Source organism: Moschus berezovskii, chromosome 20, assembly GCF_049115385.1.
Source record: "Moschus berezovskii isolate FMDL1 chromosome 20, NW_MosBer_1.0, whole genome shotgun sequence".
Lineage (NCBI taxonomy): Eukaryota > Metazoa > Chordata > Mammalia > Artiodactyla > Moschidae > Moschus > Moschus berezovskii.
The window spans coordinates 38,300,944-38,430,086 of record NC_142479.1 but is presented as its reverse complement, the minus strand read 5'-3'; the positions used below and the strand labels follow the sequence as shown (position 1 = coordinate 38,430,086).

Here is a 129,143-nt window from a genome sequence, read left to right as displayed (position 1 = left end):
TTTCCTTCTAGAAAACCATCTCGCCTTCTCCTCACGTGAGTCTGCCTCTCGTTTCTTGCCTCTTCCAAAGCTGCCCTGAGAAGAAATGAGAGCTACTACTTGTGCACCTCCTCCAGGATCACAAGCCAAAGTCATCCAGACCACCTGCCAGCCAGCTTTCTGTATGTATGTGTGTGTGTGTGCATCACTCAGTCATGTCTGACTCTGACCTCATGGATTGTAGCCTGCCAGGCTTCTCTGTCCATGGAATTCTCCAGGCAAGAATACTGGAGTGGGTTAACCATTCCCGTCTCCAGGGAATCTTCCCAACCCAGGGATCAAACCCAGATCTGCACTGCAGGCAGATTCTTTACCATCTGAGCCACCTGGGAAGCCCCAAAGTATCTGTAGCTCCCTCAGTTTGGACATTTCTACAATTTTATCCTTGGTTGCCTTGGAAATTCAGGCCAGCAGCCTGTGCTTCATTATACAAATTCTCACTCCTCCCACCCACTTCTGTCTCTTGAAAGGCAAAAGGAGATGGTGGCATCATCTGGATAGTATATCTCTCCTAAAGGTCTGGTCACCAGATGGGTGTTGTAGAAACTGTCTCATCATCCCTAAACAATCCCACAGTTGTAGGCACAGTTGTAGGCACCGACATTAACCTGCCATGCCCTGATAGCCTCATCAATGAGGATTTCCACCTTGACTCCTCCAGGTCCTTTCCTGTGTTATCTCTGTCACTGGACCTTCTAAAAGGACTGTGTTGGGATACCTGTCTTGCCCTGAGCTCCTGTAGTTCTTCAGATGTAGCTGGAGTCCTGCCTGATGCCCTAGGCACATGGACCAGCCTGAAAAGTTCTGCCTAACGAGATAAGCTTCTTTCAAATGACCGTGGAAATGGTTCTGGGTGTTCTTGCAGAGATTTCTCAGCCAGAGAGGAGAAGCAGGCTCTGGTTTCTCCAAGCCCAGGGCCCCACCCCCCAAAGGTCAGGGCTGCAGTCAACCTTTGGAACACATAGACCTGGGTCCCAAACTCATCACTAGTTAGCTGTGTGTTTCTAAGTAAGTCACCCCCTCTGGTCTCGGTTTCTTTCTTTGTAAATCGGACTAATAATAATGCAGTGGAAAGATTTAATAAGATAATAGATGCAAAGGGCTTGGCACATATTAAGGGCTCAAAGTTGGTGCCTTCCCTTTTCCCTTGTTCTGAACTGGCAATGAAGACTGGGGAAGGAGGCTAAGGAGGTGCCGCAAAACTAAGGCGGATCCCCCAGAACGTACCTCCGCGACTCCTGGCACCCTCTATCCACCAAAACCTCTCTCCCAAGTCCCGTTGTTCCCCTGTTGTCCGCCAGGGGGAGAAAGGGTGCACGTTCCCTCGCCGGCCGCCTTTGCTTGCGCGTTCACAGAGCCTTGAGAGAGCGCGGCCTTGCCCGTTCCTGAGTCTCCAGGGGCGGGGCGCGCAGGCGCAGAAGGCTGGGCATGATGCGGCTCTGGGAATGGCTTGCCTTTCCCGCGTCCCCGGAGTTGGAGAGGGTTGATCCTACCCAGTTTGGGGGCACCAGGAAGGCGGTTTGGGGCTGGCGTGTAGCGCTGGGGGCCTTGCGGGCAGTTCCTCCTCCGAGACTAGCTTTACCGACTTCCTTCAGAGTTAGTATTTTCTTCCCCATCATGAATGATCAGGAATTCCAAAGAAAGGGTAGAGGAGGGACATTCATTGAGCACCTTCTGCCATAGGGGCAGCGATGCCTACATACTATAGGAACTTTTGGGTTGGGATTTGCATTGTTCGAAATTTAGCAAATACAGACAAAAGGAAGAAAACAGAAATCATCCACATTTCCTCACCACAAAAGATCCCTTGTTGTCTCCTATAAATGTACGCTAGAATGTTTGTTCAGCAAGTATTTATTGAACACCCACCTATCTGTCTGCTCAGCAGGTTAGGTTATGTGCGACTGCAGAGGGAAAAGAAAACTGCAGGAGAGGACTGGAACCAGACCTCAGATCTCAGACTACAGGCTGGTACTGTTTCTATTGTTCATAATAGGAAAATGTGGTTCAGGCTTTAAATGAAATGCTCACATTGTTGAGTTTCAGAGAATTCATCCTGGTGGGGAAAAGTCTACAAATTTAATAAAAGGTTGAGTTCTCAGATCATAATTGATGTTAACTAGTTCTTACTAAGGAGATCACTTGTAAACATAATGAATAGCCTTTGGCTATATCATACTTTTGAAAAATATTTACTTATTTGGTTGCATCAGGCCTTGGTTGTGGCTGGAGGGATCTTCATTGCAGCACCAGTAGCCTCTCTAGTGGGGCACGTGGGCTTAGGTTGCCCCTGAGGCATGTGGGATCTAGTTTCCTGACCAGGGATCAGACCAGCATCCCCTGCAATGGAAGATGACTTCTTAATCCCTGAACCACCAGGAAAGTCCTGTATCATAACTTTTAGTAGATAACAGGATTTATGTTGCAAAGTAACTAAATATGTTTAATAAATATGATAAAATATCAGATGGATTCTTATCTTTGTTAAGTTCCAGGGCGTCCACACTTGAATTAGCTCCAGAGAAAGTTTGCCCAGAACCAGGCAGACTCCTGTCACACCTATGATGGAAGAACCACCCAGTTTGCTTTCTGTATGGTTCAGGACATCTTCGTCATGCTTTATTCATGAAACAGGCAGAATGTGGGATGGTGAGACCAGGACCCAGCTAAAAGTCCTTACTGCAGACTACATGGTTGGGGAAAGGTCTTTAGAAATAGCCTTTCAAGAAGATTCTAGAAGAATATCGAGAGTCAGACCTTCAAGGGGGAATGATTAGGGTGCTGCTGCAGCTAAGTCTTTAGGGTGCTATGGAGTTCTTAATTTGGTTGTACATCAGAGTCACATGTGAAGTTTCTTAGAAAATAGAGCTTCTGGGGCCCAACCTTACCGTCTTTCTCACTGAGCAAATCTGTGGCTCCCAGGACACCTAGGTTGAGAGCCAGTCTCCTTATCATGGCTCACCCACATTGTTCACTTTACCTTTGTAAAGTGAGTGTCTAAGCACTTTCCTTTTCTATCTTTGTGTATCACTGAAAGTGAAGAGGAACTAAAAAGCCTCTTGAGGAAAGTGAAAGAGGAGAGTGAAAAAGTTGGCTTGAAGCTCAACATTCAGAAAACTAAGATCATGGCATCTGGTCCCATCACTTCATGGGAAATAGATGGGGAAACAGTGGAAACAGTGTCAGACTTTATTTTTTGGGGCTCCTAAATCACTGCGGATGCTGATTGCAGCCATGAAATTAAAAGATGCTTACTCCTTGGAAGGAAAGTTATGACCAACCTAGATAGCATATTAAAAAGCAGAGACGTTACTTTGCCAACCAAGGTCCGTTTAGTCAAGGCTATGGTTTTTCCCATGGTCATGTATGGATGTGAGAGTTGGACTGTGAAGAAAGCTGATTGCCGAAGAATTGATGCTTTTGAACTGTGGTGTTGGAGAAGACTCTTGAGAGTCCCTTGAACTGCAAGGAGATCCAACTAGTCCATTCTAAAGGAGATCAGTCTTGGGTGTTCATTGGAAGGACTGATGCTGAAGCCGAAACTCCAATACTTCGGCCACCTCATACGAAGAGTTAACTCATTGGAAAAGACTCTGATGCTGGGAGGGATTGGGGGCAGGAGGAGAAGGGGACGACAGAGAATGAGATGGCAGGATGGCATCACTGACTCGATATACATAAGTTTGAGCGAACTCTGGGAGTTGGTGATGAACAGGGAGGCCTGGCGTGCTGTGATTCATGGGGTCGCAAAGAGTCAGACATGACTGAGCAACTGAACTGAACTGAACTATGCCTCAATTGAAACATCGTCTCTTCAGAGAACCTTCTTTGACTTTACCATCATGTTACCCAGAGACATTCACACTTTCTGATGTATTTCACTTTTATTTTCCAGAAAGTCCCCCTCTCTCTTTGAATGGCTACTTCGTACTTCTTCACTTGTTTTTGTTCATCTCAGGAGTCTTTCTGGGGCTTCCCAGGTGACACTAGTGGTAAAGAACCCGCCTGTCAATGTGGGAGACGTAAGAGACGTGGGTTAGATCCCTGGATTGATAAGGTCTCCTGGAGGAGGGCACAGCAACCCACTCCAGTATTCCTTCCTGGAGAATCCAGTGGACAGAGGAGCCTGATGGGTTACAGTCCATGGGTTGCAAAGAGACGGACACAACTGAAGCAACTTTGCACACATGGAGTTGCTCTGGCCTACCACCTGTTTCTGTATAGCCTGAGAGCTAAGAATGGTTTTTACATTTTTAAATGGTTGGAAAAATGAGAAAAATCAGACTTCCCTGGTGGTACAGCGGATAAGAATCTGCCTTCCCATGCAGGGGATGTGGGTTCCATCCTTGGTCGGGAAAATGGGATCCCACCTGCGGCCAGGCAACTAAGTCCCAGTGGGAAAACAAAATATCCTTCATGCCGCCACTAAGACCCATACACAGCCAAAGAAGTAAATTAAAAAAAAAAAAAAATATATATATATATATATATATAAGGTTATCTACTTTCTGAGCAGGTGCAACTAAGCCAAAGGCTTCTTTCAGGGTCCTCCTGTAGAGAAAATGGCGCCATTAGCACGTTCTGAAAGTGGAGTTTGACGTCTGAGGCGCTCTGAAGTCAAAACGGCACCAAGGGACACTCGCGCATGCCCAGTTGGAAGACCCGCGGTCTCAACCAGTTTTAACTGGCTGGAGCTCAAACTGGACGCTGCTGACTGAACAACCTCTCACTCAAAGTTATTCTTGTTTAGGCTACGTGAACCTTATTGGACATGCACGTTATTGTAAAAACAATTTCAGGCAAGCCTGATCAATGAAGGTAGGTTACAGTATTTTATTTATTAATATTAAGCAAGTTTGACAGACGAGCATCCCCGGTGTCACTTGCTCACATCTGGAGAGGCTGGACATAAATGGAAACAAGGTCAGCGGAAGTCTCAGTGAGGAGTGCCCCAAACCTAGGGATTCACCATGAATTTTCACAAAAGAGCAAAATTGGGAGACAAGGCATGTGGTAACCCTGGGGAGGGGATAATGGTGGGGGAATAGCAAGGAGGGGCAGTGGGATCTAACATGCCCACTTCACCTGAAGAATCCATGTGCTGCTTTTTTTTTTATTTAAAATTTTTTTCTGACTGCACTGGGTCTTTGTTGCTGTGTATGGCTTTATCTCGTTGTTGCCAGCGAGGGCTACACTAGTTGCAGAGCAGGGGCTCTAGAGCTCCGACCTTCAGTAGTTTTGGCGCCCGGGCTTAGTTGTCTCGCAGTATGTGGGGTCTTCCCGGACCAGGGATCGAACCGGGTCTCTTATGTACTGGCAGGTGGATTCTTATCCCCTGAGCTGCCGGGGAGTCCTCCCTGTGGTTCATGGTGGATGGCCTCACGGTGCATAAAGAGCCCTGCCTAACTCTGTAGCACCCGCTGAGTGCCCCAGGAAACAGGGCATCCTGGGGAATAGCACTTCTTTTTTTTCCCTCTAATTTGAAAGACTTTTATTTTGGCACTGCATTTCCTGGATAGCGAGTGAGTGAATTCAGGGGACCTCATTGACTATGCCAAAGCCTTTGACTGTGTGGATCACAATAAACTGTGGAACATTCTGAAAGAGATGGGAATCCCAGACCACCTGACCTGCCTCTTGAGAAACCTGTATGCAGGTCAGGAAGCAACAGTTAGAACCGGTCATGGAACAACAGACTGGTTCCAAATAGGAAAAGGAGTGCGTCAAGGTTGTATATTGTCACCTTGCTTATTTAACTTATATGCAGAGTACATCATGAGGAAGGCTGGGCTGGAAGAAGCACAAGCTGGAATCAAGATTGCTGGGAGAAATATCAATAACCTCAGATATGCAGATGACACTACCCTTATGGCAGAAAGTGAAGAGGAACTCAAAAGCCTCTTGATGAAAGTGAAAGAGGAGAGTGAAAAGGTTGGCTTGAAGCTCAACATTCAGAAAACAAAGATCATGGCATCTGGTCCCATCACTTCATGGGAAATGGATGGAAAAACAGTGGAAACAGTGTCAGACTTTGTTTTTTTGGGCTCCAAAATCACTGCAGATGCTGATTGCAGCCATGAAATTAAAAGACGCTTGCTCCTTGGAAGGAAAGTTATGACCAACCTTGATAGTATATTAAAAAGCAGAGACATTACTTTGCCGACCAAGGTCCGTCTAGTCAAGGCAATGGTTTTTCCCGTGGTCATGTATGGATGTGAGAGTTGGACTGTGAAGAAAGCTGATCGCCGAAGAATCGATGCTTTTGAACTGTGGTGTTGGAGAAGACTCTTGAGAGTCCCTTATACTGCAAGGAGATCCAACCAGTCCATTCTAAAGGAGATCAATCCTGGATGTTCATTGGAGGGACTGATGCTAAAGCTGAAACTCCAATACTTTGGCCACCTCATGAGACGAGTTGACTCACTGGAAAAGACTCTGATGCTGGGAAAGGTTGGGGGCGGGAGGAGAAGGGGACGACGGAGAATGAGATGGCTGGATGGCATCACCGACTCTGTGGACATGTGTTTGAGTGTACTCCGGGAGTTGGTGATGGACAGGGAGGCCTGGCGTGCTGTGATTCATGGGGTCGCGGAGAGTCGGACACGACTGAGCGACTGAACTGAACTGAACTGAACTGAACACTGTTCTCATTCTGCAGCCACCAAAGATGATGGTTCCATAATATCCAGTCCAGGTAGGTGGGAGGGGCAAGTGGTAAAGATTCTCCCATCTCCTGGTTTTCCCCTTCCCCTAATTTCCTTAGTACCACGAAGTATCCGACACCTGAGGAATCCTAGACAATTGCTAGGGTTCCTGTGTTGAAGATTTCACATTCTGATACAGCATTCTGATATTGTGGGTCTGTAGGCAGCAGTTGCTCAGGTGGCACAGTTGATAAAGAATCTGCCTGCCAATGCAGGAGACATGGGTGTGATCCTTTAGTTGGGAAGAGCCTCTGAGCAACTGAACACACACAGGGAAGGTGGACCAAAAAGCCTCATAGTTTTGTGAGGACTGGCCTTGGGGTAGGCACCATGAAGGCCCTTAATTTGTGAACCATTTTCCGTGGGGTAAGCCCTTCGTAATGATTTTGATGACTTATCCCACCTCTGTGTCACCTAAGATGGTGATGACAGGGGAGTGCTGCCACCTTCCTGCTCTTTGCCTTCTGTTGTGGCAGCCCTGGTGGTTTAGACGGTGAACAATCTCCCTGCAATGCAGGAAACACAGGTTCGATACTTGGGTGGGGAAGATCTGGATTAGGAAACGGCAACCCACTCCAGTATTTTTGCCTGGGAAATCCCATGGACAAAGGAACCTGGTGGGCTGTAGTCCATAGGGTCGCAAAAGAGTCGAACAAGGCAGTGAATAAATGACAATGTCTTCCATCAGAAACTCATAACCTTTGGAACTCAAATCTCAGAGAGGCCTTGCACTGCCGCTTATAGCAGCACTGACTTGGGAACTGTAATGAACTTTGGAGAACATTTAATCCATCATCTTTTTTTTTAAATTTATCTCTTTTTTTTCCTTAAATCTTAATTCTCTTTTATAAAAATAATTCTGTTTATTTATTTTTGGTTGTGCTGGGTCTGCATTGCTGTGCATGGGCTTTCTCTAGATGCGGTGAGCAGGGGCTGCTCTTTGATGCAGTGCACGGGCTTCTCTTGTTGTGGTACCCAGACCCCAGGCACAAGGGCTCCAGTAGTTGCACCTAGTGGGCTCAATAGTCCTGCCACACAGCCTTAGTTGCCCTGCGGTATGAAGGATCTTCCTCTACCAGGGATTGAATCTATGTCCCAGGGAGATCCTAATCCATTATTTTATTGTATGTATATTTTTTATTTACGGAGGATCTACTGCTTAGGATACATTTTCCTATGTATTTTGGATGGTACAAAGGCATATTAAATATCTCTTTCTTCCTCTCCTCCCTTTTTACTGGCACTCTCTGCCTCCCATCAAATTGTTTATGGTTCTTTATAGACACCACACTGTTTTCTGCCTCTGTGTTTTTCCTGGAAGGTGCTCCACACCTCACAGCCCCCTTTGATTGGCTGCCTCCTGTCACTGTGCATCTCAGCTTAACTGCTCTCATCTCAGGAAACCTCAATTCTCTCAGTCTGGGTTGGGGACCCTTTTCTTTTTCAGCTTACCCTGGGCACATCTCCATCACTACTCGTAATACCATGTGATGATGCAATTATGAATTTGTGTTTTATCGCCCCTTGACACTGGCCTCTCTGTGATTATGGACTAAACCTATTTATCTTTGAGTCAGACCTAGATTCTCGTCTAATAAAGACTAGCAGAAGAGAGAAGCCATCATAAGGCTTATAAAAAGGGTATATCAAGGTGGGTGTGGCAGAGATCATAAGAGCAGTAAACAACTAGCATCAAATCACTCTCAGCTTCTTGGCAACAGGCCAGAGCTAGAAATTCACCTCCAGATAAGGGAGTAGCCCAGGAAGGAGTCACTTCCTTCCAAACTAAAGCCCTTGAGTCCCAGGGAGGTTTTGTTAAGCACAGAAGCATGAGTCATCACCAGGTGAGAGTTCTGACTAACAAGGCAGTGAAGAGTAGTGGGAGGATCCCAACCTGGGGAGTCAGGGGATCTGGTCCTGGTTTGTGCTTTGTTCCATCTGATCCACTTTAGTCCACCAGGATACCCACTGGCTGGATGGGACTCCCTAACGTTGTGATTCCTTTTTTTTTGGCCTAAAACCACTTCTGTCCTTCCCGGATATCTTCTGGTCAGAATACTGCTGTCCTTAGGTGTCCCTGGTGGCTCAGTGATAAAGGATGTACCTGTCAGTGCAGGAAACATGGGTTCGATCCCTGGTGAGCAAAGATCCCACGTGCCTCAGAGTAACTGAGCCCCCTACACTACAACTGTTGAGCCTGCACTGTAGGGTCTGGGAGCCACGACTACTGAAGCATGCGCAGCTTAGAGTCTCTGCTCTGCAGCAAGAGAAGCCACTGCAGTGAGAAGCCCATGCACTGCAACTAGACTATAGCCCCTGCTCCCTGCAACTAGAGAAAAGCCCACATAGTAACAGTGAGCCAGCACAGCCAAAAATAAATAAAATTATATATGTATATATATAAAAGAACACTGCTGTCCTTTTAGATCCAGTTCAGATCCCATCTCCTGAGTGAAGCCTTCATCTTCCAATCCAGATGTGAAGTGAGAGTGTCACCTGTTTGATCTGAACCCCTATGGAAAAATGTATATACCTCTCTTAGGAAGGGGCTTCCCCAGTTGCTCAGATGGTAAAGAATCTGATGTGGGAGACCTGAGTTCATTCCCTGGATCGGGAAGATTCCCTGAAGAAGGGCATGGCAACTCACTCCAGTATTCTTGCCTGGGAAATCCCATGGACAGAGGAGTCTGGCAGGCTACAGACCATAGGGTCACGAAGAGTCGGACATTACTGAAGCGACTTAGCATGCATGCCTGCTCTTAGGAAACTTCATTTTGTTCTGTTTCACCATTTTCTTTATGAGTTTCTCTTGTTTCTCCTACTAAATTACCCCCATTAATTTTTCCCTCCTTGAGAGCAAAGATCATATTGTGGAGCTCCTTTATTACCTAATATATGGCAGATGCTCAAATATTTGTTGACTGAGATTCTCTTTTATTCAGTAAAGAGTCGTGGCCCATGGCATGGACTCTGAGCCACTCATTAGCTGTGTGACTCTGGGCAAGTTACTTAATCTGTCTGTGCATCAGCTTCCCCACCATTAAATGGGAATAATAGTACCTACTGCATAAGACTGTATTGAGGTGTCAGTGAGCACTTAACCTGGCTAGTGCTAGTCCAGAATGTGTTATTCTCTCAGTCGTGTCCAACTCTTTGCGACCTGATGGACTATAGCCTGCTGGATTCCTCTGTCCATGGAATTCTCCAGGCAAGAATACTGGAGTGGGTTGCCATTTGCTTCTCCGGGGGATCTTCCCAATCTTGTGATCGAACAGGGGTCTCCTGCATTGCAGGCAGATTCTTTACTGTATAAACCACCCGGGAAGCCCAGTGCTAGTTCAGTCTTCCTTCAAAATATCAGAGTAGGACATACTGTCATTAGTATTGAAACACCAATGGGTAATTGGAATTTTCCCCTCCCTGATTCAGTGGCTTCTTCCCTCGTACCTGAATCTGACATGGGCAAACCACTAGTGAGATGTAAAACCCTCCTGGAGAGCTTTATTTATTTTTAAAATTAATTAATTAATTTTTGGCTGTGCTGGGTCTTTGTTGCTGCATGAGGGCTGTCTCCAGTTGTGGCAAGCAAGGGCTGCCCCTTGTGGTGGCTTCTCTTTTTGCAGGGCAGGGGCTCTAGAGCATGTGGGCTCAGTGGTTGTGGCACGAGGGCTTAGTTGCCCCGAAGCATGTGGAATCTTCCCAGACCAGGAGTCGAACCTATGTTTCTTGCGTTGGCAGGTGGATCCTTAACCACTGTGCCACCAGGGAAGTCCAGAGAGCTTTACCTTGTTCTAGATATTTGCACGGATTCCTTGGTGTAGGTTTATCTTGGAAAAGTAAGATTCTACATTGTGTTTTCCAGTTAATCTCAGAGATTTATTTGTTAATTTGCACTTGTTTTGTTTTTACAAGAAGGAATCCCTTTAGCTGCGTTCCTGGAGAACCCACAGAGGTTATTCTATTAGTGAAGTTAAGTAGAAATAGAGCAGTCATGTTACAGAAGGTTTATAATGACCAGGTCCCTGAGTAAAGTCAATGTCCTGTGATGATTAACACACTTTTCAACTTAAGTGAAACGAAGACAGTTTTCTCTACCAAGCAGTCAAACAAATGTAGATTCCTGTAACAGTCATAGGCTCTGGATTACAGCAAACGATACTTAGAATTATGAAAACAGCCCTTCTAATATTGATGGAAAAAGCTCTTTGACCCTTTAGGAAAACTAAAAGAAGAACCTACTGATTAGCACATTTAACTATCCTTAGTCTTTTTTAATAACCTACAAGGGAAAAGAACCTGAAAAAAGAGTATGTATATTCAGCTTTCATATATAAATGTGTGTAACTGAATCACTTTGTTGTGCACCTGAAATTAATATAATTAACACAACATCAGCTATACTTCAATTAAAAAAAATGAGAAGGTAAAAAAAGAAAACGAAAAGATTTTGAATCCCAGTTTTAGCAGGACAGGATACAGAATAAATTAAGATTTAACTTATACTTTGTGCCTTCTAATATGTAGACATTTCCTCACCTATTTCTATTTCAAAAATATTTATTTTATGTACTTACTTGGCTGCACCAGGTCTTAGTTGCAGCATGTAGGATCTTTGATCTTCTTTGTGGCATCCGGAAACTAGTAGCATCATGCAAACTCATAGTTACGGCATGTGGGATCTCTGACCAGGGGTTGAACCCCGGGCCTCCTGTATTTCGAGTACAGAGTCCTAGCCACTGAGCCACCAGGGAAGTCCCTCCTCACCTATTTTCTTATCTTTCTGAAAAACCAAGGTTAATGACTACCCAGGACTTGCCTTTCTCAAGCACTTCTATCTAAGTCAGAGGTATCTGGTATATAGGTTTTTTAATTCCACCAGGTGAGGTTGGATTATCAGATGAAAGAAGTTGAGATGCTGCAGAGAGAAGGGGTCAGATGAGGTAACTAGTGGAGTGAAAGGGAGAAGCAACATGTTGCTCTGATTGTGTTTCTCTGCTTGCTGTGAAGCACAGTGAAGCTGTGTACTGCTGGTGCGCGGCCTGTTTTGCTGCCCTCCACCACAAATGACTTGTTTCAGAATCTTTTCCTTTTGTAAGGCCTGGGTTGGTCATAAAGTGGTGCTTCTTTTCACAGTCCCTGTGTCTGGCGCCTGGGGGTAAGGCTTAAGGGAAAGGGGGTCTTTCCAAGCCCCACTTTCTTCCAAGGAGGAGATGGGACTACAGACTCCTTTCTTTGAGTTCTTCCCAGGCACAGCCTGAACATGTCTGCCTGTCCTCTGCTCCATACTGGCCAGAGTGGGGAAAGGAGGAGGCTGCCTGGGTGAGCGTCGTCATCCTCTGCAGTTGCCTGTCTCCTTTTAAGGACATTGATTTTTGTCTTTGTTCTGACAAACAAATAAGATTTTCCATGGAGAACTGGACAATCAGAGGAACTTCAAGGCTGGGGGCCTGTTCCTGCTTCTCTACAGCGTTGCCAAGGGGGAAGGGAAGGAGAATGGGGAAGAGACACTTGGAAAACTTAACTGCTTCCTGAGAAGGTTTTATATTTCTATTAAAAGTACACTGCATGGACTTCCCTGGTGATCCAGTGATTAAGACTCCGTGCTTTCCACTGCAGGGACACGGGTTCAATCCCCTATTGGGAAACTAAGATCCCGCATCCCACACAGTTAGGCCTAGATAAATGAAAACATAAATGAAATAAAAGTTCTTTAACAAGAACAACAACAAAAGAACACTGCAGTTTACCGCCATCACACACTGAATGCTCCCCTGCGGCTGAGAGGGAGTGCAGGACAGTGACTGTGGGGTCAGGGCACTGCCAAAAGCAGCATTCGGGGGTTGGAAAGCTGAGTATTGATTGAAGAAGAGAAACAGGCCTGAGGAAATTTGGAGGTTAGCCTTGTTGTTCTCCCTGCTCAGGCATGTTTGGAACCCATGGGGAAAAGGCTTGATCCACCCCATTTCTCCTCTTCTCTATTTCTCCTCTCTTACTGCAGGAGTTTCTAAACACATCTTGCATGCTGGGGTTTGCCCCGACCCCTGGGTTCCCCGGACAGTATGTGTGTACATGTGTGAGAAGGTTACCTTCGTCAGGGAGGCCTTTCCTTCATTCTGAAATTATTTTCTTCCCTCCTCCTTCTCCTTCTTTTTAAAAAAAACAGTGATATTAACAGTGTTCCCCTTGCCACATGTCTTTATTGACAAAATTAAAAAGCAAGTATTTGTACAGGAAAAATGTTTTAAAATATATGTTGGGCTCCACAATTTAGATTTCCTGAGTAGTAAAATTAAGAATTAAAAGGTTTGAGAAGCACTGTGTTGTCATACAGTGTGCCCCTTTGTCAACACAGCCCATCCACCCCGTTTCTACAGACTGGATGAGCCGTCCTTGCCCCATTCCTATTTGTGGAAATACTCGTCTTCACCCAGGCTCAGCTCAGGATGCCACGCCTGCAAGCACACCGAGGTTAATAAGAAAAGAGATATACCTCAGAGACACCCCTAGTAGTGTGAGAATGACAAAAGTCATATTACAAAATGATGGAAAGGGGCAGATGGAAGGATTATTCAATAAATAAATGGGAAATCCAAGTGGCCAATAAGCATATGGAAAAAGTACTCTCCCTGACTAGGTATTAAAGAAAGACAAGTGAAAACATCAGAGGTGTACTGTTTGTCAGTTATGACAAGTAAGCCTATTTTAAGTATTAGTTGTAAGTATTCGGGGAAAGTCTCAAGATCTGCTGGCGTAAACTGGTAGATGAAAGAAGGATCCAGTTACCAGCAGAAGGAAAAGAAACACTGGGTAGGTAAAAACAGTGAGGACCCAGTACAGAAGTTTTCAAATTTTGGCCTTTTTTTTTCTGAATAAATTCCCAGAAATACAATTATTGCATGAAAGTGTATGGACACATTTAAGGCTCTTGTTTCTTTCCCAAATGACGATGCTGATTTATCCTCCCATTAGTACAGGAGAAAACCAAGCTTTGAAAATTAAAGATAGGGTCTTCCCTGGGGGTCCAGTGGTCAAGACTCCTCACTTCCAATGCAGGGGGCCATCCCTGGTCAGGGAACAAAGATCCCACATGACACGCAACCCAGCCAAAAATTAAAACTGAAGAAAAACTAACAACCTATGAACCAAGCAAAAAAGTACAACAGAACTACTATGGATATATCTAAGTGAACTGTTGAGTCCTGGGACCCTCAGGAGTCTAGTCCTGACTCTTGGTTATAGGCTTGGCTTGCACACCAAGCTGAGCTATGAGCAAAATTCCTGCTTTTTATGTCTCATTGTGTGCAAGTATGAGAAGAGAGGCTTGGACTATTTTATTTTATTAAAAATTGTTTTATTTTTGGCTACACAGGGTCTTTGTTTCCACACACAGGCTTTTTCTAGTTGTGGCAAGCGGGGTCTACTCTTCACTGTGGTGCACGGGCTGCTCACAACCCGTGGGGTGGCTTCTGGTTGTGGAGCACAAGCTCTAGGTGCAGGAGTTTCAGTAGCAGCTCAAGGGCTGTAGAGTGCTGGCTCGGTAGTCGTGGGACATGGGCTTACTTGCTCCGTGACATGTGGGCTTTTCCTGTACCAGAGATCGAACTCATGTCTCCTGCACTGGCAGGCAGATTCTTATCCACTGAACCACCAGGAAAGTCCCAGGAGTAGTTGATTTTAAAGATCTCTTGTAGCATTAATATTTTATAATGCTGTAGCAGTTTTTATACAGCTTTCAAAGGCTTGGGGCATTAACAGAGGAATAATAGCTGACACTGTTTTTTTCCTAGGAGCCAGGACAGGTTGATACCCAGTAGAAGGAGTCCTGAGCAAGAGAAGTGCATGAAATGTCTGGTGTCAGCCTGTGACTTACCAGTCTTGCTCACTGGTGTACATAAGACCTCCTTTGGGGACCCCCACAATTACCTGGGGAGCACTTTGCCTGGATTTGTGGGTCTGCGTTGCGAGGTGGAGATAAAATCTCCTACAGAAGATGACGAGGAAGCATGTTAGGTAAGTCCTAACTGTACTTTGAGTCTACAATTATTTATGGAACACTTGTTCTGTGCCAGGCGCTTTCCTAGGTTCTAAGTACTAATACTTAGCAGTAAGAAAAAAAAGTCCTTCCCTTCATGAACATTCTCATGAAAGGAAAAAGCAATAAACTAAGCAAATAAGTGAAATACATAATATGTCAGATGGTGACAAATTCTATGGAGAAAAATAAAGAGAATAAGAGGGAATTATAGGAAAGATCACAACTTAAAAAATTTTAGAGCATTTTTTGTATTTCAAAAATTTTAATTAGAAGATAATTGCTTTACAGTGTTGTGTTGGTCTCTGCTGTACAACATTGTGAATCATCATAGCTATATATGTGTGTGTGTGTGTGTGTGTATGTATCCCTTCCTTCTTGAACCTTCCTCCCACCCCTGCTTTTTAGAGCAATTGTAGGTTCACAGCAAAATTGAGAAGATGATGCAGATATTTCCCATAGACCTCTTGTCTCCAAACACGTACAGCCTCCCACATTATCAACACCCCCCGACCCTGGTCAGCTTGGTACATTTGTTAACAATTGATGAACCTATATTAACACTGGAAGACTCTGATGCTGGGAAAGGTTGGGGGCGGGAGGAGAAGGGGACGATGGAGAATGAGATGGCTGGATGGCATCACCGACTCTGTGGACATGAGTTTGAGTGAACTCCGGGAGTTGGTGATGGACAGGGAGGCTTGGCGTGCTGTGATTCATGGGGTCGCGGAGAGTTGGACACGACTGAGCGACTGAACTGAACTGAACTGAACTGAACATCATCCAAAGTCCATAGTTTACATTAGGGTTCGCTTTTGGTGTGCTCAGCCTCTCACATTATCAGCACTCCCCCTGCCCCTGCCCCCAATCAGCTTGGTACATTTGTTACAGTTGATGAACCTACAGTGACACATGTTCAGCATCCAAAGTCCATAGTTTACCTTAGGGTTCACTCTTGGTGTTGTGTATTCTGTGTGTTTGGACAAGTGTATGATGACATGTATCCACCATAGTGTCATATAAAGCTGATCCAAGAAAAGGAAGGTATTGAATAATATCCTCTGAACTGAGAAGGAACTTTGAGATAGAAAAATGAAGGGGCAACTTTCTAAACTACAATTACAAAGTTTCTTGTGAGGAATTTACATATAAGCAGCTGGACAATCCAGAAGGTACAAGGGGATGTAAAGGGGCCAAAGCTAAAAATAGAATCTGAAAAAAAAAAAAAAGAATCTGACTACCATGTGAGAAGCAGGGCTGCACAGACTGGAACCTTGGTTTTTTCCTACCCTCGGGGGGTATCATAATCTGCATCAGCAAAAGGCATTCTTTCAGTTTTCATATCAGATGAGGGTAAGGGTAAAAGTTGACAGAGAAGGTCCCTGGCTTGGGCACATTCTTTGTGAACAGGCTTAAATTCAGTAACGAGAGGGGAGAACTGCAGGCCTGAGATGGAACTGACAGTATGGAGTCAGTGTGGTTCAGCCACACTCTCTGCCCCAAAAAATCCTCTGTGCTCTTCCTGTTCATCCCACCTTCCTCCCAACCCCTGGCTGATCTTTTTACTGCCTCCATAGCTTTGCCTTTTCCAGTGTTTCATAGAGTTGGAATCATACTGTATGTGACTTTTTCAAGTTGACTTCTTTCACTAAATAATATGTATTTCAGTTTTCTTAATGTCTTTTCATGGCTTGATAACTCCTTTCTTTCTGGCAATAAATAATACTCCATTTTCCGGATGAGCCGCAGTTAATCCATTCATTTACTCAAGCACACCTTGGTTGCTTCCAAGTTTTGGTAATTGTTGATAAAATTATTTTCAGCATCTACCTTCAGGTTTTTGCATAGACGTAAGTTTTCAACTCCTTTGGGTAAATACTGAGAACGTGATTGATAGATTGTGTGGTAAGGGTAGGGTTAGTTTTGTAAGAAATTGCCAACTGTCTTTCAAAGTGGCTGTACCATTTTGCATTCCTATCAGCAATGAATGAGAGTTCCTTTTGCTCCACATTCCTGCCAGCATTTGGTGTTGTCACTGCTGTGGATTTTTGGTATTCTAATAGGTGTCTTTTTAAAATTCAATATTCATTTATTTGGCTGCTCCAGGTCTTAGTTGCAGCTTGTGGGATCTAGTTCCCTGACCAGGGATTGAACTCAGGCCCCCTGTATTGGGAACATGGAGTCAGCCTCTGGACCACCAGGGAAGGTTCCTCTAATAGGTGTTTTAATGGTGTCTCATTGTTGCTTTAATTTGCATTTCTCTGATGACATATGATATGGAGCATGTTTTCATATGTTTGTCATTTGTGTATCTTCTTTGGTGAGGTGTCTGCTAAGCTAGCTCTTTAGTCCCCCCTCTTTTTATGTGATTGGTGCTACTCTGAAGCCTTTTTAAAAAAAGTCTTTATTAAATTTGTCACAATATTGTTTCTGTTTTATACTTTGTTTTTATTGGCTGTGAGGCATGTGGGATCCTAGCTCCCTGACCAGAGATCGAACCAGCACTTCCTGCATTGGAAGGCGAAGCCTTAGCCTCTGGACAACCAGGGAAGGCCCTCAACACTTTAAATATTTCACTTTACTCTTGCTTGATTGGTTTCTGAGAAGTTGTATGTAATTCTTGTCTTTGCTCCTCTGTAAGTGATGTGTGTTTTCTCTCTTGACTTCTTTCAGAATTTTTCTTTATGTTTGATTTTATGTAGTTTGAAAATGATGTGCCTAGGTATAGATTTTTTTGTTTTTTGAGGAGGGGACATTTATCCTGCTTGCTCCCTCTTGGCTTTCTGGATCTGCCATTTTGTGTCCGATGTTAATCAATTTGAGGAAATTCCCATCACACTTGTCACACTTTTTGTAGTTGTCCCATAGTTCTTAGATATTTTGTTTCTGTTGGTCTTTGTTTTCTTTGATTTTTAATTTGGAGTTTTCCTTGAGATACACTTGAAGCTCAGAGATTCTTCCTCAACTCTGCCCTGTCAGCACACAAGTCCATCAAAAGCATTCTTCATTTCTGTTAGAGTGTTTGACCATTAGTATTCCTTTTTGGTTGTTTCTCAGAATATACATCTCTTTTGCTTACATTGCCCATCTCTTCTTGCACAGTGTTTTACCCATTCTTAGAGTCCTTAGAGTATTAATCATAGTTGTTTTAAATTCCCTGTCTGATAATTCCAGCATTCCTCCATGTCTGGTCCTGATTCTTGCTCTGTCTCTTGAAGCTGGGTATGCTCTTAGTATGCTTTATAACTTTTTTTTAGATTTTTGTTTTGATGTGGACCATTAAAAAAAAGTCTTCATTGAATTTGTTACAAGATTGCTCCTATTTTAAAAATGTGTTGGTTTTTTGACCGCAAGGCATGTGGGAATCTTCGTTCCCTGACGTGGAATCAAACTGGGGCCCTCAGCAGTGAGAGCAGGGAGTCTAACCACTGGACCGCCAGGGCATTCCTGACAGGGAGTGTTTTATACGCCAGTGATTAGGTCTCAGTCTTTTAGTGAGCCTGTGCCTCTGCATTGTGAACTTCATAAGTGTTTCTCAGGTTTTTTTTTCTCTCTACCTTTTTTCTGACCCACTTGGGTGGGACAGGATGGTTATAGGAGGCTGAAGTTGGGTACTTCCCTTTCTGCAGGTCTGTTAGGCTTGATGAAACCCTGGCAGGTTAAGTTCTGATAGCTAGTTTCTCCTGAGGGTAGTCCTTGTTAAGAACAGAGTGCTCTGCAGTATTTCAAAATAGTTCCTTTTCTTCTTCCGTAGCTACAAGCACAAGGAGATTTTTCTCCAGTATTTACTGCAAGAAGTTGATTGAGTTCTTGAAGATAAAATTCACAAAAGCATGCCCCTCCCACCCTTGTAACCACGTCCTTTTGATGATTTAACTCTTAGACTTCTCCACACTCTCTGAATTGTTTCCAATAATTCTCCAAGTTTCAGTTCGTTTCCCTAGCCCAACACTGGTTCCAGTGGAGGTTTCTGACTCCAGTGTGTTGTGATTCTCTGCAGTTACTTGTTTCTCCAATTTTGGGGGGTAGTCATTTGCCTTGTGACCTCACTTCTTTTATGGATATCAGAAGAATTTTTGATTTTTCAGCTTGTTTAGCTTTTTACTTGTCGTTAAGATGGAATGTCAGTTTCCAAGCCCTATACCTGTGGGACCAGAAAGGGCAACAGATTACAGTTTTAAATAATGCACTCCCTTAACTTCCTTGCTCTGTCATAACCTCACCTGCCTGAATTCACATCTCTCCATTTGTCTCTTTTCTAGATTTCACAGGTTTTTCAGTTTAACTTTTAAGATGAGCAATACTTTTGTGTGGTGCAGAAAACAAAACTAAATGGTACCAGCACCCAGCTTTTCTCCCTAGAATAAGGATCTCAATCCTGTTAGAGACAGGTTGTGCATATACAGTCATATCTGTGGGATTTTCCTCCCTCTGTTTTTTTAAAATTTATTTTAAATTGGAGGATAATTGCTTTAGAGTGTTGTGTTGGTATCTGCCCTACAACAGTGTGAATCAGTCATAAATATACATATGTCCCCTCACTCTTGAACCTCCCTCTCACCCACCCCACTCTGTTTTTATTTATGTGTTTTTGGTTATGTTCAGTTCACAATTGGTAATGCTCAGTAAAGACTATTCTGAACCTTATTTTAATTTTTAAGGTAGTTCCACATTGGTTTATACAGAGCTTCCTCATTCTTAGTCATGGCTACAAGGTGTCTCATTTTATGCTTGTATCATAACCACATCCCTTTGGATCCATTTAGACTGTTTCAAACCATTTGCTATTATGAACAATGTTCCACTAAATAACCTTGTACAGTTGTGATTTTACACACAATAAAGTCCATCTGTAGAACATGTTCTTAGAAGTAGAATTTCTCTGTCGAAAGTAGACATGTTTTTTGATTGGGAAAATTTGTTCCTGGAATTTGTGCCAATTTGCATTCCTCAAGTAATGAACAAGGGCTTATGTCCCCCCACCCCCCAACAACAAAGTTTTATCAATTTTTAAAAAAAATTTTACCAGTGAACTAGGTGAAAATGTGACATGTGGGGGCCAAAAAATGTATATCATACTCCACATATGATAATTCATACTGGAGAAAAATCATAAACAATGAATTTTATGAGAGTTTTCAAAGGGAAATTGGAATTTGTTAGGTGTTGTTGAATCATAGTGGAAAAAACCCAATGCATGTAAGGAATGTGGGGAAACTTTTTTAGGTGGCAATCTTGACTCGCTGAACATCAGAGAATTCACAGTGGAAAAATGCCATAGGAATGTAATGACTGTGGGAAAAGTTTCTAGAAGAGTTCATACATTGTTCAACATCAGAAAATTCATTTGAGACAAACCCCTGTGAGTACATTGAGTATGGAAGAGCCCTCAGCTACAGCTTAGGTCTCATTGAACATCGGTGAATTCATACTGGAAAAAATCTTATGAATGTAAGGAGTGTGGGGAAACATTTAGATATAATTCAGCCTTAACAGTTCAGAGACTTCACGTTAGAAAAGAAACTATTTAAATATAATGACTGCAGGGAAACCTTTCCTCAGAGCCCACATCTCATTCTATATCACTGAGTCTACTCATGAGAGAAACCCTATAGTTTATTGAATGCTGTAAAACCTTTAATCAGCTCTTGAACATCAAATAATTCATTCTGGAGAGAAACCCTGTGAATAACATCCCAAGTGTTGGAAGGTCTTCAGTTATACTGATGGTTGAAACTCAGAGAATTCATACAGGAGAGAAACTGGCTGTAATAAATGTTGACATGAAAAAAAACCCTAAAACTGTGGACATGCTCGCTGACCTAGGTCAAGCTTTACGACAACATCAAAGACTTCATTTCAGGAAAGAATCCTATGAATGTAATGGACGTGGTGATACCCTCACCAGACCTGTGCCTGAGAATCTGGTTCTGAAAAAAGAGAGAATAAAAACTTGAGCAATTGGAATGTCTCTGTGTATTTATTTTGTGATGCGAAGCTGCTGGCAGATCCCTGTATGTGCTGTCTTGGTTCATACATTTCTTAGGTGAGTCCTTGATCAAATGGTAAACGTGGAAGAAAGTTTGTTTACATTTCCTCTTTCTAAATCATCAGAAGTACCACACCAGTTGGAAAAGCACTGGATGTAATCCTTGGAAATTAATGGAAGCTTTCTGGCTTGTCGTACCATGTAAGTAGCTCAAATGTCCTTGTCAATCAGGGTCAGAGCTCCTGATAGCTCTTGTAGTAATTTTCTACCTGGAATTAGGGAAATGCTAGACCTTGAACTGAAGGGTTCCGGCAGATTTTTCCACCACCAAGAAGTAGTTTATATTGGGAAGAAAAATTCCAGGGTGCTGTGGTATAAGAGCCCTCATACCTTTGAAAGGGTTGAAGGGTGGATTGTCCTTGATAAAAATGAAGAGAAGTGGATGATGACTGATAAAGTTATTTTCTGAAACTTAATGTTGATTGAATTAGCGACTAGGGTGGTGTATATTAAAGAGGAGGATGTGAAGATGCATTCATGCTTGTGAGAATTAATGCTCAATTGTTTCCCAGAACCCAGCTTCTGTGTTTCTTCTCAAACTTGCCCATTTCCTCTCAACACATGCAAGATTAGGGGTATAGGTTCCCGAGCAGATACCCTTTCAAGACAGAATGTGAGGCCAGGACCAGAGTGAGTGTCTGAGGTACAGAATTCCTGGAGGCATTTGATCTCTTGCATGACTTGTGCCTCTCTTGGCTCAGTCTAGTCCTGGCCCTGCAGGGAAGCCCTAGAGCTTGGGTGGCTTGCTTGGAGGAGACTGAAAGGAAATTTGGATTTTAGGGGGTCTTGGAGGAGAAGGGGACGACGGAGAATGAGATGGCTGGATGGCATCACCGACTCTGTGGACATGAGTTTGAGTGAACTCTGGGAGTTGGTGATGGACAGGGAGGCCTGGCGTGCTGTAATTCATGGGGTCGCGGAGAGTCGGACACGACTGAGCGACTGAACTGAACTGAATTGAACTGGAACAGCTGGAGCAGAGAGGAATGGATGGAAGGAAAAGTGAAGGAAACATTTGGGAGGAAGCTAGCTGAGGGAAAGAGCTTTAGGAATGGGCTTAGTCACAGAGCCAGTTGGAAAAACTGAGTGGCTCTAAGACACAGATCTCCCATCTTCCAAGGCACCAGTAATGGCCCTCCCTGTATTCACTGACTCATTTACTGAGTGCTGCCATGCTTGACACATCGCTGTTAGAAGCATGCTTTGAGATTTCCCTTGGCAGTCTGGTGGTTAAGACTTTGCCTTCCAGTGCAGGGTGTGTGGGTTCAATCCCTGGTCTGGGAGTTAAGATTCTACAATGCCTCTTGGTCTAAAAACCAAAACATAAAAAGAAGCAACATTGTAACAAATTCAATAAAGACTTTATAAATAGTCCACATCAAAAAATCTTTTTAAAAAATAGTTTGGTTGGACTCTTCCCAAGGTCTTCAGAAGCTAGCTCATGTAATGGTTCTTTATCATAAAGGTGTTGGGGTTACTATTATTACTTTTTATGGCTTTGTTTTAAAAATAGAGGGAGAACTCAGTGGTCTGGGACTCTGCCCATTCCCGAGATTTCCAAGGCTGGCCCTTAACCAGCTCCTGGGGCTCCTGGGGGATAACCTTTGAGCCCTTGGGATATCTTGCCTGCTAAGAGAATTTGTATGTCTGAGGCCTTGGGCCATACCAGATAGTTTATGTTAACAATGTGATTCATGGTGAATACCTGTTTTTGTATGCCTTGGGGCTTGGGCCACACTGCATCTGGGCCAAAGACTGAATAGCTAAGGTCAGTCACACTGGCACCCCATGCTTCCATGACTGACCCCCAGCATAAATCCTGAACTGCAAGGTTTGTGCTTCCTTGGTTGGCAACACCATGTATGTGTTTTCATACATTGTTGCTGGGAGAATTATGCACTGTCTGTGTGATTCCCTGGAAAAGGGAGAAGGAGAAGTTTGTGTCTGGTCTCTCCTGAATTCCGCCCTATGCACCTTTTCTCTTTGCTAATTTTTTTTTTTTTCAAATTTGATTTTTCTTTTCTTTCTTTCCCTCATGGCATGCAGAACTTCCTGACTAGGGATAGAACTTTTTGCTCCTTGCAGTTAAAAGCGTGGAGTCTTAACCTCTGGACCACCAGGGAAGCCTGTCTCCTTGCTAATTTTAATCTGCATCCTTTCACTGTAATAAACCTGCCTCCTGAGTTTGGTGAGTCTTGCTAGCAAATCATCAAATCTGAGAGTGGTCCTGAGGACTCCGATATAGATATTCTTGCTGGAGTACCCAGGAAAAGCAGAACAGACAGGCTGCAGATTGTTTTGGATCCAAGGCAGTTTGAAGGACTTCTATTTAAGAAATTAAAAAAATCTCAGCCACAGAACTTTATTTTTAAATCAATTATAATTACCCAAAGATAGAAGTTCAAAAACAAATGAAAAAGAGCATAAACAGTTATAGTTGTCTATATATCGCTAACACCAAATGTCAAGCAAAGGATATCTCTCGACTAGTGGCACAGTTAAGGGCCTCATTTAGTGTTGGGCCTCATTTGTTGTTATGGGAGGAACCCATCTGTGATTTTCCCATTTAATGGGCCTCTGGTCTTTACTATCAAAGCATTCCTTTTCCCAGAGGAAAAGACTACTACTAAATATGTAAGTGAGCTTCCCAGGTGTTGCAGTGATCAAGAATCTGCCTGCCAGTGCAGAACAGGGTGCAATCCCTGGGTTGGGAAGATCCCCTGGACGAGGAAATGGCAACCCACTCCAGTATTCTTGCCTGGAGAATCCCATGGACAGAGGAACCTGGCGAGCTACAGTCCATGGGGTTGCAGAGAGTCAGACATGACTGAGCACACACACTCGTGAAGTACATAATTATAATGTATTATCTCACAGTCATTAGTACCATCCCAGAAAGTTCAGTAAATATAAAAGTGAACTACTTGTTGGAAAACTGTCTGTCCATGGTGACTCAATATTAAATGATTAATACCTTAACCTTCACCTCTACTTGTTAACTTTCCCATCTCAGAAACCAGTGACCTTGACGACACCCCACTGGTTACTAGATTGGTAAGTAAATTAGAGTTAGTGGGAAAGCCCAGCTTGTTTCAACAGCAGGAGCTTTGTAGATCTTTAATCCTCCCACTCTGGACTTTACCTCTTCTCAGACTGCACTGAAAGAAGACTGCAATTAGCAACATTTTTATTTTATTATTGTTGACATTTCCCCCTTCTCCTTATGGGGCTCCTCAGTCTTATAAGTTTGAGAATTGTCTTTATATCTCTGTCACCATCTTCTCTACTTCTCTTTCTTTTTTTGGTTGCATCATGTCTTAGTTGCAGCATGCAGGATCTTTAGTTTCCGCATGTGGGCTCTAGTTCCTTGACCAGGGATTGAACCTGGGGACCTCTGCACTGGGAGCACAGAGTTTTAGCCACTGGAGCACCAGGAAAGTCCTTTATGTTCCATTTTCTTTATCCAAATATTTTTAAAATGCAAAAGTTATTTTTTAAAAACAAAGCCAGAGGCACGTCCCTGGTGGTCCAGTGGTTAAGAATCTGTACTTCTGTTGCAGGAAAGGGGACCCCCTTCCAGGGCCCGAAACTGGGCTCTTGTCTAACACTCTGAAAAGAATTGTCCGAGGAGACACGTGCTGACAAAGCAAGAGACTTTATTGGGAAGGGAACCCGGGTGGAGAGCAGTAGGGTAAGGGAACTCAGGAGAACAGGTCTGCCACGTGGCTCGCAGTCTCGGGTTTTCTGGTGATGGGATTAGTTTCCGGGTGGTCTTTGGCCATTCTAATTCAGAGTCTTTCCTGGTGGCGCATGCATCGCTCAGCCAAGATGGATGCTAGCGAGAGGGATTCTGAGAAGTGGATGGACACCTGGAGTCTCCTTTCCACCTTTCCTGAACTCCTCCGGTTGGTGATGGCTTATTAGTTCCGTATTCCTTATCAAGATCTCCTGTCATAAAACAACTCATGCAAATGGTTAGTATGGTGCCTGGCCAGAGTGGGGGGTTTCAATCAGTGTGCTTCCCCTAACACTTCCAGTGTAAGAGTCAAGAGGCACACGTTTGGTCCCTGGTCAGGGAATTGAGATCCCACATGCTGTGTGGTGTGGCCAAAAAATAAAAATCAAAGCCAGGGCTCTTACATGAAATGTCAGTTGGATGATGTTTGGCTATGAGAACTAAAGACCCAAAATAACAATGGCTTACTCATGATTTAAGTTTTTTTTCTCACATAAAAGGCCAGAAGTAGGCAATTCAGGGTTTCTAAAGAGCCCTCAGTCTTCTGAGATTATCTTTAGGGTGAAGCTCCTGCCTTCAGTTATAAGATGGAGCGCTGGCATTAAAACTGTGTTGTAGGCAGAGAATGGAGGAAGATGCCTGCCATCTGTCTCTCAAGGGAATTTCCTACAAACTTCCCTTTCCATTCATGTCCCACAGCTACACGTCCACACCAGCTCAAAGAGAACTGGGAATTGTACTCTTCTTTTTTTTTTTTGGCTGTACTATGGGGCATAAGGGATCTTAGTTCCCTGACCAGGGATCAAACCTGTGCCCTCTGTATTGGAAAGCAGATTCTTAACCGGTGGACCACCAGAGAAATCCCAACCTCTGGGACTCTTAAGAGGGGTGGGTGATATTGGGTCACTCATCTCCACTACACTTGTCACGAATGTTCATCACATTTTCCTCTTTCCTTTTCCCCACCAGGGCTGTTGTTTCATTGCTGTATTTGCCTATAGAAACAGCTTGTCTTACTTTGGGATGCTGGTTATGATATTATTTTTATATTAAGTAATAACAGTATGCATGTTTCAACATGTCCCTAGGTATAGAAATAATTAAGAAGAATCTAGATGAGGGGAATGTCTGTATATTGAATTTTATGGGTTTATTGAACTGTAAACCCCTGACTTAAGACACTGCCATTATTCAAAGTGGCAGCTGTGTCAGGTTGACAAGGGCTCTGAGATTTCACTTTTTTATTTCTTCTCATCTGCTTTCCCACACAAAGCTGGACTCTTTTATAGGCTTGTGGCGCCACCTGACGCCCATTGAGGACACTGCCTCTTCATCCCCAAGCTGGGAGAGGATGCCTTAACATGTAAACATATCTCTTGGTGCGGTGCCTTTTGAGATTTCCCCATCTACTGTGATTACACTTCAAAAATCCTCACACAGGCACTCTTTCCTTCTACCCCTTTCTTTCAACTCTTGCCTGTGAATGTGTGTACTCAGTCATGTCCGACTCTTTGTGACCCCATGGACTGTGTAACCCACCAGGCTCCTCTGTCCATGGAATTTTGCAGGCGAGAATACTGGAGTGGGTTGTCATTTCCTACTCCAGGGGATTTTCCCAACCCAGGAATTAAACGTCTCTTACGTCTCCTGTGTTGGTAGGCGGATTCTTTACCACTGCACCATCTCTCCTCTCCTTGTTTGCACCAGCAGTTGCTGCAGAGTTAACTGCCATTGTACACATTCTAGAGCCTGGTATATGCTAAGAACTTTTTGTGCATTATCTTACAGTTCTCACAAGAATCCTATGTATTTACTAATTTATCCCATTTGGAACATCCCTGAAGGTCCAGTGGTTAAGAATCCTCCTTACAATGCAAAAGATGTGGATTTAATCCTTGGTCGGGGAACTAACATCCCATATGCTGCAAAGCAACTAAACCCATGCATCACAACTACTGAGCCTATGCATCACAACTAATATTATCCCATTTTACAGGTGAGAACACTGAGGTACAAAGCTTAAGTCATTTTCCCAGGTATGCAGAGCTACTAAGTGGAAGAGTGTAGGGCTGTCTCTAAGCCTATGCTTTACCAGTGGTTCTCAACGCTGGAAAGCACCTGTATTTTTTTTATTTTTTTAAACTTTTTTTAGAAAACACTTTTAAATGTATCATTGTGTTATGGGAAAAATACATTTTGGTGGTTATTAGGAAAACTTGGGCTTCCCTGGTAGCTCAGCTGGTAAAGAATCTGCCTACAGTGCAGGAGACCCGGGTAAGATCCCTGGGTTGGGAAGGTCCCCTGGAAGAGGGCATGGCAACCCACTCCAATATTTTTGCCTGGAGAATTCCCATGGACAGAGGAGCCTGGCGAGCTATAGCCCATGGGGTAGCAAAGAGTCAAACATGACTGAGTGACTAAGCACAGCAAGGCACAAGAAAACTTACCCAGTGGTCATAACAATGTTCCAGGGGTAAATAAATATATTTCTGGTTTCAATAGCTAATCTAAAAATAAAATTTAGGAGCACTTCCTGCATGTAGGTTAAGGATGCCTATATACTTGTGTGTCTTGGCATATGTTCACTGAATCATTCATTCTCTTGAGTGTGAATTTTAGCATCCAGGCTGATTATGTTACTTGGATACTAAATTTAAATTGAAAGCTTTGTTCCTCAGGGTTAAGGTGACTTTTATATATTATTTATTTTTAAAAATGTGTGTATTTGGCTGCTCTTGGTCTTTGTTGCTGTGCATGAGTTTTCTCTAGCTGCAGTGAATGGAGGCATGGCTTCTCTGCCATGCGTGGGCTTCTCATTGTGGTGGCTTTCCTTGTTGCAGAGAACAGGCTGTAGGCATATGGGCTTCAGTAATTGCAGCACTTGGGCTTATTCATCTTGGCTCACAGGGATAGTTGTTCCAAGGCATGTGGGATCTTCCCGGATCAGGAATTAAACGCATGTCCCTTGCATTGGCAGGCGGATTCTTAACCACTGGACCACCAGGGACGTCCTACGATGACTTTTATATTTAGTGATGTCCTAAGACATCAGAATCACCTGGGAGTTAAAATACAGATAGTTCTGCCCCCATCCTGGACCTTTCAAAAGCACCATCTCCTGAGGTGGACCTGGGAATCTGAAATCTGCCTTCTGCTCACTAAGGGAAGTGCCTTATAATAGTGTGGTATTACTGGATGCATTTTATGAGATGTTGAATAATTTGAAAGCATGTGATAAAAATTCATTTAATATGCAATAAGTGAAAAAAGCAAATCCCCTCCAATTAAAACAAAATTTCAAGAATCGCAATTTGAAAGCTCATGAAGGAAGTTGGACACTGTTCACCCTAATGAACGGGTAAACAAATGACCGAGTCCTTTGTGAGTATCATGAGAACTTGGCAGTTTTGATTTGCTTCGTGTCTTCTGTAGGTATGTTGTGGATTGTTATTTTTAAATGTACTGCACAGCCTAGAGGAACCTAAAGAGGCATGACAACTAAAAGTAATGTGTTCTGGATGGGATCTTGGCATGGGAAAAGACACTAGATAAACACTAGTGAAATCTGAATAAGATACTGGACATTAGTTAATAACTGTATCAGTTGGTTCCTTAATTATAACAAATGTACCATTCTCATCTAAGATGTTAATATAGGAAACAATGTGGGGTAGATAAGACTGTGTACTACCTCTGCAATTTTTCTATAAATCTAAAAGTGTTCTAAAGTTAAAAGCTTATTTAAAATAAGTAAAACAAAGAATTACAAACATGGCAAAAATGTACTGTTATCATTTAAATGTTTTTATGTTCTATAACCTCATATTTGCATTTTTGTGTAATGGTGTTAGTGTTGGGCTTCCCCTGTGGCTCAGCGGTAAAGAATCTGCCTGCCATGCAGGAGACATAAGAGGCATGGGTTCCATCCTGGGGTTGGGAAGACCCCCTGGAGGAGGGCATGGCAACCCACTCCAGTGTTCTTGCCTGGAGAATCCCATGGACAGAGGAGCCTGGTGGGCTACAGTCCATAGGGCCACAAAGAGTCGGACACGACTGAGCAACTAAGCACACAAGCATTCACGCTAATGTTAGCATTGAAAAATGAAAGCAAGATGTAATAGAACTGCATGCTGCTAAGTCACTTCAGTCTGACTCTGTGCGACCCCACAGATGGTAGCCCACCAGGCTCCTCCATCCCTGGGATTCTCCAGGCAAGAACACTGGAGTGGGTTGCCATTTCCTTCTCCAATGCATTAAAGTGAAAAGTAAAAGTGAAGTTGCTCAGTCGTGTCCAACCCTCAGCGACCCCATGGACTTCAGCCTTCCAGGCTCCTCTGTCCATGGGATTTTCCAGGCAAGAGTACTGGAGTGGGGTGCCATTGCCTTCTCCGAATAAAACTGCATAGAAAAGTTTTAACAATCACTATGCCACTTGATCCTATATCTTTAGGAAAGAGTACCTTGTGAAATCACATAGACAACAAACATAGCCTTTGAGCAAAACATATTGATTGTAGGTTTATGAGTCATGTGATGATACCAGCTCACCTTATCTTTATTCCTTTGGGGGAAATTGCCTTAAATTGTGTAATGTCTCCAGAAACTCATTTCTTGCCTAAAACCATCAACTTTGTAATGGTAGTGGTTTTCTCATCAGGCGTGATGAGGGCAGTCATGCCCATTTTCACAGAACCAAGAGGTTAAGCCACTTATTAAAGTCTCAGAAATAATAAATGGTAGAGTCAGGACCAGAAGCTGGGTCTCATTTTAAGTTAATATTCTTTTCACCTCTCTGCAACAACAGGGGCTGCGCTCTAACCCTTTACAAGGTACGATGGCCCCTCTTCTTCTTTCCTGTCAGAAGGCCACTTTCACTCAGGTATCTACACCTGCCTGGAGCACCTGAATTTCAGAGAAGTCAGCTGGGTCTCAGATGTAGGTGGCTCCCCAATTGTCTAACCAGGGATTCTTTAAAAAAAGATTTTTAAAAATTATTTTTTGGCTACACCACACGGCATACAGGATCTTCACTCACCAGCCGGGAATTGAACCCATGTCCCATGCAGTGGAAGCACAGTCTTAACCACTGGACCACCAGGGAGGTTCATAACCAGGGATTCTTAACATGAGAGCACACCGGAATCCCCTGGGGAGCTTCGCTGATGTTTCTGTCTTACCTCCAGAAATTCAGAAATATTTGGTCTACAAAGCAGCCTGTGATTTTTTTTTTGCCCTAAAATTATGACATGTTGTTGTTTAACATTGCTACCAAAGAACAGATCTGCCTGTTAAACCTACTTCTGAGGAGGTCATAGAGTTTTTTGTGGATGTCATTTCTGTTGATCATCTATCCCAGAAGTTAGAACACCTCCCCCTTAGAAGCGGATGCCTGACTTTAGGCAAAGCTCTTTGGGTCTCCTCCCCACAAGACAGATGTTCTACATCTCAAGATATAAAGCAGAATTCATTTCTCATATGTTTTTAGAGTAGAAGGCTAGTCCCACAAACTGAGGGCTGAAACAAACCTAGTCATACCTGAACTCTGTGTGCTGTTGTTGAGTGTGTTGTTCCAGAGGGCAAAACAGTCTTTGTACTGGTCTCTGAGGGGGCTGCAATGTCCACTGTCTTGCATAGTTTAACATTTGGGCCTTATCAAAGGAAAGGAGTCCCCTGATTCTGACAAGGTCTAATGTAATTATTTATGTCCCTCTCCATGAATCCCAGTCTCCTCCAGGTTCAGCGCCTTTCTCCTCTCACCCTAACAATCTACATCTTAAATAGTTGTTCTGTTGCTGTGCAGTTGCTAAGTTGTGTCCAACTCTTTGCAACCCCATGGACTGCAGCATGCCAAGCTCCTCTGTCCTCCACTATCTCCCAGAGTTTGCTCAAATTCATGTCCATTGAGTCTGTGATGCTATCTAACCATCTCATCCTCTGCCACCCCTTTTGCCTTCATTTTTTCCCAGTATCAGGGTCTTTTCCAGTGAGTGAGCTCTTCTCATTAGGTGGCCAAAGTATTGGAGCTTCTGCTTCAGCATCAGTCCTTCCAGTGAATAATCAGGGTTGATTTCCTTTAGGATTGACTGGTTTGATCTCCATGCAGTCCACGGGACACTCAAGAGTCTTCTCCAGCACCATAATTTGAAAGCATCAATTCTTTGGTGCTCAGCCTTCTTTATGGTCTAACTCTCATTCATACATGACTACTGGAAAAACTGTAGCTTTGACTATATAGATATCTCATATTAAGCAGCATAGGATGATGGGAGGTGTGACCTATTTTCCCAATTAAAGGTGTTTGTCCATCTCCTCCAGGGATGCTGCTTGTATCTTTGGGCTCTGGAGACTTTAAACCCTTGCCCACTAGTTCTGGAAACAGTCCCAGATTCTTCCAACATCTTGGCACCAGAGATACTCCCTGGATCATCATGTCCTCCCTCAGGTCTAGCACAGTAGGTCAAATTACATACTCAGTCTTATTAAGGAAAGGCCTAATTTGATCTTCTGGAAGATATAATTTTATAAGATTGATTGCTGTTTATCCAGGGGTGGCCTTATTAAAAAATAACAAATTAACCAGACTTGATGGTTGATCCCTCTGGTTGCTATATTTTGGTTCACTGACACTCCAATGTTATATGGAACTTGTGGACTCTGGGGTCAGCTAAGGTTCCTTATCCACTCTGTGAAATAGTTACCAATCCCGTGATAACTGTTGATCTAAAGGGATTGAAGGTATTCCTGGATGACTCGGTGGTAAAGAATCACCCAGCCAAGCAGGAGACATGGGTTCGATCCCTGGGTCATGAAGATCCCCTGGAGAGGGAATGGCAACCCACTCCAGTATTCTTGCCTGGAAAATCCCATGGACCAGAGGATGCTGGAGGTCTACAGTCGAAGAGGTAGCAAAAGAGCCAGACACAACTTAGTGACTTAAGCAACAATGCAATAAAAGGAGCTTTGTGGAGTTAACCAGCTTTACCCTATGTCCCAAATCCCTGCTATTATTCTTCTGGGTTAACGTACTGTTCCTTAAGGCCACTGTTAAAATTCAGCTTAATTACAGAAGATTTTTCCAGGTAAGCATTTCTTACAGACCATCGGTGATTAGTGCAGTGCTCTGGGCACAGTTCCCAAGGGCACGTTGGTTCTTATCACTAGGTGGGGAGATGAGAAATATTCTTACAACAGAATACAAGATACCAAAGGTGAAATTAGCCCAGGTGCCAAAGGTCACTGGAGGACAGTGAAGGAGTGATTGAAATGAGAAGAGAGCAAGCATGAGAGGCTTTGTTGAGGTGATTTTTTGAAACCAGGTCGTGAAGTATGGAAGCCAAGTGGTAACCCAAATACACTTATCATGCAGGATTTTATTCCAGTAGATGGGAGACACTTTATGTACTTGTGAACCAAATGTGGATTTTCTGGATGTTAGATTTGAAACTTCCTCTCTGGAACTGACTGTTGGTCAAAATAGTGGCAAATAGACAAAACAAAGCCCCACTAAAGAATGGATGGGTGGTTTAGTCACCAAATCATGTTCAACTCTTCTGATCCCATGGACTATAGCCTGCCAGGTTCCTCTTTCCATGAGATTTTCCAGGCCAGAGCACTGGAGTGGAGTGCCATTTTTTTCTCCAGGGAATCTTCTTGACCCAGGGATCAAACCTGGGTCTCCTGCATTGCAGGTAGATTGTTTACCGACTGAGCCAGATGGAGGTAGGTGTGTATTCATTGAGACCCTAGGAAGGAAGCCAGGTTGAAATGAGGAGAGCCTGGGGAGGAGTTTGAAGATGTGGGTGCTAATCTGGTTTCCCCTCTTCTGACCTGAGTAAACCTGGACCAGCCACTGAATCCTTTGAGCCACCTTCGCCTGTGAAGGACTTTTCTGCAGCTACTGTAGACAGCCAAAGCTTCCAGAGACTCTGATCATGGCTAGTATATACGAGAGGGCTTTGGAAGCTATGTTCAGTATTTGTAAGGTTTGGATTTGTTGTTATTGTTCTTTTAAACTGTGCCTCAAAGCCTGTATTTTGCCTACCTGAATAACATCTCTTTATCGTGATTTCGTATAAGGCATGAATGTAGTGAAGTTGAAGATCATGTGAATAACTCACTGCTGCAGGGGTAGAGAGAGTTTGAACAAGGAGGAAGACAACAAGCCCAAGATAAATCTAGAGAGAGAACGTGTGGGTGTTGGCAGCAGAATTAAGCATCAAGAGACAAAGGGACACTTTTGCTTTAGAGGGACCCCAAAGGGTCATCACAACTATGGATTTCAGTGGTATTGGACCCAAGCACAGCATTGTGGGTAGGAGTATGGTGTAAGAGATAACGAAGTACAAAGAACAATAAACAGTGTGGGCGATGGCAAAGGGATCACATTAACCTGAGAGGTTGCATCACAGAGAAAGGATCTTGTTGAAGTGCTGAATAGTGCATCCAGGGTTTTTTAAAAAATCGAAGTGTAGTTGGTTTACCGTGTTGTGCTAGTTTCAGGTATACAGCAAAGTGATAAGTTATATAGACAGATTGGATGCATCCTTTTTCAAAATTCTTTTCCATCATTGGTTATTGCAAGATACTGTATATAGTTCACTGTGTTTTATGGAAGGTCCTTATTTTTCTAAATTAATTATTATTTTTGGCTGTTTGGGTCTTTGTTGCTGTGAGTTTTTCTCTAGTTTTGGAGAGCAGGCACTACTGTCTACTTGTTGTGCAAGGCTTCCCATTGCAGTGGCTTCTCTTGTTGTGGAGCTCAGGCTCTAGAGAGTGTGGGCTTCAGTAGTGACAGCTCTTGGGTTCTAGAGCAGAGGCTCAGTATTTGTGATGCAAGGGTTTAGCTATTCCGCAGCATGTAGGATCATCCTGGACCAGGGATCAAACCCATGTCTCCTGCATTGGCAGGTGGATTCTTTATCACTGAGCCACCAGTGAAGCCCTGTTTATCTATTTTATATATAGTAGTATGTATCTGTTAATCCTAAATTCCATTATCCCTTCCCACCACCTCCTCCCTTTGGTAACCATAAGTTTATTTTCTATGTATGTGAGTCTATTTCTGGCTTGTAAATTAGTTCATTTATATCATTATTTTTAGATTCCACATACAACTGACATCATATATTTGTCTTTGACTTAGTATGATAATTTCTAGGTCCACCCATGTTGTTGCAAATGGCAGTATTTCATTCTTTTTTATAACTTAGTCATATCCCATTGTCTCCATATGTACCACATCTTGTTTGTTCATTCATCTCTTGATGGACATTTAGGTTGCTTCCATGTTTTGGCTATTGTAAATAATGTTGTTATGAATGTTGGGGTGCATGTATCTTTTCAAATTCAAGTTTTCATCTTTCCCAAATATCATCCATGATTTTTAGGAGCTGTATATTGAGCTGGAAAAACAGCATCATGAAGATAGAGTGAGGAGTCATTCTGGCCTCCTACAGGTTCTGTAGTCACATTGGGAACTAACGTGTCCCTGTGATGGTGGGAGACACTTGGACTTGGACACAACACTCCTCCCATGTTGTTAGGACTGCCTTGGTCTGGATGGCAAATGATTTCCACTCACATGGCAATTCAGACTATACTTAGCAGCAGTTTCTCGAAGTGTTGTGATGAGGGGCTCAGTGAACAGAGACACGAGAGGTGCTGTCTTAGCCCTGGTGACATGTGGGCTCTGTTTTTGGCTGTTCTGGGTCTTTGTTGTGGTCCACAGGCTTTCTCTGGTTGCAGAGCGCAGGCTCTTGAGCACATGGGCTCACACTCCTCAGGTGGGCTCATTATTTTGCTGACCTTGTGAAGACTCCAGAGCCCTGGAGAGGAGCCTCATGCCCTGGGCTACAGTTTTCTTCTGCCTTTTCCTCTGATCACTTGCTCCCTTGTACATTCTGCTTTTGTCTGTTTCCAGTGCATTTCCTGCCACCGCCTCCAGCTTTCCTTCCTCAAAGCCCAGCACTGACACCTCTGCCAGAGCAGCCTTCTCTTCTCTGCCTGTCTTCTGGCACTGAACCATGGCCCAGTCACTGGAGAGTGAGATTTCCAGGTGTTGCTGCATTTTATCCCATGTTGAAAGTCTTCCCTGGTGGTGCCTTTTCTTCCCAGGTAAAGAATCCACCTGTCAATGCAGGAGACAAAGGAGATGAGGGTTCGATCCCTGTGTGGGGAAGATCCCCTGGAGAAGGAAATGGCAACCCACTCCAGTATTCGTGCCTGAAAAATCCCATGGATGGAGGAGCCTTGTGGGCTACAGTCCATGGTGCTGCAAAGAGTCAGACCTGACTGAGCACACACACACACACACATCCCATGTGAAAGGGGCCATTGTTTCACCTGAGAGGGAGAGAGATGTGGACCTTACAGGACCTTGAAGGCACCTCTTCTGTTTAGAACCTGTCCAGGAAGGATGTGCTGTTTTGGCACAATGTTAACATGACCTCAGACATTAAGCTGCTAACATGGCTCAGATGGTAAAGCGTCTGCTGCAACGCGAGAGACCCGGGTTCGATCCCTGGGTTGGGAAGATCCCCTGGAGAAGGAAATGGCAACTCACTCCAGTACTCTTGCCTAGAAAATTCCATGGATAGAGGAGCCTGGTGGGCTACAGTCTATGGGGTCGCAAAGAGTTGGACATGACTGAGCGACTTCACTTTCTTTCTTTCTTTAACATGACCTTGCTGGATCAGGCTCAGAACTGGTTGCTCTGGGCTCCCCAGGGTAATTGTTAACCCTAGAAAAGGAGATTGCCTTTGTATTTTACTTCCTTGCATCTTCATAGCTGGAGGTGTGAGGGGAACACTCAAGACTTAACTGAGCCTTGATTAACCTTCAGCCGGTTGCTGTAGTGTGTGGAGATGAGATATGAATACTTCAGGTCAGTCGCTTTCTACTGAACATGGGCCCAGCATGACTGGTGGCTCTTCTGGACGTGTAACCGAGTGCTGACTCTCAAGGAGCACTCTGTGTGTGGGAAAAGGTGTGTTCATAGGAAATGGTTAAGTCACATAAGGCAGGATGCATTTGTGTCGTGCTGAGTGAGACTCTGGTGTGTTGAATGTACTGTGAGGTTGGTGCAGTTGAAAGGAAGGCAGGATCAAGGGGAGAGGTGATGGTGATAAAAAGAATGAATGTGGGGAGTTGAAAGAGAAGAGCTGTTTACAGGAAGAAAAAGCTACCAAGCCAGGGTCCCTGTGTTAGGTCAGGCCCTGGCCCAGGATTATTCACTGGGATAAAAGGATTTTGAAAGATATGAAGGTTTTCAAGGTGGGTGCTTTTGGTCATTTCTTCAAGAATCCTCACAGACTTACATTTACATTTATTTAAATCTCAGGGGACACTGAGTGCTGTTATGAACAGTTTTTTTTTATTTTGGTGTCACTTTTATTATGTAGTCACTGGAATATCACTCATTCATCTCTTATTTCCTCCATTCCCTTATCAACTATGATAAAAATTACAAAGATGTATTAATACACATAACACTGTACTTCACAGAAAGGTATTATACAAATATGAAGAATCATAATTGTAAATCAACTATTTCAGTTTTTTAAAAAAAGAATCATAGCTAGATCTTATTTTCTGAAAACACAATAAGAAATAGTCCATTCAGGCATTATTTGTTTCACACTGAAGTTTTCAAGAACATATACATTGCAATAGTCCAGTATCAACCATTCTGGCATCATTCCTCATGCCCACAAAGGGCTACAATCTCTGCCATTTTAGAGGAGAATATTAAGCTCTGGTGGGGTGGGGGTGGAGGGTGCGCTTCCCTGGTGGTCCAGTGGCCAACATTACCTGTTACCGTTGCAAGGGGCTGGGATTCAATGCCTGGTCAGGGAACTAGATCCCACATGCTTTAACCAAGAGTTTGCATGGTGCAACTAAACAAATCCCACATGCAGCAACTAAGACCTGATGTAGCCAAAGAAATAAATAATTTTTTAAAAATAATAAAGCTATAGTTATGACCAACCTAGATAGTATATTAAAAAGCAGAGACATTACTTTGCCAACCAAGGTCCGTCTAGTCAAGGCAATGGTTTTTCCCGTGGTCATGTATGGATGTGAGAGTTGGACTGTGAAGAAGGCTGATCGCCGAAGAATCGATGCTTTTGAACTTTGGTGTTGGAGAAGACTCTTGAGAGTCCCTTATACTGCAAGGAGATCCAACCAGTCCATTCTAAAGGAGATCAATCCTGGATGTTCATTGGAGGGACTGATGCTAAAGCTGAAACTGCAATACTTTGGCCACCTCATGCAACGAGTTGACTCACTGGAAAAGACTCTGATGCTGGGAAAGGTTGGGGGCGGGAGGAGAAGGGGACGACGGAGAATGAGATGGCTGGATGGCATCACCGACTCTGTGAACATGAGTTTGAGTGAACTCCGGGAGTTGGTGATGGACAGGGAGGCCTGGCGTGCTGTGATTCATGGGGTCGCGGAGAGTCGGACACGACTGAGCGACTGAACTGAACTGAACTGAACTGATAGAGGGGGACTGGCAACTTCCCAGAGTTCAGTGAAAACCAGCTAAGGCTTTTGACTTTCTTGAGCCTCAGGGAATGGAGCCGAGACTCCAGAAAGGATATTCCTCTTCATCTGTCACATCAGCATACTGGGCCAGAAGGGCAGCTTTCCTCTGCTTCTCCTCTTCTGACACCATTCTGGGCTTCACCACGATCTGCGCCTGCTTCTCAATGAGGGTGGCAATGGGCTGGACTTCATCTTCTTTTTTCACTTTGGTGACAACATTCTGAGTTTCTGACCATCGTTCCACAATCTCCTTGCAGATATTAAGGAGGGAATCTTCTTCCAGGAAAGCAGAGAGAATACCCTGCAGAGCATCCAGCTTCTCTTTTTCCTCCTCCTCCTGCAGGACACCCAAGATGTAGGCGCCATAAATGGCTCAGTCCACTCCCAGCACCTCCAGCCATCCATCTAGCCACGATTCAAAGCCGCTGCCCCCTCCATCTCTCTTGCAGGAGGCAGCAGTAGCCACTGAGCTGGGTGCCGCCATCTTGGGGCCAGGGTGTTGTGAACAGTTTGGTAGTAGCTTGGAATGTTGTCCATAGAGGATAGAAAATATAATTATGATTAGCACTAGGTCCAAATCAGAGTTGTAAGCTACACTGAGAAGTGGCACGGTTTTGAAGTCTAAGAGAGGAGAGTAGCCAGTATTGGTAGCCCTCCTCCCCACATCTCCCATAGAGAGAAGAGAAGGGACAAGGGTGAGCAAGAGCTGTATGCCTTTTATTTTCCATGTTCCTATCTCTGTGTGAATTCAAGAGGTGGCTGACATTCCTGGCTGCCATTTTTTTTCAAGAGGAGCAACACTGCTCATACTTACATATAAGAAGCAATTCCATGGAAGCCCTGAACCTGTTAGGAGCCTGTGAAACACCAGCCCCTACCCGATCATACACATCCTCATATACCCAGTCATGAGAATGGCTATTTGTGGACCATATGCCTTGGCTTCTTCCCTTGGTAGGTCCCTGTTGCTCCAGATGGCTTCAAAATTGGCTAGTGTTATGAAGCAGGTGGTAGGCAGGGGAGTAGCTAGGAGAATACAACTTATCCTTTTCCTGTTTAACCCACATACTGGGGCTGATCAAATGAAACACTATTAACGTCTGGCTGGGAAAGGTTGGGGGCGGGAGGAGAAGGGGACAACCGAGAATGAGATGGCTGGATGGCATCACCGACTCTGTGGACATGACTTTGAGTGAACTCCGGGAGTTGGTGATGGACAGGGAGGCCTGGCGTGCTATGTTTCATGGGGTCGTGGAGAGTTGGACACGACTGAGCGACTGAACTGAACTGAACTGAGCAAAGTAATGCTCAAAATTCTCCAAGCCAGGTTTCAACAGTACGTGAACTGTGAAATTCCAGATGTTCAAGCTGGATTTAGAAAAGGTAGCGGAACCAGAGATCAAATTACCAACATCCATTGGATCATCAAAAAAGCAAGAGAGTTCCAGAAAAACATCTACTTCTACTTTATTGACTACACCAAAATCTTTGACTGTGTAGATCACAACAAACTGTGGAAAATTCCTGAAGAGATGGGAATATAAGACCACCTGACACGCCTCCTGAGAAATCTGTATGCAGGTCAAGAAGCACAGTTAGAACTGGTCATGGAACAACAGACTGGTTCCAAATTGGGAAAGGAGTACATCAAGGCTGTATATTGTCACCCTGCTTATTTAACTTATATGCAGAGTGTATGACGTGAAATGCCCCACTGGATGAAGCACAAGCTGGAATCAAGATTTCTGGGAGAAATATCAATAACTTTAGATACACAGATGACATCACCCTCATGGCAGGAAGTGAAGAAGAACTAAAGAACCTCTTGATGAAAGTGAAAAAGAAGAGTGAAAAAGTTGGCTTGAAACTCAACATTCAGAAAACTAAAATCATGGCATCTTGTCCCATCACTTCATGGTAAATAGATGGGGAAACAATGGAAACAGTAAAAGACTATTTTTTTGGACTCCAAAATCACTGCAGATGGTGACTGCAGCCATGAAATTGAAAGACGCTTGCTCCTTGGAAGAAAAGCTATGACCAACCTAGACAGCATATTAGAAAGCATAGACATTACTTTGCCTACAAAGGTCTGTCTAGTCAAAGCTATGCTTTTTCCAGTAGTCATGTATGGATGTGAGAGTTGGACTGTAAAGAAAGCTGAGTGCTGAAGAATTGATGCTTTTGAACTGTGGTGTTGGAGAAGACTCTTGAGTCCCTTGGACTGCAAGGAGATCCAACCAGACCATCCTAAAGGAAATCTGTCCTTAATATTCATTGTAATGACTGATGCTGAAGCTGAAACTCCAATACTTTGGCCACCTGATGCGAAGGGCTGACTCATTTGAAAAGACCCTGATGCTGGGAGTGATTGAAGACTGGAAGGAAAAGGGGATGACAGAGGATGAGATGGTTGGATGGCATCACCGACTCAATGGACATGAGCTTGAGTAATCTCCGGGAGTTGCTGATGGACATTGAAGCCTGGTGTGCTGCATTCCATGGGGTGGCAAAGAGTCAGACAAGACTGAGTGACTGAACTGAACTTCTGGACCAGTGACACCCAAATTTTAGAGTGCATCAGAACTCCTGAAGGGCTTGTTAAAACACAGATTGTTGAGCTTTAACCTCAGTTTCTGATTCAGGAGATCTGTGAGTGGGGTCTGAGAGTTTGCATTTCTAACCATCATTCCAGCTGCTTCAGATTCAGACACCACACTTTTGAAAGATTTTTTTTTTTTTTCAGCTGTGATGGGTCTTCCATTGCTGCATGGGCTTTTCTCTAGTTGTGGCAATGGGCTACTCTCCAATTGCTGTACTCCAGCTTCTCATTGTGGTAGCTTCTCTTGTTGTTGCAGAGCAGAAGCTCTAGGGTGCGTGGGCTTCGATAGTTGTGGCGGAGAAAGTAACAAGTACACAGGTGCTGAGTTTAGAACTATCAAGCTGTTCAAGAAATAAGGAGGTTATGGTAGAATGCTGTTCCCACTGCCTGAACCACTGTCCCCTTCACTCTTAACCCCGGTAATTCCCGCTCAACCTTCAGATTTCAGCCTAAACATCACTCCCTCCAGTAAGCCCTCCTTGACCTCAAGAGTAGGTTTCCCTTTGCCCCCAGCAAATGACCGGCCTGTTCCTAGGATGTAGGGGTCTGTGTTTACCAGATTCATGGAGTCAGCGAAGGGAGTGACGGGATAAGGGATGCAGATGGGGACGTTAAGGATACAGTCTCTGCCCTGGGAGAAAGTGAAGCCAACTTTCAATTTCTTGAGTCCAGATCAATGCTTGGGGAGCGACATCAGCGTGCAGAGCGGCCGGTTCCAGGGCGGAAGTGCATTCCTGGAGCCGTTCTAGGAAACTCGGAGGACCCAGCTTGTCGGTGATCCTCGGGCAGAAGTGGGCATTGCCAGGCGCAAAAGGCCACTTCAGGGAGCTGGTGTGGGAGGCAGCGGCGAGGTGGGGCTCGTATGAGGGCGAGAACAGGGGCAAAGCAAGCTTGGAAAAGGTGAGTAGTCGCCCGCCAGCCGACCACCTGTTCCTCCCGGGAGTGCGGCGCGTGCTGATTGGCTGGAGTACTGCCGGGGTACCGGAAGTGGTTGATGCCCGTCGCCCGTGAAACCAAGACAACAGCTGCGGGTTCTGAGCGAACGGGCGGAGTAGCTTGGGGAGCCCGACCGGAGCGAGTGTGGGGCGGTAGCTGCCTGAGGTGAGACCTCATCCCGTCCCGGCGGGGGGCGGAGGGCGCTTGGCTCCTGAACCCCTGGCCCGCGAGCCCCGCGGAAATTCGACGTCTAGGCCCCTACCAGACCCGGGTTCGATGTATGACCTTGGACGTTATGGTCCCCCAAGCCCCCACCGGGTCCCCACCTATACACACCCTGGACGCGGCCAGGGCCCGTCCTAGCCCTGGTTCCCTGCCTGTCAGTCGCCAGAAGGGAGCAGCAGGGACACCCCCTTCCTCGGTCCTGACGTGGGGGCCGATGGGAGCCGTGGTTTCCTCAGATATTCCATCCCCAAGTAAACTGCGGGGACGAAATGGCGGGCAGTGTCAAAAACTCCAGGTCTCCTGGCAGCTTGTGCCCAGGGCCGGCAGACGGGATATTGGTTTAGGAGGGTTAGTTATGGAAAGGAGATAGGTTTGAGCGCAGAGTTAATAGTGCCTTGTTGATTGTGGGAACAGGGAGACAACAGGGAAAAGAAGATAACAGTGCTTTAAAGGAACTTATTTTTACAGCTAGTTACTGACATCAGCAATGTGTCAGATCCCCGATCTAGGCTCTTGAGATACAGAAATGAGTGAAATACCCAGTTCTTCCTCCTGGGTTCCACAGATTCCTTGTGTAGACAAGACATGTACACAAATTCCTTGTGTATTTACCAGGTACCCAAAATATGTTAGGCACTGGGAATGTCAAGATGAATAGAACATCCTTACTTATGGTCTAAAGAAGGAAACAGATGACTTAGCCTATCCCTGGAGATTCTGACTCTAAGAGATCTGAGGTGGGACCTGGAAGTTAGTATTTTTAGAGGTTTTTCTAGTTGACTTTTCTGCATCTAACCTAATCCCAGGCCAAGAATCATTATTTAGGGATCGTTCATTAAACAAACACACAGAAACCTTCCTGCTATGATTGCAAGCCCACTGAACAGATTTTTGAGTTTTATGTGGCTTCTCATGTAGGCAGTATGGTCCTTTAAAAGTTTCATTTCTCGTGGTTAATAAGTTGGTGGATATTTGGTTTATGCATCATTATTTTGTGAATGAGGATTTCTGAGTGCATTAAAAGAAATACAGATCTTCAGAGTTGAAAACTCTGTTTTGAACTTTGGAGACCCAGCAGACGCTTGTCATCCCCCAAACTGAGGACTAAGAGTGCTGAGCCTACTCCTGAGAGATCTTCTCTCTCTCCAGGAAAAACTCATTTTAAATTTAGAAAAATTGAGAAACATAGGAAATTTGTACTATGAGTAGTGGAGTGTTTCCACATGAGGACAAGGTCTAATGTGTATCTGTGCCTCTGGGAAAATCAGTCAAAAGGAGGATGACTTTGGGACTTCCCTGGCAGTTCAGTAGTTAAGACTCCGCACTTCCACTACAGGGTCCATGGGTTCCAGTTCTGGTTGGAAACTAAGATCCTACATGCCTCCAAGTGTGGCCAAAAGAAAAAAAGAAGGATGGTTTTATTTATACATGAGAAGGTATCTATAAAACAAAATAATATTTAACAAATGGCATTAATATTGTGGCACTGCTGCTGCTGCTGCTGCTAAGTCACTTCAGTCGTGTCCGACTCGGCGCAACCCCATAGACGGAAGCCCACCAGGCTCCCCCGTCCCTGGGATTCTCCAGGCAAGAACACTGGAGTGGGTTGCCATTTCCACTGGTGGAATGGAAAGTAAAAATAATCAGAGGGGGCAAAATTTAATTGGGGAAGACTTTCTGGATTAGAATTTTGAACCAGGTGTTGAAGTTGGGGATAGATATACATGCCTAACTTCTATGTCTTGTATCTTGTTTTTCTGTGAACACATGATTTTCCATATGGTGTGAGACAGATGTGAGTTTTATGAATGCTGATTTTGTAAGGAGCTAGATGATAGAAAAGAAGTAACTATAGGAGAGATGGTGGTGAAAAGGAAAGGCCAGAGAGGGGTCAGAAGTAGACAGGGACTGAAATACTGACTTGTGGAACTTGTTCTTGGATGAGCATTAGAGAGAAATTTATTTAAGACAGCGCTTCCTAACTCAAATAGTACTATGGTTGAAGAAGAGAGCTAAGTTCTCTACTATGAAGTCTGACAGTTATATAGGTACACATTATCTATAATTTTCAAAAACTTCAAGGAAAGGGGAAATCCAGGTTTTGAGGGTCTGCCTTTTTTCCATGGGAAAATTAGAGAAGGCACTGAGTAGGGGAAAGTTGAAGAAGATTCCAGTTCATTTTTAGGGGTAGCAGAAAGAGCTTCCAAGACTTTAGGATTCCAGTAGAAGATCAGGTTCCTTCCAGGTGTCAGGGGAGGGAGCTTACCAGGGCTGCACCCCTGAATGACTCGGGAGGTCTCAGGGTATGATCCTATGGATGACTGGAGGCTGGGCAGAGAAAAAGGGCAGTACAAAGGGCACCCCAAAAATCCCCCCTTTGCCCTTCCCCAGTCTCTCCTGCCTCTGAGAATCTTCATTTCTTCACTAATCTCATCTTTTCTTCCCTCTTAAGCTTTCTCTCTACTGGCACCATCCTTTCTAACATAAGCATATTCAACTCTCTCCCATTGGAGAAAATCCTTTTCTTATTTTCTCTGGCCTTTTGCACTAGTGCCCATCTTGGTCCTCTCCTTTCATCTAAATTTTCTGAAAGAAGCAGCAAATTTTACTCATCAGTCCACTGCCACCTGGTTTCTGCTGCTGTCATTCCACTGACTCTGTTCTCACACGTCATCTGTAACTACTCGGCAGACGTTTTCCAGTTCTTGTCCTACTGGATCTATCAGCTGCGTGTGATGCTTTGTTGTTCCCTCTGCCATGGCCTTGGTGACCTCCGCCTCTGTATTCTGGTACTTCATTAACCCTTCTTTCTCTTCCTGTAGGGCTTATATTATTGATCTTGATATAATGTTACAAGAGAATAAAGGAATGCATTTTATATATAGACTGGTTATTCAAAAGAAGGCCAAAGAGGGGCCAGGGAGGAACATGTGTCCGGAACCAGATGTAATGTGTACTCCGGATATATCCAAATATTGTCAAGATAAAGAAGGAGAACTCTGGGTTCCTCCCCACTTTGGCTAAGTACACATACAAAATTTATATGGAGAAATTCTTTAGACAAATTTGTAAATAAACTATTTTATGCCTAATTATATACAGAAATCAACAAATGAATCACTAGACATTATAACTCAGAAAAAATCATGTGAATTGGTGAGAATATGCCATAAAATAAACATCTGCATTTATCCAATGCTGCACAAGTGAGGTCCATTATAAGCAATCACCAAGTTGTTAAGATTTATGGATAGGGAGTATGTAGACATATATTTCGGAGAAGGCGATGGCAAGCCACTCCAGTACTCTTGCCTGGAAAATCCCATGGATGGAGGAGCCTGGTAGCCTGCAGTCCATGGGGTCGCTAAGGGTCGGACACGACTGAGCGACTTCACTTTCACTTTTCACTTTTACACATTGGAGAAGGAAATGGCAACCCACTCCAGTGTTCTTGCCTGGAGAATCCCAGGGACGGGGGAGCCTGGTGGGCTTCCGTCTATGGGGTCACACAGAGTCGGACACGACTGAAGTGACTTAGCAGCAGCAGCAGCAGGGCTTATATTCCTCTCACTACCCCTTTATCATTAGGGTCCTAACAGGAAACAGGTACTTCGCTCAAATTAGGATAATTTGAGTAGGGTTTATTTGCAAAGAAGTTAGTTGTAAAAGGTGTGGGTGTGGGAAGGGCGTTGAGGAACCTGGGACTGGCAATAGCAGAGTAGTCACCAGCCCTCGACCAGAAGAGATAAGAGGTAGGAGAGGTTCTGGAACCCATATGAGACAGTTGGGTAGGACAGACTCTTTGAGACGAGTAAAGAACTTCAGTTGAAGGGCACCAGGAGCTTAAGGAGACCTCATAGGAAGGAACCAGAAGGATAAATACTCTGACCTCACTCTCCTCCCTCCTTTCAGCCTCCTGTTGGGGCTCCCCATTGGTAAAACACAACTGGAAGCCAGAGGGCCTGTTGGTGAGTGCTGTGTAGGTTAGCCTTCTGGGGCAGAGAGCAGGATGGAGAAAAGTTGAAGGATCTGGAGTGAACATGGAATTTAACTGGAGTACTCTTGAATGTTGGCTTTGGCTTTCTAGGTTTCTGTCTTCAGTATCTGACAGTTCTCACGCTGTATTCATTACTGCTTATGCGGAATACTGTCAAATCTGTATCTCTTGTCTTGACTGCTGTAAGCTTTAGACCAATATATTTTGGCTGATTCTTTGATACTTCTGTATGGATGTGTTGAAACTCATTTTGTCCAAAACAGAGCTCACTTGTCATCTTCCCTCCTAAACTAGCTATTCCTCAATATTCCCAACCTTGGTGGTATCATTCTCCATCTAATTATACCTATCTCATGCCTGCATTCAGTCATACCCCAAGTCTTAGAGGATTTGTTCTCTCAAACATTTCTGTAGTCTGTTTCCTCTTCATTCACACTACTACTATTACCCTTGCTAAATCTCTGGGGCCATTGTACCTGTTAGTAGCAAGTTTGACTTCATAAATAAAAATACCATAAAGACTTAAGCAAAGAAAAACCTCATTTCTCTCTTAGATAAAATAAATCCAGAGGCAGGCATTCCAGGGCTGGTCTGGCAGCTTCACAGAGTCACCAGGGACCCAGGGTCCTTCCTGCTCTGGTCCAGGGCATGCTGGTGAACGCATGGTCTGAGGTGGCACTCCAGCTGTCACCTAATGCCCCAGGCACAGCTGCAAGGAAGGTGAAGAAATGTATCCCCTTACCTTTAAGTAGATATCCCAGAAGTCCCTTGTGCTTTCATTTGCATTTTACTGTCTTGTTGGCCAGAAGTTGGTGATGTCACCAAATCTAGCTGCAAAGAAGGCTAGAGAATACATTTCCTTAGGTAGCCTTGTTGCTACAAAAGTAAATTCATTATTCTGTTGTTGATGAGGTGAGGAAGAGGGAAGATTGGGATAGACAACTAAAAATCCTTGCGATAGCATTTTAGACGTCTTTTAAAAAATACAAGCTTTTAGATTTATAAAAGTGCTAAGAAAATTACATAAAGGGACCAATTATAATACTTGTAAGTAAAACAACATTGCAAACATATATATAATAAAACCAGTTAGAAAATATAAGAAAAACTCACTAAAAGAGAAGACATACAGAGATGTGATAGATATAAAAGCATCAGGGTAAGTTTGGAAATTTTCAAACTTACTAAAATTCATTTGGAAAAATAGAATAGACAGGAAGTTTTTGTAAAAGACTAATAAGAGAGAACTTTCTCTAACATATTAAAACTTTTTAAGCTACAGTAGGTTGAACAGTTTGGTATTAGAGAAGGAGTAGACAGATCAGGAGAACTGAAAGGAGTCTGGAAATTGATCCAGATATCTATCTATTTATCTATATCTATAATATATATATCTATATATATGTGGAATTTTAGACTGTTGTATAGGAGGCATTTCAAATTAGTAGGGAAAATTAGGTATTGATACAGTTTAGTAACTGTCTGGAGGAAAATTAAGCTAGAACCTTACTTCATCCAAATATAAGGGAGTCAAGTGTGGTTCCTTCTGTGCACGTTGTAGCTAAGTCACATTAACCTTCTGAATGGGTGACCCCTACAACATATACAATCCCCTGTTCTGTAGAGCTGGTGAACACCACAGCACTGGGCTAAAGATAGCTCTTCTTGCTACTATTTCTGGTTACTTCCTTTATAAACTCCAAAGTCATATTAGTCATTTTTATTTTATATTAGTCATTAGTCATCCCTTCTCCCAACCTTTTCCATATATTATCTATTAATGTGGTCACAATTTTCCTAAATGTTTTCCTTACCAACCTCAGGTTCTGTCCCAACTCACTGTTAATGTTATGGAACTTTTATCAGCATCTTCTTACCATCCATTTCCTGTCTCTAGCCTTAAATCTCTTCCTCTGATCATTCCTCTCACTCTCTTCAGTCAGCGTCTGCTATTTGTGTAGCATGTCCACCATAATCCTGAATCTTTCTCTTCTCTTCCATAGCATCCTGTAATCTCACCAGATACAAAGAGTGCTGTCAGAACCCTGTCGAGCTCCGTACTTCCTAGCATGGGCTTCATTTAGCTATGATACAGCCACTTCACAGACTTACTTCTCTCATTTCAGATTGTGAGATGGGGACTGAGAACAAGGAGGTAATACCCAAGGAAGAAATTTCTGAAGAATCTCAGCCACATGGGGAATTTTTAGAACAAATGGAAGAAAAACTTTCAAAGGTGGTGTGCCAGGGTCGTGAGTTTGGAGCAGTGTGTGAAGAAGACATATTGGAGGGGCATTCCGGAGAGTCCACAGAAAAGATTCTGGGGCAGGAGTCGTCTGAGGAGAGAGACTTTGCATCAGAGTTGATTATCTTTAAGAAATCACCCTCCAGTGAGAAAGATCAGGAGAAGGATGAGAGTGAGCGAGTCTGCAGACTCAGCTCAAACCTGCTCACACGTCAGGGAGACACCACAGTAGAGGAAGTTAGCACATTTGCTACTTCTGGCCAGAAATTCATAGAGAATTTAGGACCTAACAAAACACACAGAAGTTCTGTGGGAGAAAAGCCTCATACATGCAAAGAATGTGGGAAAGCCTTTAATCAGAACTCACATCTTATTCAGCATATGAGAGTTCATAGTGGAGAGAAACCCTTCGAATGCAAAGAATGTGGAAAAACATTTGGAACTAACTCAAGCCTTCGAAGGCACCTGAGAATTCACGCTGGAGAGAAGCCCTTTGCCTGTAGTGAATGTGGAAAGGCCTTCATTCAGAGTTCACATCTCATCCACCATCATAGAATTCACACTGGAGAGAGACCTTACAAATGTGAAGAATGTGGTAAAGCTTTCAGTCAGAATTCAGCCCTTATCCTACATCAGAGAATCCACACTGGGGAAAAACCATATGAATGTAATGAATGTGGGAAGACCTTTAGGGTTAGCTCACAGCTTATTCAGCATCAGAGAATTCATACTGAAGAAAGATACCATGAATGCAACGAGTGTGGCAAAGCCTTCAAGCATAGCTCAGGCCTTATCAGACACCAGAAAATTCATACCGGAGAAAAACCCTATCTGTGTAACGAGTGTGGGAAAGGCTTCGGGCAGAGTTCCGAGCTCATCCGGCATCAAAGAATTCACACAGGAGACAAACCGTATGAATGTAATGAATGTGGGAAAACTTTTGGCCAGAACTCAGAGATAATCAGGCATATTAGAATTCATACTGGTGAGAAGCCCTATGTTTGTAAGGAATGTGGGAAGGCCTTTAGGGGGAACTCGGAACTTCTTAGACACGAGAGAATTCACACTGGAGAGAAACCCTATGAGTGCTTTGAGTGTGGGAAGGCTTTTAGGCGGACCTCTCACCTTATTGTCCACCAGAGAATTCATACTGGAGAGAAACCTCATCAGTGTAATGAATGCGCCAGAACCTTTTGGGACAACTCTGAGCTGCTTCTCCACCAGAAAATCCACATTGGAGAGAAACCTTATGAATGTAATGAATGTGAGAAGACATTCAGCCAGCATTCCCAGCTAATCATACATCAGAGAATTCACACTGGAGAGAAGCCTTACGAGTGCCAAGAATGCCAGAAGACCTTCAGTCGGAGCTCTCACCTCCTCCGACATCAAAGTGTCCACTGTATGGAATGATCTGCGAAACAGGAAAGGCTTCTGAGGGAAAAGCTGAAGTCAGACTTTATGTTCTTAATCTGCACCTCAAGTTCTCAGATCAGATGAATGGGCAGAACCTCCCCTGTCCTTGCACTGATTTTTATTTAAGCAGCTGGACAAAAAAGGATGAAGCACTTTTATGAACTGTTCATTGAGAAGTTTCACTGTACTGAGTTAAATCATAAAAGCTGTTTCAGGCCTTAATTCTCCTCTTTCCTTTTTCCTCCCTTTCCTCCTTACCCGCAGTGGATCACATAACATTGGGGTCTGCACCAGCCATCTAGCCCAAATTGTTACTATTCAGGAAAAACGGAGGAACGTGATTCCACCACCTCCTAGGAATGGCAGAGTTGATTCCTTGAATATTAACCCCTGAAATGTTAAAGTCATGGCCTAGGAGACATACCTCTCTGTCTTTTACACTGTTTAGCATTGGGATTTAGTAAGCTTTATTGGCTTCAAAATGTTCCAAACTCTCTATCAAGTTTCCTGAGAAGATGGCAGTATTAATGAAGAAGCAGGAAACTTGGGTCATTTCCCATCTAGGGCTTCCTCAGTGATTTGAAGAGGTACCCTGATGGAGGAAACTGACAGGCAATTTACAGGATCATAAGTGAAGGCCCTCAGAATCCAGAGGGGCTGATTAGCAAGACCAGGGGATAAACAAGTGAGGCCAGGCCACTCAACATGCGTAGAAGCAGCTCTTTCACAGCTGCTCAGACTGACTGCTCGCAAGAACTCTGCTGCATTCACTTTTGGCCCCAGTTCCTGCTGCTGCTGCTGCTGACAGATCCTGTGTCAGGAAGTAGCTCAAAGAGGACTGTGCAACTTCATTGTCAGCAGGCACCAGGCCACAGTGATGAGCAGATTGACCTGACTGACCAGGCCCTGCCTTGCCAAAGCACTTAAGCCCTCATGACCACTGTTGGGGGCCTTGGTTCATGGACCAGAATGTGATAGCCTCTTCTCATTTTGCCCTTGACCTTGGAATTCTCTTTCTTCAACATCTCTACATGTGTTTTCAGTGTTCTCCTATGTGTTTTTTTTTCCTCCAAGGAAACACATCCTCAAATTTTCATGTGTCAGTGTTTCTGAGGCAGTCTTTCTGAGGTAGTGGGAATTGCACTAATGAGAATCCAGCAGGCTTGGGATTTGGTCTAAGAACTAGACCTTGAATAAGGCACTTCACCTGCTGATCTGTAGTTTCCTCATCTGTAAAATAAGGGGAGTTGAACTAAATGATCTCAAGTTTCAACCAGCCCAGTAATTCCTCGACTCTTTTTAAAAAATTTAACTTTATGTATCTTCAGTGTTTTATTCTTTAATCTCTTTATTACACTAATACTAATCACTAGTATTTATTGAATTTTTACTATGTGTCAGAACAATGCTAAGACAGTTTACATTTTTATTTTTACAGCCTCCCTATGATGTGGGTCCTCTCTTTTTAAAAACAGACAAACAAAACAGCAGTGTGCTCTCATTCCTTTTTTCATTGCTCAAGCTCAAATTGAATTATACCCAAACATATCTTTCTCACATGAAACCTGGATGTCACCCATTCTCTTAACTTCTGATTCCTGTTTGAACATTTTATTGGCACATACACCCCTTGCCAGCCCTTAATATAGAACTCAGCACCTCTTTATGCTCCCCACAAAGGATCCCTTCACACAAACATACCCATGTGTAATACTGGCTTTACTGAAGATTTTGGTGTGTAAGAAGTGGAGAAGGAGGTTCATATCCTGTTAGACATTCTGTTTTCAGAGCTCCCTTCTTCAACAAACTGCCACTGAAAAATTTTCTGTTTGTCCTTCCCTCTCAGGTTTATCACTTAAGCTTCTTTTTTCTTGCTAGATAATGAGTCCCCCCACTTCCACCTCCAGCTCCATTACCTTCTTAAACTCACTGCTTAGCAATAGAAAAAAAAAAAGAGCCCTTCAGTTAAATATACTATTGGAACATTAGATGCAATTTTGTGACCAGTTTTTGTTGTGCTTAATCCTAATGTTAAGGGAGGAAGTTCTATCTCATTCTAAGAAGAAATCTGCCAACATATATTAGTGTTTTCCCAAGAGAAATTCTGGTGAGTAAGATTATTTCCACCTTCTTATATACACAATTCCTGTAACCTCACTTCCTGCCTTTACCACCTCTCATCCAGCTAGCTCGAAAGACTCCTCTCCTTTTCCTTGTTTGCCCCCTCCCCCTCAATTTACTTGGGAGCCAAAATCTGACCATAATGTAATTACGACTGGTAGTCATAATCTAGTGCAAGTAGAATTCTGTCAAGGAAAAAAAAAGACTATAAGTTTTCTTAATGTTAGACCCATTAAAAATACCAGGCCTCACAATCTCAAAGACCTACTAAAATACCCAGAAATACCCTTCAGGATTTTTGCAGCTATGTCCGTGTATATTTTAACCCTTCCCTAATTAAACAATTTTATTGGTATTCTAACGCTTCATGTAAATAAAGTATTTCTTTTCAATTCTATTGATTTGATGCCTTTCTAATGTGTGTTCCAACATACATTGTTTCATTATGGTCTTAATATGACTTTGGGGCTTTCCTGGTGGTCCAGTGGTTAAGACTCCTCACATGTATTGCAGGGGGCACAGTTTCCATCCCTGGTTGAGGAACCAAGATCCCACCTGCCTAGCAGGGCAGGCAAAAAAAAAAAAAAAAAAGTTTTGCCAGTTTCTTGCCATCCTATAAAGTTCGCCTTAGTACTATACAACCTATAAATTTCACCAACATGTGCTGTGGTACCTTCCAGTTTTGCAATGCTGTTCACTGTCCTTGATCTGCTTTGCTTGGTGAGATCCTCTATCCCGGGCAAATGTTACCCTACTTTATCTAGATAGATATAGTTTTTCACGATTAACAACTTAATGTAAGATATTCTGTGTTGGAGTTCAGTGGTGGTCCAGTGGTTAGGACTCCATGCTTTCACTGCTTGAGGGCACGGTTCAATACCTGGTGGGGGAACTAAGATCCCACAAGTTGAGCTGGCAAAAAAATAAAACCCCCTCCTCCATCATCTGAGTGGTTCTTTTTATTTTTAAATGTTACTGAGATTTCTAGGCTGGTGTTTATTATTGTTTTGTTTTAACATGTTTTTTTAAGTGAATCCTGGTCTAAGGCACCTTCCTCAGGTTGTTGGGTCTGAGATCTTTGAAACGCCAGAAAATTCTGCCTAGAAAAATGTGCATGCAAATTCAGGGAATTCATGGACCATCTGAAACCCATCTTTGAACTCCCGTAGTCCCTTACAAGTTTTGAAATCAAACATTTACTTATAACACAAATTACCAAGTAATCCACAATAACGTCTCCCTCATCACATTCCCTTCGCTTTGGAGATGAAGCTATGCCAAGACTGTGCCCTTGGGTGAACCCCTGAAAATGGACGGGAGTTGGAGCCTCAGTAAAATCCAGTGGGAAGTGGGGTGCGATTCTGGTGATAACCTGAGGGCGGAGCTTCAATAACGTGGGTCCTTGCACATTCATCAACCTCAGGCTGAGCGCCTATGACGCGACTGGACCTGTGTGCGGCACGGGGGCTGCGTGCCACGAGGCTGGTGGAGACCTGAACTCTGCAGCAGCGGTCAGCGCCGCGGAGTGGAAGTAGGAGAGAATGCTTCGGTTCTCCCATGGAGCAGGAAGCCCGCCTCCTCCCTGAGAGCTGGGGAGCGGCGGCCGACGAGGCCAGCCAGGACGCGAGCTCACTCTTTTCCAGTCCCTGGCCGACCCTGCCACGTCCCTGTCTCCAGCTCCGGGCTTCTCACGGGGACTCAGCCGCGACTCTCATCTCTCGGGCTGTGCCACAGACCAGAACGCTGATGCTTTGCAGGGAGCCTTTTCATCGGTGGACCAACTTCGCCGGCACCTCCAAACCTTCAAGAAGTCACGGAAGGTGCTCGGCCGCCACTGCCTCCGGGACCAAGAGGAAGGAGCTGCGTCGAGTCAGGGAGCGAGCCCTGCAGCCGGGGCCGCGCTGGGAAGCCAGGCAACCCTCCTCCGTGCGCCACCTGGCGGGCAGGGCGGGCGGCACGCCTCGCTGATTGGCCGAGGCCCGAGCTGCCTTTTTGCTGACCAGTGGGGCGAGAGGTCTGAGGGCCCGGAGTGAGCGTGGGCCGCTGCACTATGCTGACCCCCAAGTCAAGTCCAGGGGCGCCCACCACCTGGGACCTGGGCCGGTGTCGTTCTCAGATCGTTCGTAAGGATGTTTCACATTTCAAGGTGGGATTTTCCAACGCTGTTCCCAGACACTCACTTGCCGTCCCCCAGATGACTTCCGAATTACAACCAGGCCTATTGAGATGGCTGGAGATGGCATCACCGACTCGATGGACATGAGTTTGAACTCCGGGAGTTGGTGATGGACAGGGAGGCCTGGCGTGCTGTGATTCATGGGGTCGCAGAGAGTCGGACACGACTGAGCAACTGAACTGAACTGAACTTAGTGGCAGTGGAGAAGGACAGACTCAAGGTACAGAAGGCAGGTTTGGCTTCAGAAAGAAGAAAGCACTGTCCTCTGAGGCTGCTGGAGGGACTAAGAAGACAAATGTGGAGGGGATGAGGGCAGGGGGCCTGCAGAGTTGATCATTTGACACCTTTTGCTAAGAAGTGTGGTTATGCATTGGAGTGAGTGAAAGTCTGGGTCAGCTTCTGAAGATTACCCAAAAAGCCATCAAGAAAGGAAAGAAACTCTTCTTTAACCCTGATCTGCTGGGTACATCGGCATTCTCTGAGCTGGGCTGTGGTGGGAACAAGCTGAAACTTTGGTCACAGGAGGACTATAATCCACATTCCACTCCCTTGACTCCCAAGTGGGAGTCATCCTTTGCTTCCCTGATCCTACTCTGCCATTTCTGGGACCAGGACACTCCTTCCCCAGTCAACCTGCAGCACCAGGTTGCAGAAGTGCAGAGATGTTCCATGGGGTGGAGCACTGCTCATTGTCTTTCTAAATTGGTTCTCTCCTTTCCTTGGGTTTTAATTGGTCAAACTGTCACTGGAGGTGTTTTCCAGCGGTAGGTGGATGTAGCAGTGTAACTGAATCTTCACCAAGATTCAGTTGGGGCACCTTCTGTGACACCTGGTGAAAAGAAAACTGCCTGTCCTTGAGACTGTTACTTCACTCTTCCTGGAAGCTGGAATGTGGATACAGTAATGATCCAGCATCAACCATGCAGGCAAACCCATCCTAGTCTAGGGGATGGAAAAGCAAGGTGGGTCCTTGAAGTATCTGGTGAAACTAAACTCAGTTGTCCCTTAGGCCAGGGCTTAGCAAACTTTTCCTGTAAAGGCACCAGAAGTAAACATTTCAGGCTTTGTGAGCCACACTTCTTTTTTTACCCCCTGCTTTTTAAAAGTGATTCTTAGCTTGTGGCCTATAAAAAAAAAAACTGGTCACGAGCTGGATTTGGCCTGTGGGCTGTTTGCTGACTGCCAGCTCATGTCTGGACATTTATGTGAGAGAGAAATAAAAACTTGTATCTGAGAGTCAGGAAAGCCTTTGCCACTAAAGGGCACTTGATGGACAAAGCAAAGAGGAAGGGGCTCCCGGTCCTGGTAGTTTTCCCTTCTTGTCCTTACCATGTGGCACCCATCCTCTGGGGAGTTTGCAGGTACCTCAACCATTGGCTTCCTCCCCTGGCCTGTATCACCTTGATGAACTTTACCAGCCAGTGTCATGTTGGTCAATATTTAACAACTTTTTTTTTTTAAGCCCTGACTTACACAGTGAATTCCCACCATCACCAACTTCAATGCAGGCTGGTGAAAAGGTGCAAACTGGCAGTTGCATGCCTCTACAGACCAGCCCTCATGCACCACTAGAGCAGCCACACCAGTCCAGAGTCCTGGGCTATTTGTGTGTGGCTCTCCGTAGAGGTAATAGCTGTTCCCCATGCTGCTGGTCCTATATTCTTAATATCTCTTTCTCTCCTTTAATAGATCATTCCCCTTGACTAGTTAATACTTCTTTATATTAAACTTTCCCTACTCAAATAACAAGTGTGGTTTCTGTCTCATGCTTGGACAGTTATAGATGGGACTTTGTCCCAACAGGCAGATTACTGTGGGGCTGAGGAAGGGCCAGGACCAAAGACCCATTTATAAGAATACTAATATAGGTTGGCCATTACCTGCACAGTGGCTCTGTGCCAGACCCAGAACTCTAATGAAGTTGGCATGTTGGCTGTTACTCGAAGCCAAGTATGCTAGTTGATACAGTCATCTCAAACACAGGGGGTGAAGTGATGACCTGCAGGTAGTAGGACTAGATACAGTTTTTCCTAAATCAAGAAAGACACAGGAAAAATCTTGAGGTGCTTATAACTTTTATGGAATCTAGTCCTAAAACTGATTAGACAAAAGTACAACTCTGCCTGGAGAGTTTCTCACCCTCAGTCCATGGGGAAGGCTCTTCTCTGGCATGAACTCTTTGGTGTCTGGAACTCCATCTGTAGGCTTTCCCACATTCTTTACAGATTAAAGGTTTCTCTCCCTTGTGGATTCTCAGAGGCTGACTTAGATAGAAGCTTTGACTGGAGGCTTTCCCACACTCATTACAATTGTAGGGCTTCTTCCCCAAATGAATCCTCTGATGCTGGAAAAGAGGAGCACTCCACCTGAAGGACTTCCCACAGGCGTAGCACTTGTAGGGTTTTCTTTCTCCTGTATGAATTCTCTGTTGCTGAATGAGGTTTGAACTCTGGTTGAACATTTTCCCACAGTCACTGTACTTACAGGTTTTCTTTCCAGAATGAATTTTCTGGTGGATGATAAGGTGTGAGTTACAAATGAAGGCTTTACCACATTCACTGCATTCACGGTCTTTCTTCCCTGTGGGAGTTGTCTTGTGGGTTAGACAGAAGATAACCATATGTCTGAAGCTTTTCCCCTGAGTTGGGGACTCCCTCAGTCTCTCCCTTTTAAGATTTCTTTGCTGCTGCTCTAAAGGGCCCTCACCTTCAAAGGCAGCTTCAAAGGTAGTGGTGCTGGTGGTGAGTTTTTCTCTGAGCACCTGTGGTTCCACTTCAGTAATGGGTGGTTGTGGCAACGACCCTTTGTCCTTGGTCTCTGCATCATCTTCTGCAATGTTTGATGGAAACTGCAGATATACCTGTTCTGAGTGTACAGAGAAATGACACTTGGATTAGGATTTCTGGCACGAAAATAAAAGCTTAAAAAATATTCAGTATACACACGACAGAATTCAGAAGGACAGTCAGTTAAATATGAGGTCATCTCTTGGTGATGGGACTGTGTACAGGAAGCTTCTCCTTTTTCTCTTGTCCCTCTTCCTTATCTGTTTTTTATTTTTCTAATTTTTAAATTTATGGAACACTGCAAAAATGTTATTTGAAAAATAAAATAAATTTCAAGGCAGGATCTTCTTTTTAGGATTTATTTACTTTTTAAAAATATGAGAAAAAGTTAATATTTTCAAGAAACTGGGGAGTGGTTAACTGACGTTGTATAGAAAAGGAAAAATGAGAATCACAGGGTGATGGAAAAGGATGTTCCTAAAGGTGCAAAGACCCTGCCCCTCTGACTTTGTGACCTTCACCTCTTCCCAGTCAACCCTTGCTCCTCCAATCTGTAGTCACAGAAAAGGGTCTCCAACTGGCTGGCTCTTTACTGAAGGGAATGACTGCCTGCTTGGTGCTCTTGGTCTTTCCCTTTGATATGCTCTTTACATAATGCTTTGCTTTTTCGTCTTTAAAAGGTCTGTAACACTTTGTGGTTTTAATTTTCTGTAATGCTTTCTATAATCTAAAAAGGACAAACAGCGATGGCTATAAGGTAATGCCAAGCTTTAAAAATACATCTTTTTCCAGGTTAAATGCTTGTGGTTAAAGAAATATGAAACATGTTTACTAGGAAAAAAAAAATCAAACAGTAGTTAGCTCTGAAGAGAGATTTATGAAACAGAGTTAAAGGAGACAAGGAAAACTCTGCAAGAAAGGGAAGGAAGTGCTAGGAAGTAAAAACATACTTTTGGAATAGACACTAAGATTAATCTCCATTTTTTGTTTTTCCTGTTTTGTTGCTAATAAGAATTTGAATTTTCAGATGCTTCTGTCTTGTGGTGGTGGAGTTATGGTGTAAAACCAAGTGTTAAATAGAATCTTCTTGATTACCAACATATTCATGTCACGTTTCCAATGGTTTATGAGGTTATACAGTGCTCAGCAAGGACAGTGCATGGTCCTGAGGCTCTCAGTCTAGGGTCAGCCATAGACAGGAGATGATCTTTATGGGGATGGATGAAAGCTGGGGAGGAAGTTCTTGTGGTAAATCTGAAGGGCGGAAGTGTAGACAAAAGAGAGTTTCACATGGGGCTTTTAGATGGGGAGTAGGTGGTAGAGAAAGGTGATGACAGGCTGTGTCTCACATGGAATGCCTTACAGATTACAAAGTGTGTTTTGGGAGCCATGAAAAAGTTCAAAGAGAAAAGATTTCCAGGCTGGCCTGTAGCTCAGGGCAGTGAAAATGATGAGGCCAAAAGTGAATGAAGTATTTTCTGGTCCTGCTTCAGGGCTCTCGGGGCTTCCCCAGTGGCTCATGGGTAAAGAATCCACCTGCAGTGCGGGAGACACGGGAGATGTGGGTTTGATCCTTGGGTTGGGAAGACCTCTAGAAAAGGAGATGGCAACCCACTCCAGTACTCTTGCTTGGAAAATCCCATGGACAGAGGAGCCTGGTGGGCTGCAGTCCATAGGGTCACAAAGAGTCGGACACAACTGAGCATGCACGCACTTAGGGCTCTCTAAACCGAGATGCTGGTGAGGTTTTATAGCCAGATACAGTAGAAATTTAATCCTTAGAGCTACTACATAAGGTAGGTTATCATTATTACTAATTTTGTGGGTGATGACGTCTCTCACCTAAGTGATAAGAACAGTAAGGCCAGGATGATGACCTCTTCTGAGCTCCTGCTCTGTGCCCTTTATACTCCCTACTCCTTCCCTTCCTCCCCACAGAATCCTGCTACTCAACACTCTGGGAAGGGCCAGGGCTCCATAGCCTGCAGCTGGAAGCTTGGTTTCTCCCAGGCTGCTCCCAGAGCTGCCTTCTCCCATCACTCTTCCTATGCAGGTCCACATGCAAGGCCTGCGACCTGGGGGTGATCAGGTACTACTCGGTTTCTGTGGGACCAAAGCTTTCAAGGAGACTTTAGAGGGCCTCTTCCCAGCACAGGGGCAGGAAGAGGAGCTAGTCTCATTCAGGCCTTGAAGGCAGAAAAGACAGAAACACACTCACTGTTTTTCTTGGCCCCAAACAGTTTTGAACTTGGCAACTCCCCCTACTACTGTCCCTCTGTCAGACTGGAAAGTCATTGATCTGGTTCCTATAACAGATTGCATGTTCCCCTTTCCACCTGGGGTCCTGGTTCATTGAGTCCTTTCTCTAAATCCTCCAGCACAGTCACAGCCTTCTCTCCACTCTTGGGGTGATGTCCCTGCACCCAGGATTGGAGCTCCTTGAGCAGGATGGTCAGGAATTGTTCCAGCACCAGTAACTCTAGGATTTGCTCCTTGGTGTGACTCTCGGACCTCAGCCTCTCACAGCAGAGGACCCTTAGTTGGCTCAGGGCCTCCCAGGGACCAGGAGTCTCTTGGTAGCAGAGCTGCTTGAAGCGCTGGCAGAAGACCTCTTGACTGGGAGAGTGGTTCCCATGTAGTCTGGTCTCACACTCCCAAGTCTGTTCCTCTTCCTTTGGCTCCATCATCATAACGTTTTCTTGATCCTGTGTACCTTGAAGGTCCAGAGTTTTAGCTGCTGTTAGTGATACAGCCATCCTAGCTTGGATTGGCTCTGGAGAAGACCCATACCAACCAGAGTCTTTCAGGGGCATGCTGTAATATAAGCAGAACTTTTTTCTTTTTTTTTTTCATTCATTAAATACACACTCAGCATCTATCAAGAGCCAAACCCTGTACTATATCCTTTAATTTTTTCTTCTCCATCCCTCCTCAGATTCCTATTCTGGTGTCACTGCCTTTGAGAAAGTCTGGTAGACAGACACATAAAGTGTTTTCTACACTACATATTACAGCTTGATAAAGGCTATAGCAGGAGAAAAGAGCATAGGGGTTGGGGAGAGGGGAGTGTTCTGGAATCTTATGGGAAGAAACAAGTTTGAAGCAAAAGCCAAGTTTCCAGAGCTCGGAGCTGAGCAACTTTCAGAGCAAGGTGACTTGCCTATTTTCAATTATTGACTCTCAGAGGTGTTGGAGTGGAGTCTTCTCCCAGATGGCTCCTTCACTCTTCCTAAAATTTCAGTAGTGGCCAAAACGAACAGTTCAAATTTTCTCTACGACAATCTTATTCAAACGCCCAGGATCTGTAGCTGGGTCCTGTTAAGGGGCAACTATTGGGCAAGATTTGGTCTCGAGTAGGTGTCCAGAGTCAGGAAAATCTAAAGGGACGGAGGTGGAGCGCACCCAGAGGCCATTAAAGGCACACAAACAGGGGCCACTGGCTACAGACGAGGGAGGCGCAGAAGACGAGCACAGAAGCCTGTGTCTCAGGGTGATGCCCTGGTGGCCAGTTCCTAGTTGAATTCCTGTGCACGGCACTGGGTACGGGGTCCGCCGGATCGCCTGGCCAATTACAATTTCCCATCCTTCACTCCGAGCCCTGAAATCTCCAGAGAAGAGGGGCACCGGGCCAGCCCCCTCCCTCCAAGAACTGTGGGGACCTGGACCCTTTTCTGTGCAAAGGCGCGCAATCTGTCCTCGGCTCCTCAAAGGGCTGTCCGCGGGGTGTGCTCACTGCAGAAACTACCGCTGCCTTCCTGGACCGGCTACAGCAGAGCAGGCCGGCGGGCGACACCGTGAGGGCCGCCGCTAAAATTTACCTCAGAGGACTCGGAGCTTACACCTAGCCACTTTTGCTCAGCTCGCGCTTCCAGCTGACCCGGGAGGGCAGGTGTGCGCCTGCGCATCCAAGTCCTCCTCTGTCGCGGAGGGCTCTGGGAATTGCATTCCTGGAGCAGGTGGGGCAGGTGTGGGCCGAACTTTTTACCTAAAGGCTGGCGTGCCTTGCTTCTCTGTTCAGTTGGGCATCCAGCGTCCTGCCCAAGTTGATAGAAATGGCTGGGAAGTTCTACCCTGTGGGTGGTCTCTTTGCAGCCTTTCCTCCTCTACCTTCTGTTTTCCACTTACGTCTTCCCAGACCTGATTAGAGGGTCACAGCCGGAGAAAGAAGTTACCCTTAAGGAGAAAGTGTTGTTGTTCAGTTGCTCAGTCCTGTCCGACTTTTTGCGATCCCATGGACTGCAGCACACCAGGCTTCCCTGTCCTTCACTATGTCCCAGAGTTTGCTCAAACTCATGTCCACTGATGAGTCGATGATGCCATCCACCTATCTCATCCTCTGTCACCCTCTTCTCCTTTTGTCTTCAATCTTTCGCAGCATCAGGGTCTTTTCCAGAGTTGGCTCTTCTCATCAGGTGGCCAAAGTATTGTAGCTTCAGCTTCAGCAATGAATATTCAGGGTTGATTTCCTTTAGGATTGACTGGTTTGATCCCCTTGCTGTCCAAGGGACTCTGAAGAGCATTCTCCAACACGACAGTTCAAAAGCATCAGTTCTTCAGCGCTCAACCTTCTTTGTGGTCCAACTCTCACATCCATACATGACCACTAGAAAAACCATAGCTTTGACTATACAGACCTTTGTCGGCAAAGTGATGTCTCTGCTATTTAATATGCTGTCTAGGTTTGTCACCCCATGAACAGTTTGAACAGTTTACTTATGCATGTCCATAAGTAAATAAAAACAATTCGTGGTGAGAAGAAAAACGAAATCTAAGGATGTAGTTAATTGGGGTGGGGGAAACAGACTTGTTCACAGAGGAAATTACTGCTATCTGCTTTCCCAATAATAACAAACATGTGTCTGATTATGAGTTCTTGGGAAGGGAAGGTAACCATTATGAGAATGGAAAAGAACAATAGAGTATCCAAATTAACATGGAAAAAAACAGAACCAGCAAACTAGTATGAATCCTAGAAAGAAAAGAATCCAACTGCATCAAAAAAAGGAAATCAAAAGCAAAATTACAAAGTACCTAGAAAGCAATAAAGAGAACACTTCATGGTAAAATCTATGGGACTTAGCAACAGCCATACTTGAAAATGTACACCATAAAATCACTGTAGATGGTAACTGCAGCCATGAAATTGAAAGACAGTTGCTCCTTGGAAGAAAAGCTATGACCAACCTCGACAGAGTATTAAAAATCAGAGACATCATTTTGCCAACAAAGGTCTGTCTAGTCAAAGCTATGATTTTTCCATTGGTCATATATGGATGTGAGTATTGGACCATAAAGAAGGCTGAGCACCGAACTGATGCTTTTGAATTGTGGTGTTGGAGAAGACTCTTGACAGTCCCTTGGACAGCAAGGAGATCAAACTAGTCAATCCTAAAGGAAATAAGTCCTGAATATTCACTGAAGAACTGATGCTGAAGCTCCAATACTTTGGCCACCTGATGCGAACAGCCGACTCACTAGAAAAGACTCTGACACTGGGAAAGATTGAAGGCTGGAAGGAGAAGGGGATGACAAAGGATGAGATGGTTGGATGGCATCACCAACTCAATGGACATGAGTTTGAGCAAGCTCCAGGAGATGGTGAAGGACAGGGAAGCCTGGCATGCTGCAGTCCATAGGGTTGCAAAGAGTCAGACACAACTGAGCGACTGAACAATAACAACAACTACATCCCCTGTTAATGAAAAAAATATAAAACAATTTAAAACTCACACCTTAAGAAACTTTAAAAGCATAGTGAAATAAACCCAAAGAAGCAAAGAAGAATGTATCAGTAAAGATAAAAAACAAATTTAAAAATAGTAGAAGGGATAAATTCAAATGCTAATTTCCTTGAAAAGAGCAGCAAAATAGATAAACTTGTTTAGAACCTGATTAAGAACAAGAAAAATTAAGAATCGGAATGAGAAATAAAACATAACAACAGAATCAGAAGAGATGAAAATAATTAGAGACCATTTCACTCAGCTTTAGGGTAGGATAGTGAAAAATCTAGATGAAATGATCTTTTAGCAAAATATAAATTACCAAAATTGTGTGCACCAGCCAGATGTGTATAAAACAACCCGGTTCTGGGGGTACAAGATATCAGGAAAATACTAGAGAGCAATTACTTTTAGATATAACATGAAGTACCATTTTCTGGCAAACAACATTTCAAGTGGGAATCACTAAAATACTTAACTAGGGGGAATTCCCTGGTGGTCCAGTGGTTAGGACTCTGGTGCTTTCACTGCCTGAACTGAGTGCCATCTCTGGAGGGGGAACTAAGGTTCCACAAGCTCAATGAGGTGTGGCCAAACCTGCTACCCTCCCCTCCCCCCAAAACACTTAACTAGAAACAAGTCACCAATTCAAAACAGATACTTTGACCAAGCAAAATATAATGTAACCTGCCTTTTTTCTATACTGACTAGTTTATGGTTATATCTAGAATGGAAAGAAAAGAAAGGAAATTACACATACTATGCTCTTGTGATGACTATAGTTTCAACAACCAACACAAAACTAGAAAATTTTAAACATGCGCGTTTATTCATTTATTGAAAAAAAATTATATATGTAAATCTAGGTCTGGACTACAGGTGAGGGGATATAGAAACATAGCTCCCTGCTTTCAAAAAGCTAAATGTGTAGGAAGTGTAAAGAAAACAAGAGAATATAAAAGATTTACAGTGTAATAATGGCTTCTTGTTAGCTCTGAGACTGGAGAAACAAAGGACTTTGGTTTGTTCATTCAACAAGCCATGCTTCAATGCTTGAATTTTTCTTACAATGAACAATGTGGGGAAAAAAGTGCCAAGGTATTTTTCTTTAAAGAATTGAGTGTATGTTCATCAGAACCTGTCAGACATGTCCGTGTTTAAAGAAAAAGTTATTTTAAGTGAATAGGGACTCTGAAAGCTGCAGGGGATCAAGACAACCTGAGATAAGAGTTAGAACAATGCATTAGCTCTTTAATGATAGTAATTAGACCAGGCCTCAAACTGGAAGCTTTCATGAAGTGAGAGTCAAGTCAGTATGAGAGAGCATATTAAATGCCAAGTCAAGAACTTTCACTTTAGTAAAACGGGCAGCCACTGGCTCCTTTTTGAATGTGAGTTTGCATTTGTTTGTGTGTGAGATGATAAAAGCAGTATTTGAAGAAAATCAAGTAGTGGTGTACATGATGGATTAAAAAGGTGAACAGTTCCAAGACAACTAGAACAGTAATGGAAGACCAAGGCTCAGAGAAGCCTTGTTCACTTTCACCCTCAGGATCTCAAGGTGCTGCCAGATTTGATCCAGAAATTCTTTATGCTAAAAGGAAAGAAAGCACATCGGGGGTGGGGTGGGGTGGTACAGTCTCCTTGATCACACATCCAAAAAATGCATGGACACCCTTCAGAGGTAATCAGGAGAAATCATACCCAAGATTCTAATAAAACTCCAGAGACAGACGAACCAGTCCTTCCAAATTTGTCCCCAGTTTAAGGTCTTCTTCACAATAGGCTTAACTCATGTACATGGATGACCAGAATTTTAGGTCTTCTAATCTTCTCAACTTCAGACATAGGAATAAAGTTCTCCCAAATCTTTATTTCATCAGAGATTCAGAAACTGAAATGAGAAATGATTTGTACTGTAGCTGCAGTCTAGGGACATCAACATTATTTACCTGCTCTATTTTCAACATTCTCAACTGCTACATCCAAACCCATCCTGCTTCAGTGAAGAAATGAGTTGGAGAAAAGAAGCCAAATAAGGAGTAGATTTAGTGACCAATGTCACTAGTGTGTTTGGTAGATTTGATAGTGTGTTGGGAGAGGGACCTCAATGGCATGAGGAAGAGAATTTTTGGCTGCACCATGTGGCTTGTGGGGATCAGGAATCAAACCCGAGCCTAAGGCAGTAAAAGAACCAAGTCTTAACCACTGGACTTCCAGGGGATTCCCCAGCAGCCAGCTTTCAGGGATGGTGTGGATGGGCTTCTCCACTTTAAGACATCCCACTACTATTCAGGATGCCCTTGTGGAGGAGCACTAACCCCTAGTGCTTTGAACTTTAAGGGGTCATCTTCTTTACACCAGCCACAACACAGCACTGTATCTTACATATCTTTTATTTTGCTTGTAAATACTTCATCTTCTGTTTAAAAATGGTTAAAGCTCTAGATGCCCTTCTGTGTGTCAACAGTGGATTTCAGTTTTCTCATTTAAAGCTCACAATTATACCAGAAGGTAGATTATTTTATCACCATTTTATTAGTGAGGAAAATAAGGATCAGAAGGGTTACATAATTTGTTCCAGGTCCTGAGGCCAACATGTCCTACTGGGATTCAAACCCGTATCTGCGTCCCCTCCATTACACCACACTGCTTCTCCTGAAATAGTTCATCAAACTAGTTTTCTGTCAGACTCTGGGTTCCCATTGGGCTGCACTGCCACTATCCATATTACACTGAAATGCTTCCTTAAATGGCCTCAGGTGACTGGTGTTCTAAATATCCAAGGGCAGGGCTTCTCAACCAGGGCGCTGTTGACACTTAGGGTCAGATAATTCTTTTTTGGGGGTAGAGCGACCTATGTATTGTAAGATATTTAGCAACATTACTGCTTTTTAGATGCTAATATTTCCTTCCCAGTTGTGACAACCAAAATATCTCTGGGACATTGCCAAATGCCCTCTGGAAAGCAAAAATCACCCTGGTTGAGAACTACTGATCCCCTCTGTGCATCTCACAAGCTATTCCCACTAAGGAAAGATATAGGTTGAAACTGTCACCTTACATTGTGACAATGTAACTTGTAACTTTCAGTAACTTTCTTGTCTGCTGATACATGTAAGTTCATATACAATCCACCAGTATTTCATGGAAGAAGTATTTGACAATTGTGCTTGACTGCACATATACAATCCACCAGTATTTCATGGAAGAAGTATTTGACAATTGTGCTTGACTGCACATATACAATCCACCAGTATTTCATGGAAGAAGTATTTGACAATTGTGCTTGGCTGCACAGATTGGCAGGACCTAATTACCAATATCGGTTATCAGATTAAAGATGACTGATCTCTTTCAGAGTTCTGCTTAAAGCCTCCAATTCTCAAATAATTACAAAGCTCTGGTTCAAGACAAAACCACTCTCCTCTAATCACTTCACCTTTCAAAGTTGTTGCTTTAATTCCTACCAACTCAGGTCACCTAAATGCTCTGCCCTGGCACTGTCTAGTCCTGTTTCTGACACCCACTGTCCTTTCCTTTGCTCTTTCATTTCCTGATACTACTAGTCATTATCATTCTTTCTCTGGGGAACACTTCACTTGGCTCTTGTATCCTGGCCTTCAGATTTCCTGTTGTCAAGCCATTTCTATTAGTTTTTGTTTCCTCTCAATTAGTGGTTCATTATAATTAGTATTATAACATATGCATATTTTATAAAGAGATAAAAGGGGAATATGTATAAAATATATATCTAACAGGAAGAACTCATCCCAGAGAGATTTAATCACCCTAAAGTACTTAAAGAAGATTTATACTTGTCACTAGACTAGATAGTCAAGATTGAAATGGCTCCTTCCATGAAGAAGTTAGTTCAGGGGGTGTTGGCAAAGTGATTTTTAATGATGTTAACAACAATGGAAGTCCCCTGAAACATTCTCAAATAATTGTATCCTTGGGATCGTATGCCAGTTTCAGATCTGAAGCAGAGAAAAGGTGATTATGTCCAAGAGCTTGCCCACATTACACATACATGTTTTCCATCCATTAGGGCTCTTCAAATGTTTTCCTACTTTCAAATGGTTTTCAGCAATAAAAACCCTTTACTGTGCAATAAGATGTGGTCTCCATCAAGCTTTTTCTACATTCATTAGGTTTTTGTTTCCTATTAGAGTAAGTCATATTTAAGGACTCTCTTGTGTTCCCCAAGCTCCTTTCCAGTGTGAAGATCCTGATGTTTAAGAAAAGCTGTGTGCCTGCTGAAGGCCTTCCCACAGTGGCCACATTCAAAGGGTTTCTCTCCAGTGTGAATTCTCTGGAAACTAACAAGGTGTGAGTTCTGGCAGAAGGCCTTCTCACACTCAGAGCATTCATAGGGTTTCTCACCAGTGTGAACACAGGGGTGTTTAATGAGATCTGGGTTGTCCCTAAAAGATTTCCCACATTTATTGCACACATAAGGTTTTTCTCCACTATGAATTCTGTGATGTTTCACAAGGTCTGAGCTCAGATTGAAAGTTTCCCCACATTCCTTACATTCAAAGCATTTCTCTCCTGAGTGAGTTTCTTGATGTCAGGTGAGGTCTGCGCTGCCTCAAAAAGGCCTACCACAGTGGCTGCACTGATAAGCGTTCTCTTCTTGGTGAATTCTCTGCTCTTCTCTATGCAATTTTTCCTTGCTGAATGTTTTCCCAACTTCCTTAAGTTTCTCTCCAGTATGAAGTCTCTGATGCTTGAGAAAAGCTGTGCAACAGATGAGGCTTTTCTGCATTCCTTACATTCCATAAGGTTTCTCGCCATTGTGGATTCTGTGATGCTGGATGAGGAGCGAACGTTGCCGGAAGGCTTTCCCACATTCATTGCACTGATAGGGTTTCTCTCCAGTGTGAATTTTCTGATGTGTCATAAGATGCGACCTCTGGCCAAAGGCTTTCCCACATTCACTGCATTCATAAGGTTTCTCTCCACTGTGAGTTATCCAATGCCGAATTAGATCTGAACTTCCCCGGAAAGATTTTCCACACTTAGAACATTCATAAGATTTTTCTTCCCTGTGCATTCTCTGTTGTTGGATAAGATCCAAGTCAGAAGTACAGGCTTTTTCACATTCAAGTTCCTGTCCAGTGTGTAGCCTCTGATGTTTCAGAAAGGCCATGTGTCCACTGAAGGATTTCCCACATTTGCAACATTCATGGGGTCTCTCCCCATGGTGGAGTCTCTGGTGTTCAGTGAGGCGGGAGCACTGCCTGAAGGCCTTTTCACAGTTGCTGCACTTGAAGGGTTTCTCTCCAGTATGAATTCTCTGATGTGTGACTAGGTGTGAGCTTTGACTGAAAGTCTGTCCACATTTATAACATTCATAGGGTTACTCTCCAGGGTGAGTTCTTTGATGAATAATAAGATCTGAGCTTTGATTGAAGGCATTCCCACATTCATTGCATACATATAGCTTCTCGCCAGTGTGAATTCTCTGGTGCAGGACAAGGTTTGAGCTCCCCTTGAAGGCCTTCCCACACTCTTTACGTTCACAGGGATTCTCACCATTATGAATTCTCTTAGGTCAAACAAGGTTGGAGCTCTGATTGAAGTCTTTTCCACATTCATGATATATATAAGGTTTCTTTCCTGTATGAATTCTCTGATGTATAATAAGATTTGAACTTTGATTAAAGTCTTTTCCACATTCACCACATACATAAGGTTTCTTTCCTGTATGAATCCTTTGATGTATAATCAGATTTGAGCTTCGATTGAAAGTTTTTCCACATTCCTTACATTCAAAGGTTTTCTTTACATTATCAATTTTATGATGTTCAGTTATTTCTGACTTCTGTTTGAAGCTCCGACTACAGACTTCATATCTGTGGGATCTTTATCCTGCAGAAAGGATTTTTTCTCTTTCCTTACATCCATGGCCTCTCTCTCCTGCAATGGTCTTTTTTGGGATCATATTCACTTCCCTGATACCTCTCTCTTGGGAAGAGGGATGTCTCACTGCATCATCTAAGGAGCTTACCCAATACCTCAATAACCTATCCACAGGATCATCGGTTTCAAATAGCCCACATTCCTGGGAGATCTGTCTTTGGAGTCTTTTTGATACAGTCCTTGCTGAATCTTTTTCTTCTGAAATTCCCATCTTTGACTTCTAATCTTTTATCTTACTCCTGGTCTCAGAATCTGAAATGATAAGCAGACCATTCTATAATTCCTAAAATACAAATTTCACCTCTTTCCTACACCAGAAAGTCTTAAGGGAAGTAGAGGGAAGAACAAGGAACTTAGAAGACTCTTCCCTGCTGGCACTGAGATTTAGACATTTTTCAGAGGGATTGTGGCTATCACAGGAACACACACTCTATTGATGGAGAAGAAACCTACTGGGGTGCAGGCTGGAGCTGGTGTGTAGCAGTGGCTTGCAGGGTGGTGGAGGAATTCACTGGAGGAGGTGGGCAGTCTGGAGCTGGAAGTGGCCTGTTTGATGGGTTAGGAACCTGCTGGACCCTGTGTCCAGGCCAGAACGGGTTCACAAGAAGCAACCACTAGGGTGAGTGCCATTCAACCTAGTTGATCTGCTGGCAACCACACCAATAAATAAACAGCACACCAGCACCAGCAAGAGAAGTTCCTTCCTTTTCCTATGGCCTTGCATTTCCCTCCAGCAACCTCTGTTGACAAAATATAAGTCTCTTATCAGCTGGCAAAGGAGAGATGGTTCAGATCTAGTAACATAAGCAAAGCAAAGAAGGGTAGATTTGGAGTTGAGATATGATAAATTAATAACTGGTACACTAACACTGCTATATTTAAAATGGATAACCAACAAAGACCTATTGTATAGCACATGGAACTCTGCTCAATGTTATGTGCCAGACTGGACTGGAGAGGGATTTGGGGGAGAATGGATACAAGTATATATATGGCTCACTCCCTTCGCTGTTCACATGAAACTACCACAACATTGTTAATCGGCTATACTCCTATATAAAATAAAAAGTTTAAAGTTACAAAAAAATACTGGGTAGTGGGAGTGAAAGAGTTGGGGTGAGGGAGAGGAGCTGGTGAATTCCACTTCAGACATGTCATATTTGACTTACCTATGAGGCATCCAGGACGAAACTTCTGAGAAGCCGACGGATCAGCAGGTCAGGAACCTAGGAGGAAAATATAGAATGGACACACAGATTTTGGAATCATCAGTATATAAATAGTATCTAAATCAGAAAAGTGACCCTGGTGATTACAGCTTAAGGTTCTGAAAGGAACAGGGCAGCTTAGGGTTCTGAAAAGAACAGGGCTTAGAAGCCAGCAGAGCTAAGTTAGAGTCCCAGCTTCTTCATCTCCTCCAACCATCATTTCTGCAAATATAAAACAGAAATATTACTTATTCCAAACTGTTATTGTACACGCTAAAAACAATCAAACAAACAAATAAAACCACCCTGGGAATTCCTTGGCTGTCCAGTGGTTAGGACTTGGCACTTTCACAGCTGTGGCCTGGTTGAGGAACTAAGATCCTGTTAGCCGCACGGCAGAGTAAAAACCAAAAAACCCACCCCAATGTACAGAAAGCCACACATCACTACAGTGTAAGCCTCCTAAGAATGTAAACTCCATGGGGGTGGGGGTCTTTATTTTGTGCAGTGTTGGACCAGTACCTGGACCATAGTGGATGCTCAATTAAAAAATCATTGAATAAGTGAATAGTAGGTTATCTCGCTTCTTCCTTCCCCTTGACTAAATAATTCCTGAAATTCTTGTCTCCATGGGCTTCCATAATGCATGATACTCCACCCACTCTACTTTTTTATTGTCTTTACCCTTTCAGCTTTTCCAGCCATTAAATGTTGGTATTACTAAGGCTCAGCCCCTAGTCCTCTCCTTTTGTATTCTGTATCTCAATGACCATATCAACTCTGGCTTCAGTGATCACCTTTGTCCAAAATGAATCATAAATCGAAAACTCCAATTCTTCACTTACACTGTAGCCTATATTCACAATTCATCTCCCGTCCAATGTCTTACTGACAGTCAAGAAGAATCAAATGCATAAAAATTAACTCATCATTTTGCTTCTAAATGTATTCCCCCTTCTTACAGCTGTTTCTGCCCAAATGACCAGTTTTCATTGAACAAATATTTAACGTGCCTACAGTGAGCCTACAGTGTCGAGGCACTGTTCTAGGCCCTGGGATACTCTGGTGAAGAAGCCCCTGATGGGACTTGTACTTTTCTAAGCCAGAAACACAGTAATTTACCAAAAATGTGATCCATACAGCAGCAACATCAGCCTCACCCAAGAGCTTGGTAAAATGCAAATTCTGAAGCATTGCCAAGACCCACTGAATCAGTCTGTTGGGGAGGGGCCCAGCAATCTGTGCTCACCCAGCTCACGCTGCAGGTGATTCCTTAGCTTTGCTACAATCTGAGAAGCACTGCTGTAGTCATCTTGGACTTCTCCTTCTCCATCCCTTCTGTCTGTATATTTTACCTAATTCTGAAAAATGTTCCAACTCCATCTTAACTCAAAATGTTCTCACTCCATGCTTGGATTCTTGTAAAATCTCTAAACATGTTTTCTGGCTCCAGTCAGCGCTGAGAACACTGTCAAATGAAACAATTTTCTAAGGCACGGCTAACACCAATGAGCAAAAATCTATCATGATTTCTTCCATCACCCATTAAAGGAAATAATAGCTTCTCATTGACTCACAGAGCTGGATTATATCCTAGGGTTGCCATGACAAAGTCCCATTAACCAGGTGACTTAAAACAACAGGAATTTATTCTCTTACATTTCTGGAAGTTAGAAGTCTGAAAGGAAGGTATTGGCTGGGTGGCTTCCTCCTGCAGGTTCCTAGGGGTAACCGGTCTAGGTCTCTCTCCTAGCTTCTGGTGACAGCAGGCAATCCTTGTGTTCCTTGCTTTGCAGATGCAGTACTCCAGCGTATGCCTCCATTTTCACATGGCATTCTGTCTTTTCATTTGGCCATCTTCTTATAAGGACACTGGTCATGTTGAAGTAGGAGCTCATTCTACTCCAGCATAACCTCGTCTTATCCAGCTACATCTGCAATGACTCTGTTTCCAAATAAGGTCACCTCAGGCATGGGGGGCTAGGACCTCAACATATCCTTTAGGGGGGTACAATTCAACCCATAGTAATAGATCCGCTCTATGATTCCCTAAGAGCAAACCTACGCTCTTGAATCCTCCCTAACATTCCCATATACTACGCTTCTTCCCATTCTGTCCCTTTGCCCATGACTCTCTACTTGTGTTCCTTCCTACCCTTCTTCATCTACATCAAGATCAAATGTGGCAAAAGGCCAGGCAGTTCATCAGAATGAGTAACATAAACTAGGTGGTAAATAACAGCTGGTACTTTGCTTCAATGTCTGGGAGACAATAATTAGTGGGGACTGGGTATCTGAAAATCTTATACTGAGTCTAAAGGAGGGAACTGCTACTCAGTTCCTGCTAATTATACCATGCAGACACTTGGGTCCTGTTTGGCCACATCTTCTGATTTTCCAAGAGATGCTAAAAACCCAGACTTTTGAGAAAGTGGATGTGAAAGAAATTTTCTGATTTTAAAATGTTGGCCACTAGTTCAAGTAAAAACAAACAGCATGAGTCAAGAAAATTTGTCTAGAGGGAACTCCCTGATGGTCCAGTGGTTAGGATTTGGCACTTCCACTGCTGTGACTGGAGTTCAATCCCTAGTCAGAAACCAAGATCCCCACAAGCTGCAGGGTGAGGCCAGAAAAAAAAGTGTCTACAGAGTAATCTGGCCCAGGGGCCAAACTTTTACTATCTCTGACTTACACAAATACCTTCCACTGTTTCAGGCTCACCTTAGTTAGTACCTTCTACTATTTCAATCCTTATTATTATTATTTCAATCCTTTAAATTCATATTCATGCATTAGATGATGCTACACAAGAGTCCCTGCCTAGCGGCCTGGAAGACTTAAGACACGAAACCAGGTAGTAAGTGCTTGTGAAACAGACCCTTGTTTAACTAAACAAGCTAAAAAAAAATGAACAGTTTAAAGTGGGAGATGGCAATTCTGGGAGGCTTCCCAAAGAAAATGACTTTTGAAGCTATACCTAAAAAAATATACAGACCTTCACAAAGAAGAGACCAGCCCAAGTCCCTCCCTCTCTGAGCTCCAACAGTAGGAACATTTTAGATCAGGTATTAGAGCATGTCTGAACCATACAGTTCATTCCTGTGGTTCAGTCTAGTCTTCCCAACGGGGCTGTCCGTTACTCCTGGAGCATAGAGACCAGATCTTCTACTTGAAATTACATCTACAAACGCGCTTGGCACAGCACTGGACAAGGAACAAGGTCAGTTCATGCCTGAGGGTTAATTCTGGGCCTGGGAGAGATGTGGTTTGCAGAACTCACAGGAGGAACTGAAACAGAAAGTAAAAAAGGGACGCGGCGGAGGACGAAGTTGGAGATGGGCGGGGCGCGCCGAGACCAAAATGAGGGCCAAGGGCTTAGAAGGCCGGACCGCGCGCATTGGGCGCGTAGGTCCTGGAAGCCGCAGACTTTCTCCCTTTTTGGAGAAATCAGAGTTCAGCGCCCACCTCAGAAGATCTGCTCCCCAACTCTTCCTGGGGCCCCCAGTTCTGCGATCCCGGCGTGGTCTCACCTCCAGGTCACCCCTAGCCTCCCGCTTGACCGGGGCCCCCTCCACCGGGACCACCTGCGCTCAGCCCCGGTTCCTCCCTTGGGCGCGGGGCCACCACTCCGGACACCGCGCCAGCGTTAGCCGGACTCTTCCGCCGTACTCCCGCAGGCGACCGTTAACCTTCCTGCCGCCGACCCGGCTGTGTCGGCTAATCCGCGGGCGCGCCCCCAGGCCACCTCCCACCGGCTCTGGGGTCTACCCTGCGCAGGCTCGGTGTCGACCGCTCGGTCTCGCGCGAGGAGAGTCCTGAGGGTCCTGCGCCGAGCAGGTTGGTGCACCTGCCGGCGCCGCGTTACACAAGCGAGGCCACCACCGAGGCGCAAGTCCTCCGGGGGTCCTAGACTCACCCACGGAGTGGGGGGCCTGCCTTCGGCCTGTCGGTCTGCGTGTGCGATCTCATCAGATAACCACATTTTTGTTCTAATTTTTAATCTTTTTCTCTCTGCGTGCCTGTGTGGTCTGATTCATTGATGCCTTTTGTTTGCATGGCCCTGTCAAAAGCTTGGCAGAAGAAAAGAAAAAAGCCTTGGCAGTACGGAGATTTAAAAAAAGGATAGCGAAATGTTTAACAGGTCGAGTTCTGAGTGAGAAAGATAGAAAATCACAGAGAATCGTTGACCCACCACTTATGGGTGTTTGACTTTGGGCAAATTACCTAACCTCTCAGTCCAATTTAATGGATTACCCTCCTTTTCCTCACTGATTTTAAATACTGTCTTTCAGTTCACTCAGTTCAGTTCAGTCGCTCATCATTAACTAAATTCACATATGTACTTGGTTATGTATTTTAAGTACTTTCTGTTTGTTACCTGTTTCTATCTGCTTTGATAATAAACTGTTATAGTGAGCTTTTAACTATGTTTTAAAATCTGGTGGGCTAGTCTTCTACTCTTCTTTTTTTTTCAGAAAAGTTGTAAACATGAATGTTTTCTTGTATTTCTTATATTACTTTCAAAAGCAGAAATAACGTTTTTTTTTGGTTGTTTGTTTGTTTAAGAACCAAAATCTGCTTAAGCCAGAAGAATGAAAAAGGATGTTTGAGGGAACAACGGTAGCTACTTTTTTTTTTTTTTTAGAAATATAAAGTCATATTGAGAGTGGTTTGTTTTGGGTTTTTAGTACTTTTTCTTTTTTTTTTAAAGAACAAAAAACATTCTGATCTCATCTGGATTTAACATGCTGCTCCTTGAATTCATTATGTAATTCATTTGCTCTAAAAGTATGTATGTCATGCCTGCTCTCTGCCAAACACTGGTGATGCAATGAATGTTGAGCAAACCCAAGGCCCCCTCAGAGAACTTAAAGTCATCAAGAGGAGATAGTTAAACAATTCCATGAATAAATATAAAATGTTAAGAGTAGTGAGTGCTGTTTGGGAGAGTACATGGTGCCCTAAATGTTTATAAAAGATGACTACACAGGGAGGTCTGTGAAAATCAGGCTCTCCCTGAAGAGTTAGGCCGATGGAGGAAAAGAAAGCCACATACACCCACCTCTACTGGAACATATGTAACAGGAAAGTCCAAATCCTTCTTTTGGTAGAAGATCTGAATTTACTTTCTAATAAATTTTCATTGTACAGTATTTTAATTTTATTATGCAAAATCTTCACATCACCCAAGGGACAAGGTGTTAACTAGATAGGTGGAAATAGTCATGCATATTAAGTCAGGAGGGCTTTTTTTGCAAGGGGACTAACTGGAAGTTGGTGGGTGAATATTTTCATGTTTTGATGGATTTTCCCTACCCGGATTCATAATAGTAGAGACTTAGTGAGTATTTGAAAAAATGGGGACTCCTTGGTAATCATCTTTAAGGCAGGGCTGTTTCATTGATGATGAAGGGCAAGGATGCCTGAATCCGTTTTTTGGAGTGAATTTTGCTTTTGAAATCTTTGTAATTCACCATGGGCTTCCTTGTCATAGTTACAATATTCTAGAATCATAGAGATGGAAGGCACTCTGAAGATCTCTTTTTGTGAGCACAGTCAACCTTCCTTCCTCCCTTATGTCTTCTCTCCTTCCCTCCCCACCTTCCTCCCACAATATTTATTGTGATTCCTTGTGAGATCCCTTATGTCCAGTTAGAACCTGACACAGAACAACGGACTGACTCCAAACTGGGAAAGGAGTAGGTCAAGGCTGTATATTGTTTTCCTGCTTATTTAATTTATATGCATAGTACATCACGTGAAATGCTGGGCTGGATGAAGCACAAACTGGAATCAAGATTGCTGGGAGAAATATCAATAACCTCAGATATGTAGATGACACCACCCTTATAGCAGAAAGCAAAGAGGAACTTAAGAGCCTCTTGATGAAAGTGAAAGAGGAGAGTGAAAAAGCTGGCTTAAAACTCAACATTCAAAAAATGAAGATCATGGCATCTGGTTCCATCACTTCATGGCAAATAGATGGGGAAACAATGGAAACAGGGACAGACTTTAGTTTTGGGGGTCCAAAATCACTGCAGATGGTGAATGCAGCCTTGAAATTAGAAGATTCTTGCTCCTTGGAAGAAAAGCTATGACAAACCTAGGCAGCATATTAAAAATCAGAGACATTACTTTGCCTACAAAGGTCCATCTAGTCAAAGCTATGGTTTTTTTCAGTAATCATGTATGGATGTGAGAGTTGGACCATGAAGAAAGTTGAGTCCAAAGAATTGATGCTTTTGAACTGTGGTGTTGGAGAAGACTCTTGAGAGTCCCTTGGGCTCCAAGGAGATCAAATCCTAAAGGAAATCCATCCTGAATATTCATTGGAATGACTGATGCTGCAGCTGAAACTCCAATACTTTGGCCACTTGATGCAAAGAACCAACTCATTTGATGCTGGGCAAGATTGAAGGCAGGAGGAGAAGGGGACAACAGAGGATGAGATGGTTGGATGGCATCACCGACTTGGTGGACATGAGTTTGAGCAAGCTCCGGGAGTTGGTGAATGACAGGGAGGCCTGATGTGCTGCAGTCCCTGGAGTCTCAAAGAGTCACACACGACTGAGCGACTGAACAGAAACTAAGTGCTAGCCATTGAGGATATAAAAGTGAACAAAAACAGGTGTTGAAAAAGGGCCATGGATGTTTGTGTTTTCTTTATAAGCAGCAAATATTTCGGGGGCAGTTACTATGGACTGCTGTTTTTTTTCTTCTGCATGAGGTTTAAGGAATTTCTTACCATGTAAATCAGTTCAGTTCAGTCGCTCAGTAGTGTCTGACTCTGCGACCCCATAAACTGCAGCACGCCAGGCCTTCCTGTCCATCACCAACTCCTGGAGTTTACCCAAAGTCATGTCCATTGAGTCGGTGATGCCATCCAACCATCTCATACTCTGTTGTCCCCTTCTCTTGCCTTTAATCTTTACAAACATCAGGGTCTTTTCAAATGAGTCAGCTCTTCACATCAGGTGGCCAAAGTATTGGAGTTTCAGCTTCAACATCAGTCCTTCCAATGAACACCCAGGACTGATCTCCTTTAGGATGGACTGGCTGGATCTCCTTGCAGTCCAAGGGACTCTCAAGAGTCTTCTCCAACACCACAGTTCAAAAGCATCACTTCTTCGGTGCTCAGCTTTCTTTATAGTTCAACTCTCACATCCATACATGATTACTGGAAAAATCATAGCCTTGAATAGACGGACCTTTGTTGACAAAGTAATGTCTCTGCTTTTTAATATGCTGCCTAGGTCATAACTTTCCTTCCAAGGAGTAAGCGTCTTTTAATTTCATGGCTGAAGTCACCATCTGCAGTGATTTTGGAGCCCCCCAAAATAAAGTCAGCCACTGTTTCCACTGTTTCCCCATCTATTTGCCATGAAGTGATGGGACCAGATGCCATGATCTTAGTTTTCTGAATGTTGAGCTTTAACACTTTTTCACTCTCCTCTTTCACTTTTATCAAGAAGCTCTTTCAGTTCAGCTCAGTAGAGTTCAGTTCAGTCACTCAGTCGTGTCTGACTCTTTGCGACCCCATGAATCACAGCACACCAGGCCTCCCTGTCCATCACCAAGTCCCGGAATTCACTCAAACTCATGTCCATCGAGTCGGTGATGCCATCCAGCCATCTCATTCTCTGTCATCCCCGTCTCCTCGTGCCCCCAATCCCTCCCAGCATCAGAGTCTTTTCCAGTGAGTCAACTCGTCGCATCAGGTGGCCAAAGTATTGGAGTTTCAGCTTTAGCCTCAGTCCTTCCAATGAACACCCAGGATTGATCTCCTTTAGAATGGACTGGTTGGATCTCCTTGCAGTCCAAGGAAGAGAAGAAGCTCTTTAGTTCTTCACTTTCTGCCATAAGGGTGGTGTCATCTGCATATCTGAGGTTATTGATATTTCTCCCGGCAATCTTGATTCCAGCTTGTGCTTCCTCCAGCCCAGTGTGCTCTGCATGTAAGTTAAATAAGCAGGGTGACAATATACAGCCTTGACGTACTCCTTTTCCTATTTGGAACCAGTCTGTTGTTCCATGTCCAATTCTAACTGTTGCTTCCTGACCTGCATACAGGTTTCTCAAGAGGCAGGTTAGGTGGTCTGGTATTCCCATCTCTTTCAGAATTTTCCACAGTTTATTGTGATCCACACAGTCAGAGACCAAGTAAAAGCAAGATAAGAGGAAAGAAAGGAAAATAAATTAAGACAATAATCTGTTAACTTGTTTTAATGATTGTTTTTGCTGTTTGGTCTCAAACAGCAAATGTTAACAAATTTACCTAAGTTATATTAAGAAAATCCTCCAATGTACATGCAATAATTTGTATGTAACAAAGAGTTCTACATTAATTATCTAGTTTATAAAAATGTCTTTAAGTAAATATTTCAGTTTTATGTTTGAATGATTGAATACTTCCAAACAAAATCTGGGCAAAATATTATTTTCTTAACGGCAAGGGCCATTTTACCCATAACATGTGGACTTCTTAATACACCAGAAGATGGCAGTAGTCTTCAGCCAATGGTTGTTAACAACTCAGACACCTTCAGTTCAGTTCAGTTCAGTTCAGTGGCTCAGTTTTGTCCGACTCTTTGGGACTCTATTATTGCAGCGTGCTAGGCTTCCCTGTCTATCACCAACTCCTGGAGCTTGCTCAAACTCATGTCCATCGAGTCGGTGATGCCATCCAACCATCTCATCCTCTGTCATCCCCTTCTCCTGCCTTCAATCTTGCCCAGCATCAGGGTCTTTTCCAATGAGTTGGTTCCTTGCATCAGGTAGCCAAAGTATGGGAGTTTCAGCTGCAGCATCAGTCATTCCAATGAATATTCAGGATGATTTCCTTTAGGATTTGATCTCCTTGGAGTCCAAGGGACTCTCAAGGGTCTTCTCCAATGCCACAGTTCAAAAGCATCAATTCTTTGGGCTCAACTTTCTTCATGGTCCAACTCTCACATCCATACATGATTACTGAAAAAACCATAGCTTTGACTAGATGGACCTTTGTAGGCAAAGTAATGTCTGATTATTAATATGCTGCCTAGGTTTGTCATAGCTTTTCTTCCAAGGAGCAGGCATCTTAATTTCATGGCTGCAGTCACCATCTGCAGTGATTTTGGACCCCCCAAAATAAAGTCTGTCCCTGTTTCCATTTTTTCCCCGGACTGGACGCCATGATCTTCATTTTTTGAATGTTGAGTTTTAAGCCAACTTTTTCACTCTCCTCTTTCACTTTCATCAAGAGGCTCTTTAGTTCCTCTTTGCCTTCTGCCATAGGGTGGTGTCATCTACATATCTGAGGTTATTGATATTTCTCCCAGCAATCTTGATTCCAGCTTGTGCTTCATCCAGCCCGGCATTTCGCGTGATGTACTATGCATATAAATTAAATAAGCAGGGTGACAATATACAGCCTTGACCTACTCCTTTCCCAATTTGGAACCAGTCTGTTGTTCCATGTCCAGTTCTGTTGCTTCTTGACCTGCATACAGATTTCTTAGGAGGCAGGTAAGGTAGTCTGGTATTCCTATCTCTAGAAAAATTTTCCACAGTTTGTTGTGATCTACACAGTCAAAGGCTTTGGTGTAATCAATAAAGCAGAAGTATATGTTTTTCTGGAAATCTCTTCCTTTTTCTATAATCCAGTGGATGTTGGCAATTTGATCTCTGGTTCCTCTGCCTTTTCTAAATCCAGCTTGAACATCTGGAAGTTCATGGTTCACGAACTGTTGAAGCCTGGCTTGGAGAATTTTGAGCATTACTTTGCTAGCATGTGAGATGAGTGCAACTGTGTGGTAGTTTGACAATTCTTTGGCATTCCCCTTCTTTGGATTGGAATGAAAACTTACCTTTTCCAGTCCTGTGACCACTGCTGAGTTTTACAAATTTGCTGGCATATTGAGTGCAGCAAGCACTTTAACAGCATCATCTTTTAGGATTTGAAATAGCTCAACTTGAATCCCATCACCTCCACTAGCTTTGTTCATAGTGATGCTTTTTAAGGCCCACTTGACTTCGCATTCCAGGATGTCTTGCTCTAGGTCAGTGATCACACCATCGTCATTATCTGGGTCATGAAGATATTTTTTGTATAGTTCTTCTGTGTATTCTTGCCACCTCTTCTTAATATCTTCTGCTTCTCTTAGGTCCATACCATTTCTGCCCTTTATTGTGCCCATCTTTGCATGAAATGTTCCCTTGGTATCTCTAATTTTCATGAAGAGATCTCTAGTCTTTCTCATTCAATTTTTGGCCTCTATTTCTTTGCATTGATTACTGAGGATGGCTTTCTTATTTCCCCTTGCTAGTCTTTGAAACTCTGCATTCAAATGGGTATATCTTTCCTTTTCTCCTTTGCCTTTTGCTTCTCTTCTTTTCTCAGCTATTTGTAAGACCTCGTCAGACAACCATTTTGCCTTTTTGCATTTCTTTTTCTTGGGGATGGTCTTGATCACTGCCTTCTGTATAATGTCACTAACCTCCATGCATAGTTTTTAAGGCAGTCTGTCTCTCAGATCTAATCCCTTGAATCTATTTGTCACTTCCACTGTATAATCGTGAGGAATATGATTTAGGTCATACCTGAATTGTCTAGTGGTTTTCCCTACTTTCTTTAAGTCTGAATTTTGCAATAAGGAGTTCATCATCTGAGCCACAGTAAGCTCCTGGTCCTGTTTTTGATGACTGTGTAGAACTTCTTCATCTTTGGCTGCAAAGAATATAATCAATCTGATTTTGGTATTGACCATCTTTTGATGTTCATGTGTAGAGTCTTCTCTTGTGTTGTTGGAAGAGGGTGTTTTCTATGACCAGTGCATTCTCTTGGCAAAAGTCTGTTAGCCTTTGCCGTGCTTCATTCTGTACTCCAAGGCCAAATTTGCCTGTTACTCCAGGTATCTCTTGACTTCCTGCTTTTGCATTCCAGTCCCCTATGGTGAAAAGGACATCTTTTTTGGGTGTTTGTTCTAGAAGGTCTTGTAGGTCTTCGTAGAACTGTTCATATTCAGCTTCTTCAGCATTAGGTTGGGGCATAGACTTGGATTACTGTGATATTGAATGGTTTGCCTTGGAAACAAACAGAGATCATTCTGTCATTTTTGAGATTGCACCCAAGTACTGTATTTAAGATTCTTGTTGACTATGAGGGTTACTCCATTTCTTCTAAGGGATTCTTGCCCACAGTAGTAGATATAAGGGTCATCTGAGTTAAATTCACCCATTCCAGTCCATTTTATTTCACTGATTCCTAAAATGTTATTGTTCACTCTTGCCATCTCCTGTTTGACCACTTCTAATTTACCTTGATTCATGGACCTAACATTCCAGGTTCCTATGCAATATTGCTCTTTATGGCATCAGACTACTTCCATCACCAGTCATATCAACAACCAGGCATTGTTTTCGCTTTGGCGCTGTCTCCTCATTCTTCCTGGAGTTATTTCTCTACTCTTCTCCAGTAGCATGTTGGGCACCTATTGGCCTGGGGAGTTCATCTTTCAGTGTCATATCTTTTTGCCTTTTCATACTGTTCATGGGGTTCTCAAGGCAAGAATACTGAAGTGGTTTGCCACTGACACCTTAATACATCTTTATTTTTAGTTAGTAGAAAAATAAGCCTTCAAATTATACAAGAATTACATGGCTTTTGGTCATTCCTACTCTGTGAACTAAAAGTCTCCATCTGTGAAAATATGTCCCTGAAATACAGTACAGTTAAATTTTAAAGCAATTTGCATAGAATTCCATGTTGGTCCAATGATTAGGATGCAGACGCTTTCACTATAGAGGGTGCAGACAATATGCGGACTTTCTTCCTTAATGTCTCTCTCTTCCTTCCGTACTTACTAAGTACCCACCATGTTGGTCATTGAAAATACGAGGGGTGAGCAAAGCAGCAATAGTGCAGCCAAGAATACCCCTGCCAATATAGGATATGCAAGAGATATGGGTTGGGTATCTGGGTTGGGAAGATCTCCTGGAAAAGGAAATGGCAATCCATTCCGGTATTCTTGCCTGGAAAATTCCATGGCCAGGGAGCCTCTCGGGCTACAGTCCATGGGTCCCAAAGAGTCAAACACAACTGAGTGTGTACACACACACACACACACACACACACACACTCTCACCCCTTATAGTCCCCTACAGAGGGACAGATATGTAAGTTCCATTTTCTTATTATAACAAAAAATTCTAGAAAGAACATTTTTATACATGTTCTTGTGCTTCTCTTTGCCAAGTGGTTCTCAAAGTGTGGTCTGGGCCATGAGAACAAAACTATCTTTATAAATGATATAAAGATGTTATTTGCCCTTTCTCTCTCATTAATGTACAATGGAGCCTTCCAGAAGCTACATGATGTTGATTTACAACACAAATAAGATATAAGGATCTGGATATTTTTAAATAAGCTATACGAAGAGATTCACAAAAATATAACAACACCAAAAACTTCTCACTAATTTTTATTTTTTGGTTTGGGAAAATGTGATTATTTTAACTAAATTTTATTTACATTAATATGAATGGGTCATTATTTTAAATGAATAAATGAATATCTTAAGTCTTTCTCACTTTTACTTCCCAATAAGGTAAATATCAAGAGGTATCTTCTGCATAAACAAAATTTCTTTGGGATCCTCAGTCATTTTGAAGAGTATGATGGAGGTCTGGTGCCAAAAATTTCAAAAGTCACTGTTGTAGGGTATGTATTCTGCAGTCGGGTTGCTGGGTCATATTCAGTTTTGCTATGTGTGTGTGTTCAGTTGCTCAATAGTGTCTGACTCTTTGTGACCCCAAGGACTGTAGCCCACCAGGCTTCTCTGTCCGTGGAATTTTCCAGGCAAAAGTACTGGAGCGAGTTGCCATTTCCTACTCCAGGGGATCTTCCCAGCGAGGGATCAAACCCACATCTCCTATGTCTCCTGCATTGGCAAGCGGATTGTTTACCACTATCTAGATGTTGCCAAACTGTTCTACACAGTGGCTAAAGCTGACCTTTTTAAAAAATCTGTATATAGTTGTTTTTGTTTTCAGGTAAATTTGAAACTGTAAATAATTATAGAATTGTTATTAAAGTAGGCTAATGATACAATAGAGATTTGATATATGAAATATTCTAAACAACTGTGAGAAATTCAGGGTACTTTTATTTTTAGAGTATTTTAGAGGAAGAAGTTTTTCCTGGCCACTGAGAATAGCACTGTAGAGTGTAAACATTAAATGTATCAGATTTATTTTTGTTTGGTGCCTCATGGGAGGTAGATGTGTACAAGTCATGCAAATCAACTTTTTTTTTTATCATCAGGGGAATTTCATTTTTCTTAAATTCTACCTTCGGCTATTTTGGTTAAAACCTAAGCCATGTTCCACTGACCCTCAATTTGTTTAAAAAAATGCTGAGGCATCTAATATTGGAAAAGTAATAATTCAAAACCTGTTAGTTCATAGCTCACTTGTGAAAGTTTATTTTAAGTAATTCAGCTTCAATTTTAAGCTTGTTTGATTGTAGAATATTTAAATTGTGCAAGTCTAGTTGATTTAATACTTTGCATTAAATTTTGGCAATGAGATGTGAGTGAATATATAAACTTTTACAGTTGAAGGACCAAGATGCAGCAATATTAATTGGCTCTTTCTTACAATGGTTTTGCAGATAATGATTTGCACACTCTCATGGTGGTTTAGTCGCTAAGTCATGTTTGACTGTTTGTGACCCTATGGACTGTAGCCTGCCAGGCTCCTCTGCCATGGGATTCTCCAGGCAAGAATACTGGAGTGGGTTGCCATTTACTTCTCTAGGGAATCTTCCCACCCCAGGGGTCAAACCCAGGTCTCCTGCATTGCAGGCAGATTCTTTACCAGCTTAGCTATGAGGGAGCACTTTGCACACTCTACTGTAGTAGTAAAATGCAATGTGATCACAGTCAGCTATTACCTGTCTATTTATGGTGGAGGGTTTTCGGCAACCAAGAGTTAATCTAGGTAGGATTTCATTCTGCTGTGTGGCCGTGACAAAGCATGCAGAGAAGGTGGTTGGGCTAGGATAGAAACTGATGCCTACAATTCAGGAGACATGTCTGAGCAATCATAACACTGTTGATGCAAAGCGCATCACAAGAACCAGTGGAAACTGTTTTTTTTGTCTGTTGTTAGGAGATTATCCTTTTCTTGGGCTTCAAAATCACTGCAGATGGTGACTGCAGCCATGAAATTAACAAACACTTGCTCCTTGGAAGAAAAGCTATGACCAACCTAGACAGCTTGTTAAAAAGCAGGGACATTGCTGATAAAGGTCTGTCTAGTCAAAGCTATGGTTTTTCCAGTATCATGTATGGATGTGAGAGTTGGACCATAAAGAAAGCTGAGTGTCAAATAATTGATGCATTTGAACTGAGGTGTTGGAGAAGACTCTTGAGAGTCCCTTGGACAGCAAGGAGATCAAACCAGTCAGTCCTAAAGGAAATCTGTCCTGAATATTCATTGGAAAGACCTGATGTGAAGAGCTGACTCATTAGAAAAGACCCTGATGCCGGAAAAGATTGAAGGCAGGAGAAGGGTATTTCAGAGGACGAGATGGTTGGATGGCTTGATGGACTGTTGATGTCTGCCCTTAACAGAGTGTTAAAAAAAATCTCTTTCAAATGAATGCATGAATGTGCGACCCTCCCTAGGTCTTATTTTCTTCTATCAGAAAAATGGCTGAACTAGATGAAGTCAGTCCATCACTGACTTGATGGACATAAGTTTGAGCAAGCTCCAGGAGAAGGTGAAGGACAGGGAAGCCTGGCATGCTGAAGTCCATGGGACTGCAAAGAGTCAGATACAACTGAGCGACTGAACAACAAAGGAAATTATCCAGCTACTAGTGGGGCTACCTGAGGGAACTGTGTCTTCAGGTGAGAAGACTTCAGTCTTCAGTCTATATTGTGTCAGTTGCCAGCCTCCCAGCAGGTAATGGTCTGTAGACTTGTTGATCCAGGCGTGAATATATTTGAAGGTGTAATTCTACAAGGCAGGTCCTTTTGAGGGGAAGATAAACTAAACCTGCTGTTTTTGGCTTTTAGGATTACTGACTTTATTTGAATCACCTCAAGAAGTAAAGAACTTAGAAATCATCTAGTTCAGCCATTTTTCTGATAGAAGAGAATGAGACCTGGGGAGGGTCGCACATGCATGCATTCATGTGAAAGAGAATTTTTTTTTTAACACTCTGTTGAGGGCAGACATCATAAGTAGGCTGAATGTATGGTTTATCATCCAAACCAGGACACTTTTGAGAGTTAAACAGAGTGCTGTTAATAATTGTGCCAAGGCATTAAAGCCAAAATTCTCCTGGGCAAAAATGAATTTAGAGTCACCCTAAAATAATCCAAACCCTCAAGGAGCCCAATATCTGATGGGAAAGAGATGTGTAACTGTGAGATGGAGATAGTTATGCATTATGATAAGTATAAGAGAAATACTGGAGGAGGGTGAGTAAAGACCTTTCGTAAAAAGCAACACCCCAGCTGGGTGCTGAGGAGTGAGTCACAGTTTATCCAGTGGAGAAGGGGGGAAGGGGTGTTCCCAGCAGAAGGAAGAGACTATGTGAAGCCTTAGCACCATTTCATTCCTTTGGGAGTGCTGCAAGCAGTTTCCTGTGGTCAGGATGCATGGCGGGAGGATAGGAAGTACTGAAATGAGGCCAGTAGGGACCAGTTATCAGGGCATTACATGGTGTACAGAAGAGTGTGGATTTTAATTGTAGGCACAAGGGCACCATGGAGGGGTTTTAAGCAGAGCCATGATCTAATCATATTTGTGTTTTAGAAAGTTTACTCTGACAGCAAGTGGGAGATGCATTGGGGGAGGAGAGAATAGTCAGGAGGCTTTTGCATTAAGCCAGATGAATGATGGCAAGACCTAGATTAGGCAGCAATGATGAGGAGAAGCCTTAATGGGCAGAGTCAAAGACTTTTAAAGAGTATTGGCTCAAGTAACTAAAAACTCCAGAGGGTATGCCAGGTTTCAAGCATGGCTGCTTACAAGAGCTCAAACAATGCCATTAGCATCTGGACTCTCTTCTTAGCTTAGCATCCTTCATGATGGGTTCTCTCTTGAGAACTTATATCCCCTCAGCTTCAGATCCAGTGAGAGAGGACACCTGCCTTGGTACTCAGTGCATCAACCAATCAGTCACTGGGTGGCCAAGGGAATGAGAGCCTCTGATTGTCCAGACTGGGTCACATGCTCTAGCCTATGTTAGGAATGAGACTCTATACAAACTGCACCAACAGAGAGAAGAAAAATAAGCGGATCCAATGGGAAAATCAGGAGCTTTTTCTGGAAAGAGTGGAGTACATATCAGGGAGGTAAAGAATACCTACCAGGGAGGCAGAGCTGAACTGACCGCCAGGAAATTGCTCTGATCTCAGTCCATTGGCCACACAGCAAGGTCGGGAAAAGATCATCCTTAGTCAGGAGGGAATCATCCTCTTTTACTTAATTTCCATGGAGAAGGAGGAGAAGAGAGGGACTAACTTGACTGAATTGACTCTAAGAGATTTGCTGAGAATAGGGATGAAGTTATTTTATCTCAAAAGGGAGAGATGAGAGGGAATTCCCTGGCAGTCAGTGGTTCTCCAGGCTTCCATTGCAGGGGCATGGGTTCTATCCCTCGTCAGAGAACTAAGATCACACATGCCACATGTCATGGCAAAAAAAAAAAAAAAAGAAGAAATGGCTTCAACCTTCTCTCTGGCCTAAAGTGGAGGCTCTACAAGCTCTACAAGCTTCTTGTCTTTGGAATTATTTCAACATAAATTGCAAACACTAGTGTGCCTCCCCTAACTACTTCAGTGTGCATTTCATTGTAGAGTTCAATATTTGTTTACAGTTTATTTTATTTATTTATTTTTGGTTGCACTGGGTCTTAATTGCCGCATGCAGGCTTTCTCTAGTTGTGTCGAGCAGGGGCTACTCTCTTGTTGCAGTGCACGGGCTTCTCATTGTGGTGACTTCTCATTGCGGTGGCTTCTCATTGCAGAGTGCAGGCTCTAGGGCACTCGGGCTTTATTAGTTGTGGCACATGGGTTTTGTTTCCCTGCCATAGGTGGAATCTTTCCCATCTAGGGATCAAACCCATGTCCCCTGCATTGGCAGCCAGATTCTTAACCACTGGACCATAAGGGAAGTCTCAGTTTTTCTTTTGAGGTAAAATTTACTTAGGTTGAAATGCAAAAATTGGAAGTGTGTAGTCACTGAGTTTTAAGGAATGCATACACATGTGTAAACCACACCTGATGGACTTTTTATTACCATAGAGTGAACAGAAAAGTCCATTACCTTCAGATTTTATCTGAGGGCAGGGAAGAATAAGCCCATCAGAGTGGTTTTCAAAGAATAGCAAGGCCAAGGAGGTGGAAGGAGGAGGATGAAGCCCTTCTCTGATAACGGTAACTGTCCTACTAGGCCTGCCTGTTCAAGGCTGTCGTTACACTGTGCAGCGACCCCTTAGAACATAACATAAAGTAGTGCTCAGTCACTTTGGGCCCCTGTTAGTGATGCTGTTGTTGTTATTGTTATTATCCTCATCTGATGGCAATTCTATGTCAATTTTTAATCGATCAAAACCCTGTAAGAAAAGAAGGATGAATGGTAGAATCTGGACATGACACCTTACCCTGAACATACCAACTCTGAGGTTTTAACTGAAAACCAGCAAATAATGAACAGTGTTATATATAAAAGTGAAGTGATGGTAGATTGCCTATTTAGCAGTTATTCCCTTCATTTTCCTTGATGGCAAAGCCCACTTCCAGCCAGAAAGGCTGAAAATGGGCCTTTCCTATAGCTGGGCATGTGAACCAATCCTGACCAATGAGACATTAGGAAAAGTTGCTGGAAGCTTCTGGGAAAGTTTTTCCTAATTAATGGAAAGTTCTATGGGAGAAAATGCCCCTTTTCCTTCCTAGGTTTATTGTCATAAAGAGGATGTGATTGTTAGCTTTCCTTTCATGGGAAAATTCTCTTAGCTTTCCTCTCATGGTAGCAAAATAGCTGCCATTAGGGGAAAGCTAAGAGAATCTAAGAAAAGTCAGCTCATACCTCTGAGTCTTAAATCTGATGAATTCTGGAGTGAGTGCTTACCAAGATGCCTTGGTTTGTGAAGTCATAAATTTCTTATTGTTTATCTTTCATTGGATAGTCTGTTCCTTGCAGCCTAAAGCATACTAACTGATGCACATGATTTGTTAAATTTGTTGCTAGTAAACCAGAGCATTTCCAGGGAACAATCTTGTCTGTGTCACAAAGAAAATCAGACTGTTAACTATTTTAAATAAAACTAAGTTCACTGATTTGGGGCATGGGTAAGCCATCAGTTCTCAAATCAGCTGAGGTGGTAGAACAGGAATTGTTTCCAAATGATAGTTTTCCATATTTGCAGGGATTTTAACATCATCACTGTTGCTCAGAATGGAAACTGTCATCTTATTTCTGACTTTATCTATGAGTATGATGCTGTTGGCTGACTTGGGGTTTCCTGTGGAGCTAGAATACACAAAAATGTCCTTAAAATCTTGATGTACCTAACTATATCATCAAACTGGAAACAACTTTGTTGGTAGAAAACATGGTTTTATTACAGCTGCCCTGTATAAAATCTCAGCCAAGTTACACAAGCGCAGAGAAAAATGATTTGTTTTTGTCACACTGGTAGATTTTCCATTAATGATCAACATTCAATAAATATAAGTGCCTAATATATGCCAGGATTTGAGCTGGACTCTGGGAATATAGTGGTGAGCCAGAGAGCTTCCACCCCAAAGAGTCCCGAGTTAGGAAGGAGGATAAAGAATTAACTAGGCAGTTATAATGCAGACGAGAAGTGTTTCATTAGGGCCAACTGCAGGGAGCAGTGAGATCCCATGATGTCACTCATGAGTGTTTGGAGAGAGATGCAGGGACAGGATCCTGAGAAAGATTGGCGTTGAAGAGATGTTTCAGAAGGAGGTGTTCTCGCAAAGATGGAGACAGGCCAGTCAGGCAGGAGGAGAACCAGGAGATGGTGGTGGCCCAGAAACCAAGGAGGAGTTTACACTTGTCTGGTATTTACTTTTTAACTTTTGGTATAGATGTGGATGGTTTGTGGAAAACTTAAAAGGGAAAGCATGCTTGGTAAACACTTCTGTCCTTTAGCCATTTTTTTCCTATAATTAAAAAATATGAATAATTAATTTATGGCTGCACTGGGTCTTTGTTGCTTTGTGCAGCCTTCCTCTAGTTGAGGCAATCAGGGGCTACTCTCTATTGCAGCGCTTGGGCTTCTCATTGAGGTGGCTTCTCTTGTTGTGGAACACAAGCTCTAGGGGTGCGGGCTTCAGTAGTTGCTATGCGCGGGCTCTAGGGCACGTGGGTTTTTTCTAGAATTTAAGAAATGAGCCCTCTCTGGCTCACAGAATACCAGAATTCCCTAAGGCCATAGTTAGAGAACCACCGGTCTAAAACAAGGAGGTATTACAAGGAGTTGGAAGTTTCTATGAAGTCTAGAAAGAGAGAACCTGGGAGGAAGCATATGTCCTCACTGGTCCAGCAGTGGTTAAGCAGTTGAGGGGGATGACAGGTACACGCTTTCCATCTCTCAAGGAGGAGTTCAGTCCAGGTGTCACTCCTGGGCCTTTCCACCAGTTCATGCTGCTTGCCCTGCAAGCCTGTTAGCTGGATTTCTCAGTGATTGCTTAGAAGTCAGCATCCTGTGAGTCTGGCTAGATAATGTCAAGTCCTCAGGTGTCAGCAGATCAACCTGAAGGAATAGATGAGCCTACAAAGGAATCGAGGCGCCTATAAAGCTGACTCGGGCCTTGGCGACCCCTCTAGGACACTCATATAACTGGACAGCAGCCCACTCCCCGGGTGTATCATTAGATGTAGCATATTGAACGGGAATTTCTGCCTCCCAGTCACTCAGGGACAGGAATCTGGCAGGGAGGATATGATGCTGTTTGTCTTGAATGCTACACAAGGGGGGGAAGCAGGAATGAAAATATCGGAGGAGGTTATTAAAGATCCCTAAACTCTCATCTTGAATCTGCCACTCTCTTGCTCCTTTGTTTCCTGTTCCCTATGATTTTTCCTGGGGAAACCTTCTTTCCTCCAGTACACATATTGCAAAATTGACACCCCTATGGGTAATGTCTGTCCTGTGGTCCAGAAGGTGACTTCTGTTCTTTGTTGATTGTTATGGTGCAGCCAGGAAGAAGTGAAAAATCTCTGGCTGATAACTTGGATCTCTGTGGTTAGTTTGGCCGATGTCATAGAGAGGCCCTGGGGCTTGTGTAGGTGGGGAGGGTTCACAAGAACAAGAAGCACACCCCCACCCTTGAGGAATGCACAAGGCGTGATGTGTGACTTGCGTGCAAGAGCACTTAGCTGTGACTACCACTCACAGCCCCCTCAATGTGTGAGATGGGTGGAGCAGGTGGGGGCTGTGCAGGGGTTGGGAGCCTGGGAGGCTCGTACAATCAAACACCAAGATTTAAGATCACTTAGAAACACACAAACAGGGGAAGAATGCCAGGAACTGAGTGGTTTCTCGGGGCGGAGGGAAGTGGGGAGAGCTTTGCAGGGTCCAGTGGGCCTCCACATGGAACCTCGCTCAGCAGAAGCCCAAGGCCTGACTCCTCTCCATTCTCAGAGCTGAGCACAGGCAGCTTTCCTCTGGCTGCAGTTATCTGATCACTGATGCTTCTCCATCTGATTCAGAAAGTGTTTATCTTATAGAGCTCCATAATGTTACCACTGGCTTTCGGACCTGGTCACTTATTGAACTTCAGCCATTCTTGATTGTTTTTAAAATAAGTTCCGTGAACCGTTTTCAGCTTGCCAAAAGGAAGAAACGTTTGTTTCAAGATGATGGTTTTCTGTATTGGCAGGGACATCAACATCATCATAGTCTTCCTCAGGCTCAATATAGCTTGGGACGGTGATTGTCTTCTTATTTCTAATTTTATGTACCGAAGAGTATGCAGCTGGTGTGGGCCGACTTGGGGTTTCCTGTGGGGCTAGAATACACAAAAAGGTATCAGATGCAAAGCTAGCCTATGTTTATGTATTTTTGACCAAGTGGCTCTGCATGATTTTCATGGGTTTCAGTGATCCTCCCACGTCTTGGTGGACCAGATCCCCATTTCACAGAGGAAACTGAGGTCCAGCTATGACTCAGTCTCAGGCTCACCCCAATAAGTGGCAAACATCAGTCAGACATCTTGACTCCCTTGTCGCTTTGCCTGACTGCACTGCAGTGGGAAGCACAAGACAGAAGTTCAGACAAGAAACTGACCAGAGCTAGTAGTGAAATGAGTAGTGCTGTGCCTCCAGGTTCTAATTCTCATAAGGAAGCGATACAAACAATATCTCCTTTCAGGCACATCCCTCACAATGACTGGACACTGCATTCCAGAACTATCTATAATTGCTCACGTCCATTACCCCTCTGCTAAGAAGAAAGGGGGCAGTGGTGTCTTCAAAAGGTAGAATTAGCAGAAGATGGGCAAATAGCACATGGACTAAAGTGGGAGGAAAATCTCAGCTCCCCCTTGATGGGGCCTGGAACTGCCTCCCCACAATCACATCTTTTCCTAAGAGAACTGGAATAACAACCACCATTTCAGTTTTGCAGTCAGATCCAAACTCATCTTCAGGATTCAGCAGTCACTAGCTGTGTGACCATGAGTCACTCACTTCTCTGTGCTTCAGTGTCTTCCTCTGTCAGAGGGACATAATAATGTACCTTGTTGAGAGGATTAAATGAGACAGTACCTATAAAGTGCCTAGCGTGGGACCTGACACACAGTGCCTGCTCAATAAATGCTAGCTATATTACTATTTATCTATTCAATTAAAATATTTTCATCCATTATCTACTAAGCTCCAGACACTATTTTTTTTTAAATATTTGTATATATTTATAAGTCCAGGGTCTTAGTTGTGGCATGCAAACTCTTTAGTTGTGTGGCCTGTGGGGCACCTAGTTCCCCGACCAGGGATCAAACCCAGGCCCCCTGCACTGGGAGCGTGGAGTCTTACCCATGAACCTCCAGGGAAGTCCCTCTAGGCACGGTTCTTAATGGTGGGTAAACAACGGTGAACAAGACAAGAAAGGCGCCTATTTTCTAGCATTGTATTATAATGGAGGAGACAGATAATGGACAAATGAAGAATAATTAAATAAGCTCACTTAGGATAATTGTCATAAGCTTCAAAAGGAGAATTAGAAGGATTTCTTTATGTAGGATGGTCAGGAGTGAATTCTCTGAGGTGGTAACATTTGAGCTGAGACCTGAAGGTAAAGTCAGCTGTATGTAGAGCTTAAAGAAGAATATTCCAGTCAAGGGAACCAAGCAGAGATTTTCTATACAAAGTGTGAGAAGCCCAGTGTTCCTTTATACCCATGCTGCAAGCTGGAATTTGAATATGAATTTACACATTGAATATTGGAAGCATTGGTACTTAGTTTGTACTCGCCCCATCTTAAACTTAATTCATCTTCTTGAAACAGGCTGCTGTCATCTGCAAGTTCCAGTATAATAGACTGAAAGCTTGTGTCCCTACAAAATCCATATGGTGAAACTCTAACCACCAGTGCAGTTATATTCAGAGATGGGGTCTCCAAATAAGTAATTAAAGTTAAACAAGGTCAGAAGGGCAGGGCCCTTGTTCACCGTTGTTTACCCACCCTTCTAAGAGACACCAGAGAGCTGTCTCCCCTCCTTGTTTGCACACAGTCATCTGCAAACTAGAAGTATTCTCACCAGAAACCAGATTGGCCTGGCACCTTGATCTTGGGCTTTTAGCCTCCAGAACTATGAGAAATTTACTGTCATTTAAGCCACATTTTCTGTGTTACTGTTTTATGGGCAACCCAAGCTGACTGCTTCCCAAGTGGCTCAGTGGTAAAGAATCTGCCTGCTAATGCAGGAGGCACAGGGGAGGTGGGTTCGATCCCTGGGTCAGGAAGATCCCCTGGAGGAGGAAATGGCAATCCACTCCGGTATTCTTGCCTGGAGAATCCCATGGACGGAGGAGTCTAGTGGGCTACAGTCTGTGGGGTTGCAAAGAGTTGGACATGACTGAGAGACTGAGCACAAGCTAACTAAGATGCCAAGACAAATTTATTATTCTACCCTGAATGAGACTGTTATCAGCAAAATATACTCACAGGCAACTTCTGGGGATAGAATATCCCTGGGTGGCAAAGGAGGTAATTGAACTGAGAATTGTTCCGTAACATTCCTGGAAGAGAGAAAGAATGGGAGTCAGTGTTTGGTTTTGATCATACCTGCTGATTTAAGAGAAAGTGTCAAGGGAAATGGGCAGAGTTGAACATTCAAATCTTGGTCCCTAAAGACTGAAAGCATCTCCTTTCTTTTCTAGGTCTTGCATCCCATTTGTAACTGACACACTAAAGAAACCATTTCTTTAGTCCAAGGACCATTTGGATTTGAGGGTGTGGAGCAGAAGTACTCTAACTTAGACCACAGAGCTCATCTTCCTGTGTTTACCTGAGCTGGATCAGGAGGGGGAGGTAAGCACCAGGTGTATTTTGATGTGCAAAATGGATGTGCAAAACCTGGGCTTCCCAGGTGGCTCAGTGATAAAGAATCCACCTGCCAATGCAGGAGACATGGGTTCGACCCCTGATCCGGGAAGTCAACATACTGTGGAGCAACTAAGCCTGTGCGCCGCAACTATTGAGTCTGTGCTCTGGAGCCTGGGGAACCACAACTATGGAACCCATATGCTGCAGCTATTAAAGCTCTAGATCCTGTGCTCTGCAACAAGAGAAGCCACAGCAACGAGAAGCCCTCACACCTCAATGAAGAGTAGCCCCCGCTCACCATAACTAGGGAAAAGCCTTTGAAGCAATGAAGACCCAGCATAGCCAAACAAACAAACAAAAAAACAGGTGTACTCCTAATGCTAAACATACACCCACCATATGACGGCAACATTGGTATATATCCTGCTGATCAAAAGATATGTTACTAGAATGTTTGTAACAGCACTATTCATAACAGTGGCAAACTGGATGCTACCCAAATGCCCATAAGTAGCAGAATGGATAAATTCATCACGGTTCAGTTCCACAGTGGAACACTCTATGGTAATAAGAATGAACAGTCTACAACTACACACAATGAATTGCACAAAAAAATGCTGAGCAGACGAGGTTAAACACTGAATAACACATGCTGTATAATTCCATGTATATGAAGTATAAAGACAAGGAAAAATGAGCCTATACTATTTCAGACAGTGATTATCCTTAGGGTTTAAAGGCTGAAAGGGCATCTGTGGGATTGAGGTGCTGGCAATTTTGTTTCTTAGTCTGGGTGCCAGCTACTGGGTCTGTTTGGTTTGTGGAAATTCATTGAGTTGTACTCTTACCATATGTATTTTTCTGTATTTATATTATACTTTGGTAAGAAGTTTCAGGGGCTTCCCAGGTGACTCAGTGGTAAAGAATCTGCCAGCCAAGCAGGAGATGTGGGTTGGATCCCTGGGTCAGAAAGATCCCCTGGAGAAGGGAATGGCAACCCACTCCAGTATTCTTGCCTGGAAAAATCCCATGGGCAATGGAGCCTGGGGGGCTACAGTCCACAGGGTCGCAAAGAGTTGGACACGACTAAGTGACTGAGCATGCACATACCAGCTCAGTAGCTTAGGCACAAGAATGGAAATGGACAGGCGGTTCTCAAAATTAAAAAGCAGGATTCCCCCCACTTACTCATACATCGTTTCTTCATCTCTCTGCTTTTGTTTCAAGGACTTGGAAATTTCCCATTTCTTGCCTAAGGAAAAAAATAAGCATATTCATTTAGGAAGAATTGTCCAAAATTGTGATCTTTAGAGTTTAGAAGAGATCAGAGAATGGGCAGGTTCAGGATAATCAGAAGAAGAATCATCCAGAGAAAACAGACTTAGGGGCACAGAGCTCATAAGTGATAGAGTCAGAATGTCATCCAGACTGTCTGACCTCAGAGTCTGGGACTAATCCAGTGTGGGCTGTGGCTGCTTCCTCATTGCCTGGTACTGTGTCTGCGTAGCATATAGTTGTCACTTAGAAATACTAGTTGAGTGAATAGCCAAAAGCATTAATGGGAGGAAATGAGATGAAGAATGGGAACAGCAGTTTGTAAACTGTGATATGCTGGACATGTAAGTTATTATTAATGATAACCTACTTGTTAATAGGAGTGGGTCAAGATAAAAGAGAATAAGTAAAGTTTTTGTTCAGGGTCATATTTTGTCCATATCTAAAAGCAAAATGTTTTGGGACTTCCCTGGCGGTCCAGTGGTTAAAAATCTGCCTTCCAATTCAGGGGACATGGTTTGATCCCTGGTCAGGGAACTAAGATCTCACATGCTTCAAGGCAACTAAACTGGCACACCACAGCTAGCAAAAGCTTGTGCACTGCACCCAAGAGCCTGTGCAACCAAAATTAAAACAGATAAAAATTTAAAAAATGAAATATTTAAAAAAGGCAAGTGGATAGAGGACTATAGTGGCTAGAATACACTTTCTGTATTTAAAAAACCTAATTACCATCGGGGGTGGAGGGGAAAGGACTTTGAATGGGGAGCCCAGTGTACCTGAGTTCTGGCTCCAACTCTGCCACCAAGTCCCAGGAGACCAGAACCAAGGATTTGCCTCTCTTTGAACCTTGTTTTTCTTATCTCTAAAGAGAGATTGAAAAGAATGAGAGGAGCTTTCATTTCTGAGCATCCCTTGACCTTCCAGCACTGGTTCAGCAGGCTCCTGAGGCCATGTCCAGATGCATCAGGAGGACAGGGCCCTGATCATGGAGGGATGCCCCCTAGGTGCCCCAGGGCAAGACGGCCATACTTCTCAGAGCTTTTACCATCCCCAGGTGTGCTCCAGGCCTAGGTCATTAGGTAAGGGGTAGGATCTTAAGAAAACTCACTATTGCACCAGAATTTCATGTTTTTGGAGATGACTATTAAAGTAGAAACTCACTTGTAGATAGTCTAAATTTATATTAATCCTCCAGGAAGCTGCTTATTTATGTCCAAGTGTGCTAAGAACCTCTATCCAAGGCACATATAATACCCCCAAATTCAGAGTATGATCTTAGAATATGCAGTCACAGTGGTCAACCATGAAATGAGTCCATTTTTCATGCCTGAAGATTTTTTTTTTATTCCACACTTCAGAATGTGAAGGTACACTATGGGGTAAGATGAGAGATGGAAAACTCAAATTAGGGCTTTGTTTTTAGATAGCTCAAAAGCAGTCAGTTTTTTTTTTTTTTTTGGCATTTTGCATGTCATGTGGTATCTTAGTTCCCTGACCAGGAATCGAACCCATGCTCCATGCTTTGGAAGCGTGGAGTCTTTCTTTTTTTTTTTTTTTTCATTCAAAATCCATTTATTCTTTATAGTTTTGCCAACATGGGGACATGCTCCTTCGCCAAGACAGGAGATCTTTCCATTCACTATGACAACCTGTGCTGAAAACATGGGTCCCAAGGTTTGAGCTGTGAGACACTCGTTCTCAGGACTAATTTGCAAACCTCATCGACATTCTCCCCTTGGGCGGGGGGATAATCCAGATACAGCTCAGGACTGTGGGGTGGTCCCGCACACAAGATCCTGCACCTCCCGGCTGGAGGACTTCAGGACAACGCCCTGGGGTGCCTGCTGGGCTGCTGCCTCTGCAGACGGACACCGCTACCTTCGGGTGCCTTCCTGGCCCCCGCCCCGTCCTTGTTGCTGGGCTATCATCTCTGGTTCTCTGAACTCCACGCGGTCTCTGTTCACATTCCTATAACAGGAAGCGTGGAGTCTTAACCATTAGACAGCCAGAGATATTCTAAGACATTTTTAAAAATTACTTTGTGGAGAATGATTGCCATACAAAACGCTGTACGTATTTCATGTATACAACTCAATGCATTTGGAATCAAGACAGTTTTTGACATTCCATGCACTTGTACTCTCAAGTTCCAGAGGTAAGGTGCTGTGATCAGCAACCACATTGGAGAGAGAGAGCACTGGAGAACAGCATGCCTTGAAACTGATTCTGCTTTTACCCAAACCCTGAGGGCAGGAAGAGTTCTTGGAGATTAAGTAACCTCCCTCCCTTCTCTGTGCAGAGGGGGAGATTGAGGCCCAGAGACACCAATTAGTAGTATAGCTAGGACTCAGACCCAGAGTGCATGATGCTAAATCCAGTGTTCAGCCCATGCAAGCCCAGAACTAATCTTTTTTGCCCTAAAGAAGCCCCAATGCCCTGACAACCACCTCTTCCCTCCCCTCCCTCCACCTGCCCAAGGGAGAGGGTCATTACCTTGTCTAAACAGACACCTACAGACACAGAACAGGATGGTGCCCAGGCTCACAGAGATAAAGATGATGGCCACAGCCAAGATGATCCAGAAATAGTCCTTCCACCATTCCATGGCCTTGGGATCCTGAGAAGAACGGAGGGAGAGGATAAGACATGGGTGAAGGGCTTCTTGAGGGGTGGAGGCAGTTATCTACCATGTTGTGCAGCTACATCTGCTTAGGGACCAGGCAGGCGTTTGCTCACAATCAAACCCTGCTGATTTGCAGCTGGGAGACCTCAGGCAAGTGATTAACTTTCTCCAAGCCTCAGTGTCCTCACCTGCAATATGCAAGTGATGCTGTCTACTACCTTACAGGGAATTTACGAAAATTAGAGATAAGACATGCACTTATCAGTTACTCTAGAAACTGTAGACATAATCACTGCTTTTCTTTACACTGTCAAACATGCAGCAGGAAGGGGAAATGCCACTTAAAGCAATAACTTACAGCAGTTGTATCAAAGGGACAACTAGACTAAATTCTTAACAGGGCAGATAGAATTTTGAGAGCTTTTTTTGGGGTGTGGGGGAGTGCTTCCCTGGTGGCTTAGATGTAAAGAATCTGCCTATAATGTAGACCTGGGTTCAATTCCTGGGTTGGGATGATCCTCTGGAGAAGGGACTGGCAACCCACTCCAGTATTCTTTCCTGGAGAATTCCATAGATAGAGGAGCCTGGCAGTCTATAGACCATGGGGTTGCAAAGAGTCAGATACAACTAAGCAACTAACATTTTCACTTGTTTTTTAAGGTGGAGGTTAGAAAAATACCTTGATGGATCTCTTTGAGTGAGGCATGATCAGAGGGAGAAAGATGCAAAGCAAACTGAATTAGTCTGCATGAGAAAAGGTTCGTTTCTGTTATAGGTTATTACAAGATATTGAATATAGTTCTCTGTGCTATACAGTAAATCCTTTATATATATATACAGTAAATACTTTATATATAGTAGCGTGTATCTGTTAATCTGATACTCCTAGTTTATCCCTCTCCTCCTTCCCCTTTGGTAGTTATAAGTTTGTTTTCTAGTTCTGTGAGTTTGTTTCTGTTTTGTAAATAAGTTCATTTGTATTATTTTTAAAAATTCCACATTTAAGTGATGTCATACAGTGTTTGTCTTTCTATGTCTGACTTATTTCACTTAGTGTGTTCTTCTCTAAGTCCATCTATGTTGCCATAAGTGGGAATATTTCATTCTTTATGGTCGAGTAATATTCCATTGTATATATGTGTATGTGAATATATATGTATACCTCCGCATTTTCTTCATCCATCTATCTGTTGATGGCCACTCAGTCTCTTTTCTCTTACTTAAATGTCTCCTAGTTCTTAGTCTGATTTTCCCCTCATATTTTCTATCTCTTTGACTTTTTCTTTTACTCCTGACAGATTTCTCCAAGAAGAAACATAAACATACTCTTTAAAGCTATAAAAACACACCCCAGACAGAGTTAAAAGCTGTTGCATCTGAAGAGCATGACTGGGTGTGGGGAGGGAAGCAAGAGGCCTGGCAGCTATGACTGTTCTCTGTAAACCCTCCGAATTCTTTGCTTTTTAAAATCTTTTTTAACTTTTGTGTTTACTTATATAACACCGATAAGAGTCAATCAACCATTTAGCGTAGCTTCCCTTTGTTCACATTTCAAGTTCAAAGTAATTTTATTCTCATCAGATTCTTGGGAAAGAAAGAGGAAATAGGATGATGTCAGAAAGTGAGACTATGGGTCACTTTTCAGAACTATGCAAAGTGGTAAATATTCTGCAGTCCTGTTCACACAAATCGAATGGCTTTGATCTCCCATCAGATGTTTTGAGCGTGTTTAGTGCGCCAAGAGCTTTCTCATCACTCACCTTATTTCACCCTCACTACCACACCCTTTTCTAGACAGGGTCTGAGACAGAGGTGTAGTGACCTCCCCCAGGTCACCCAGGTAGGAAGGGAGGGCGGAACACTTCCTCTCTGTGTCTCAGGGCCTTCCAGTGTCAGGATGCCTCTAACTCATCAAGGAGAGGCCAGATGGAGGTCAGGATAGCCCACTTTACTTCAAAAGGAACATCGTTGTGGTAGTCATATGGTGCTGTGGGGGCCCAAGGCATTCCCCAGAATGCATGATCAGGGCTTGAGAATGAAAGTCCCAAGTTCCCCCATAACCTAAGATCAGAGAAATAGCTCTTCCCCCATGAACTGCCGACAGGTGCCTTTTCAACAGAACCAGGATGAGCAGGTCTTTTTGGGAGCATGCAGCTGAGGGAGGGGGCTATTAATAACCACATCCCAGTGGGTGCCCCCACCAATAGAGGGAACAGGAGCCCTGGGAAGAGATGGGCAGTGTATCACAGCTGTACAGTCCAGTTCAGGCTCTGGAAAGTATGGAAACTGAATCCCACTTGTGTTGTCAGGCCTGGAGTAGATAAAGTCGTGGGGCGCAGGCTTCCTGAGAGCTACTGAAACGTCAGGCAAAGAGGTGTTTACATGAAAGGAGGCTGGCAGCCAGCCCAAAGGTGTAGCCGAATCTCTCAAGGGACCCCAAGGGGCTCAAGGGCCAGGGGTGAGTCTCCACCCAACACCACAGACTCGATCAGCAGCAGTGACCCAGCGAGGGGAGACTTCCTGTGGAAAACTGTCTGTCCCTGTCTTTCCTCCTCAATCCCATACCAGGGGGGTAAGGGCAGGGAAGGGTGCTTAGGGAGCTGAGGCAGCCTTCACCCCTCACTCCGCTCTCCACTCCCTTCACTGGGCAAAGCGGGGAGCTTTGAGTCAAAGATGAGACGGAAGTTTTTAAATGAGCGTGACTAAATTTTTAAAACTGAAATGAGTCCACTTAGTAATCAAAAGTAATAAACGTTTGGTGGTTGGACTGAAATGTCACTGGGGGAGGCCTCTCCCTGTTGGAACAAGGCAGGAACCCAGGCAGTAGCGTCATTAGAAACAAATTGCATCTGTTCGCTGTGGCCGCTCCAACAAATCACCATGGGTGCCATGTCTAAAAACAACACAGAAGTGTTATCCAGCCGAATTGCTGGATAACACAACAGCTAGCATGTTGCCATTGGACAGGGTTGGCCCCTTCTGAAGGCCCCACTGGAGAAGCCACTTCCTTGCTCCTTTCAGCTTCTGGAGGTTGCCTGTGTTCCTTGGCTCACAGCCCCCTCCTCCATCTCCTTGCATCTCCCTGACAGTCCTTCCCCAGTCACGTCTCACCTCCTCTTGTGCCTTCCTCTCCCACTTATAAGGACTCTTGTGATTACAATGGGCTTCCCTAGTGGCACAGCTGTAAAGAACCTGCCTGCCAATCCGGGAGACATGGGTTTGATCCCAGGGTCGGGAAGATCCCCTGGAGGAGGAAATGGCAACTCGCTCCAGTATTCTTGCCTGGAAAATCCCACGGACAGGGGAGCCTGCGCGCTACAGTCTGAGGGGTCACAAAGAGGTGGACATGACTAAGCACGCATGCACACACCACACTGTGGTTACATTGTGCTCACCCGGATAATCCAGGTTCATCACTGTGTCTCCAAGTCAGCTGATTCCCAACCTCAGTTCCACTTGTGACCACAGTTCCTCCTTGCCTTGTAATCTGACATAACCACAGGTTCCAGGGGTTGGGATGTGGACATCTTGGGGTGGGTTAGACCACCACAAAAAGCACCTCATGCTCATACTGCAGGAAGATGAGATTCTAGTGAAAGTGGTCTCATGAGTTTATACATTATAAAATTAAAAAAAAATTTTTTTTTTTTTTGCCTTCTATTGATGTCTCCAGAATGAAAGGGGAAAAAGTCAGCAATGATCCTGCCATCTCTGACCAGAAGACCGCCACAGAGTGCTCGATGTTGCTGGCCTAGGGAACAAACAGTGAGGACCCACCATGAGGCTGGGAACAGACGTGGGTCTCTATTTCTGGGAGGGGACTGCCACATGGGAGGGGACATTTTTGTTTTAAAGAGTCTGAGGTCATTGTAAGTTTCTCAAGGCTGGACTTGGACTCAGAGATAAGAGAGGGCCCTGTGAGCCAAAGTAGGGGCTCATAGTGCAGTATGGACCAGAGGAGGGAAGGATTCAGCCCCAAAGCTGATTCAAAGCTGAGTCATAGGTCAGCAGGTCCTGGGCCCAGGGAGGGTGAGGTCCTGGGTCTACAGATACAGGTTAGGGGTCCTCGCTGCTGGGAGGAGGGCAGGGCCTGACCTCAGTTCCTGTCAACCAAGGGAGCATTTGGTGGACACCACAAATGGAAGAAAGAAGAGTCAGAAGATCAAGGGAGCTGCCTTTAGTCATTAGCTATTGAGGACCTTGGTGTGTCAGACCCCAGGGCAAGAACGTGAGGAAGAGTGGAAATTCCCAACCTGGGGCCTGGCCATTGGGGCTTTGTTTTAGTAAAGTTCTCCAGATGATTCTAGTGGGAGGCCAATGTTGAGAACCAGTGACATACATGTTATCACTTAATCCTTATAACCTGGTGTTGGGAGGTGTTATTATTACCCCCATTCTACAGATAAAAAGAGAGAACTTGGAGGGTTTAGGCAATTTGTTAAAGGCAGCATGGCCAGTAGCTGACTAGTCTAAGATTGCAGCACAGCCTGGTCTGATGCCAAAGTTCATGCTCTTTTTACTCTGTCAGATTTACACCAAGCTGATAAATACTTGTTTTCATAACAGAACTGAAAGCAGAACCCTCGGTCAAGAAATTCCAATATTGGCAAGACCTCCGCCTTGAGTTGTGACTTGTTCCAAATAATAAGAACCTCAATATGAAAATGCACATTAGAAAAGTCATTAGAAAAGTAACATACATTATATGCTACCTTACCATGTGTTCATGTATGATTGTGAGAGTTGGACTGTGAAGAAGGCTGATCGCCGAAGAATCGATGCTTTTGAACTGTGGTGTTGGAGAAGACTCTTGAGAGTCCCTTATACTGCAAGGAGATCCAACCAGTCCATTCTAAAGGAGATCAATCCTGGATGTTCATTGGAGGGACTGATGCTAAAGCTGAAACTGCAATACTTTGGCCACCTCATGCGACGAGTTGACTCACTGGAAAAGACTCTGATGCTGGGAAAGGTTGGGGGCGGGAGGAGAAGGGGACGACGGAGAATGAGATGGCTGGATGGCATCACCGACTCTGTGGACATGAGTTTGAGTGTACTCCGGGAGTTGGTGATGGACAGGGAGGCCTGGCGTGCTGTGATTCATGGGGTCGCGGAGAGTCGGACACGACTGAGCGACTGAACTGAACTGACTGAACTGAACCATGTGTTCAATCTCACTGTATGGCAGGTCATAATTATAACCCCATTTTAGAGAAAAGAGAATAGAAGTTTAGACGAGCTCAATGAACTTGCCCAAGGCCATAAGTGGAATAAATCAGAAGCTAAGCCCAGGGCTCTTACTTGTGACCACCAAGCCAGAGCTTTGGGAAATGTACTAAAATGCAGATAGATACCACAGTCTGTGTCCCGACTCTACTCCCAATTCTGATTTGTAACTCTGGTGTGGGACTCAGCATTGTTAACACGTGCTCCAGGGGGTTCTCAGGCCTTGGGGAGGAACACTGCATCCAGCCAGCCTGTAGAGCCCCCATCTGCAGAGGTGAGGAGGCTGGAGGCTTGTTCCTTGCAACATTCACAGGCATTAGAAGCAGCAAAGTAGACTGAAGGCACTAAAACAAACCCCTTGAACCCAAAGACCTCTCCTGTTTGCTTGTCACATGGCTGATGGAACTCCCATCGTCAACAAGTCACTCTCTTCAGAGCAAAGTTCTAGGCTACCTCCTCTCCTTACTTCCCCTCCATTTATACCCATTTGCCTGACACTGGCATTTATACTCTCAGTACCAGACACTGAGGAAGAGGAACTGATTCTTACTAGGGTGTGAATGACTTCATGGAGCCTCAGGATTCCTTCCCCAGGGAGTTGGCAGGAGCAGGGGCATCCTAGAATCTTATCCAAAGTCCTTAGAGGATAGTCATAACCAAACATGGCATCGGAGTGAAGTTCCTGCAGGGCTAAGGAGACCTGGGAAGTCCTGCCGCCTGCCCATCGTCCTCCCTGCTTGTCCTCCCCTCCCAGCTTCACAGATGCTCCTCGCCCCAGAGCTCAGTGTCCTGCACTCTATCGACCCGCTTCTTCTCAATCACCCTGTCCTCAGACAGACTTTGCATCTCAGTCACTCCTCTGATAACAGCTTAGAGAGAACACTAGTCAGCTTGATGAAAGCCCAGAAGGCAAGGGAAGCCTGAATTTCAAGAAGGGGGAAAGTGAGATCGAGGAAAGATTGCTTAAAATACAGGGAGTCAGTGTGTTTATAAACTGTGAAAGTGTCAGGAAAAAGGACAAAATGAAATGCAGGCAGAGAAAAGAGAGCAAAAGCTACCTTCAGGGGCTCAGATGGAAGAATCAGCTTTTAAAAGGGAACAAGGATGGAGGGAGGGCTGTGCTGTTCAGCAGAACCAGACTGGGATGAGAGGACAGGAAGCTGGCCGGAAAGCTCCTGTTCTAAGTTGGGAAGAGTCGACAGGCGAGGTGCTGGGGGCAGCAGAGTGAGAGGCAGACAGTCCTGCCTCCCACTCCACAACGTGCTATGATCAATATTCAAAATGCATTTTTTTTTTCCTTCAACAGAGCCTGCCTACACTTACTGTGACAGCTGTCTGATGGTTTATTTGCTGTTCATCATCTCCCGCACTGGCTGTAAGCTCTTAGAGAGCAAGAATCTTGCTGCTCCCTCTACCACTCTTTCTAGTGCCCAGAATGTCACCTGGGATGCAGTGGGAGTGCCATACGCATCTGTGAATGAGTGAATGGCTGACGGCCCCGCCTCCTCCCCTCTTTCCTTGTCCGGGGCAGGCTTCCCCTCTAATGATGCAGTAGGCAGTTTGGATCCAGGGTCTGAAATTCAAGTGCTGGCATTCTAGTTCTAAAGCACCTCACCTGGACACGAGAGCTTGGGCAGGCTCCCTGCTCTCCCCCTGCCTTTGGTCTTGGGCTTCAAGTAGCTGGCTGGGAAGCAGAAGCCAGGTGTGGAGGGTGGAATGGCAGCTTCTCTCTTGTGGCTGCTCCATCCTCCGTAGCCTAAGGCACTCAGTTCTGAGTAGGGTCAGGGTGGGACAGCCACGAAAAGCAACTACCAGCCCAGCCCTGACTCTCACTTCCCCAAAAGGTGTTTCCGGGGAGTCAGTGGCAGAAAACACATTCACTATCCATCACCAGGAATTCTAGAGACTGTGGCTTTATTCAAGAATTTGCTTTTTTTTTTTTCTTTAACCAAATTCCTCAGAATAAGATGTACAATTTACAGTGTGATAGCTACACATATATTCACATAAAGAAAACGTTTCACAAAGTGTCTTCAGGACATGGGGGCACTCCAACTGACAGTTTCTCATCTATTCTAGCCTGTTTCGTGAGAAGAAGTCCTGAGTGTCAGCCTCTCAATTTATTTCAAAGTGTATTAATGGTCATGCCCTGTGTATTGAAAAACTTGAGTTTTTCTCATGAAAAATAAGCGATCTGAAATAGCCATGAGTTCCAAGAGGTGTGGGTGGAATGCGTGTGTTGGTGGGGTGAATTAGAGTTTCAGAAAGTTAGAGTCAGAAAAAGGCTTTGTGGGAAGAGGTGGACTTGCAAATAGCTTAGCAGGAAGCTGGGGAGATGTGAATATGAGTCCACTTCCTTACTTTCTGCCTTTGTGGACACAAATCCCTCTACCAGAGGCCTGCCCTGTCCAAGACAGCAGCCACTGGCCCCGTGAGGCTCTTCCACTGAGCACTGGCTAGATGGCTAGTTGAGTATGTGCTGCAAGTTTGAAATACACGCTGGATTTCAAAGACTTGGTGCAGAAAGAACATAACGGATCTCATTAATAAATGTTTATCTCGGTCACATGTTGAAATGATAGTATTTTGGATATAGTGGGGTAAGTAAAACGTATTAATAAAACTAATTTCAGCTTCCCACCCCTTTTTAATTTACTCCAGCCCAAATTTTAACACTGTTTCACCCTTGGGTTGGTGCAGTATGGTACAGAGGCTCACCCACAGGGGCTCAGAGCAGGCCTGGCCTCCTGCAGAACCCACAGAAATCTGAGGGACAGTTTTGCACTTTGCAGGGCATGGAATGAGGGTCTGAGCTGTTCTCCGTCTGGATCTCAAGTGTCTGGGAGACTCCAGATAATACTGAGGCAACACCTGCCAGCCAGCATGAGCTGCGCTTGCCCGAATTCATCTCTAGTTTCCAGACGGTCACTGCTCAGGCTTAGTGAGTCCAAGTTTCCACCGGACCCTGCCCTGATGTTGTCAGAACCAGAAATGGCTGTCTGGATAGTTGATGGCCACCTAAAATCCAAGTGTGGCATTTCCCTGGAGGTTCAGAGGTTAAGACTCCGTGCTCTATCCCTGGTCAGGGAACTAAGATCCCATATGCTGTAATGGTGCGGCCAAAATAAATTTAAAAAGTAAAACTCAAGCATGCCTGGGGAAGGGTGGGAGCAGAGTATTAAAAGGAGTTGTTTCTCTTCTGCCTCTCTGTCCTTCCACTTCTGTGAAAGGTTAAATAGAAATTCTAGAGAGCTAAAGAGGAGAAATCAAGCCAAACATATCCTTTTTCACACATGCTCCCCTCAGTGTTACAGCTTAGCCTACCAGCTCTCAGATTAATCTTGTCTGATTTATTTCATTACAGGGCTTGACTCTGTTCATACACACTCACCCATCACACTTTATTGCCCCTGTGGCCATAGTTAGGAACTACATCTACTTGCTAGCAAAAATGAAAGATAACCATAAAATTCTATCATGGCAAAGCTGTGGTGAAACAGACCTTCCCACAGGGCCAGTGATAGTACACATTAATTTTAAATAAAATTTTGGAAAGAAAATAGTACATTAAAAAAACGATCACACCCTTTAATTCTATAATATCATTTCTCGAAATATAGCCTGAGAAATAATCTGAACAAAGTAAAACCCTAAGAGGACAACCATGTGCACCTTCGTAGATATGAATAGGGAGCTTCCCAGCAGTCGAATGGGGGTCTCTTGGGGAAGAAAATTACACAAGTGCCACTTGATAGGATGTGTGTGTTAGTCGGTCGTGTCCGGCCCATCGTGACCCCATGGACTGGGGCCCTCTAGGCTTCTTTGGCCATGGCATTTTCCAGGCAAGAAGGCTGGAGACTTGATAGGAGAGGATGCAGTAATTAAGGAATCATTAGGAAGAAAGCACCATGAACTACTGAGAAACCACATAAAATGAACAGAATACTGACTTATATCTAGGCTATAGGCACATCTTGTAACATTACTTGAAGATGTGACGGGAGAATGGCTGGGAGAAAGCAAAGAAAAGTGAATTTAGATTGTTCAGTGCATGAGAGTAGGATCCTTCTTTCTTTCCCTCCCACCCAGCCTTGCTGTGAGGCATAAAGCAAACACATTTTCAAAAGTTTAGGCATCATGCTCTACAAGAGCTTCTGCTCCTTGCTCTCAAACAGGTCAATTTTCTAGTATCTTCGAGATGTTCAGGGTGATGGGTTAGCAGAGCTCTCCAGAGCTGCAGGTCATTCAGGATTCTTAGTGAGTTTATCCCAGGATTTCTACAACCCAGGAGTCGTTCCTTGGGCCCAACCAAGTTTCTACTTGCCTTTGCTTGTAAGTAAGTGTTAGTCACTCAGTCACGTCTGACTCTTCGGGACCCCATGGACTGTAGCCCGCCAAGCTCCTCTGTCCATGGAATTCTCCAGGTAAGAATACTGGAGTGGGCTGCCATTCCCCCCTCCAGGGGATCTTTCTGACCCAGGGATCAAACCCACGTCACCTGCATTGCAGGCAGATTCTTTATCATCTTAGCCACCAGGGAAGCCCCTTGCTGTTGCTTACGTTCCCCTCTTTGTTTGGCTCTGAGAATGTGAGGGAAACTTGAACCTGTCACCCAGGGGCTCTCTGGCAGGAATGCCAGCCTCATGTTGAGTAGATGGAAGAGATCAGGGATGCTGGTGCCCTGAAGATAGCAGTGACATCTGTATTTCTATGTCTAGAATGTACTTACATCAAAATAAAACATAGGTAACTTTCCAAAACAGCTACGCCTAAGAAAAAATGACTGGAAGGCAAGACAGCAGCACCCTCTTTACCGAGATTGTTGTGAGGTGGTGGGATCAAGGGTCATTGTTTCCCCTATTGCTTCACAGTTTTCTAATTTTCAGAAAGAGAAAGAGATACTAAAAAAAAAAATTATTCAAAAGAAGCTCCCAGCCCTTGTCTTCTGCAGGCTCAACAATCCCCACTTCTGATGCTTCCTCAGAGGTCCACAGATGCAAAGAGACCAGGAAAGGGAGTGACATGAAGGACAACTGATGCACGAGAAGGTGGAAGTGAAAAGGACAAAGCTAAACCCAGGCCCCTACCACAGTAATTTTTTCCAGAGGGTGAGAGTAGATGGCTCAATTGAGGTCTTGACCCTGAGGCCTCTAAAAGAGAAGTCCCTGAATGCTAGAGACACAGTGACAAAGACACCAGGACTGTTGATGCTCATCCCAGGGCTTCAGGGGGAGCCCCAAGTTCACAGAGTTAGTGCCTCAATCCCCACCCTCCCTCCAGCACAGACCCACTGAGAGTCCTCGCGCAGGTCAGGTACCCAAACTCACCATCAGAATCCAGAGAATGACTACAACCTCCTCACAGTACACACGTCTCACTCCCAGGCATTACATCATTCCAGCCTAAGAAGCAGGCCTCTTCATGACCCCGCCATACCCACGAGGAGGCCCCAGGAGCTGGAGATGACCTTGAGGTCATCCAGCCAGCCACTAGCGGGTGGTTTCTTCAAGGCCAGTTTTTCTCCAGCCCCACCCAGTGGGCCCCAGGCCCCAGGCTACAATCCCCCGGCCCAGCCCTGGCGGTCACCTGCCTTGACAGGGCCCAGGTGCTTACCTGAGTTGCAGGAGGTCCAGATGTGAGCGGCTGAGGGGCCATCAGTGCTCTGAAGGCTGTGGCTCAGCACAGCTGGGGAGAGGCAGTCCCTTGCCCACAGGCCTTCCACCCAGCCTGAGTTGTGAGTGCCAGCCTGACCACACTTCCCCTTTACGCTCAGCCCACCAGGGAGAGGCTCAGACACCATCACTAGGCAACCAATTCCTCTTCTAGGAGCCAGATTCTTCTTGATGCTCCTGTGTTCCTACAAGGTCCACCAGTGGACCATTCTGTGGTGGAGAGGTCGGGCCCCAGGGTAGGGGGGGTTCCCCACAGATGAGCCTTCCCTGAGCACCCTGGAACTCCAGAAAACCTAAGGGAACCTGACAACCCCCCAGATTCAGAGACAGATGTGGGTAAGAAACCAGTTCACGTGTATTAATATAAAGGCTGTTCCCCAAGGAAGACAGCTCTCATAAGCCCCTGGGGGGCCCTGGCACTCTGACCCAGCTTTTGCTCCTGTTTCTGAGGGTGTGTGACACACTGCATCAAGAAGTGGGTCCAACTGACCACTGGACTGAACCGTCCTCCCCACAACACCACTGCCTCCGAAATGAGGGCTGTGGGTGGGGAAGCCAGCCAACCATTCTGTGGAATTGACTGTTCTGACTGAATGGTCACATCAGTAAAAATAGCCAAACTGGTATGCATTGTGTCTGCCTGGGGTGAAAAAGTTCTGATTACTTTCAACCATAATGACAATACCCTGGGATGTCTGGTAAACGTTTAACAACAGGCTCTCGGGAGACAAAAAGATTCCTGAAATTTGTAGTGTTTGCTTATTTCCATGACATAAATATCCTCACCCAGGCCAATTTGAAGTAACTGACAGGAGTCACTGGACTTGGCACTGGGAGCGGATGCACACAATTGTCAGTTCACCACAGAAGTGATAAATCCCACTATGGAGTATCCCAAAGTAGGTGGCCAATACTTTGGCCACCTGATGCAAAGAACTGACTCATTGGAAAAGACCTTGATGCTGGGAAAGATTGAAGGTGGGAGGAGAAGGGGATGACAGAGGATGAGATGGCTGAATGACATCACCGACTTGATGAACATGAGTTTGAGTAAACTCCGGGAGTTGGTGATGGACAGGGAGGCCTAGCATGCTGCAGTCCATGGGGTCACAAAGAGTTGGACATGAATGAGCAACTGAACTGAACTGAATTGAAGGAGTATCCCCCTTCTGAGAATCAAGACCCAAAATCGGTATTCTTATCTCACTTTATCTTCACTTATTTGGAAGATTATTGTCTCCATTTTACATGTAAGAATATCGAGGTTCTGTGTGGTTACATCAGGAATCAGCTCTGCACAGCCCAGGAAAGACCTTCAACCCAGGTCTGTCCATTTGCAAAAGTCTACGTTCTTTCTTCAAAGAAGGCAATGGCAGGCCACTTCAGTACTTTTGCCTGGAGAATCCCATGACAGAGGAGCCTGGTAGGCTGCATTCCATGGGGTCACTAGGAGTCGGACACAACTGAAGCGACTTAGCAGCAGCAGCAGCAGGTTCTTTCTTATTAAGGTTGATCCAAACCTTAGCTGCTCAAAAACTTCTCTAAGAGCAAATGGTAAATGATCTTTCGAGAAGTGAATAAATGCTTTGGTGGGTAGAACTTATCTTCTGCTACTCTTTGGTGACTCCTTGGTTTGTGTCTCATTGACTCATGCCATAAATGATTTTGCTAAGCCTTTGGGATGGCCATGTTCAGCTGAGATGCAGTGAACTTGCTCAACCCACTGCTTCCCACAATGCACTTGGCACAGCACATCCAAGCAGGGGCATCAGGAGGTCCAAATGCTGGACTCCACCTGCCAACAACTTCCTACATGAACCCTTAGCCTCCCTGGGCCTCAGTTTCCTTGTTTGTAAAATAGAAGAGTTTGATAAACAAGAAGGTGCTTCAGAGATTGTGCCATGAATCTGTCTTCCATTATTGTCTGCTCTCTGCAGCTGGGACAGGATACCTCCTCAAATACCCTCCTCAACCACCCTCCTCAACCCTAGACCTCAGCACAGACCTGGGCACAACCGAAAATGCCTAATGGATACGTGTTGACTGAAAAAAGAAGCCAAGTCATCTACAGGGAAAATAAGTGAGTTACGTATCCAAAGGAGGCAACTTCATTCTAGCAACCTTGAGGGCCTACTTTGCCAGCTCGCATGCTGGTGGTTTGAGGGCCAGAGAGAAGCATTAAACCCAGTGCCTGCCCTCAGGAAAGCCTCTCAAGGTACAGAAGGAAGCTGGAAACAATATAATGCTGACGAGGTTCAATACCCTTTGCTTTGTGCCAGGACTCTGCTCTGAGATGAGCAAGTCTCCCTTGGGGAACCCATGTTCTTCAGGGCAGAAGGGCACATAAGTAATTACCATTGAAACCAATAAATACTAGTGCCATGGGGGAGCAAAATGAGAGGTTTGAGAGGGCATTTGAATTGGGCCTTGAAGGATGTGTAGGAGCTCACCAAGGGGAGAGAATATGGAGAGACCAACCGAGAGTGTTTGGGCTGCAGCAGATGGTTGTGTGTCTGGTAGGGAGTGACTGTGTTGGCAGAGGGAGTCTGAGAGCAAAGTTGAGAGCCCCCATCAGGTCGTTTGGACCTGTCCACTTCCTTGCCACCCACACTTTCCCTAGCCCCACCTCTGTCTTCCAACCGCAGGAGAAGGACAGGAAGTTGGGGTGGTCTGTTTGGCCTTCTAGCACATCTGAAGTGCTTCCTGCAGAAGTCCCTGCAGGGATCAAGGCGCCCTCTGGTGGTCATCTGTGGAACTTTCCTCTCCTCAGGATTCTGAGCAGAGATCAGGCTGGACAACTTTCCATCAGCCTATGGTTAAAAGTACCAAACTACCTTAAACTGAAAAAAAGGGGGAAAAAAGCAACAGTTCTTATTTTGGTCAGAATGGACAAGACCTTGGAGATAAGGCTGGGCAAATAAGACATTCACTGCTTAAAGTCACAAAACCGGTAACCGTCAGACTAGAGGAGACTCAGAAGGGAGTCTAATCCATTCCGTCCTCCTAGCATTCAGTGTCCTGGTTAACATCCTGCCAGGTAACACACAGCTTCTGCTGTGTTGTTTCTTCTCCCTAAGGTGGCTCAGCCACCTATAACATGAAGGTCTTATTCTTTGTGCCCCTTCACCAGTGTTCACTAATTCCTGCCATGAGCAACAGCTGAAGACAGGGGTGTATGGAGTCTTGTGGACAGAAATAACATACCCAGAGGCTATGGTTTCTGACTTCTGATTGCAAAACTGCTGACACAGGGAAGAAGTTTCCACTTGATTCAGTTCAGTTCAGTCGCTCAGTCGTGTCCAACTCTTTGCGACCCCATGAATCACAGCACGCCAGACCTCCCTGTCCATCACCAACTCCCGGAGTTCCCTCAAACTCATGTCCATCGAGTCGGTGATGCCATCCAGCCATCTCATTCTCTGTCGTCCCCTTCTCTTGCCGCCCCCAATCCCTCCTAGCATCAGAGTCTTTTCCAGTGAGTCAACTCGTCGCATGAGATGGCCAAAGTATTGCAGTTTCAGCTTTAGCATCAGCCCTTCCAATGAACACCCAGGATTGATCTCCTTTAGAATGGACTGGTTGGATCTCCTTGCAGTCCAAGGGACTCTCAAGAGTCTTCTCCAGCACCACAGTTCAAAAGCATCAATTCTTCGGCGCTCAGCTTTCTTCACAGTCCAACTCTCACATCCATACATGACCACAGGAAAAACCATAGCCTTGACTAGACGGACCTTTGTTGGCAAAGTAATGTCTCTGCTTTTTAATATGCTATCTAGGTTGGTCATAACTTTCCTTCCAAGGAGTAAGCGTCGTTTAATTTCATGGTTGCAATCAGCATCCGCAGTGATTTTGGAGCCCCAAAAAATAAAGTCTGACACTGTTTCCACTGTTTCCCCATCTATTTCCCATGAAGTGATGGGACCAGATGCCATGATCTTTGTTTTCTGAATGTTGAGCTTCAAGCCAACTTTTTCACTCTCCTCTTTCACTTTCATCAAAAGGCTTTTTAGTTCCTCTTCACTTTCTGCCATAAGGGTGGTGTCATCTGCATATCTGAGGTTATTGATATTTCTCCCAGGAATCTTGACTCCAGCTTGTGCTTCTTCCAGCCCAGTGTTCCTCATGATGTACTCTGCATATAAGTTAAATAAGCAGGGTGACAATATACAACCTTGACGTACTCCTTTTCCTATTTGGAACCAGTCTGTTGTTCCATGTCCAGTTCTAACTGTTGCTTCCTGACCTGCATACAGCTTTCTCAAGAGGCAGGTCAGGTGGTCTGGTATTCCCATCTCTTTCAGAATTTTCCACAGTTTATTGTAATCCACACAGTCAAAGGCTTTGGCATAGTCAATGAAGCAGATGTTTTTCTGGAACTTTCTTGTTTTCTCCATGATGAAATAGAGGAAAACAGCAGAATAGGAAAAACAAGAGATCTCTTCAAGAAAATTAGAGATACCAAGGGAACATTTCATGCAAAGATGGGCTTGATAAAGGACAGAAATGGTATGGACCTAATAGAAGCAGAAGATATTAAGAAGAGGTGGCAAGAATACACAGATGAACTGTACAAAAAAGATCTTCACGACCAAGATAATCATGATGGCGTGATCACTGACCTAGAGCCAGACATCCTGGAATGTGAAGTCAAGTGGGCCTTAGAAAGCATCACTATGAACAAAGCTAGTGGAGGTGATGGAATTCCAGTTGAGCTATTTCAAATCCTGAAAGATGATGCTGTGAAAGTGCTGCACTCAACATGCCAGCAAATTTGGAAAACTCAGCAGTGGCCACAGGACTGGAAAAGGTCAGTCTTCATTCCAATCCCAAAGAAAGGCAATGCCAAAGAATGCTCAAACTACCGCACAATTGCACTCATCTCACAGGCTAGTAAAGTCATGCTCAAAATTCTCCAAGCCAGGCTTCGGCAATATATGAACCGTGAACTTCCAGATGTTCAAGCTGGTTTTAGAAAAAGCAGAGGCACCAGAGATCAAATTGCCAATATCCACTTGATTGTGTGGCATCAAAACAGAATCAGAACCAATGTGTGGAAGCTCTCGGTGTGGAAGCAACCCTTGTGGTGGCAGCTGGCACCTTGGAAGGAGTGGCCACTGAAGGGAGGACCCGAAACTTAATGGAGTTCACCATCTTGAACACAGGGCACAGTTGGGCAACCTATGTGGGAAAAGCACTCAACTTGGCAAACTCAGATTTGAGTGAGGTCCTTCCCAACACTTACCTTGTGGCTTCCCTTGTCCCTTGTGGCTCAGCTGGAAAAGAATCCACCTGCAATGCGGGAGACCTGGGTTCAATCCCTGTGTTGGGAAGATCCCCTGGAGAAGGGAAAGGCTACCCCCTCCAGTATTCTGGCCTGGAGAATTCCATGGACTGTATAGTCTAGGGGGTCACAAAGAGTTGGACATGACTGAGCGACTTTCACTTCACACTTCCCAATGCAGCTCAAGTGACTCCACTGAACCAGGACGCTGACATCCTGAAACAGGGTGGCAGGTCTTGGATGGAAAGGTTCTTCCCAAGAGGGAGGCAGGAAGGTCGGAGTCAGGGTATGAGCTGTGACCCTGGAAGCAAGAGGCTGGAGTGATGCAAGAGGGGTCATGAGCCGAGGAAAGTTGGCAGGCCCTGGGAGTGAGAAAAGGCAAGGATACACAGATGAACTGTCCCTGAAAGCCTGCAGAAGGAGCCAGGCCTGCCAACCTATTTGGGACACCTGACGTCCAGAACTGTAGGAGATTAGATCTGTGCTGTCTTAAGCCCCTGCATTTGTGGTAATTTGGCACAGCCACCAACAGGAAACTAATACTTCTCCAACATCTCCTGAATCCTACCAAACCTTCTTGTACGTGTCTAAGCCAGTTCAGAGATGGTTTCAAGGTCATTTGCTTACCCAGACAATCCTTTCAGAACTAGTATCACGCCATCAGGCCAGTTTCCCCCCCACACACACTGCCAGCTCCTTTTTTTTTTTTTTTAATCTCCATTCTGTTCCATGGAAACTTCTAAATGGTGGGTCACAGTTGTTTGCTGTTTGGTTGAGAACTGAGGGGATTTGGTGGAAGGAGGAAGGTTTATTTTTAAAAATCACACATACACAGAAGATCAGTCTCTGAGAAGCTGTGATATCTTGTCCAATTTCAACTTTACTCACAGGAACCCACCCAAGATAGTATTCAAATGAGCCACTCTTTTTTCTTTCTTTTTCGATAAAATATATGTAATATAAAATTTAACATTTTTAAGTGTAGAGTTCAGTGACATTAAGTACATTTACACTGTTGTGTAACCATCACCAGCATCCCTCTCCAGACCTTTCTCGTCATCTCAAAGTGGAACTCCGTCCCAGTTAAACATGAATTTGGTGCCCAAACTCAGCCTCTGTGCACCAGTGCTGAACTGAATCTTGGACAGATTCCTGCATGAAGCAGAAAAGAATGGCTTTATTGCTTTGCCAGGCAAAGGGGGACACAGAAAGCTGGTGGCCTGAAAACCTGTGTGTCCCAACCAGGGAAGTTTTGGTGAAGAGTTTTACAGCAGTGGTGCTAGGGTGGGTTTGCTGATAAGGATCAGGGTGTGTGCGAGGCCTGCACTCCTTTAATCTGGTCTTGGAGGTCTCTTTACAGAATTAATTAGGCTGCCTCGGGTGTCAGACCCAGCCAGTGGGATCTTAGTTGCATCATGCAGCATAGGGCTCTCTAGTTGTAGCATGTGGGCTCCAGAGCCCATGGGCTTCAGAAACTTTGGCACATGGACTTCGTTGCTTAGCGGCACTTGGGATCTCAGTTCCCTGACCAAGGATCAAACCCACATCCCCTCCATTGGAAAACAGATTGTTAACCACTGGACCACACCAGGAATGTCCCAAAAGATAATTTTCAATGAAAGATAAAATCATGGGATTCCCTGGTGACTCAGTGTAAAGAATCTGCCTGCCAATGCAGGAGACACAGGTTTTATCCCTGGTCCAGGAAGATCCCACATGCCTTGGAGCAACTAAGCCTGTGCACCACAACTACTGAGCTTGTGTTCTAGAACCCTGAAAGCTAAAACTACTGAAGCCCAAGCACCCTAGGGCCCGTGCTCTGCAACAAGAGAAGCCACCGCAATGAGAAGTCTTCACACTGCAACTACAGAATAGCCCCTGTTCATAGCAACTAGAGAAAAGCCCACCCAGCAATGAAGACTCAGCACAGCCAAAAATAAATAAAATTACAAAAAAAGAAAGACAAAATCATGAATCTCATGCAGATATAAAAATGAGCACCTGTTAAAGTTTTTTATCCTACTAATTAATCAAGGAGGCAACCAGGTAGATGTTAGAGTAGGTTTAAAAAAATTTTAAAAAAATAAAAGAAAATCCAAAGAACAGACACATTTATAGATCAAGAGTATTGAAATAAATGTGCAGGTGTGAGCCAAACTGATTTTTCCACCAAGAGGGTGGGTGGGAAGAAAGCCAGCCTTTACAGGATAGGACTGAATTGCCATAGCTCTAGATAAGAATCATTTCTGTCTTGCTATCAATTATCTCTACACTTTACAGAGAACTAGGATCAGAAAACTCAGAGGGATGACCTCTAGAGTTTACATAATGCATAGTTTCCCATTGAAACTCTTTTTTTTTTTTTCTCTCTATGAGAAGTAGCAGGGCTGAGGAGAAGAAATTAAAAAGAAGAGCAGACCGGGGGACTTCCCTGGTGGCCCAGCAGCTAAGACTCTGCTCGCAATGCAGAGGGCCTGGGTTCAATCCCTGGTCAGGGAACTGGAACCCACACACCACAACTAAAGATCCCACATGCCCAAACCATGACGGAAGATTCTACATAGACAACTAAGACCTGGTGCAGCCAAGTAAGTAATAAATTAAAAAAGAAGATGAAGAGCAAATCAGTGGAGCTTCTGGGGGAGGAAGGACCTCAGGAGTAGGGGAAAAAAAGGTCCACATATTTCTGAAAGCGACTAGAGCTTCAACTATTAATTTGTTACTTGGGACACTACTGAATTTTGCAATGCAACTCTAATGTGAAAGAGTTAAGGGTTTGCTTCAGAGGCAGCAGGAAGGGGAAGCCACAAAGCAAGGTGGGACCCCAGGGCCGTCATGGGCAGGAGATCCAGTGTTGGGTTGAAGGCAAAGCTGCAGGGGAGTGGTACTCAGGCCACCCAGGCAGTCTGACCAAGGCTCGACCTCTCAGACCAGGTGCTGCCAGGGTGTTCTCCACGCCAGAGAGGCCTTGAGGCCCAGGCCTGAATGGAGAGATGTGCACATTCCGGAAATGAAAAGGACAAGGTTAACCCTGAAGGAAGAATTCTGAGATGGAGGGAATTCCTGCCTGTGGACATGGAACAGTCTGGAGTCCCTGTGACCACTGCATTGAGAGTGCTGCCTGTGATTGCTGCCCTGGCATTCTCCAAAGCTGAATGAGGGAAGGAACCACTTCAGCACCCACTGAACTGAAGAGATTCTCAGAAAGCTAAAGCCTGGTTGGTGCGGCTGAACCCCTCTTCTGCCTCCATTCACCCTTTTCCTGGGATCCTCAATGGAGTCTCCTCTGAAAGTCTGCAGATATTCTCCCCTCTACCACCAGAGGGCGGCCCTCTCCACCACACTGGTTAATTGTCAAACCAGCTAAGACCCGTTTAACAGACTCATTAGAAAAGACCCTGATGCTGGGAAAGATTGAAGATAGGAGAAGGGGACGACGGAGTACGAGATGGTTGGATGGCATCGCCCACCCAATGCACTTGAGTCTGAGCAAGCTCCAGGAGATGGTAAAGGACAGGGAAGCCTGGCGTGCTGCAGTCCATGGGGTCGCAAAGTGTCGAACAGGACTGAGCGTCTGAACAACACACTTACAGAGGAGCCTGGCAGAGCCAAACCCAGCCTGCTCTCCTAGCGTAAAAACCATGGGAATTTCTACCGTCTGGGCTGGAGGAGGAGCAGTGGAAAACAGATACTGTCTGGAGAGCTGAGAACCCAGACAGGGAATGAAGATTCCCATCTTCTCCAACCCTCCTGACCACGTACTGCTATTTTTTTTTTTTTCACTTCACACTCATTGGTTAGGGCTTCCCTGATGTTCCAATGTCTGTGCTCCCAATGCTGGGCAGATTTGATCCCTGGTCAAGGAACTAGTTTGCTCATGCTGCAGCTAAGACTGACACAGCCAAATTAATTAATTAATTAAAAAAAAAAACAAGATCAACCCTTTTCTCCTCCAAAATATGTTCAATAAGCATTTGTCATGTGCTCTGTTCTCTGTGCTTGGGGGATACAGAAGTGCACAAAACATATATCTCTGCTCTCCTACAGTTTATTTTCTAGATAGGGAACAGTCACGATGGGAAACATAACACAAATAAATAAACAATACAGCAGGTGGTAGCAAGGATTTTGGAGAATAATAATTCAATATTATTTTGTAACTGAATCACTTTGATGTACATTAGAAATTAACACAACACTGTAAATCAACAGATAAAAAGCAAAGTCTTACTGTATAGCACAAGGGACTATATTCAAATCCTATAATGAACCATAATGGAAAATAAAATAACATCTCTTAGTGAAAAATTTCCAAGCATTTGATGAATCAGGAAGCTACATGTCCTAATGGGGAGAAACATCAGTCAATCAAACAGACCCAGAAATGACAGAGGTGATGGAATTAGTGGACAAGAGCATGTTAAGTAGAGACTTTTTTTTCCAATTTGAAAAAAAATATAAACCCACATGTCCAAGAAACTCAAAGAACCAAAATCACAAGAAATGTGAAGAAAATGACACCAAAGTACATCACAATTTAAACTAGCAATAAGGAGAAAATCTAAAAGCAGCCATAGAAAGAAAGGGCACATTACAGCTAGAGAGATTCGTATTTCATTAATCTCCTTGTTGGAATCAGGTGACCTAGAAGATAGGGGAGAAACATTTTAAAAGTACTAAAAGTAAAAAAACAAACCACCCATCAATTTAGAATTCTATAGAATGACAAAACAAATGCTAAAATTAATGAGTTTAATAATGCTGCAGGATACAATAGAAAACTAAATTATGTAACAGCAATGATTAGTCAGATATTGAAAAATTTCAAAATACCATAAAAATATTAACTACTTGGGAGACATCTGACAAGGACATGTAAGACTTGCACATTGAAGACTACAGAGAAATGAAATCCCAAATAGAGACCTATATTATACTCATGGGTTAAAAGACTCAATACTGGTAAATGTCTGTTCTCCACAAGTTGATCTACAAAATCAACACGATTCCAATCAAAATATCAGTGGGCTTTTTTTGGTGGAACAAGCTGATTCTAAAATTGAGATGGAAATGCAATGATGGATAATGGCCAACATAACATGGAAGAAGAACAAAGTTGGAGGACTTAATAATACCTGATTCAAGACTTATTATAAAGCTCAAATAATGAAAGCAATGTGTTAGGCTTCCCTGATGGTCCAGTGGCCAAGACTCTGACCTCCTAGTGCAGGGGACATGGGTTTGATCCCTGGTCAGGGAACTAGATCCCACATGCAGCAACTGAAAAGGTCCCACATGGCTGCAAGAAAGACCCAGTGCAGCCAAATAAGTACTTAAAAGAAATGTATTTTCAGTACAAATATATCAAATATACAAATAGATCTTTGGAACAGAATATAGAGTCAAGAAATAGACTTGCATTTATATGGTCAGTTGGTTTTTAACAAAGATGCAAAGGCAATTCCCTGAAGAAAAGCTTGTTTTTCAATTCCTTAAATAGGTCAATGGAACAGAATAGAGTGTTCAGAAATAGATGTACACATATATGGTCAATTGATTTTCAACAAAGGTACAAAGGCAATTCAGTGCAGAAAGAAAGAATAGTCTTTAAAAAAAAGATAGTGCTGAAATCATGGGACATCCACAGGCGAACAAAACAAAACAACCGAAAACCAAAACAGACAAAGCAAAACCAAAACACTCAAAATGAATCATGGAACTAAATAGAAAATTCAATATTATACAACTTGGCTAGACCAAAACACAGGAGAAAATCTCTCTGACCTTAGATTTAGCCACAATTTCTTAGATACTACATTAAAAGCACTATCCTAAAAGAAAAAAAGTCTATAAGTTGGACTTTGCCAAGATTAGAAACTTCTCTTCATTGAAGAAAGGACACCATTAAGAAAATAAAAAAATAAGCCAGAGACTGGAAAATATGTGAAAATCATATATCTCATAAAGACCTGAACTCTGAAAACTTACTAAGAAAACAAATAATCCAATTTAAAAATGGGGAAAGTATTTGGACACTTCACCAAAGAAGATGTAGGTGAAAGGTGAAAGTGAAGTTGCTCAGTCGAGTCTGACTCTTTGCGACCCCATGGACTACAGCCTTCCAGGCCCCTCAGTCCCTGGGGTTTTCCAGGCAAGAATACTGGAGTGGGTTGCCATTTCCTTCTCCAGGGGATCTTCCTGACCCAGGGATCGAACCCAGGTCTCCAGCATTGTAGGCAGACGCTTTACCATCTGAGCTACCAGGGATTGCACAAAGAAGATATAACCAACTTGTGAATTGCAACTGAGTCATTGAAAGCTTCTCCAACATAACGTTGTTTTTGTTGTTTAGTCACTAAGTCATGTCCAACTCTTTTGCGACTCCATGGACTGTAGCCCACCAGGGTCCTCTGTCCATGAAATTTTCCAGGCAAGAATACTGGAATGGATTGCCATTTCCTATTTCAGGGGATCTTCCTCACCCAGGGATCAAACCCGCATCTCCTGTTTTGCAGGCAGATTCTTTACTGCTGGGCCACTAGGGAAGCCCATTTAGTGGTTAGTTAGTTCAGTTGCTCAGTCGTATCCGACTCTCTGCGACCCCATGAATCACAGCACGCCAGGCCTTCCTGTCCATCACCAACTGCCGGAGTTCACTCAAACTCATGTCCGTTGTCGGTGATGCCATCCAGCCATCTCATTCTCTGTCGTCCCCTTCTCCTCCTGCCCCCAATCCCTCCCAGCATCAGAGCCTTTTCCAGTGAGTCAACTAGAATGCAAATTGAAATCTCAATGAGATAGCTACACACTTGTTAGAATGACAGCAATAAAAAGACTCACCATTCAAGTCTCTGTGAGCACGTGAGTGATCTTTTACATTCTGCTAGGAACTTGAAATGAAGCAACCACTTCATGGAAAATAGTTTGGTAGTTTTTGAAAAAGTTATGAGACCCACTTCCGCCACGGATCACCTATGTATTTACCCAAGAGAAATGAAACCACATGGCCAGACGAAGATTTGTACACAAGCTCTCAGAGATGCTTTATTTGGGAATCAAAAACTGAGAGCAATTCAAACGTTCATCCACAGGCAAATGGATAAACAACTTGCAGTACATTCATACAATGGGAAATATTAAACTGAGCAATAAACAGAAGTGCCTTGTTGATCCACGCTACAACAAGGATGAATCTCAGAATAATTGTGCTGAGTGAAAGGCTCTGGACAAAAAGGGATGTGTACTGTATGAGTCCATCTATGTATAACCATTCCCCACCCCAAGCTGCAAGCTAATCTAAGACAGAAAGTGTATCAGGAGTTGTTGTGTGGGGGGGATGGGGGGAGAAGTGGGAAGAAGGGATGACAAAAGGACATGCAAAAATTGGGGGGAGGTGATAAATATGTTCATTATATTGACTGTGTTGTTGGTGTATGGGATATATATTTTTGTACACATCAAAACTTACCAAACTGTACTTTTTTTTGGCCATGCACTGGCTTCTGGGATATTAGTTCCCCATCTGGGGACTGGACCTGGGCTCTGGCAATGAAAGAGCTGAGTCCTAACCACTGAATTATCAGGGAATTCCCCAAAGTTACACTTTACATATGTGCTGTTTCTTGAATGCATTTGAACCAGTTCTAATGAGGTGGATGAAACTAGAGCCTATTATACAGAGTGAAGTAAGCCAGAAAGAAAAACACCAATACAATATACTAACGCATATATATGGAATTTAGAAAGATGCAAATGATAACCCTGTATACGAGATAGCAAAAGAGACACAGATGAATAAAACAGTCTTTGGGACTCTGTGGGAGAGGGTGAGGGTGGGATGGTTTGGGAGAATGGCATTGAAACATGTATATTATCATATGTGAAACGAATCACCAGTTCAGGTCAATGCATATTACAGGATCCTCGGGGCTGGTATGCGGGGATGACCCAGAGGGAGGATAAGGGGAGGAAGGAGGTGGGAGGGGGATTCGGGAGGGGGAACTCATGTACACCCGGGGTGGATTCATGTCAATGTATGGCAAAACCAACCAATATAATATTGTAAAATAAAAAAAATTAAAAAAAAAATATGTGCTGTTTTTTTATGTCACCAATACCTTGAAACGCTGTTGAAAAAAAAGGTCTGGGGAGAAGGCTGAGTGTCAGAACATGGAGGACTTTGAAAGCCAGAATGAGGGACGTGGGTGACCCTGGAGTGATGGGCAGCACTGGGCTGTTTCAGATAGAATTTGGTCTTGAGGAGTCAACCCTTGTGGGCAGGGCCAGAAATAGCCTGAGGGGCAAAGACAGGGCAAGAGATTCCTTTTTTTTTCTTCTAATTAATTTGACTGTGCTGTGTCTTAGTTGCGGCATGTGGGCTCTTGTTCCCTGACCAGGGATCAAACCCGGGCTGCCTGCTTTGTGAGCACAAAGTCTTTACCACTGGACTGCCAGGGAAGTCCCAGGAGATCCTTGTAATGGCTCCACCAGAGGGGTGGGGTTGTATTCTAGAGATAAAGGAAGGAAAAGCAACTGGATCAATAATGACTTAAGACCTATTCCCTGGCTCCCAGGGCAGTCATTTAATAAACCAAATCTGGGGCAAGGAGTGCCTTTAGGGTTTGAAAAAAAAAATCCTGCATGTCTGCTTCTTTCTTGTTTCTCCCTTGTGGGTGGGGTCTGGTGACCGTAGCTCTCTCTGCTGACCACAGCTGGGATTACTGCCTGTCTGAGAGCCACTCACTCAGCCACAGCTCATCCGGCAGGAAGGGGCCCGACCAGCTGAGGCACTCTTCCTACTGATCTTCCAGGCTCCTCCTGTGCCCAAGCCAGGCACTGATTTCTCCCTCAAGTCCCAGTCCCCCTTGGGTCTGACCTCCATCTTTCCAGCTTTCATGTAAGCCATGTATTTTCATCTCTGCCCTGTGTCTTGCTTGAATGAAGCTGGGGTCGCTGCCCAGACATCTAGCTCCCTCCTCACTGCCCAAGGACCCACCTCAGTTTACTCCCGAAATGCCACAGCTGCCACTGTCCCCTGATTAACGGGTGACCCCATCAGGTGACAGAAATCTAAATATAGCTGTGGCTGACTGCCTGGCTGGCTCACTTCCTGTATGTGTTCAGGGCAAAAGACCAAGACGTGTGCTTTCCCCAAGCCTGCAGATCCAGACGCTTGCTGCTGAGAGAGCACTCGGCACAGGTTTGCAATCTGATGACAAAGAGAGAAAGAGCAGGTGTACGTGTAGAAGACAGCACAGTCCAGGGGTAGATGGGGGCCAAACCCAAGGCTAGAGGCAAGGTTTGGAGCCTTGTAGAGTGATTGACATCCCTGAAGGATGGATTTCTACAAGGTTTATCCTTCCTTGTGGGGAATCTGCAGGAGCTTTTGATTGAGATCTTAAATGAGTGTCTGAACACCCTCCCCACATTGAGGGTTTCATTCTTCTATCTGGTTATCCTTGCAGCAGATATTTATTGAAGCCTCTTCACTGAAACTCTGGTTGTAGGTCTACAACCTGCTTTCAAGGAGTGCGTGCTCATTCACTTCAGTCGTGTCCGACTCTTTATGACCTCATGAACTGTAGCCCACCAGACTCCTCTGTCCATGGGATTCTCCAGGCAAGAATATTGGAGTGGGTTGCCATGCCCTCCTACGGGGGATCTTCTCAACCTAGGGATTGAACCTTAGTCTCTTGCATCTCATGTATTGGCAGGTGGATTCTTTACCCACTGAGCTACCTGGGAAGCCCTTTGAGGAATGAAGATCAAAGAACAAAACCAGAAATAACAGCCACTGTGATAAGGGCACTAAGAGGGCTGGTCTTCAGCCCAGCTCTGGGAGGCAATGAGTCAAGGAGGTTTGGTGCAAGAGATTCTATTCAGACTCAACCCAAAGAGTTAGAAGAAATACACAGAGAGATGTGCCAAGTGGGACTGATGACCTTGGAGATATCTGCAAAGAACTATAAATAGTTTGTCTATTGGGTGCTTGGTGAGACCAGATGTGGTGTCTAGAGGAGGTGAGGCAAAGCTGGGATCCTGTTCTTGAAGGCCCTGTGTACCTGGCTGAGAAATGTGGGTTGTGTCCAACCAGCATCAGAGAGTCACCCAAGCTTTTAGGCATCTTGAAAGGGTCATTAAGAGCCAGAGTGAAATGGAGGTAAGCAAGATAGGAGGTGAGGGAATCCGCAAGGAGATGATGCAGGCATCCCAGGTGGTCAGCAGTGAGGCCTGAGCTGGGTACTTATGGTGAGAACAACAGGAGAGAGTCTGAGACAGGAAGGAGGTGGAATTTGATCTGACCATCAGACCTGGGGCCCGAGGAAGAGCAGGTGTGGTTACCCCCATTTTATAGGCAGGAAACTGATTCTGTTCAGTTCAGACGCTCAGTTGTGTCCGACTCTTTGCACCCCATGAATCACAGCACGCCAGGCCTCCCTGTCCATCACCAACTCCTGGAGTTCACTCAAACTCATGTCCATCAAGTCGGTGATGCCATCCAGTCATCTCATTCTCTGTCGTCCCCTTCTCCTCCCGCCCCCAGTCCCTCCCAGCATCAGAGTCTTTTCCAATGAGTCAACTCTTCGCGTGAGGTGGCCAAAGTATTGGAGTTTCAGCTTTAGCGTCAGTCCTTCCAATGAATACCCAGGACTGATCTCCTTTAGAATGGACTGGTTGGATCTCCTTGCAGTCCAAGGGACTCTCAACAGTCTTCTTCAACACCACAGTTCAAAAGCATCAATTCTTCGGCAATCAGCTTTCTTCACAGTCCAACTCTCACATCCATACATGACCATGGGAAAAACCATAGCCTTGACTAGACGGATCTTTGTTGGCAAAGTAATGTCTCTGCTTTTTAATATGCTATCTAGATTGGTCGTAACTTTCCTTCCAAGGAGTAAACGTCTTTTAATTTCACGGCTGCAATCATCTGCAGTGATTTTGGAGCCCAAAAAAATAAAGTCTGACACTGTTTCCCCATCTATTTCCCATGAAATGATGGGACCAGATGCCATGATCTTAGTTTTCTGAATGTTGAGCTTGAAGCCAACTTTTTCACTCTCCTCTTTCACTTTCATCAAGAGGCTTTTGAGTTCCTCTTCACTTTCTTCCATAAGGGTGGTGTCATCTGCATATCTGAGGTTATTGACGTTTCTCCCGACAATCTTGATTCCAGCTTTTGCTTCTTCCAGCCCAGCGTTTCTCACTAGACCATTCAGGTATGACCTAACTTGAATCCCTTATGATTATACAGTGGAAGTAAGAAATAGATTTAAGGGACTAGATCTGATAGATAGAGTGCCTGATGAATATGGATGGAGGTTTGTGACATTGTACAGGAGACAGGGATCAAGACCATTCCCATGGAAAAGAAATGCAAAAATGGCTGTCTGGGGAGGCCTTACAAATAGCTGTGAAAAGAAGAGAAGTGAAAAGCAAAGGAGAAAAGGAAAGATATAAGCATCTGAATGCAGAGTTCCAAAGAATAGCTAGGAGAGATAAGAAAGCCTTCCTCAGTGATCAATGCAAAGACATAGAGGAAAACAACAGAATAGGAAAGACTAGAGATCTCTTCAAGAAAATTAGAGATACCAAGGGAACATTTCATGCAAAGATGGGCTCGATAAAGGACAGAAATGGTGGTATGGACCTAACAGAAGCAGAAGATATTAAGAAGAGGTGGCAAGAATACACGGGAGAACTATACAAAAAAGATCTTCACGACCAAGGTAATCACGATGGTGTGATCACTCACCTAGAGTCAGACATCCTGGAATGTGAAGTCAAGTGGGCCTTAGAAAGCATCACTACGAACAAAGCTAGTGGAGGTGATGGAATTCCAATTGAGCTATTTCAAATCCTGAAAGATGATGCTATGAAAGTGCTGCACTCAATATGCCAGCAAATTTGGAAAACTCAGCAGTGGCCACAGGACTGGAAAAGCTCAGTCTTCATTCCAATCCCAAAGAAAGGCAATGCCAAAGAATGCTCAAACTACCGCACAATTGCACTCATCTCACAGGTTAGTAAAGTCATGCTCAAAATTCCCCAAGCCAGGCTTCAGCAATACTTGAACCGTGAACTTCCAGATGTTCAAGCTGGTTTTAGAAAAGGCAGAGGAACCAGAGATCAAATTGCCAGCATCTGCTGGATCATTGAAAAAGCAAGAAAGTTCCAGAAAAACATCTATTTCTGCTTTATTGACTATGCCAAAGCCTTTGACTGTGTGGATCACAATAAACTGTGGAACATTCTGAAAGAGATGGGAATACCAGACCACCCGACCTGCCTCTTGAGAAACCTGTATGCAGATCAGGAAGCAACAGTTAGAACTGGACGTGGAACAACAGACTGGTTCCAAATAGGAAAAGGAGTACGTCAAGGCTGTATATTGTCACCCTGCTTATTGAACTTATATGCAGAGTACATCATGAAGAATGCTGGGCTGGAAGAAGCACAAGCAGGAAACTGATTGCCCACCATCAAATATGTTTGAACACATTTTGGAGTGTGGGGCACCTACTTTGGGTCCAATATTGCGCTGACGGATTAAGAGTAGTCCCGGATCTATTGAGAGATTTGCTCTCACCAAATGATTTTCAGATTTGGTGATTCTACCATTGACAACAGAGCTTCCCTAGGGGGAAGCTAAACAACATATTTTTGGGCACACGCTACCGATTATTCTAGTTACTGTATTTATGATTACTCACACTGCTGCTATTATTTTCTCAAAACTGACTATATGCTCAGGGTCAAAAGCATTAATTAGTGTGGATGTAAACATGTAGTTCAAACATTCTTTTTGATAATCTCTCTCTCCTGTTCTGTTGCTCATTTGGCAGATTTTTATCAGATCTGACTAGTTCACCATTGTTTTCATATCATACAAGGTTGTAGAAGGACTTCTACCAGGAATAAGAGAGGCGTCAGGTCTGCTGTTTCCTTGTTTGGGGCGTGTACTGGTTTTATGGGTTTATCTTCAATCTGTGTATCTTTGCAAGGCGTGTGTCCAGTCTTGGAGGGTTGGTTTAGTGCAAACTGGATAATGTCATCAGAAAACCTGTTTCACTGGGCCCACTTAAGCTGCAGCACATCACAATAGCCTGAAAGCAAAGATTGCAGTTGCCACTGTGCCCCTGTCCCCCTGCTCCCCAGCAGCTGCGGGTGGGCCTCCTCCTCTTCTATCAGGACACCTGGTGCATGCTGATAGAGGGTCTTTGGGAGACCTGATCTACTCACCAGGAGGCCAGGGCCCAGTTGCATAATGTAGTAGCCCTGTGTAATGTATTTCAAGGTTTTTGGGCTTGATACAAAGTCACACTCAGATTAGCTTGCAGATCCCTGGAAAGAGAAGCCACTGTGTCCTCATGCTGTTTGTTTTTTTAATACATAATTTTATTTATCTATTTGTTTATTTATTTTTGGCTATGCTGGGCCTCTAGCTGTGGTGAGCAGGGGCTACTCTCTAGTTGCCACAAGCAGGCTTCTCATCTCGGCTGCTTCTCTTGTTGTGAAGCACGGGCTCTAGGGCCCACAGGTTCCAGGATTTGTGGCACTTGGGCTCAGTAGTTGTGGTTCCCAAGCTCTAGAGCGCTGGCTCAGTAGCTGGAGTGCAGGAGCTTAGTTGCTCCATGGGCTGTGGGATCTTCTGGGACCAGGGATGAACCTGTGTCTCCTGCACTGGGAGATGGATTCTTTATCACTGGGCCACCAGGCAAGCCCCTCATGCTGTTATTTTTAAAGAAGCACTTGTCACTGGTAAAATTGCCTTTTAGTTTATTTGTTTGCTATCTATTGTGTCTACTCTGCTAGACAGTAAGCTTTGTGAGAGCAGGAACACTGTCTCTTTCACTGGGGTATCCTCAGTACCTAAAACAGAGTTTGGTGGGTAGCATTCACTCTCTGGGGCTTCCTTGGTAGCTCAAATGGTAAAGAATCTGCCTGCAGTGCAAGAGACCTGGGTTTGATCCCTGGGTCAGGATGATCATCTGGAGAAGGAAATGGCAACCCACTCCAGTATTCTTGCCTGGAGAATCCCATGGACAGAGGAGCCTGTTGGGCTATATAGTCCAGGGATCACATGGGTTCACAGACACAACTGAGCAACTGACACTTTCACTTGCAGTCACTCTTTCCATATTGGATGGATGGATGAGTGAATGGATTAATGCAGCAGTCCCCAACCATTCTAGCATCAAGGACTGGTTTTGTGGAAGACAGTTTTTCCGTGGGGTAGAGTGGGGGGTGGTTTCAGTTTTGCCGGGTGCTCATCTGCTGCTGTGTGGGCTTGGGGGGTGGTTTCTAGACTGAGGCATACACATCAGATTCCCATGTTACGCCCTCCCAAAGTCTAGGTTATAGCTATGCTGGAGAATTGATTTTTATTGGTCCCCTGCATGACTGAGAAAACAGCCACAGACATCTCACCTCTGCTACTTAAAAATGATCTGAGAGTTTTAACCAATGCAGTGAGACCAAAAACAACAACAACAACAAAAAGACACAAAAGGTACAGTTGCTAGTAGTTGTTGAGTTGGTCAAAATGTTTGGATTTTTCCATAAGATGTTATGGAAAAACCAGAAAGAACTTTTTGGCCAACCCAATAAAATCAAAAGAAATGATTGGTTACAAGGGTGTTTGAGGGGAGCCTGAAAAGGAAACATATTTTTGCCAAAATTATTTGAGAATGCAGGTGTTTTGTTGGTTATCGCCATCTTAGAAAGAGAAGGAAGAGAAAAAGCACTATTGGGGACTAGCCAAGTGTCAACAAAGATCTAATTTATGATTAAACTATACATGCTTGCTTCCTTGTCATCATCATAACAGTTCTTTTCAATGTATTTACTGGGACTGAGAAAGAAGGAACTAAAGACGTTCCATAAAATAGTCATCTATTAGAGGACAAGAGGCTTTTTGTTTTTGTTTAATCTTACAGGAATCTATCCTTTAACCACAAGGCTTGGGATAAGCAGAAAACTTGTAAACTGTATTTATCATGATAGATTGTATTTGTTCATTTGGGCCAAAAATACACCTGATATAGGACACTGAATTTGCTTACTTAATCCGAAAGTTAACTCAATCGTTTTAGAATAATTAATGTGCCATTTTATAAATGAAGTAATTTGGGTTGCATACACATGGATTGGCTCAGAGTTGCTGGGAGGTCTGGAGAACCAGGTTGGAGGTTATGTGCTGAGACCCACAGCCAAAATTATGGCATACAACCAGTCTGGAGAGGACACCTCTGCTGCCATCTGAGAGTAAACTGTGCGGTGACATTATTGATGGCACTGGGAACTGGAGGCTACCACTGGTATGGTTGCCACCGCTGATGCCAGAAGCTGGATGTTGTTGTCACCCCCTCTACCACTGTGAGTGATGATTCTCCACCATCTCTATTTATTCTTTAGCTCCTGATTTGATATTCTGGACAGTGTACTGGATTGGCTGTACCTAGATCACGTGTTCAGGCCCATCCTCAAAGGAGACTAAGAAAGTAAGTATCTGGAAAGTTTCAGCTTCTATGCTGGGAGGAGGGCTGTATCTTTCACCAAGACTGTTAAGGTGGGGAGAGGGCTTCCAAATGTAGGAATGGAGTTCTGATACAGAAAAGGGGCTCAGATTCTGAGCAGTCATTTATTTTTTTAACAATAAAATTATTTATTTATTTAAGAAGCACAAGCTGGAATCAAGATTGCTGGGAGAAATATCAATAATCTCAGATATGCAGATGACACTACCCTTATGGCAGAAAGTGAAGAGGAACTCAAAAGCCTCTTGATGAAAGTGAAAGAGGAGAGTGAAAAGGTTGGCTTGAAGCTCAACATTCAGAAAACAAAGATCATGGCATCTGGTCCCATCACTTTATGGGAAATAGATGGAAAAACAGTGGAAACAGTGTCAGACTTCATTTTTTGGGGCTCCAAAATCACTGCAGATGCTGATTGCAGCCATGAAATTAAACGACGCTTACTCCTTGGAAGGAAAGTTATGACCAACCTTGATAATATATTGAAAAGCAGAGACATTACTTTGCCAACAAAGATCCGTCTAGTCAAGGCTATGGTTTTTCCCATGGTCATGTATGCATGTGAGATTTGGACTGTGAAGAAAGCTGATCGCCGAAGAATTGATGCTTTTGAACTGTGGTGCTGGAGAAGACTCTTGAGAGTCCCTTGTACCGCCAGGAGATCCAACCAGTCCATTCTAAAGGAGATCAATCCTGGGTGTTCATTGGAAGGACTGATGCTAAAGCTGAAACTGCAATACTTTGGCCACCTCATGCGACGAGTTGACTCACTGGAAAAGACTCTGATGCTGTGAAAGGTTGGGGGCGGGAGGAGAAGGGGACGACAGAGAATGAGATGTCTGGATGGCATCACCGACTCTGTGAACATGAGTTTGAGTGAACTCCGGGATTTGGTGATGAACAGGGAGGCCTGGCGTGCTGTGATTCATGGGGTCGCGGAGAGTCGGACACGACTGGGCGACTGAACTGAACTGAACTGATGGCTGTGCGGGGTCTTTGTTGCTGCCTGCAGGCTTTCTCTAGTTGCAGCAAGTGGAGGCTACTCTCTAGTTTTGGTGCATGGGCTTCTCATTGCGATGTCTTCTTTTGTTGCAGAGCACGGGCTTAGTTGCCCCGTGGCATGTGGAATCTTCCTGGATCAGGGACTGAACCCATGTCCCCTGAATTGGCAGGCAGATTTTTTACCATGGACCACCAAGGAAGTCCCTGAGCAGTCATTTAAAAATATAAAGTCATCATAACTGGATAACTTCAGCTTTACTCTTTGCACGTTGTGAGAACATCACCTTCTTATATTGATTGAACTCACTTTTGATGTGTGACCATGGGCGAGTTTGCAACACCGCCACACTATTCGGCTTCAGTTTCCTAGCACCTTCATTTTTCTGCTTTCTGATACACTGTCTCATGTTTCTCTCAAATCTGTAGCATCTCCTCCTCAGCCTAATTGTGTCTCTTTTTAGTGATCCATGGAAACAGTGTCAGA

At 44.1% G+C, this 129,143-nt stretch overlaps 3 protein-coding genes, 1 long non-coding RNA gene and 2 pseudogenes across 5 annotated transcripts; 2 read left to right on the top strand and 4 right to left on the bottom strand.

Annotated features, from left to right (window-relative positions):
* Positions 1-37,068: 37,068 nt before the first annotated feature.
* On the bottom strand, positions 37,069-37,590 carry LOC129537062 (coiled-coil domain-containing protein 43 pseudogene; annotated as a pseudogene).
* Positions 37,591-40,621: 3,031 nt separating this feature from the next.
* On the top strand, positions 40,622-51,041 carry ZFP3 (ZFP3 zinc finger protein). The gene is made up of 2 exons (XM_055404421.2): positions 40,622-40,809; positions 46,993-51,041. The coding sequence occupies exon 2, from the start codon at positions 47,001-47,003 to the stop codon at positions 48,522-48,524; it is 1,524 nt and encodes a 507-aa protein (XP_055260396.2). The 5' UTR covers positions 40,622-40,809; positions 46,993-47,000; the 3' UTR covers positions 48,525-51,041.
* A 3,874-nt stretch (positions 51,042-54,915) lies between these two features.
* On the bottom strand, positions 54,916-58,366 carry ZNF232 (zinc finger protein 232; annotated as a pseudogene).
* A 5,470-nt stretch (positions 58,367-63,836) lies between these two features.
* On the bottom strand, positions 63,837-71,569 carry LOC148774688 (uncharacterized). The gene is made up of 3 exons (XM_088828826.1): positions 70,129-71,569; positions 68,431-68,487; positions 63,837-67,513 (listed from the first exon to the last, which is right to left on the bottom strand). Exon 3 carries the CDS (start codon positions 66,486-66,488, stop codon positions 66,108-66,110), a length of 381 nt encoding a protein of 126 aa, XP_088684952.1. The 5' UTR covers positions 66,489-67,513; positions 68,431-68,487; positions 70,129-71,569; the 3' UTR covers positions 63,837-66,107.
* LOC129542212 (uncharacterized) lies at positions 71,529-104,740 on the top strand. The gene is made up of 6 exons (XR_008683021.2): positions 71,529-71,689; positions 81,054-81,166; positions 91,876-92,026; positions 96,603-96,700; positions 99,616-99,707; positions 102,475-104,740. It is a non-coding gene; the product is annotated as an uncharacterized LOC129542212 (long non-coding RNA).
* Positions 88,325-106,947, bottom strand: SCIMP (SLP adaptor and CSK interacting membrane protein). Of its 2 annotated transcripts, none has more exons than XM_055404393.2 (5): positions 106,782-106,947; positions 95,813-95,936; positions 93,230-93,293; positions 91,661-91,734; positions 88,325-89,504 (listed from the first exon to the last, which is right to left on the bottom strand). In XM_055404393.2, the coding sequence occupies exons 1-5, from the start codon at positions 106,821-106,823 to the stop codon at positions 89,293-89,295; spliced, it is 516 nt and encodes a 171-aa protein (XP_055260368.2). In that variant the 5' UTR covers positions 106,824-106,947; the 3' UTR covers positions 88,325-89,292. The 2 variants fall into 2 exon arrangements, with proteins under 2 accessions (XP_055260368.2, XP_055260375.2); XM_055404400.2 differs by lacking the exon at positions 106,782-106,947 and adding an exon at positions 102,784-102,923.
* Between the last annotated feature and the right edge of the window lie 22,196 nt (positions 106,948-129,143).

Bases quoted from the DNA above. Each gene is read 5' to 3' on its own strand.
- LOC148774688 (XM_088828826.1), bottom strand. From the start codon at position 66,488: ATGGCCTTTCTGAAACATCAGAGGCTACACACTGGACAGGAACTTGAA.
- SCIMP (XM_055404393.2), bottom strand. From the start codon at position 106,823: ATGGCCCCTCAGCCGCTCACATCTGGACCTCCTGCAACTCAG. The intron at 91,735-93,229 runs GTAAGTGGGGGG...TCTCTCTTCCAG, and splicing joins GATGAAGAAACGATGTATGA to GAATGTTACGGAACAATTCT. The intron at 89,505-91,660 runs GTGAGTATATTT...TGTGTATTCTAG, and splicing joins TCTATCCCCAGAAGTTGCCT to CCCCACAGGAAACCCCAAGT.
- ZFP3 (XM_055404421.2), top strand. From the start codon at position 47,001: ATGGGGACTGAGAACAAGGAGGTAATACCCAAGGAAGAAATTTCTGAA.